We start from the raw sequence: 144,179 nt of genomic DNA on the forward strand, positions 1-144,179 counted from the left end.
AGACAAATTTCCACACGTGGACAATAAATGAAACTAACTAACTAACTAACTAACTTGATTAAAAGTACAAAGGTATTGGTATCAAAATGTACTTAAAGTACCAAAAGTAGAAAGTATTCATTATGCAGAATGTCCTATATTTCTTAACTTATATGTATAAAATGTATACACATTTTGAAAAAATGTACAGTATATGGTATATATGAGTGAAGTGGTTAATGTATGTTTTGCTAAAATAATCCTAATCTATAAAGTAACTAGTTAAACTAAAGTTTTCAAATAATTGTAGTAAGGAGCCAGGAATATTATATTTAAATATTTTCCTCTGAGACATAGTGGAGTAGAAGTGAAAGTACTGAAAAATAGAAATACTCTAGTAAAGTTAAAAGAAAAAGAAAAGAAAGAAAATAAAGAAAAAATAAAACTCAAAATTTCAAAAGTACAGTGTTTAAGTAAATGTACTTAAGTAAATGTTCCTCTCTGGAACGGCAGTAGTGTGACCTCTACATGCACTCTCTAAGGAAAATGTTTTCATTAGCCAATCGCCACGCTTCATTTAACACAAACATTACGCGCACAATGGAGCTGAGCCGGTTCAGTTTGAGCACAAATATTTAACTTAATTTATGCAATTATAGTACGCCAACGTTTTCACTTTGTAGAGCAGGATACTAGATTGTTAAAATTTTGCCTCATCACGTGTGACTGATGCTGAAAAACATCAGTCACAGCAACCTTTTATATGATGTGACTCTGTAGGAGGAGAGCCAACAGGGTGTGTGCGTGCGTGCGTGCGTGCGTGCGTGCGTGCGTGCGTGCATGCGTGCGTGCGAAGAGAGGAGGGGTTGGGCTTTATCTTGCAAACTTCTGGACCAAAAGAAGTATAGCGTACCTTCACTATTACTGTATTACTATTACGTTTTAAACTTGTTTTGATAATAACTACATTTAACTTTACACAGGTCACGTGAAGCCTGAGCAGGTCACCTGGAGCCGTGCCGTTCCCGCCTTGATGTCGAGATCCACATGATCCCACTTTTTATTTCTTTATGTCTTTATCCCATTCTGACCTGAGATCAGATTCTATAAAATGTCTTCTGCATCCTGACAGTTTTCTGAAAAAGCTATGTTTCTATGTCAGTCGTTCTTCGATTTTTCAAAAATAGCAGATCTACAAGCTTGTGGCGCGCTACGAGCTTGTAGATCTGCTATTTTTCAATAGCTAAAGCATAGCATAATGCTAACACCACAAGGGGTTCCCGCCCAACATGGGTTATTATGAGAGGGGGGGCGTGGTTAGGTCTGTATGTTTAGTTGTCTGTCCAGGGCTAATGTTTGTCGTCGACCATCTGGTGCTTTATCTCACTATAACCGCTGGGTCGGTTTGCGTCGTATTCATCGCGCACGCTGCCATTATGTCAGTATACTTTATGGCCCTATTTACTCCAGTGCCTTCCTTACCCCTTATCCCTAAACTTCTTTGCCTTCGAAAATCATTCTTGAGTAGTTCAAATATACCCAATCTATACAAGCTCACAACGTGTTGATGTATAGATTGGCTATAGTTACAATACAATTTTAAAATGATGTTCTTCAAAACAGTAAAAGAAAAGGCAAAGCCGTTTTAGGGATAAGGGGTAAGGCACTGGCGAAAACAGGTCCCTTTAGCGTAGCGTCGCCTAACCCCACACTATAGTATAGTTTCACAGACTTTATTTATAGAGCAACCCCCAAAAAGTGTTAGTTTCATCATACGCGTCATCATCGTACTGCACTTATAGTAACCACAAATGCAACTTCGCAGAATTGGGAATTTTGCGAAAAGAAAGAAAGAAAGAAAGAAAGAAACAAACAAACAAACAAACAAACAAACAAACAAACAAACAAACAAACAAACAAACAAAGAACATAGGGACGGGAGAAAAAGACAGAACTTACGATGTCGTCCATGCCGTCTTTAGCCGCCGTGGCGGTCAGCACCATCACCAGAGGAACGACGGTGGTGAACCAGGACAGGGAGGAGATCCAAGGGATCACCTGCATGGACACAACCATTTAGCAGACGCTCTTAATCCAGAGCGACTTACATTAAGCAAGAACAAAAAGGCATGGGAATACATCACATATAAAAGCATTTATCATGAAACATGAGTAAGCTAAGAACGTATAACAGTGGAATATCTATATAATGAAACTATACATATATACTATACTATGCTATACATATGTACTATGACGTGCTTATATGACTACATACAATGCAATTCTAGTGCTGTCTACATAACATGCTATAAGTCTGTATCAAATGCTATATCTAAGTCTACAGAAATGCTATCTAAGGGGGTTAGGGTAAGTGCTATGGGCCATGATGGAGTCTGAAAAGGTGGGTTTTCACAACACGCAGGTCTGCATCGACATCACACTGACTGCACACAGCACGCACGTCTGTATATTATATTTGCCCGCGGAGCCCCATCTGAAAATGCTTTGTGCCATGCAGGGACCAGTGGTTAAGAAATAGCAGATCTCTCAGCATGCCACGAATAGCTTGTATATCTGCTATATTCTTTTAACGCTAAAATAAAAAAAATGAATAATGGGTTTAAGCCCTAGTTAGTATATGCTTTGCTGTGCATTGAATAGCACAGATCTACAAGCTCACAGTGCGTCAGCGTCACGATGTGCAGAGCTGCGAGCTTGTAGATCTGCTATTTATTAACACAAATCGTCTCTTCTGGGCGTGCCTGCACTGCCTGGCACAAGACATTTTCAGATGGGGGTCCGCGGCCAAACACATAATTATCAATATGGTGGTCCTTGACATGATGAAGTATTGAGAACCACTGATTTTGGCTTAACCATCTCATCAAAAATGTTTTCATCAGAATTTTTTATTTAGTTGGAAGCATGAATTAGCCAACTTCCTGGACGCCATCGCACTTACTTAATCTGAACACATTTTATTTCACTGAGCTATATCCTGTTTGTTGGCTCACTCTAATACAAGCCTTCACTAGCAAGTGCATTTACTCGAGTACAATTTTAGCATTACTTAATTTGAGTATTCACATTTCTTGATACTGAACTACTTATTTGAAAGTAATTCTTCTGACAAAGTACTTCTTCTTCTGACAAAAACAACAGTAATATATCAGCTGCACTATACTTCTTTCTGTTGTCATATAGTTCAGTAAACTGAAGCCATGAGGGTTAAATGGCACTATACTCATTTATAGGAAAATGACAGTTCACACTGGCATTATGGCAGAGCGTGCGTATATGTGCACATGCACGTATTGTTCAGATGGCATATGTGTGTGTGTGTGTGTGTGTGTGTGTGTGTGTGTGCATGCGTGCGTGCATAGGTGTGTGGCTGTGTGCGACGGTCTGTGCCTCCTCCCCTGTAGCACCAGCAGGACCAGGAAGTAGACACACACACACACACACACACACACACCTCCTCACCTGTAGCACCAGCAGGACCAGGAAGTAGACACACACACGCATGCACGCACACACACACACACACACACACACACACACACACACACACACACACACACACACACACACACACACACACACACACACACACACACACACACACACACACACACACACACACACACACACACACACACACACACACACACACACACACACACACACACACACACACACCTCCTCACCTGTAGCACCAGCAGGACCAGGAAGTAGGCGTTAGCGATCCTCTGGAACTGTTCGAAGAGGTTGAGCGGCAGGAAGGAGAGGGCATTGTACTTAGACGTCTTGATGGCATTGGTCTGGTGGAGGGAGGGAGGGAGGGAGGGAGGGAGGGAGGGAGGGATGGAGGGAGGGAGGGAGGGAGGGAGGGAGGTAGAGAGGGATGGAGGGAGGGAGGGAGGGAGGGAGAGAGGGATGGATGGATGGAGGGAGGGAGGGAGGGAGGGATGGATGGAGGGATGGAGGGAGGGATGGATGGAGGGAGGGAGGGAGGGAGGGAGGGAGGGAGGGAGGGAGGGAGGGAGGGAGGGAGGGAGGGAGGGAGGGAGGGAGGGAGGGAGGGAGGGAGGGAGGGAGGGAGAGATGGAGGGAGGGAGGGAGGGGTTAATTGTTAATAATAAAGGGGTCAATAATGTCAATTTTGTGACAACATTTAACAACCATCATCACTAAATAAAAAAACATGTTTCTAAAACAAGACATGATTCCAACGCTGTGGTAGTGCGGTATGGTTTTGGAGTAGGCTGGAAGATGGACCAATACAGGTCTGTAACTCTTGAGCGTGTGAAAATGGCCCGAGATGGACCCTTATGAATCAATTGTGTACCATTTGTGGCACCATAACGCTGACCTCACACTATTGGGACATCGAAATAACGGGATGTATTTCATTTTGTGTGTGCGTGTGTGCGTGCGTGTGTGTGATTACAGTGAGACTGTGGCCAACTGGCCACACCACGCAGACCCACCACAGTGAAGCTTAAAATGATTCGATTTAATTAGTAACTAAAGCAGAGTGGAGACGTTATGATAATACATTATGCCGTGTCGCATTTTTTCTGCACAACTGTCATGTCCTCCCTCCACCCGACTGACACACATGTTTTGTCTCATATATACTGTAATCTCTGGCGTCGACTGCTATACGAAATAATTCATAATTCATAGTCCTGTAGTAAGCCAATACGTGTTCTAAATGTGGCCCGGGCAGGGTCCATTAGTGAGCATAATACATGGCCGTGATATTATCCGGTCAGCAGTTGTCCAGTCATCACAAGGTGACCCTGACCTCAGACCTGCTGCTGCTGTTCCATGCGGTGAACCCAGAAATGGCGCTAGAACAAGAACCTGCCACGGCACCACTTCCCCAAACGTTTCCTCTAGAACAGGGGTCTTCAACAGGGTGTCCGGGACCCCCCCCCCCCCCAGGGGGTCCTCAGGGTTACTACGGCGGGGTCTTCGTGATAGGATACTTTTTTATATATAGTATATTAACTAACCACTTGAACCCGCTTGAATCCCTATTCTGGGGAGAACTTTAGCCAACAATAGTAGATCTACAAGCTTGTAAAACATCAAACCAAGTACAGAGTGAAAGGTTAGTGAGTATTGAAATCTAAGAAAAAGGTTAATCTGCAGCAAAATGTTATACGTGTGTCCCTGCTTCATCTCTCTCTCAGCTAAGGAGTCCTTATTGGTCTCGTAAAACATTGAAGACCCCTGCTCTAGAAGAAAACATATTTAATTATTAATCAATCAATCATCAAGCTACACAATTCCTTTAAGTTTAAGGAATTGTGTCGCTTAAGATGATTGTTAATATGAACCGTAGTAGTGTTTTGTTTCATTAGCGCAAGCGTGACAAAATAGGCTACAGCTTGTTGTCGTTTTTACGCTGCTGCTGCTGCTGTTTACAAATGTAATGCTTTGTTTGTGTTGTTCTAGTTGGACCATGCTTAGGATAGCAATATAACAAGAATATTAATTTAGCTTTAGTGTTTCCGTATTATGCTATTTTCTTAGTTATTTCTATAGTTCTATAGTATATTGGGTTGCAGGGGCTTCTATAGTTCTGCTCTATGGGAAGCATTTGTTGCTCTTATCAAGAGGCTGACAGCTCTATAGCCACAGTGAAACTCCCTGCAAAATGTCCTAAAAGTCTTCTGGACGCACTGCACACGGTATGTAAACACACTGGCGTGTTGTTTACATATACCGTATGTACAAGGGTGTTTGGTATGGCTGTCCACTTTAGGACAGCCATAAAAAGTGAGCCAAGTTGTACGAGACAACAAACGCATGAAGGAAAACTCTGGATTAATACCAGAAAACATTAATTGTTGTGCAGTGGGTATGCGTGCTTAATCATTTTTGTTTAATCATTTAAACTGGTCCGAAATCATTGCAACAAGAGAGCATAGCAGAATGGCCCAAATTCATTCACATTTCATTTCGGCCATATTCGAATAGTTGAATTTTCTCGACGACCAGGCAGGCCATTACAGTAGATTTGCTAAATAAAATGACAAATATCACCCCAAAAATATATTTGTCCTACAGTAGTTATCACGCAACCTTAGTCACAGGGCTTTTGGGGTGAAATCATCAGGAGTTCTCTAGAACATGTGTGTACAGTACACCCACACGTAAAGGTTTATTTCTTCATCTGCAGCTGCTTTCTTCTTCTTTCTATCTGTGACAATGGACAATAGAGACCACTGCTAAGGAGAATTCCCATTTTCAGCAGTACACTGCTCCCCTGCTATTGGCTGAGAGCCAGTCTACTGATAATGACCACACACACACACACACACACACGCACACGCACACGCACACGCACACGCACACGCACACGCACACGCACACGCACACGCACACGCACACGCACACGCACACACACACACACACACACACACACACACACACACACACACACACCATCATAAATATATACACATGTATGTCTGTACTGTCTGAAACGCACGTACGCATACACGCACACACACACACACAGACACAGACACAGACACAGACACAGACACACACACACACACACACACACACACACACACACACGTTACTTACAGCGTACTTGAAAGAGAGGTTGTATTCCCTATCGTTGGCACGGAGTTTCCTCTCCAGCTCTGAAGGACAGACAGATCAAGGTTTATTTATAAGCAGAATAAAAAAACATCTCACAGTGACAAGAAGAACACAGCCTTAAAAAGAAAAGGCAAACTGAAATACAAATTGTAACACAATTAAATTGTTAATAATATTAATGGGACAATATTAATCGTCATTTGTAACCGTGACAGCCTCAAACACCGACTTTCATAGTCTCTCCCTGTGCATCCATGTCACTAAAAGGCAGCAAAGGATTGTGCTTTGAACGTATACCTCTCTCTTTCCTCCTGGTACAGTCCATGCCAAAGAAGGTCATCTTATCTTCCTCTCTGCTTCTTCGTCTGTCTCTATCTGTCTATCATCCCCCCCTGTGAACAGAGAGACACACACATGTTAACTGTTAAGACACTTCTTCGTCTGTCTGTCTCGATCTGTCTATCATCCCCCCCTGTGAACAGAGAGACACACACATGTTAATTGTTAAGACACTTCTTCGTCTGTCTGTCTCGATCTGTCTATCATCCCCCCCTGTGAACAGAGAGACACACACATGTTAACTCTCGATCTGTCTATCATCCCCCCCTGTGAACAGAGAGACACACACATGTTAACTCTCGATCTGTCTATCATCCCCCCCTGTGAACAGAGAGACACACACATGTTAATTGTTAAGACACTTCTTCGTCTGTCTGTCTCGATCTGTCTATCATAACCCCCTGTGAACAGAGAGACACACACATGTTAACTCTCGATCTGTCTATCAAACCCCCCTGTGGACAGAGAGACACTTTTTACTGTCTCAGTGTATTTTGCGTGTCTTAAGTACCAGGTCTTATTACCTAACTTGAGTAAACTAAAGACCTGGAGGCGTGATCGATGCCATTTGTCTATTCTGAGTGTCCAAAGAACATTGATCACGCCTCCAGGTCTTTAGTTTACTCAAGTTAGGTAATAAGACCTGGTACTTAAGACACGCAAAATACAGCATATCTGTCTATCATAACCCCCTGTGAACAGAGAGACACACACATGTTAACTCTCTATCTGTCTATCAAACCCCCCTGTGAACAGAGAGACACACATGTTAACCCATTTAGGCCTGACCTCGAAATAATAAAAAAAATCTTCTAAATCCTCCAGTTTTCTGAAATAAACATTTTCACGATTTTTCAAAAATAGCAGACCTACAAGCTCGTAGCGCGCACTTTTTACAACTTAAGTTCACTCGGTACGTTGTGCCAGCGGTGCCAAGAGACGAAACATGAAAACAATAACAATTACATGGAAGTACGTGGGAAACACACACACACACACACACACACACACACACACACACACACACACACACACACACACACACACACACACATGCACGTGCACACACACATTAATAAACATTCCTCAAACTAAAATCTGTCAACGCAAACGTTGGCTCTTTGAAGTATTTAACCGGAGTCCTCAGGGGCGTCTATAGTATAGGTCTCCTCCTGTTTCCCCTAGTCTATACACACCAAATCACTGTGCTGAAAACAGTTAGAGTTACCAACACCCCACATGACAACCAGGGCAGTGCCACGCTATGTATTAAACTGCGATTATACCATTTTCCATCAGTCGCCCTATGAGGTAAGCACTCGTTCCCTCTTAAAACCGAAGGCCGATACATGTACGCTCCGACGTCGTAAAACAAACTGCCGTGTTGGACAGTCGGGGAGTCGAGCACAACTGCAGGGGATGCAGGATTTCTGAGAAAAAAGAAAAAGGTTGTGAGACCAGACCACCTCTCAGACGTTCTGAATGACGTCAATTTGTAGCTATATCACCTCCCGAGAACTCTGTAAGGAGCATGTGGTGTGCTTTATAGGAGATATCAGCTTTTTCTCAGCCAGTTACTTTTTTCCATGACTTTCAGAGGGCTGTATTTTGCGTGTCTTAAGTACTAGGTCTTATTCCCTAACTTGAGTAAACTAAAGACCTGGAGGCGTGATCAATGCTCTTTGGCCACTCAGAATAGCCAAATGGCATTGATCACGCCTCCAGGTCTTAAGTTACGTAATAAGACCTGGTACTTAAGACACGCAAAATACAGCCCTCAGTGTCTTTACTTAAGACAGTAGGATGAAGGCTTTGAGGCTTTGTCCACAGAAAGCTTTTTTCTTTTCTTTTTTTCTGCCATGCATCTCTGTGGTAAAGATGTCTACCCTAGATTGGCTGTTTTATTTTTTTAATTAGGGCTTCAAACACTAGCGTCCCTTTTTGGGGGCGAACATTCAGCCAAAGCCAGAGTTTGTAAATCGGTTATTTTGGGGGGAAATACATATTGTGTGCTGGGTAAAAACAAGAGGTGGCCAATTACAGTAGCCTACATACTGTAATACCCCTGAGTGGCCCCGGTCAACGAACTACATAAGGTTTAAGTGGTTAAGTCTTTGCATGACCCAAGTTATCGTCACTGTCGGACAGAAACCTCTTATCTCCAACTTCTTGTGTTTTTTGAGGAGTGCTAGCCCTTTCCGACGTCCGACGCATGGCGTCATCTGGCAGCCAAGTCTATGGACTGTTAATATCTGTCTGCCAGTTCCCGCTTGGTGTTGTGTGGGAGTTCAGACTGGTCCAGACCGTACTGAGTAACTGCTAGCCTGCATACGAGGTTTTCACCCGAAAGACGATGTATTTGACGTCGGGCGGAAACCTCCTTTTTTCCAAAAGCGTTACCTTTCAGGAAATCAATCAATTAGTCACAAACTCTTGTAAATACATTTCATTGATTCAATATTTATAAAGAATTATAAAATCTGAATTAATTCATGGAAAAAACAACAGCAACAACAACATAAAAACTATGAAATACCCTATATTTATTATACGTTTTCTGCCCGGGACAGTGATGATTGGCAGTACCTTTGTTTCAGTTCAACTCACGGCGCTTGCATGGGGTTTGCATCAGCCCTTATATTGGGCCTCCAAAATGTCTTTCCCACACAGAGAAAAGTGTGAGTCAGTGGGGAGACACCCTTCCTTCTCCCCCCGCGGCTGGATGACTATAGCGTCCAGCCACCCAGTTACCCGTTAACCCGGTCGATGCCAAATTCTTTACACACACTCCCTGGATGCAAACGATGAACCTCTGCCCCAAATCTTCCAGAACGGCCTGTTATAGCGCCACCAGGCGACTTTTGAAAAACGACTTTTGAAAAACGTGTGACTTTTGAAAAACCGACTTTTGAAAAACGTTTTTTTATATATTACTCCTCCAGATTCTGTCCAAACATCCCGCAAATCGTTACACACCATCTCTATAGTCATGTGTTCAAGACAGATCTGTCAGATATTTCATATTCCATCCTAATTGGCTTTCAATTGGCTTTCAAAGTTTGCCTCAAATCATGAACGCAGGGTGCAAATACGTGAAATCTTTCACAGACTTTCCTACTAGGCTGAGGAATATATCCCACCCTTTTCACATTGGCCTGTCATAGCGCCACCAACAGGTGGATTTTTGCAAAACACATTTTTAGAAAGAAATGCCTCAAATCATCCAAGGCGTAAGAAGAAATGGCACCCTTTTCACATTTGCCTATTATAGCAATTTACAATTTACAATTTAGGCATTTAGCAGAGCGACTTACATTAAGCAAGAACAAAAAGCATGGGAATACATCACAAAAAAGCATTCATCATAAAAACTAAACATGCGTAAGCTAAGAAAGTAACAGTGGAATATCTATATTATGAGACTATACATATAAACTATATATACTACTATGCTATACATATGTACTATGGCGTGCTATGACTATATACAATGCAATTATAGTGCTGTCTACATAATGATATAAGTCTGTATCAGATGCTATCTAAGTCTACAGAAATGCTATCTAAGGGGGTAGGGTAAGTGCTATGGGCCATGATGGAGTCTGAAAAGGTGGGTTTTCAGACTACGGCGGAAGATTGGGAGTGATGCTGCAGTTCTGACTGCAATGGGAAGTGCATTCCACAGTTTTGGAGCCAGAAGGGAGAAGAGTTTGGGACGTGTGGAGCGTTGTCCCGGCGTTTTTAGTGAGGGTACTTCCAGCTTCCCTGCGTTGGCTGATCTGAGTGCGCGGGAGGGTTTGTAGGGTTCAATCATACTTGCAAGATATGGGGGAGCCATACCTTTGGTTGCCTTGAATGCCAGCATCAGAGTTTTGTATTCTGTGCGGGCAGCGACCGGGAGCCAGTGGAGGGAGCGGAGCAGGGGGGAGACATGTGAGAATTTTGGCTGGTTGAAGACCAAGCGAGCTGCGGCATTTTGGATCAGCTGGAGAGGCTTAAGTGCACATGCTGGTAGGCCAGTAAGGAGGGAGTTACAATAGTCGAGTTTTGACAAGACTGTTGTCTGGTTTAGGAGCTGGGCTGATTCCTGGGTGAGGAATGGTCTAATTCGTCGTATGTTATAGATTGTGAACCTACAGGATCGAGTGACAGCTGTGATGTGAGCTTTGAACGAGAGCTGACTGTCCAGGACAACACCGAGGTTCCTGGCTGTTGGGACAGACGTTACCAGGGCGTTGTCTACGGAGATAGTTAGCTCCCGCATAGGGCAGGACTTAGCTGGGAAGAGGAGAAGCTCAGTCTTGTCTGGGTTCAGCTTGAGGTGATTGGAGGACATCCACTGTGAGATGTCAGCCAGGCATGCAGTGATGTGCTCTTCCACCTGAGTGGCAGAGGGGGGGAAGGATAGAAACAGTTGTGTGTCATCGGCGTAGCAGTGATAGGATATATTGTGAGCAGAGATGATAGTGCCAAGGGATTTAGTGTACAGTGAGAAAAGGAGAGGACCAAGTACAGATCCCTGTGGGACCCCAGTTTGGAGGGTTCGGGGGGATGATAACAGACCTTTCCAGGAAACATGGTAGGTCCGGTCGGTGAGGTAGGAGGAGAACCACTTTAGTGCCGTTCCACCGATGCCTAGATCCGCTAGGGTGTCTAGGAGCAGCTGGTGGTTCACTGTGTCAAATAGTGCCACCAGGAGGCCACAACCTGACCTGCCCTGGTGGAGACCTGTGCCCCAAGGGGCACTTTACCTAGTTGTCAATGGGAATTTAATGTTTATTTAATATGAAGTTTGTGGACGGTAACTAAAAGCTTGATGTAGTAGGGTCTAGCGCGCATCAAAACTGTGTTTTGCAGAACTTGTGTTGGCGCTGTAACATACTAGCCTGCATAGGACCTCAGATGATTCCAGACTCCTCAATGTTTGGAGAAACACTGTCAACTTCCAAATAAGGGACAAAGCAGCCGTGCAAATCGGTCTCATCGTTCAGCACCGTGGTGGTAACCGTTTGTGTTTGCTGTGTGACGTCAGACCAGGGCTCTGCTCAGACTATAAGACAACTGCACGGCCAACAGCTCTTCTCTGTGGTCGTCTTCAGCCCGAGTGTGAACCCTAGAAGAAATAAATATGAGGACCCGGATCAGCTGCTTCATGGGCCTGGCCTCTTTCATTCTATTGATGATAGTGACAGTGTGGTACTTTAATGGCGATGGTTGTCCCGTGCATGGAGCTGCCGGACACCCCCCCAACGTGTCCATGTATGGAGCCGCCGGACACACCCCCAACGTGTCAGCCCCAATGAGCCCCAATGTGCCACCATCAGCGGGACGATCGTACTACGTGGAGTATCCCCATGAATACCACTTTGTCGTGGACGAGGCCGACCAATGTCAACAGCGGGAGCCTTTCGTGGTGCTGATCGTCCCGGCGCATCCCCGCGAGAGGGCCAACCGGGACACCATCCGCCGGATGTGGGGAGGCGACACCCAAAGTCCAGTGCTGGGCCAGCGGGTGAGCCTGTTCTTCTTGCTGGGGCTGCCGACGGGAGAGGACGCGGAACGCGTCCAACGGGACGTGCTGGAGGAGAGCGGAGCCCACCGGGACCTGCTGCAGGCCGACTTCCTGGACACTTACAACAACCTGACCATTAAGACCATGGTCATGATGGAGTGGCTGGAATCTCGCTGCCCCTCCGCCTCGTACGCCATGAAGATCGACACTGACATGTTCCTCAACGTGCACAACCTGGTGGACATGCTGCTGGACGCTCCTCGCGACGGCTACATGACTGGAGACGTGGTGCAACGGGGTGGAGTTATCAGAGACAAAGATTCAAAATGGTTCCTGCCTTGTGATGCTTTCCTTGACTCGCATTACCCACCATATGCACGAGGAGGGGGCTACGTTTTCTCCTCAGACCTACCTCGAATGTTCCTGGAAGCCTCCAGGCACGTTGATGCCGTTTATCTGGAGGATGTGTATCTGGGGCTGTTAATGAAACACCTGGGAATTCCACTCACTCCACTCCCATTCCCTACGAGACATCTATACTATGAAGGTTGTAAGCATTGTGCGAGTTCCGTACAATTTCCGACTTGCAACGTTTAAAGAAGTGGACAAGTCCACTAGGGTAGATACCCTCACAAAAACATGCCGTAATCCTGGTCTCTAAAACGACCTCCCCCTGGCCAGCCGGGGCGCCTGATGGAGGGGAAAGGAACTGGTCGGAATAACGTGTCCCTTCCACGCGCTACGTCCGGCCGGGGAAATTCCCCTCTGTCAGGTGAAAAGAAGCAGCTTGGACTCCTCATGCATAGAAGGAGGCATGAGGTCAGTCCGCTGCCCCCCCAGGTTGGCAGAGGAGGTGTAGCGCCCAGGATTACATTAGATAATTGGCACTGGGTGAAAATAAATCTGGGTTACAAAATCGTGGGATAAAAATGTAAGTAAAAAAACAAAAGAATAAAAAAAGAAGTGGACAAGTCCACACCCAGCTGCGCCCAGCTGCGCCCGATTGCCATTTCCACGGCAACGGAATATATACGTGGCATGCGCTATAAACACCAACTCTCCCACATAACATGGGCGCCCGAGAACTTGTTCTTTTGCAACAACAAAAAGAGAATTGCCTCCTGTGCAGAGCCTAAATTAGGTTCTTAGAACCTTACCTAGAAGCAAATAAAATCCAGAACCTGTGAGATACGTTGTTTATTCACGTAATTCCCCCTTTTCTTTTCTTTTTTTTTGCGCCCCTAAAAAAACCCTAAGCTTCTTAATTATTCGATTCATGGACAAAGTCGTGTTAGAATGATTTCTAAGGAAGTAATAATTAGTTGCAGCAAAATACATCTCTCACGTGAAACCTGGTATATTCTTCGTCGTACGACGTGGTGTTGCATGCTGAAAATAGCAGATTTACAAGCTCACAACGCGTCGTGTCCACCACACGTTGTGAGCTTGTAGATCAGCACATGGAAATATGCAGAGACGTTTAAGAACTTTCACCTTCACAATAAAAGCACATCAGCTTTCACATGTTCATTCCATATAAAGAAAAGACAGGAGGAAAGTGGGCAAGGATTATGAATTCGGTGGCATTTCACATTGCAAAAGGGTGCAGGAAGAGTGGGCACGTGGGCACCTCAGTGTTATTATCCTTATTGGCCATTAGGTTGTACATGCCCATGCAGAAGGTAAGGGGTGTGTCTCATTTCTGTTTCATATACAGTAGCCAAATGATAATAAACGATATGGAAAAATGCACTATAGGTTAATTCATTATAATAATTCACTATAGAATGTGTGTGAGTGAGAAATATAACATGTTATGTGCTTAATTTAAGGCATTTATGCTTCAGCCAAGAAAACCTTTGCTAGCCTTGGTGATAAGGTAATGTATTAATGCGGCGCTATACAAAAAAAAGTTGGTGCTACCTAATTTGTGGTGGCGCTATCAACTGAAAAGGTAGGTGGCACCAGTGCTACCTGTGAAAAAGTTAGTCTGGAGCCCTGCATGGGTCCTATAAAGGCCATGTCCCTCCCTGGCCCCCATGTCTGTCTCTGTCCCTCCCTGGCCCCCATGTCTGTCTCTGTCCCTCCCTGGCCCCCATGTCTGTCTCTGTCCCTCCCTGGCCCCCCATGTCTGTCTCTGTCCCTCCCTGGCCCCCCATGTCTGTCTCTGTCCCTCCCTGGCCCCCCATGTCTGTCTCTGTCCCTCCCTGGCCCCCATGTCTGTCTCTGTCCCTCCCTGGCCCCCATGTCTGTCTCTGTCCCTCCCTGGCCCCCATGTCTGTCTCTGTCCCTCCCTGGCCCCCCATGTCTGTCTCTGTCCCTCCCTGGCCCCCATGTCTGTCTCTGTCCCTCCCTGGCCCCCCATGTCTGTCTCTGTCACACTCTGGGCTCACCTACGCAGTCCGTCTTTAAGGTTTTAAAAGGGCTGGCACCTCCTGCACTGAGTCAGTTCACCCTTCATAGGGCAGAGTATAGTGGCAGAGCATCAAGGGTAAAGCAGAGGTGGCTGTGTTGTGCTGCAACACAGAACAGAAGTAGGACGATTTGTGCAAACTTCTCCCATTAGAGCCTCCCATTGCTGGAATAGTCTTCCTACTGAAATAAGAGAGAGCACCAATTATATAAGGGTCATCGGGGTTTCGGGTCTCGCGAACATCATACCCCTCACTCGGGTGACCCAGCCGGGGTGATCAAGTCCCGACTTATGTCCAAGTAGCTACCCTCGATCAGACCCACTAGGGAAAGACAGGGCCACACAATCCGTTGGAACTTGGAACCACTCCGGAACTGGGAGGCACAATTCTGGCATGTGGAGGGACTATAGGCAATGTGGGTTGACTCCAGTCCGGGCACCTCCTACGTCTCACCAGGAGTACCACCAGGACCTGTGCGTTGCACCAGAGTCCCAGCACCAGACACTTCATTCAGGAGTGGTGGATTCTCGAGCCGCAATGGTTCCGCAGGCTCCACCCGGGCAACGGTGGTACTGACAGGCTCCGCTTGTGGCTCGAATGGCCCTCCCAAAGGCCTCAACGAAGGTTTTGGGCTTCCTCCTCGCGGAGGATGCAGGCTGGGGCGCCAACCCCACACTGCTCCCGGGGGGCATTCCGTCTACATTCTGGCTGTCACCCGTTTCTCCGGTGGTCACCAGACTATACCTATAGTCTATTCCTATGAGTCACTATAGACTAGTATGTTAATACAATATAAGTCATACAATTGGGGTGGTTGAATTTTGTCTCCCTGCTCTTCTATTCTTCTTCTACACGATTCGTTTAGAATAGATTGTGTCAAAGAAGGTTAATGTCTCACCTAGACAGTAGACACGGGATCTGGCACGAATGTTGACCCGGTCAAGATTCAATGTATCCCCCTCTGAGCAAGCAGGCAGGCTCTATTAGCTCAATGGTAAACCATTTCAGCACTGAAACCGCAGGAAAGCGGGTTCAAATCCCGAATAGAAGATCAAAGTTACATAGTGCAGCTTTAACCCATTCTGACCTGAGATCAGATTCTAAAAATGTCCTCTACATCCTGACAGTTTTCTGAAAAAGCTATGTTTCTATGTCAGTCGTTCTTCGATAAAAATAAAAAATAGCAGACCTACAAGCTCGTAGCGCGCCACCGAGTGGCGCGCTACGAGCTTGTAGGTCTGCTATTTTTTAATAGCTAAAGCATAACATAATGCCAACACCCAAGGGTTAAGATGGCTTCATGCCATTGCCAGGCTGAGCCCTGCCCTGGAACACAGAGACTTGGTTTCCCGTCTATATAATGAGGTGATAATGGATCCAGATTCCAGACAGACTTAAGACAGAATAATGGTCTGGCTGGCTCCACTGTACAAATCCATGCAGAGTGTTCATCTAACCGGCTTTCGATCTGGCATATGTTTTTGGGGGGCATTTTAGGTGAACATTCACAATGTGTCACGATGCAGAGCTGCATTGTTGAATGGTGTCATTTACAGTCATTGTATAGAAACTATCACTTTATGGAGACATTGAATAATAATATACGACATTTGTACCACGATAACCCTTTTACGCTGAAGCTGACCAGACAGGGAGAGTAATTTGTTTTAGATAATAATAAGTCATTGTGTACACAAAAAGAAAAAAAATCATCAATGTCAATGTATCCATTTACAACTCCGAGAGGCTTTTACGGGTCCATTAGGTATTTGTGTGTGTGTGCGTGTGCGTGTGTGTGTGTGCGTGTGCGTCGGAGGGGCCATCTGCTCCTGTTTAAGATCTCTAAACAGGAAACAGTGGTCTGAGGGGGAGGCGCCCCCTCCCTGCCATGACATCACTACACTGCTGCAGTTATAAATAGCATCCATCCACATGTGCCTTCAATGACTTTAACACACAAGCACACTGCTGAGGCACCAGAGGGATCATGGATGGTGACTTTGGTTTGGCTGACAATAAGCTGTCTTGGCACTACAAATTGTATTCAGCGAGAACCTATCCTGGTGGACTGTGGTTTGCAAAAATCCCAAGTTCCTTGATTGTAGCAACACGAAAAAATTCGGCCCCGGTCATTTTCACGTGAATTTGGCCCAGACCGGCCCACCACAACCAGCGTGCAGTTAGCAGAAACTCTACCGCTCGCTCCGTCGAGGCACACACAAACAAACAAGCCCTAATTAATACCACCACTTTTACAGAACAACATAAATGATACAAACCAACAGAAAACTACACAACCCTTTGTAGAGGGTTTATTTGTCACTCACTGATACAGGTACAGTGAAATTATCATGATGGCACTGGCAGAATGGCAGCACGCCCGGACCTTTCCTGGTGGCCTGCCTGCCTGTCCTGCCTGCCTACGGTCGCGGCCCACCGGGAATATGCCTGGTACGACCTGTGGCCAGGCAGGCCTGCCATTACACAAGTAGACTAGTAGAGTACAGTTTACGTTCTGTCTGGTACATTCAGAGTAGAGTAGAGTACAGTAGAGTACAGTTTACGTTCTGTCTGGTATCTATTCTCTGCCTGATGAACCCAGGCAAACAGTGCGGCCTACTGTATGCGAGCAGCACAGGCCCAGCCCCACCGAGCGGACAAACCGGTCTTATTTTCCACCCCAGACCCTGGGGTACAGTAAGTAATGCAACCACACACCCCTAAGCAGCCCTTTTCAAATGTCAACGCATGGAACGTTCTCTTACGCAAAGTCTCAAACCTTACATATTTATTTGACCGGCAGGGGTCCCTCAGGGGTCCACGTATATTTGGTCCCCTCCTTTTCCCCCTCCAGTCTACTCACAAGCTCAATGAATGTGACATATTGCGACGCGCTGCAAGCTACAGTGTATAGATCGATCATTTTCGCAGAATGTTTATGACATGCGAAGACATGCGAATCCCTTGACTACTTCAAAACCGCTCTAAAAAGGGCACCTACGGACGGCTGCAATTCGAAAATGGCCCCCGTAAAATCTGAATCCCCCCACCACCCCCCCTTTTCCCCCTCACTGTATATGTTTCTTTTCCCTTTTTACCTCCTTTATGATGAAATCCTGTTCTGTTCTTTGACTATATAGAAGTGTCTATTGTCTCTAAATGTTTTGATGAATTGAACATCGTGGACCCTCTTGTAAACAAGTGTAATGCTTAATTGGGTCGTCCACTCACTCACAGTTAACAGTCTTTGTATTGAGTTTGTGCTTGAAATGTACTGTAATTCTGCAAACTGTTAATAAATATTTCAATCAAAAAACACACCCAGAATAGACATGAATGCTAGGGTTCATGTGGTTAATGTGTGCCACATTCTTCCTGTTGATGATAAAATGTCAAAGGTTGTGACTTATGGCAGTTTGATTTCAAGATCTAAAGTGAAGGCATTTTCTTTCTTTTTTTTAATCACAATCCAACCAAAGCAGCAGTAAAGCCTCATTCATGTACCTCATTACTAAAACAGCTCTCAACAAACAACCCTCAAAGTCACTCATTGAGCACATGGTCATGAACCAATCCACGCCGATTCTGCGAATGTATTTAGAGTTACATCACGGCAAGCTAACACGCAAACCTCCACCAAAGTGTCATTTTGGTAGGAATGATACGATGAAATGATATAGGCCTACCAGTTGCACCAGTTGATTGATACCCTAGTCACAATCATTATAACCACATTAACCATGCACTACAGTATGTTATACTTTGGCTATTATATTCAAAAATAGCAGATATACAAGCACATAGCAGTGTACTACTCTGTGCTGCGCTATCAGCCTTATTTTTTCTTTCTTTTTTATCATGAAAATGTGTGCAAATCATTGAATATACATACTTAAATCAAAGTTTTGCTGGGTCCCTGGCACAAATTGTTTTCCAGTCCGTGCAGGCGCGCAGTCAAATACATATAGCTTGACATGGAAAAGCATAAATACAACATCCAAAGCCAATGCTGGACACAAGTAAAGGAATTCAACATCATCTCAGCAAACAATGCCTGAGCAGACGACAGTGCCTCTCTCTCTCTCTCTCTCTCTCTCTCTCTCTCACAGTCACCTGTTGTGTGAGTTTAGCCACAGAGGTCATGAGGTGGTATGGACGAGGCTCAGTCAGTCTCTGGTTTCTACTGAGCACACAGTGGTCCATTATGAAAACCCACCACTTGTTTTCAACTCAAAGAAAGAGCCTTCTCCTTAGAGCACAGGTGAACGTGTGTGTGCGCGTGCGCGTGCGAGTGTGCGTGTGTGCGTGTGTGTGTGTGTGTGCGCGCGTGCGTGTGTGTGTGTGTGTGCATGTGTGCGTGCGTGAGAGAGAGAGAACTACAGAGAGTGAAAAAGAGAGAGTTTATTTGCCAGCCAGTGGATAGGGTGCTGGTCTTTAAAGGCTGCAAACACAGATGTCTTTGTATGTGTGTCCACTACACACACACACACACACACACACACACACACACGACCGCTCGCTCCCCGAGTAGAGCGACGATGGCCGCCAGCTCCTGAGACTACACGCCGCCCCTATAACCCATGAGTCCAGTGTTGATTTACATCATTTCGTCAACTAAAACTATGACGGAATATGTTCGTCGACTACCTTTTTTTTTTTCACTGACGAAAACGAAATGTAACCAAATGTGTACACTCTCTGAGTTAAATTAACGCTGAGGATCCACCCTCCTAGACTGGTTGGTATGTATCTGTCAACAGGTACTTGTCTTATCAAACTACCAGCTATAATTAGCCCCAAGTTTAGTTAAAAACAAATTTGCTGGAGGGGATGAGGGTCCACGCCTCTGCTTTTGATATCTCCCCTCTGGACCTGGTCATTCATTTGTTTAACCCATTTAGACCTGAGGACGATTCTATACAAATGCCTGCTAAATCCTGACAGTTTTGTAAAAAACCTATGTTTCTATATATGTCAGTGGTTCTCAAACTATTTCATGTCAAGGACTCCAGAATTATCTGTATCTGGCCACCGATCCCCATCTGAAAATATGTTGTTCCAGGGATCCCCACCCCAAAAGCAAATATTTGAGTTAAACCGTGAAATAATATATATATTAAAAGATTTAGACCACATTTTCACGATTTTTCAAAAATAGCAGATCTACAAGCTCGTAGCGCGGCACCGCGTGCCACGCTACGAGCTTGTAGATCTGCTATTTTTCAATGGCTAAAGTATAACAATTCTTAACACACCAAAAGGGGTTCCCGCTCAAAATGTAATCCCTGCTTCTGGTCAGACGGAATGAAATGCATGCATTCTCTTTTGGGACATGTAGACTGTTTAATGTTTGACATTTATATTTGATAATGAATTTGCCTAAATATTTATGTTAACAAAACTACTTTTGTGGCAAAAAAAACCCATTGAAGACCACTAACTTAAGAGTCAGAACCTCCTCAGCATCTGTGAAAGTTTGTGTTGAGCCAAAACGTTGATTTTAGGTCAACCTCAAGTAAGATAATGAGTCAAACTTCCACCAAACAGTGACCTAAATGTCACCTACCCACTAAATGTTCAACATGAAAGCTGAACGCCCAGATCCCAGTCATTGCTTGTATAGTTCTGGGAACGTGGCCAATGGTTGGCGGTTTGCGCTGGACCTGTGTGCATGGTCGCATCTCTTCGTGAAGCCTTTGCTTGCTGCATAACCACATCCTGAATCAGTGAAACGCTGGTTAACGCGTCAACTGTGTGCATGTCAATCAGTTGTCTACAGAATAAGTGTTTCATAGCTCTGTTCCCATAGTAATTCATTCATAGTTGTTTTTACAGTTTTTACAGTAACAGGGCCATTCCCACCAGGTCTCTATCAGGAGATATAACTGCAATAGTGCAACAGAAATTGGAACTGCAACACTATAAGGGCCGGTTCATACTTCTATTTTACCACTGTTTCGGCGCTGTAGTGCCGAAATGATTTCGGCTCGTCAGAGATTTTCAGTAGCACCGAAGAGCCGAGTTTAGGCCTTTGACCTTTGTTGTATTGTATAGCACGTTTAGCTGCATTTAGTTTAGGCCTTTGACCTTTGTTGTATTGTACAGCACGTTGAGCTGCATTTAGTTTAGGCCTTTGACCTTTGTTGTATTGTACAGCACGTTGAGCTGCATTTAGTTTAGGCCTTTGACCTTTGTTGTATTGTACAGCACGTTGAGCTGCATTTAGTTTAGGCCTTTGACCTTTGTTGTATTGTACAGCACGTTGAGCTGCATTTAGTTTAGGCCTTTGACCTTTGTTGTATTGTACAGCACGTTGAGCTGCATTTAGTTTAGGCCTTTGACCTTTGTTGTATTGTACAGCACGTTGAGCTGCATTTAGTTTAGGCCTTTGACCTTTGTTGTATTGTACAGCACGTTGAGCTGCATTTAGTTTAGGCCTTTGACCTTTGTTGTATTGTACAGCACGTTGAGCTGCATTTAGTTTAGGCCTTTGACCTTTGTTGTATTGTACAGCACGTTGAGCTGCATTTAGTTTAGGCCTTTGACCTTTGTTGTATTGTACAGCACGTTGAGCTGCATTTAGTTTAGGCCTTTGACCTTTGTTGTATTGTACAGCACGTTGAGCTGCATTTAGGCCTTTGACCTTTGTTGTATTGTACAGCACGTTGAGCTGCATTTAGGCCTTTGACCTTTGTTGTATTGTACAGCACGTTGAGCTGCATTTAGGCCTTTGACCTTTGTTGTATTGTACAGCACGTTGAGCTGCATTTAGGCCTTTGACCTTTGTTGTATTGTACAGCACGTTGAGCTGCATTTCCATGTGTGAAAAGTGCTACTATATAAATGTAGCTCTTTATGATCATTATCAAATGTATTGTGCTCTCATTAAAGAGCTGGATAGAACCACCTGTTACTGAACATTCTATAGAAACCATTACTATCAGAAAACTTCCCAATAAATATCACTTCGAGTTTGAGCACCTTAAAAAACTAACAGCAAAACTGCTAAGACTAAATATATTGACAATTTCGTCAACAATAGACTAAAGAGACTATAGACTAAAATGTTAGGGAGGGACTAGTGGAGAAGAGATGCAGTAGAACTAAAAGACACGTCGTTTTATGTTTGGTTGCGCTCAGGTGTTGCACTCTGAAAATAGCAAATCTTTAAAGCTCACAACACTGAAGTAAAACTGAAGTTGTATCCAAAGGACTGTGACTAAAACTAAATCAAAGTATGCTGTCAAAACCACCAGTGCATGGCATGACATTCCCTGCTGGGACATGGCACCTCTCAGGCTTCACTAATGTATATATTCCCACTTTCATTAGTCAGGAATGTTGACCACTTAAGCCCTTCTGACCTGAGATCAGATTCTAAAAATGTCTTCTACGTCCTGACAGTTTTCTGAAAAAGCCATGTTTCTATGTCAGTCGTTCTTCGATTTTTCAAAAATAGCAGACCTACAAGTTCATAGCGCGCCACTCGGTGGCGCGCTATGAACTTGTAGATCTGCTATTTTTCAATAGCTAAAGCATTACATAATGCTAACACCAGAAGGGGTTCCCGCCCAAAATGGGTTAAGCCCTATAGCGTCGAAGTCCCGCCCCCTTTCATGACGACGCCAGGCCCAGGAAATGAATCTCAATGCATTTTTCCCATAGACATTTCAAAACATATTTATTTAAAGACCTTTTAAGCGTCGTACGAAGCCAACTCTTGTCGTGACAAATCATGACAACACACACAAAATTTTGGACCAAACAAATAATTACAAAGAAGAAAAACAACAACAAAAAGTGTTGTAACCTGCCGTTATTTTTTTTGATTGGCCCGAGAAAATTGTGTTTGTTGTCATGATTTGTCACGACAAGAGTTGGGTTTGTCCACGGCGTAAACGTCTTTAAATAAATACTTTCTGAAAAGTCTATGAGGAAAATGAACGGGGATTTCTTTTCCAGGTCTCTCGAGGGGGCGGGACTGCGACGCTCTATACAACACTTTGTCATTATGATACGACAAACGGCGGACATAGCCGATCTACAAGAGCAGAGAGCTAAACGCGCTTTGCGGAATCTGCTCCTTTTTTTGCTATTCTTGAAAGCTTTCAAGTGACATTTCAACATCCTGCCGTTGTGTGGAGACATAGACACGCCTCTGAATCTGATGCGTATTTACTAGAATGTAGAGATTAGTATTGCAAAACAATCTAATCACGTGGATCTCTGACTTAAACCCATTCTGGGGGCGGGAACCCCTTTTGGTGTTTTAAATTTAAAATCGATTGAAAATAGCAGATCTACAAGCTCATAGCACGGCGCTACGAGCTTGTAGAACTGCTATTTATTTATTTTAATCGTTAAAATGTGGCGCAAATCTTTGAATATATTATTTCACAGTGGACGTCAGTCATATACTGTATATATACTGCAACACGGTTTCCTAAACACCGGGTCGGGACCCATACTGTGGGTCGCGGACTGATCTGAATGGGTCACAAGAGAATAGCCCTTTATTATTTTATTTCCTACATTTTGTTTTTAATTATTCCCTTTATTAATTATACCCTTTATTTTATTGTTTTCTACATTTCGTTTTCAATTATTATTATTTACAAAAAAGAAAAGAAAATCTACATTTTTTCGCAAGAAACGCTTTTTTCCAAAGAATTAAATTAAAAATAATCCCCAAATCCATTAATTAGAGGGGGGAGCTACATTTAAGAAGTAGTGAAAATAGCAGATCTACAAGCTCACAACACGTGAGTCATGGGAGCTAAAAGGTTTGGGACACACTGACGCACACTGTGTGTGATGAGATGTGTTTACCTCTTAAAGCATACCTTTTTGTATTACATAGTACGTTACTACGTATATAGAAAGCATTTATTTATCATCATATCCAAAATATTATAGACAAATCGGTCTCCAACACCACACTCTGTTTAGAAATAGATTTCCTATCTACTACGTTACGAATAAAATAAACAATTCCTGTTTCATGAAATGATAGAGGAAATAAGAATGTGGAACAGATTCATCTCAGCATTATTTTGCCATATAGGAGTTAACCCAATGAGGGAATGGATAACGATGACTCTTGAGATCAAAAAGAGGTCAGCAAACTTACTGTATTTAACTTATTTTATTATTTTATTATTGACGCGCACGTGTTTGCCTACACACCTGCCCTTTAACCTTTTTTTTGTAGGTGTGCAAACCTTTTTCATGAAACTGTTTGAGATCGTCTATTTTCACCAAACACTTGCCTATTTTTGCTGAATGTTCGCCTAACGTGGCATGCCCACAAATGAGGTTCAGTAGGTGTGGTTGAGACCCACGCAGACAGCACTGGATCACTCATTAACTTCAACAGTAGCTTCCTGAGAAGTCTCTGAGTAAATGAGTACATTCTAATGTGTCAACTTGTGGTCACAACAGAGAAGTCACTGCAAGGAATCGGTCCCATTTCCTTTTAATATGACAGCATAGCATCTTTTTAACAGTTTCCGTGCTTTGAATGGATTACTCCAGGTTAATGTCGCTGCCATATCGGAGATACGCGACTTTTGTTTTATGTGTTTAATCCGCCGCAATGTAATAATTAAAAAGAAAATCCGTCTTCGCCGCAGAGAAAGAGTGTAGATGCATCTGTTTTAATGAGGAAACGGAAATCGTCACATGCTGTGGGCTGCTAGGGCTTCTGGGAAATTGAGGCCAATGTAAACGAATGGGGTTCAACGCCTCATGGAGGAGGGTCCTGTGCTGCGTCTTCCGGGTGTACCAAGATGGCGGGTGGTCCAGCCGTTCATAACAAACGGGGGTAGCTTTTTTCGCTCGATTTTCGCGGATTAAAAGCCCAAATAATTCAGCGTATGCTCTAAAGGTAATACAACAATCTCGGCAGTGAAGGGGGGTTGATTAAAAGTCTGATAAATCGTTTTCCGCAGTCAAACTGTTAACCACTGAAACCAGCTCAAACCCACAATTCAATATTTTGTTTTCAAGAGTGTTGCTGTGCACAAAAACGTCAGTAGCATCACTACACAACCCCCCTACCAATTCAATTTCTCCCCCTCTATTTCCCAAGAGCATTAGTCGTATATGTAACGCCAGCTCCGTTATTGCAAAGCCCCCTCAGGTACATATTTAAACTATTTTCAGCAATGGTATAATATAAATATAATATAAAATTTAAAAAAAGTAAAAAAAAGGTTTTCTAAATCATGACAATTTTCTGAAAGATTTTATGCACATTTTAACGATTTTTCAAAAATATCAGACCTACAAGTTCATAGCGCTATGAGCTTGCAGATCTGCTATTTTTCAATAGCTAAATTATAACATAATGTATGTAACCACCAAGAGGGGTTCCCGCTCAAAATGGGTTAACAGGGTACCTGGGTACCCCAGGGGCTCTATACTTGCTCCCATTTTCCCTCTACATCAAATCTCTTCACCGTAAATAGCTGATATACAAGATCACAAGTTCACAACACGCTGCGTTGTGAGTGAGCCGTTGTGAGCTTGTAGATCTGATATGTTCGCCTAATCTTTACGGACATTGGGGTTCATGGGGTCAAGAACGCGAATACAGTCAATTGCATTCTGGGCTCACATTTTGAGTCCACTGAACTCAAACTATATCCATGAGTAAATGTGGGGTTTGAAGCTATTTTTAACTCAAACATAAAGTAGTTAACACGCGTTTTACACTAAAGCTGATCTCCAAGCCCACCAATGCATTGCCACGTGACATGTTCTGGGCACTATAGTGGTCAGGAGGTGCACGCACATCTAAAGCGTTATTCATAGTCTGATCTATCGGTGGTGAGGTGACCACCGGAGCTGTAATAACATGGAGTGGTGGTCACCTCACCACCAAAAATCCAGACTATGAAATAGGCCTTAAGAAAATTCAGCGGGTGCTCGAACAAAAGAGATAAACTGGAGAGAAGAAAGTGTGCAGTCTTCCTCCTTCTCATTAGTCTATACAGTATGTAGTAGTGTTGTTTTCGTCGACTAAAACTAAGACGAAGAATGTTCGTCGACTACCTATTTTTACTGACAAAAACAAATGGAAACTAAATGAAAACTAAGCTATGATGACTAAAACTAAGACTAAATATACTGACAATTTCGTCGACAAATAAAAACTAGACTAAAATGTTAGGAAGGGACTAGTGGACAAGAGATCCACTATAAGTCATTTTACACTTGGTTGCATACTGAAAATAGCCGATCTACAAGCTCACAACACGTCGCGCTGCGACGCGTTGTGAGCTTGTAGATCGGCTATTTTCAGCAAGTATAAAATCTGCCATTACGATGGCATCAATGTCCGCCAAAACACATTTTAGTCGACTAAATCACCTGTAGATTTAGTCGACTAAAATTGCATGACATTTAGTCGACTAAAACTAGACTAACACTAAAACATTCCAGGTGACTAAAATGTAACTAAAACTAAGTGAAAACTATTCAAGAGACTATGACTAAAACTAAAATAGAAATTTGCTGCCAAAAACAACACTAGTATGTACTGAGGTTATACTGTAAGGTTAACCATGCGTGAGAATTAGGTAAAACAAATCTATTTACTTTTTACAGGAAGTTCTTGCAACATCCCTATACTTCCTGCCAATAGAGCTGGTGGTTTTAGAGGCGACATCTCCCTGCATGTTTTCTCCATGTGTGGCGCATTCACTATACCAGTGGTTCCCAAAGTGGGGTCCTTGAGAGACTTCCAGGGGGTCCACAGATAAATGATATATTAGGAACCAAATCGACCCTTATGGGTCTGTAACTCTGAGAGTGTACAAATGCAACCAACAAGAGTTAAATTAACTTTGATTTTACAATATAAAATGGGGGTCCCAGAGATATAAATGCCATTAAATGGAGGGTCCGTAGCCTAATTCAGGTCAATGTGGGGGTCCTTGACATGAAAAGAGTTTTGGAACGACTGCACGTATACAGCAGGACACCGTGGACGGCAGCACAGAGGGTGATGCAAGGTCACACTCACAGCAAGACACAGCAGGTGACCCTATAGACTGTACACCCTAACCCAGGGACACAGCAGGTGACCCTATAGACTGTACACCCTAACCCAGGGACACAGCAGGTGACCCTATAGACTGTACACCCTAACCCAGGGACACAGCAGGTGACCCTTAGACTGTACACCCTAACCCAGGGACACAGCAGGTGACCCTTAGACTGTACACCCTAACCCAGGGACACAGCAGGTGACCCTATAGACTGTACACCCTAACCCAGGGACACAGCAGGTGACCCTATAGACTGTACACCCTAACCCAGGGACACAGCAGGTGACCCTATAGACTGTACACCCTAACCCAGGGACACAGCAGGTGACCCTTAGACTGTACACCCTAACCCAGGGACACAGCAGGTGACCCTATAGACTGTACACCCTAACCCAGGGACACAGCAGGTGACCCTTAGACTGTACACCCTAACCCAGGGACACAGCAGGTGACCCTTAGACTGTACACCCTAACCCAGGGACACAGCAGGTGACCCTATAGACTGTACACCCTAACCCAGGGACACAGCAGGTGACCCTTAGACTGTACACCCTAACCCAGGGACACAGCAGGTGACCCTTAGACTGTACACCCTAACCCAGGGACACAGCAGGTGACCCTTAGACTGTACACCCTAACCCAGGGACACAGCAGGTGACCCTATAGACTGTACACCCTAACCCAGGGACACAGCAGGTGACCCTCTAGACTGTACAGGGACACAGCAGTTGACCCTTTAGACTGTATACAGACAACACAACGGCAGCACTTCTTTTATATCTGAGCGCACCAAAAGAACCCAGAACAATCGGCCCCGCTGAATTATTCACGTGACCTCTGCAGCTATGAAGACAGAACGAGTGGTCGGGTCCTCTCATCTTACCGGATAAAACACCCTGACATTTCGATTCAGCATCCCCCCCCCCACCACCACCACCCTCCCGGGCTCATACAACAGAGGTGGCACATACAGTATACGGTATCAATATCAATATCCATGGAGGACCCACCCCGCTGCAACCAATGAGTCTGCAATGCTGTTACACGTTGACTCACGTTGAACTCAAAGGGGAACCGAAGATTTTGCACCCATCACAGAGCTCAGATTCTAAAAATGTCTTCTACATCCTGACAGTTTTCTGAAAAAGCTATGTTTCTGTGTCAGTGGTTCTTCGATTTTTCAAAAATAGCAGACCTACAAGCTCGTAGCGTGCCACTCGGTGGCGCGCTATGAGCTTGTAGATCTGCTATTTTTCAATAGCTAAAGCATATATCATAATGCTAACACCAGAAGGGGTTTCCGCCCAAAAATGGGTTAAAGGTCTCAATAATAGCATGCTAAATGAATAGCGTAGTGTCAGTAATGGTATATTGACTCCTTAACCGATGAGACTCAATTCGTGGGGATTGTGGAAAGCATTTGTGTAATGCATTATAAACACATTTATTGCATTATGGCATGCTTCGTAACGTTGTTATGAATTATTATAATTATACGCAATAAAATGGTCCATCCGTTCATTCATACATCGGGAGGTGAAGCGTTAGCAAGCATAACAACAATGTATTTCAAGGGTGCCTGGATGAAACAATTATTTACAGGAGTGACCTGAGAGAAATAAATCAGACCCGTCTGAACCGAGTGGTGCTGTACTGTACTGTACTGTACTGTACTGTACTGTACTGTACTGTACTGTACTGTACTGTACTGTACTGTACTGTACTGTACTGTACTGTACTGTACTGTACTGTACTGTACAAGCCCTCCTCCCTGGCCTCTGTGTGTGTGTGTGTGTGTGTGTGTGTGTGTGTGTGTGTGTGTGTGTGTGTGTGTGTGTGTGCGCGCGCGTGCGTGCGTGCGTGCGTGTGTGTGAGTGTGTTTTTGTGTGCGTGCGTGACTTAATGGCTGCTAAAAAATCAGCTTCTCATCATACACCTGTGCACAATGTGAACCTGTTGGTATACCCTAAACAGACAGACATACGTACAGGGACACACACTGCTGTGCATTGGAGTGGCTGCACCACTCAAAAACAGTTTGAGTCTTTGAGAACCACTGATTTAGAGGCTACTACCACTCTATCGGTGCATACTGATAGCTGTCATCGCAAACCTTACCATCATAAACACCTTATACTTTGTTGTACAAAGGCGTTTTCAAAATTGTGAAAATAGCAGATCTACAAGCTCATAACGCATCACAATCGTCCCTTTCACACCGGGGTTGAACTAGTTCCGTTTTTTTAAGTGTTGCAACCACTTCCTTAAGTGACTATGAGTGTGGGTGGGTGTGTGGGTGCGTGCGTCTGAGCACGGAAACAGCGTGGTTGTTTTTCACCACCTGTGCGCAAACCTAACACACACACAAACACACACACATATATAACTGTATATATGGTGATTTCGGGTGTGCCAGTACAGTTTGGAACTGGAACCAACAACCAGACGCTGGTTCCGTGAAAGAATGTAGCATGATGCACGGAACCAGTTCTAGAACCAAAGTTACTTTGGTGGGAAAGAGCAGAGGCCAATGTGGAGCGTTGAGTTTGTAAATGAAAAAATGGTGCATTTATATAGCGCCTTAATCCAAGGCGCTTTACATAGATTGTGCATTACATTCACCCATTCACACACACATTCATACACCGATTGTGGCGGAAGCCATGCAAGGTACCAACCAGCACATCAGGAGCAAATTGGGGTTCAGTGTCTTGCCCAAGGACACTTCGACATGTAGACAGGAGGACGCGGGATTCGAACCGCCAAACCATGGATCATTGGACGACCTGCTCTACCTCTTGAGCCACAGTCGCCAAGTTTGTACACTGGCTATTTTCACAATTTGTGAACAATTTGGAAAAAGGTGAATTGAACCAAGAAACACTGAAGGAGAATTTTACTCTCATGAAGCCTAAGCATAATGGTGAATGGTTTACACACTTTACAAATAAATCTGGTTTGTTTAACAGAAGGACAAACTCTGTGTGCTTGCATGCCGCATGCTTGCACAACAACCCATTGAGATTTTAGTAAATATCTCACTTAAACTTAATCCATTTTGGGGGGGAACCCCTTTTGGTGTTAGCACTATGTCAGGCTTTAGTTATTGAAAAATAAAACAAGCTCATAGAGCTACGAGCTCGTAGGTCTGCTATTTTTGAAAAATCGAAGAACGACTGACATAGAAACATAGCTTTTTCAGACATTTATAGAATCTGATCTCAGGTCAGAATGGACTAAAATGTTGGCAACAAAACTAAAGTATAGGCTTAAACTAGATAAAGTGCCAATCGGCACAGGTCTCCACCAGGATTCTTCCTCAGCCTAGTGGGAATATGCGTGCACAGTTTCATCGCAATCGGACGCTGTGTTGAGGAGTTGTGGCCATTTGCTACTCCTGAAAACTGTAGGAGCCAATCGTGGCCAATCAGGATGGAATATGAGAAATCAAACAAACCTGTCTTGATCACATGACTATGGAGATTATGTGTACCGATTTGCGTGAAATTTGGATAAAATCTGAAGGAGTAATAATAGAAAATGTGTTTTACATATGTCGGCCTCCTGGTGGCGCTATAAAGAGCAGATGTGAAAAATTCCAGGCAAAGGTTTTTCCTTGGCCTCTAGGGAGTTGGCATACAAAGTTATCCACAGATCCGTGCAGTCAGATGTAAAAACACTTTTGGCCAGTTATAGCGCCACCTTGAGGCTGAGTTGAAATTGTTCATGTGGCATTTCTTCCTCGGCCTAGTGGGAATGTGGGTGCACAATTTCACGGAAATCACGCGATGTGTTCATGATTTGCAGCATTTTGTTTGAAACTGAGCACTCCTGTGAATTTTGGAAGCCAATCTTAACCAATCAGGATGGAGTCTGAGAAATCTGAAAGACCGGTTTGGTTGAATGGCTCTAGAGAGACTGTGTACCAATTTGCGTGATGTTTGGACACAATCTGTAGGTGTACTGTGCAAAAACTTGTTTTGCACAAAGCGGCCTCCTGGTGGCGCTATAACAGGCCGTTCTGGAAAGTTTGGGGCAGAGGTTCGTGGTTGGCATCCAGGGAGTGTGTGTGCAAAATTTGGCATCGACCGGGTTAACGGTGGCCGAGATTAGCTGCTCACGGACGGACGGACGGACGGACACACGGACGGACGGAGTGCAAAACATACTCTCCCCCATGCCTTCGGCTGGTGGAGACAATAAAGTCTCAATTTGCCAGCAGCAGCTGCAGTAGTCACTTATCTCCAGCTCAAAACACCAAGAGTACAAGTAAAGCCCTCTCTCCTCAGTTGATTGGTTGGTACAGTGGTTCTCAAAGTGGGGTCCGGGGACCGCCAGGGGTCCTTGAGGGAGTTCCAGGGGGTCGTCAGATAAATGATAATTTAGGAACCAAATGGACCCTCATGGGTCTGTAACTCAGAGAGTGTACAAATGGAGCGAAATTGGCCCTTATATGGGACTGACTGTAACTCTGAGAGTGTACTGTACAAATGGAACCAACCAACACTCTGAGTTAAATTAACATTGATTTTTAATATACAATAATAAATTGGGGTCTCAGAGATAGAAATGCCATTAAATGGGGGTCCGTACGTTACGTAGCTTAAGCATATCAAACTGGGGGTCCTTGAAATTAAAATGGTTGAGAATCACTGCATAGGCGGTCCAATACGGGCTCTGATCCATAGCTCTAATACCGTTGCATTAGAGCTATGGACCAGAGGGGTGCTCCTTCCTTGGAGTTGACATGAAAAAGTGTGAGAACCATGCAGTGGCAAATTAATTAGTAACGGCAAAATAGTTGCGCACCGGAGTATAGCTTGCCAAAATATCAGACCTACAAGCTCACAACGCGTCGCAGCGGGACGCGTTGTGAGCTTGTAGTTCTGATAATTCCGGCGCGCGACGCGACCATAAATCTAAATCACCCATCAGAGGAGGAGAGAGACGCTACACGCACACTGACTTTCTTTCACTCTCACTCTCCCGCTCTCTCTCTCTAACAACAGTTATCTTCACTCTCTCTCTATCAATCTCCTCCTTCCCGCTCCTGCTTCTTCCTAGTCTAAACCGTCTCCTGCTCCTCCTTTCCCCCCGGGCTCTCCTCCTCCGCAATGGGACTGAATTCTTATAGTTTCAGACACTGACTTCACTACTAGTGTGGCAATCAGTCAGTGGTTCTTCTTACCTGTTGGTGGCTTTGAGTGCGTCTACTCTGTATGGAAGAAATGTCCAGAATATAATGTTGCAGTTCAGTTGCACACAGCGTTGAGCTACTAGCGGTCTGCCTGGCTGGAAGTATCTGAAAACAAGAAGAACTGAACGGTTTGGTTTCCCTATAGTGGACTCCTTCCTTCAACGTCCTCCTCTAGAACTGAATAGTGAATTATGTACATCCTCCCTCCTCTCTCCTACTCCTCCCCTCATTGACGCACGCTCGCCCGCGCAGGCACACACACACACACACACGCACACACACACGTTCCCTTTCCTTCTCTCGCTGCTCTCAGTCAGTCTCGGCTCCTCCCCTAGGATGTCTCGTACGCTGGACTTCCCCTAGTCAACTCTAGTACTGTACTCTACAAACACAACACACACACACACGACCACGCCACCTCTTTTGTTTCTGTTGCAATCCGTGACTTTTTATGTCCAAAGTTACCGGTGGTAACCAAGAGGATTCGAACCGGGATAATTTCGAACCCAGTTCCCCAGCGCGAGAGTCCATATTCTTTCCGCTCTCTTGCTGCCAAATCTCAAAGTTGTAATTTCCTGAACATGTCCGAAGAAAGGAAACGTTTTTTGTCCTCTTCTCTTTATTTTTTGGTCGCATGCACGCACACACACACACGGTCGCACTCCATAAGTAACTGCAGGCCTGGCTACTATTATAACAGCACATTTGGGGACATTAATATCGGTTGATAGCCATCAATGTGGTCAGCTGTTTGTAGAATGTATTAATTATTATTAACTGTTATTATTGTTGTTAAACTTATTACCAGTAAGACGCCCTGAGGTCGCGTGCACGCTGGCGCTTTAGCATGGGGGGGGGGGGGGGGGGGGTCAGTTCAACATATGGAATGTCAGCACAGGTCAGCTCCATGTCCTGGTCGCTGGGGGGGGGGGGGGGGGGGCAGCAAGACCCCTGAGCTGGGTAGCATGTGTACTGTAGCAGTGATTGGACACAATGGACAGGGAGAGGGAATAACACAGTTTTGTTATTGTCTCCACCAGGCCGAAGGCATGGGGGGAGAGTATGTTTTGCACTCCGTCCGTCCGTCCGTGTGTGTGTCCGTGAGCAGCTAATCTCCGGCACCGTTAACCCGGTCGATGCCAAATTTTGCACACACACTCCCTGGATGCCAACGATGAACCTCTGCCCCAAAATTTCCAGAACGGCCTGTTATAGCGCCACCAGGAGGCCGCTTTGTGCAAAACAAGTTTTTGCACAGTACACCTACAGATTTTGTCCAAACATCGCGCAAATTGGTACACAGTCTCTCTAGTTCACATCTGGCTTTTAGAGCGCCACCAGGAGGCCGACTTTTGTAAAACACATTTTTGGATATCACTCCTCCGGATTTTGTCCAAAAATCCCGCAAATCGTTACACATTATCTCCATAGTCATGTGCTCAAGACGGATGTGTCTGATATTTCATATTCCATCCTAATTGGCTAACATTGGCTTTCAAATTTTGCAGGATTGGCCTGTTTTGAACAAAAAGCCTCAAATCATGAACGCAGCGTGCAATTTGACGTGAAATCTTTCACGCACTTTCCTACTAGGCTGAGGAATATAGCCCACCCATTTCACATTGGCCTGTTATAGCGCCACCAACAGGTGGATTGTGCATGCGTGCGATCAACACGGATCTGCACCATTTCCCATATTCCATCCTGATTGGCAAAGATTGGAACAAACAAACAAAAAACATGTTTATATTACTCCTAAACATTCCTATCCTCCTGGTGGAGACCTGTGCCCAGAAGGGCACTTTTTCTAGTTATTTTTTGTGGCCGTCGGGATCGGGAGTCGAACCCGCGACACACTGACAGACTTATGGACTACCGGCCAAGGTGCCTGGACCGCTGAGCCACTGCCCAGGCCTGTTATTCTTTTTAATGTATCATTTAATGAAGTGGTTTTCCGAGAGTTCCATGGGAAAGCACATAGGGCGAGAATGTGCTGAACTGTGTTGTGTTATAATTGTGTAAAGCCATGCGTTAAGGGGTAGCTGGGGCACTCCCCTCCCTCTTTCCATCCTTGAATCGATTGAGTTGGCCGGTTAATGCACTGCGATAAGTAGTGTGCATTAAAAGTGTGTTTCCGAAGAAACTAAGCCAATTAAGCCATCATAATAACTTATTTCCCAGATCAAATTACAGTTGTTTCACCCCGATGCCTCTGGAGGGTGTCTGTGTCTTGTCTGTTATCTCCAAGTCTTGTCAGTTGTCTGTCAGTTGTAGTACTGTACTGTATAGTACTTAGCTGCTGCCACAGACAGGTCTACCTGTACTGTATGTGAAGTCAGGAGTACTTAATGGGTGGTATATAAGCCCCCCCACCCCCCTAATCAATACACAGGCATCTACAAGAACAGCGAACTAGACTCCTGCAGAGCCAGGACCTAAAAATCAATCTAGAGCTGCAGGAAGCATGCAACTACAGTAGACGGTTGCCTCTAGGGTGCCCACCTGCAAGGGGAGTGTTATTGATTGATTCAGACTTTACAGGGGCCAGTTTAGAATTGCAGCCGTCCGTAGGTGCCCTTTGAGAGCGGTTTTGAAGGATTCAAGGGATTTGCATGTCTTAATGACTGTTGGTAGGGCGTTCCACATTTTAGCTAAATTAATTTAGTCCCTTTGTTAGTGCCGAATCTGGGTTGCACATGGTTTGTTGAGCTCCCTCTGGTGGGTGTGGACTTCATTGACATTATACAGGTACATGGGTATCTTGGTAGTGTATCGATTCTTGTGGACAAAGCCCATTGCAAGATTCTGTACTCTGTCGCCAACCCGAAGCCATTCCAGCCTGTCAAACTGGGCAGGGGTGAGTTCGGGGAGTGAGGCCCAGTAGAAGCCTGACCAGTTTGTTTTGGGAAGTCTGGAGCCTTGTTTTAAGGGCCTTTGAGGTGCTGTGGTACCAAGAGGTGCATGCATAGTCAAAGAAACCTTGTACGAGGGCTCCTGTTAGGGTCTTCAATTAAGGTGTTTTTGTCAACCAGTGAGGAGATCCTGTATAGGAATTGCTGAAAATGAGCACTTGCTCAGCTACTACCCTGGGTAAATAAAGGGGGGAAGAAATGTGTTGTGTGGACAAAGCTCGCTACCGTAGTAAATTAAACAGCATCGGAATTTACTATTGTCCGTACATTATTAAGGACTGGACAGCCGTTTTGTTCCAAGATATTTACTGCTATCTGATCGATACGTTGTCTCGTAAGAGCCATGATTGTCTACAGCTATGATCTATTAAACTTATACTCATTTGAATGAATTCGATACAGGTCAAGTGGGCACCTTGACAACTGGGCACCTCGATGTAATTGAGGTGCCCAGTAATTGTTGTAATTGATGTAATTGTTTATTTTGTCCAAAATGCTATAGGAGAGGAATGGTCTTAAGAAATGTAAAGTATACATGATGTGAACATGCACGATACATCATTATCAGACTTAATTGTATCCTTCAACTTATTGTTTATGCCCCAAAATGACTGGATGTACAGGTTTTGTAGCAATTGTAGAAATAAAAAAAACGTCTTTTACTGAAGACCATTTTTATATTCTGGTAAGTTTAATTGATCATATCTTGCAATAGTGTGCCTCTGTCAGGTGATTACACACTGTCTGCATAATGTGTTGTAAGTAATCTTAAGTACAAGTTAAGTACATGTTTTGTAATGTTAAGTAAGTATGACAGGCAAACATCAGACACCATGGAAATAAAAATTCAATAAGCAGATTGACATTACAGTAAATAAAGTAGTTAGCAAATTAAAACTTACAATGCCTTCTCCAATGGTGCCGGCATTTTAACTACAGAAAAGAAAGAGCCATTGTTTCTGTAGGGTGCAAACACATTTTACACATCACGTTAAATGACATCATGATCAAAAGGTCTACGAGTATGAGTTTCATGAAAAAATATAAGGGTGAGACATGTGTGAGCTTAAAGTATCTGTCTACTGTATGTAAATGAAGATGATAATTTATTAGCTTCAATAAAACTCCTGAAATTAAATCAAATATTTGGATCTGGTCTTACAGTGGCTTACACCATTCAGACATATATGAATCAATAATTTACATCTAGTCTTACAGTGTCATAATAAGAATCCATGCAAAATCTATCATTTTGCCCTGTCCAAATGAAAACCCTGTCGAAAAGAATCAAATAAAGACTAGAAAAAGTGCCCTTCTGGACATTGCAGCTTGCCTTCATCTGGTGGTTGGATAAAAGGGCAACAAAAGTAAATCAGGATGGAGTCTGAGAAATCTGAAAGAAAGGTTTCGTTGAATGGCTCTAGAGAGACTGTGTACCAATTTGCGTGATGTTTGGACAAAATCTGTAGGTGTACTGTGCAAAAACTTGTTTTGCACAAAGCTGCCTCCTGGTGGCGCTATAACAGGCCGTTCTGGAAAGTTTGGTTCATCGAGGTTCATCGTTGGCATCCAGGGAGTGTGTGTGCAAAATTTGGCATCGACCGGGTTAACGGTGGCCGAGATTAGCTGCTCACGGACACACGGACGGACGGACACACGGACGGACGGACGGAGTGCAAAACATACTCTCCCCCCATGCCTTCGGCTGGTGGAGACAACAAAGTAAGTGACAGAGTGTAAAAAGTGAATTAGGCCTAGTAGTAATAGGATTCAAATAGGATATAGGATACAGGAGAGGTTGTTTGGAATCAGACTGAAGCTCTTCCCTGCGATGGTACAGTCAGACCACAAGAGGGCAGTGTTGTCATTTTAAACCGTGTTTTGAACCAACTTAATTTGTTTCGTATTTTGTCTCTGTCACTGTCATACACATTCAACACTGAATTGAACAAAAATGAATGAACATTTTTTGCGCATAAATGAGCATATATACACTTCATGTATGTTTAGTATTATTAATCTGAATCCGCAAAGTAACTCAAGCCTGTCAAATAATTGTATTGGAGTAAAAAGTACAATATTTGCGTTAGCCCCATGGCCTACCTCAGTCCCTAGTCTATGGGCTCAATGGCAGGGTATGGCACGTCAAAAAAACACTTTCACCTAGAAACTCCATTCACACTTATTATAATTCAGCTTACTGTGGTCAGTGTGGTGACATGCTGGAACTTTTTACTTTGAAATGTTTTGTAGTTTCTGAGTTATTTAACTTAAACGCATTCTCAATGGCAATAGCACAAACTTTGGCATGCTACTAGTCCTACATACTTACACCTAGAAATCCCATTCAAACCTATTTAGGTTCATCCCTCCAATCTAACATGTTTCGAGTTTCAACCTATACCGGTTTTCATCAGGGCTAACAAGACGCAAAACAACAAACTCATTATACAAGTCTGGACCCAGGTCAGGTGGGACCAGTCTGGACCCAGGTCAGGTGGGACCAGTCTGGCAATTAACTACTTAACTACTACTACTTACAATAAACAAATCATGTGTACAGCTCTTAATACATGGCTATTACACAAGAACACTCAAACAATCATCAAATACAAAAAGGAACACATGACACATCATATGACTAACATACTTAAAGCTACAAGTACATTGAATACACCATAAATGTAAGGTATAAATATAATGCAATATAACCAACCATTATATAACATATAGCAGAGGACAAAGGCAATAGTAGCCTAGTAATAAAGGCTAGTACAGTATAGAGCCTAAAATAAACTATAAAAAATACACATGGAGTCCGCTATGTCCTCATTCAGGCCAGGTGGGGTAATTGGTCTCTAACATTAAACCTATAGCTACATGTTTAAGTATTCATTTCATATTTACATGTCGATTTCAGCTCTGACACTGATTTCAGACATGCTCTAGTATGTGAAGAGTCTGGCTGTGCTATTAACTCATTTTGGATTTAAAAAATAAAAAATAAATTCTCCTCTGGTGAAAAGCTGGAGTTTGCGCGATGGCAGGCTCTCAGTCAAATCTGGTCACTCTTGTTTGTAACTTTGTACACTTTATCAGTAAATAAGAACTTGTTATGAATGTATCATTAAATAAGAACTTGTTATTAATGATTCACTCGGTTAAACTCAGGAGCTCTCTGTCAGAGAGAAAAGGTTTCAAAGCATGCAACCCGTCATTGTGATCAATATTTGTGTACAAAGACTTCACATCCATATAGTAAAGAGAAACTGTGATTGACAATTACCAAGGCTAGACATTTTGTTCAACACATCGGTTGTGTCTTCAATAAATGATGGAAGCTTCTTAACAAAAGCTCAACTTTTATATTGATTTAATCAGACATAGCACTTCCTACAGTATACAAACCCATCTCTCACAGCTCTGATCCCCAACACAGAAGAGGTGACATTGACACACAGCTGCAGAACTGACACAATGATCAACACCGCAGTCACACCTTGTGCCAGCACCTGGTGACAAGAACAATCACATTTTAACCCAATTTCTACAAAATGCCTTCTAAATCATTAGTTCCCAAAGTTTTTCGTACCGAGGAAGACCCCCAAAATGTATTTGACCCGCCCGCCCTTGTGTGCCAGGGCAGCCCCACCCATCCTCAGAAGAGAAGATTTTGACCCAAGTTTTTTGAAAAACATATGATCTTACACATACACACACACACACACACACACACACACACACACACACACACACACCCACCCCACTATCGTGGTTTTAATGGGTTTACTCAGGTTTATGTGAACACCCCGGACACTTTTTATGCCAGAACAGAACATAGCGTTCTGATCAAAGCCACAGATAGCGCTGTAGATTCAGAGTAAATAAAGAAGATTGTCGGCCCGTAAAACAGGAAGTGAAAAATGGGAGTCTGGGAGACATTGGGCACTGATGGGGCGATTGTTTATATAGAACTCTGGACTAGACCGCGAAGGAGGCCCGCCGTCTCAGGCGAACCTGAGCCATGTGAGACACCGATCGATCTATAGCGATGCCGTGTCGAACGTTGCGAAGATCGCTTAGGGCTGTTCGAGTTGCGACCCAATAGGTAGAGAATTGTAAATAATGTTCTGGCGAGAGCGTCTTCCCCATAACCCCGCCCTACTAGCTAGTAGCCGACGCTGTAAAACAAGCGCTGGCTACTACTAGTTCTTGAAAATAGCCGATTATACTAACTCACAACTAAACGCGTCTAATTGCGGTGGATCAATTATTTTATTAAAAGATCAATTATTGTTCCATTTCTTTCATACTTTTTTGCACCCCTAGTTCAACACTTACAATAACAGCTTCTTTGGCCTTCCTGCAGTCCCTCATGCAGTCCGTCATGTAGCAGTCGTACTTGTGTGCCGCGGAGGTGTCGTCACCGACATTGCAGAGTGACCACAGGCTGTATGTATCTGCAGCCGGGAAGTAAATGACGTGGAACATAATGGCTTCAATGGCGGCAGCAACACCGGCTAGGTTCACCAACACGTTGACAAACATCTAAAGATGAAGAGTTGACAGATTAAATGTACATTATAGTAAAAATGTTTTATTTATCCCACACCCAGATACAATTATCCAATCCTGGACACTACAGTCTCTCTGCCAACCTGTGGAGAGCAACGGACTGACCTCATGCTTCCTTCAATGCATGAGGAGTCCAAGCTGTTTCTTTTCACCTGACAGGGGGGAGTTTCCCCGGATGGACATTAGCACGTGGAAGGAACACGTTATTCCAAACAGTTCCTTTCCCCTCCACCAGAGCTCTGAGGTCTGCGGACCAGTCACTGCTGACCGTGCCAACCACCCGAACCCTCAGAACAAGAGGCGACCGTGCTTTTGCAGTGGCAGCCCCTGAGCTTTGGAACAGAGCTGCTCAAACAATTAACATTTTCAAATCCCTTCTTAAAACGCACCTTTTTTCCTTGGCTTTTAATGTGAACTGATTTAAACCTTTTTAGGCACTCCTGTACAGTATTAGCCATGTCCCACGTTGATTCCATATGCTATGTTTCTATGCTTGATGTATTCTGCTTTGATTTTCTTTTTGTCTTTTTGTTGTGAAGCACTTTGGTCAACTTCGGTTGTGTTATAATGTGCTATATAAATAAAGGTTGATTTGATTTGATTTGATCAGTTAATCTTGGTCTTTAAACTGATTACTGCGTGTTTTTGTGAGGGTACCTATACCCTAGGCCCGGGGACACATGGAGGACATGCAAACTCCACACAGAAAGGACCTATTGCCAACCCCACCTATAGGGTATGGCGCTGATGACGCAGAGGAGAGAACAATCAGATCCGAAGATCGGATGTCTGATCAGCACAACGGACAGCAACAGAAATGTGGAGTAATGAGCCATAGAAGATCCTAATTATAACAGTAGTCTATGCATGCGCAAGCACGTTCGTGCGGGAGTAACCAAGGCGTTGCATAGCAACCGGCTCAGGGCAAACTATTTAATTGTGTTTTTTAGCGGTGCCGTTTCAGATCCATATAAAGCGATATAAAACGTCAAACGTCAAACGCAGATGGCTATTAAAAAATATATATATAGGTTTTCAGCAGACAATGTGTTAATGCATATATAATGTACTTTTCTTCTTCTACCCAGGATTTGAACCTGGTGTCCTGTGCAAGTGCTGACATTTTACCATTGAGCCAATAGAGCCTGCCTGCTTGCTCAGGGGATAAATTGAATCTTGACATTACTTACTTACTTTTACGTTCTTTTATGACAAAGTACAATTTATGAATGGAGGATTTTGTATATGCCCAATATATCTGGAAACGATTACCTTTTGTAATCTTTGATTTAAAAAACAAAAAAATTAATATATATATATATTCGTTTTTTAGAGACAGAAATATGAATAAATAAATAGCTGGTCTGCTTACCACGCAAGGACTGGGGAACTTCTTGGTCAAAATGCACACGATGCCAATGCCAATAAACTAGAGAATAAGAAACAGAAATGGAACAAAGAATTGTGTTGTGTATGGTATGTTTTTGTCTCTCATCTTATGCCATAAATGAAATATGAGATTCCTTACCACCCCACCAAGGACATAGGGATAGAAAAGGTCCAGCTCCGTAGCGTAGTGCAATTCAATCACACTGCTACTGGCGAGGACGGCCCCGAGGCCAATGTTAAGACACCCAGCCATAACCTGCAGGGCCTGTGTGTGTGGAGAGGAACAGTTACTGGGTTTTAGTGATTGTAGTCAGTGATTCATTAAGAATATGTATAGAGCTTTAACTCATGGATTAAAGCTAGATAAACTGAACACATTTGTTAGGCCTAATCTGTCACTTTTGAAACGGCGTGAGAGGTGGAGCCCACCACACTACAATAGCCATGTTTCATAAACAATTAGCACAATATGTAGAATTATGTTTTCGTAGAAATTTCAGGTTTGATTGATTGATTGAAATATTTATTAACAGTTTGCAGAATTACAGTACATTTCAAGCACAAACTCAATACAAAGACTGTAAACTGTGAGTGGACGACCCAATTAAGCATTACACTTGTTTACAACAGGGTCCACCATGTTCAATTCATCAAAACATTTAGAGACGTACAAATAGACACTTCTATATAGACAAAGAACAGAACAGGAATTCATCATAAAGGAGGGAAAAAGGGAAAAGAAACATATACAGTGAGGGGAAAAGGGGGGAGGGGGTTGGTGGGGATTCAGATTTTACAGGGGCCAGTTTTGAATTGCAGCCGTCCGTAGGTGCCCTTTGAGAGAGGTTTTGAAGGAGTCTAGGGATTCACATGTTTCACCTTTGCTTTTATGAAATATCCGTGATCGTTAGGCTTCTCTGTAAGATTGCGCATGCATTCTTTTGCTAATTTGGCCACTTCCAATACTCTGAACAGTGAACAGGCCATCTACAAACTTGGAGATAGCCTATTTTCAGTGCATGACATGCTACCATAGAAGACATGCTACCATAGAAGACATGCTACCATAGAAGACATGCCCAACTTTCTATAGAACCCCAAGGAATTAAATCAGTCGTGGTGATTGAATTAAATCAGTCGTGGTGATTGTCCAACCTTTTGTTTTGACAAACAAACTTAAAACACTTAAATGTAAAGCCCTGCATTATACTTGTTTGCACGACACTGGCACGAGAGACGAGACCAAGTATAATTCACCCTACTTGTATTGAGTTGTACTAGAAATGTACTGCAATACTGTTAATAAATACAATCAATCACTTAAACTGTGCAGTTGCAGTGCAGCTTCACAACTTACTTACTCACCCCCAGCACTGACTGAGAAGTAACCGCGTCGAGCGACCTCAGGTTGGCGGTGATGGTGACCGTCGTCACCCCCTCACCCTTGGTCACGGACATAGACATCCTGATCAAAAATGAAATAATGTAAACTGAAAAAATGAAAAAGGTTTACAGAAAAATCAAGTAAACTCATGGTCAAATAATGACCAAATAAAAGGAATATACATACATAAGTGTAAAGATAGCATCCACATGATATTTAGATCATCTCTGTCGGGTGGAACCCTCATTATGTCCAAAACTGTTAACTTTCATTCCAAATTCAGAAATAGCAAAGGTAGAAAACCTACAACACGCTCAAAATGTGGCACTTCGCGGCACACTTTAGAGGTTGCGGATCTGCTACTTTTGATGCTTTTGTTTGCATTACAGTATTGTAATGTGATCAAGTAGGGCATTCATTTAGTTACAAGTTACAATATGGAGATAATACACTATGCGCTACAGCAACGATACGATAAGCATGCTGTACACACACGGCAGAGATTAAAGACAGTAGCAGCAGGTAGTGCTCTTAACCCATTTTGGCCTGACGTCAATATTAAAAAAAAAATGTTTCTATATCAGTGGTTCCTAATATTTCATGTCGAGGTCTCCAAAAATTATCTGTAATTGTCCGCCGACCCCCATCGGAAAATATGTTGTTCCAGGGACCCCCCCCCCCCCCCCCCGTTAAAAACGGAAACTCTGAAAGAATATATATATATTCAAAGATTTGAGGCACATTTTCACGATTTTTCAAAAATAGCAGACCTACGAGCTTGTAGATCTGCTATTTTTCAATAGCTAAAGTATAACATAATGCTTAAAACACCAAAAGGGGTTCCCGCCCAAAATGGGCGGGATAGGCCAGTTGAATGACATAATATAAAATACAATAATGGTAAAATCTTTTAATTAACTCAATGCGAAAATAAGCTGTTTTTGAATATTTTAGTACCACCTTCTGAGCACTGCACAAATTAGGTTCCGAGAACGTTATGTTGAAAGAGTCGTAGCAGCGTATGGAAACTATAGTCCAGAACCTGTGGAATATGTCCCGTGGTACTGTACGTACTAGTTCCTGTTGAGTTGATAGCACCACTCAAATAACAGCTTTTGACCAAAGAGACATGTTATGGCTGCCTATTATTGCTTCACTGACTGTATTATTAATAAACTAGTTTCAATGCCTCAAATTACCTCAGATACACCCTCTGGATTGACGAGAACAATCCTCATTCCTATTTTGAGCAAATTTTAAAAACATGTTTTTTCCAAACTTTCAACAATAGTTGCTATAGCACATCTACAAGCCACTGTACAGTATGACAAAAAAACAGTTTGACCGTGCACTTCATGCCATAATTTAAAACAAAAAAAGTGCGACTCATTCTATTGTCCAATACAGTGGTTCTCAAAGTGGGGTCCAGGGACTGTTGCGGTTCCTTCAGGGTTTTCCGAATGGTCCCTTTACATAACCGAGTGTACAAATGGACCCAAACAAACCTGTATGGGTCTAATAAAAGCAGACATACAGAACATAATAGACATAATAATAGCCCCTTACCTGTTCCCAGCTAGGAACACTAAAGATCCACCCGTCAATGTTTGTCGTACAGTTTATGAGGGCTTGTTGCTGCTAGCACCTCCTGTCCACTGTTGGGCAAGGCACTCAGGAAGAGTAATAAAGTTACTAGTCAATTATTAATCCTTTAACACATTCACACATCTAAATCCTTCTAAAAACTGTAAAACGTATACATGCTATAACAGCAGTAACCCATGCATAATTGCAGAGAGAACGATCAAAAATGTACTTTATAAACAAGTTTACTTTCAATCGATACACATGCAAAGTAATGGGCGTATATATGTTTTTTTTAAAGTAAATATTTATTGAATTTTACAGTCAAATATTGGGCTTATAATTGCGAATAACATTTTGCATCCATTGGCGATGTGCTGATATACTAGAGAAGACGGCGGGTTTGTCTGGGTCACAACGCCGGTTGCCAAACGAGAACAAGCCAAACAGGAAGTAGACGCCATTCTTCTGACAAAACAATGGGGCTCCAAGATCCCCCTGTAAAAAACAAACAAAAAAACCCTGTTAAACCAGTGGTTTTCAACCCTTTTCATGTCAAAGTCCATTATGTATTGGGCATTTGAGCCACGGACCACCATTTTGATGAGATTTAGCCTCCTTAGACCAAAGAGGTATTATTTATATTATATAAAATATTTTGTCGTCGTTGGATACGATTTTGCCCACAATTCCATGCTGTATTGATGTGGTACCCAATTGTGTGGAATGCGTTAAAATGAAAACACCTCTGGACATTTTAACGAGGACATGGCCCTCTCGCACATTGTCTTTCTAATGCAGAGAGGACATGGCCCTCTCGCACATTGTCTTTCTAATGCGCAGAGGACATGGCCCTCTCGCACATTGTCTTTCTAACGCGCATAGGACATTGCCCTCTCGCACATTGTCTTTCTAATGCAGAGAGGACATGGCCCTCTCGCACACTGTCTTTCTAATGCAGAGGGGACATGGCCCTCTCGCACATTGTCTTTCTAATGCAGAGGGGACATGGCCCTCTCGCACATTGTCTTTCTAATGCGCAGAGGACATGGCCCTCTCGCACATTGTCTTTCTAATGCAGAGGGGACATGGCCCTCTCGCACATTGTCTTTCTAATGCAGAGGGGACATGTCCCTCTCGCACATTGTCTTTCTAATGCAGAGGGGACATGGCCCTCTCGCACATTGTCTTTCTAATGCAGAGTCGGACATGGCCCTCTCGCACATTGTCTTTCTAATGCGCAGAGGACATGGCCCTCTCGCACATTGTCTTTCTAATGCGCAGAGGACATGGCCCTCTCGCACATTGTCTTTCTAATGCAGAGTCGGACATGGCCCTCTCGCACATTGTCTTTCTAATGCGCAGAGGACATGGCCCTCTCACACATTGTCTTTCTAATGCGCAGAGGACATGGCCCTCTCACACATTGTCTTTCTAATGCGCAGAGGACATGGGCCTCTCGCACATTGTCTTTCTAATGCAGAGTCGGACATGGCCCTCTCGCGCATTGTCTTTCTAATGCAGAGGACATGGCCCTCTCGCACATTGTCTTTCTAATGCGCAGAGGACATGGCCCTCTCGCACATTATCTTTCTAATGCGCAGAGGACATAGCCCTCTCGCACGTTGTCTTTCTAATGCAGAGTCGGACATGGCCCTCTCGCACATTAGAAAAAAAACAATAAATCACATTTTCAGTGGTTTGTGGAAAATAAAAAAATCACACCCGTGTGAACTGAGTGGTGCAACTCCCCTCCCCCCCCTCCATTCCTCTCTCTCTCTCATTAGCAGGCTACAGTGCAGCACTAATACTATCTCTCTCTCTCTCCGTTTCTGGCAAACAGTGTCCCAACTGGTACTAATAGTCATATACTGGTGCTCATGGCCACATATAGGTACATAGACAGACACGGACATTGCTGTTCCTTGGAGTGGTTGCACCACTCAAAAACCAAAGGCCAACCCAAGTACATCGCTAAGAAAATAATCAATAGTTATACAGCCGTACAAACGCGACTTTAACACATACCATACAGGAAGCCGAGCCAGCTGAGTTTGTACACAGGTCAGTGTCCTTGAGGCGGTCGAAGCGGTCCCCTGCCCAACTCATCCGGCAGGATGCCTGGTCCACTAGACTCAGCTTAGCCTGGTGCAGAATGTCAGCGTTCAAACTAACCTCTAGGGGGCGACAACACCACAGGAATTAGCAGCAGGAGTCAGTGGTCCAACAAGCAGTGTTGTTTTTGATTGATTTTAGAATTGAATTTAGTTATAGACTCTTGAATAGTTTTCAGGGGGGGGGGGGGGGGGGGGGTTTGTCACATTTTAGTCACCTGGAATGTTTTAGTGTTAGTCTAGTTTTAGTCGACTAAATATCACAAGATGTCTGATAACATGAATATCAAACATCTAAACAGCTGTCTGAGGTGTGTAACGGCCCTGCCCCCTCTGCCTCTGCTCAGTAGGCTATCTGGCAGCCTGGGTGATTAGGGCAGAGTGGAGCAGGCCGTTGTGTACACCTGAGTGGGGTGTGGTCTGGGAGAGTATATAAGGGCCTCTCCTTCCATGCTCTCAAGCCAGCTCTCTTACCTTCCTTTCAAGCAGTTGCACACCTTTTACAACACTCGCACACAGCACACTCCATACACTGCATACATGACTGATTACTGACATTGTCACATCTCATACCAGTTTATTTGATGATTGCTTAACTTATTTTAATTTAGAATAATAAATATATAATATAAAAGGTTTGCCTTGTGTGTGGACTCCCTTTTTGTCATGTATTGCCCTAGAGTGCATGACAGGTGTGCACAAAACCTAGAGTAGATGACCAAATGACCCCAGAAATGTTTTAAAGTGAAAAATACCCCCTCATATTAACGGCATTTCCAAGATCAAGACAAGGACATTCAGGACTGTGGCCAACAGCGTCCTGCGGAACTATATTTAAAAGCTGAATCCCGTTGACAGTGTTTATACAGTAGCATATCAGTTGTTCTCAACCTTTTCAGGCCGTCACACCCCAAAATAATCACATGTAAACTGTGGACCCCGCCCCACCTGACGAGTACTTAGAATGCAGGAGTAAATAATTGTAGAATAAAGCAGATCTACAAGCTCACAGAGCCTCGCTTCCTTAAATGTACTGTCATCTGCCCACAGGTTGAGAACCAGATACCTTTATCCCGTGGGGGAAAATCAGTCAGAATGTAGTATACAGTAAGTATACAGTAACAAAAAGAAAAAAGGTACTGTAGTAAACAGTAGAAGCAAGGCAAAAGGAAAGACAAGATGCATCAAGGAACAATAATAATAATAACTAGAAAAGTCGCAATTTTTGAAAAATTGCAAAGTGTGTTGCCCTTTACTTTGCACTAATAATAATAATAATAATACAGAGCATTGAGAGCAAACAAGGGTAAACAAATAAGGTGTCTATATACAGTCAATCAGTGCGTCATAATGTGTATCACTGTGAAAAACAGTGCAAAGCCAAAGCCAAACAAGTCCAATGGTCAGTGCAAGAAAGCGTGAGACGTGAAAAAAACAACAACTGCAGAACCACAGTTTGTATCTTATTACCTGCCGCGGTGCTTTTCCCCCAGCCCGTCGTGACACAAGACCAGCTGTTGTCCAGCTGCGTCACGGCGTCAGGCATGCAGACTGGGAAAATGGCTGCAACACCTTGTAGGGACAGTAGTACGAGACAAAAGATGTTAAAACTAAGTAAAAGTATTTAGGGCGACCGTTGAGCCGATTCTACTCTATGGCTCCGAGACATGGACACCGGTTTAATGGCACGCTTACACCCGCCTTCTAATGAGAGCGCAAAATCTGTCTTGGAAGAGCCACCCATCGACTAATCTAATATACGGCAACCTTCCCCGTGTGTCTTCACTAGTCCGATCCAGAAGAACATAGTTTGCCGGCCACTGCTACAGAGCTGACAATGAGGTTATATCTTCCCTTCTTCTCTGGAGTCCTGCCTCAAAGCAGACCAGAGGTAGAAAACTGTCGTTCCCTGATCTCATTGAGGGACACATGCATCAGTAAGCAGGAGCTGGGGATGGCAATGAAGGACCGGAAAGTCTGGCGTAATACTGTGAAATCCATGATGACGAGACAAAAGGATGACATGACCGCTACTACAGCAGTGCTTATCAAAGTGCTGTGCCGTGTGGGTACAATGGCTTTGTGTAGGAAGGAAGTGTGTTTGATGAATCCAATATTAAAAACATCACACCCGTGTGAAGTGAGGGGCGCTAATATATAAAGGTCTAACTCATGTTGAGTGATGTAATGGTGATGTAAAACAAACATTAAGTGCCATTAACAATAAAGAGGCAATATGACATAATGAGGGACAATATGAACTAAAAACAAACATTAAACCATAGGAGGGGCTAGCGCCCCCTCTAAAATGACCCTGAACATGTTTGAAAGAGAAATATCCCTTTAAATTAGCACTGAGGACTTAAAGTGTAGATTGAGGTCGCCGAGATAAAAAGGAAAATCTGGTATAAATTTGGTAAAAAGTATTTTATTGGCCTAAAATATTGTCTATATACAGTACATACATTCATGAATCCACTTATAGTGGGTTTATGTGACCATACCATTAACATCCTATATAAGGCAAAAATGTCAAAAAAAGAATCATTATGCTTTAAGTAGCATGTGACGTGTCAAACTAGGGGGTTTTCATGATTCGGAATACATTCCAAGCATCAGTTTTGCACAAAAAACGGGCTAAAAGCGGCCATAGCCGTAATCACAAAAATGTTATGAGGTCAGCACATTTTGGGCAAGTGGTCATGGCCGTTTTTAGCCCAAGGTGAAGTAATAATGAAAAACCTACTAATTCTGGCAGAACTACTGAGGCGGAGGAGGGAGAGTCCACCTTCCTCGAACACCTCCTCCACCATCACACTCTGGAAGGCCGGGTACTCGTACAGGTCATGGACGCCCAGAACCACCACGGTACATCCGGTCCTGGAGGAATAGAGCCCAAATAGACACGCATTAGAACCACCACGGTACATCCGGTCCTGGAGGAATAGAGCCCAAATAGACACGCATTAGAACCACCACGGTACATCCGGTCCTGGAGGAATAGAGCCCAAATAGACACGCATTAGCCCACGGCCGCGCAGACCCCCATTTTAAAACATTATGCCAGGGACCTCCATTAGAGATGGTTTCTATGGAACCAGTTTCATTTCAAGCCTGATTCATTGCCCTTCTGCCTGTTGCCACTTCGTTTGCTCCCACCACCAACACCAGTAAGGCCTATTCATACTCCAGTTTTAGGTGATAAAGTGACCACCGAAACGGTGCATGGTTAGTAAAAACAGAGACGGAAAATGTTTTTCAGACCAAGAGCCAATATCTGATTTGTGAAAATCAGGGGGTGAGCCAAGCATAGACGGGCCACCTGGTGGAACCACGGTCTATGGCAGGGGTTTTCAACTGATTATGAACCAGGGACCGCCACCCTGACTGATAATCAACCTGGGGACCACCACCCTGACTGAGAATCAACCTGGGGACCACCACCCTGACTGATAATCAACCTGGGGACCACCACCCTGACTGAGAATCAACCTGGGGACCACCACCCTGACTGATAATCAACCTGGGGACCACCACCCTGACTGAGAATCAACCTGGGGACCACCACCCTGACTGAGAATCAACCTGGGGACCACCACCCTGACTGAGAATCAACCTGGGGACCACCGTTGTGTTTGGAGGTGGGAAAACTAAACTTCCATATTAAAATCATGTTGCTATTGTAACTTACTCTATGTATGAGCGAGCAGACACATGCAATTAATTATGGGCACATTTCCTTATAATGGTGACTCAACCAGGTAATCCGGTAACTGACAACATCGACATGTCACCACGTCATTTACTGCATTGTTTCTCAACTTGTGGTCAATACAATAAATTAAAATACAAATCTTCACTTTCCTTGTTTCCTACATTACCAAATGCATGGTCAGGGACCACATGCAATACCTTCATGGACCACCTGTTGAAAACCCATGGTCTATGGGTTTAAGTTGTGAAGATATTGTTGAAATGGTGTGCCCGTCACCTGATGTAGCAATGGCTGGATGCCAGCACCCAGTCTTTGTGGACCAGAGTGCCGCTGCAGTCGTTGACGCCGTCCTCGGTCGTCTGCAGGCTGACCTGCCAGGGCCAGGAGCTTTTGCACGCCGCGGTCACGCCACCCAGCTGCACCGTCACCTGGCCATCCTCCTGGGACCACAGGGTCAGTTGAGCCAGGCAGGGCTGCACGGGACAGCCAAGGGACCTCTGCACCTTGCCACATGTCGCTGCAGCGGGTACAAAGATTCAAATCAATGCAAGATGACATATACATACCATACATACATACATACTTTTATTTCTTATGGTAAAACCTTCATACCTTCAGAGTCAAGCACAGCATCGGAAGCATCTGAAAACATGTGCGCGCACACACACACCCCACACACACACACACAATTGACAGAAAATACAACATCAGCTGACACAAATAGCCATCAGTTGCTTAGATTAACAGTTTTCAAATTACAGTTAACTTATGCAGTTTCTTTATTTTCTGAGTGGTGCTAGCCAGTCCTATAGACAGCAATGTGCATCCATCCATATCTCTGTCCCTGTGTCCGTCTGTGTGTGTGTCCCTCGAGTATTTGAAAATAACAGATCTACAAGCTCACAATACCCCCCCCCCCCCCCCCCTCCAAAATCACGTAGGGGAGCGGCCCAGCTTGAGAACCACTGTCCTTACCGACCAACTTCTCATTGATCCAATGCACGTGGTCCTGTATTTTGGTGTAGACCCCTGGTCTCTTCGGCCGGCCACAACCCACCCCCCAGCTGACCAGCCCACCCAGCTGCCACTGTGACCCCGTGAAGCAGACCAGAGGACCACCAGAATCCCCCTGAAGAGCAGAAAGATGGGTAGTTATTATAGGAATGATACAAGAACGCTCGCCTCCAAATCTGGCGAGTTACTATAGGTAACCAAACCAAATGGGCCTTTAATTGGATCTTTAACTCTTGAGAGAGTAAAAAAGTGAAACCAAATGGACCCGTAGGGGTCCATTTGGTTTCATTTTACACTCTCAAGAGTTCAATTATCTCTGCATTACTTAATTTTCATTTACAAGAAGTCTACACAATTAGAGAATGTAGAAGAATTCGTATTTTGATCGTTTGCCCGTTATGTCTCCTAATTGTACCAATACGGCATGTAATTGTCCAACGACAACAAAATATTCTACGTTTTGGGTCCGAGAGGCTAAATCTCATCAAATAGTGGTCCGTGGCTCAAATGTCGAATAAATAATGGGCCTTGATATGAAAAGGGTTGAAAACAACTGCCTTAACCCAACCTTATTCCAAACCGTAACCTCAGTAAAACCTTGCCCAACGCCATTCTAAATGTGTTAGAGCAGTGGTTTTCAACCAGTTGTCCGGGAGTCGGGGACCACCAGTGGTCCTTGAGGTGCTTCCAGGTGGTCCCCAGCTAAATGGTGCAGTTGCTTAACCAAATGGACCCTTAAAGATCATGAACTCTTAAGTGTAAAATCAAATATTTCATTGTACGCTCTCAAGAGTTAAATTGTTAAACATCTGCATTACTTAATCTCTAAGATGTCACTCTACACAATTAGAGAATGTAGAAAAAGGTTATTCTGATCAACGTTTGCCTGTTATCTCTCCTATGGTACCACATCAAATACAGCATGGAATTGTGGACAATGTATTATCTGACAATAACAAAATATTTAGTTTTTGTGGTCTGAGAGGCTAAATCTCATCAAATGGTGATCAGTGCGTGGCTCCAATGCAGAATAAATAATGAACCTCGATATGAAAAACCGTTGAAAACCGCTGGGTTAGGAGTACAGTCAGGCCTGTATCATCTCTTACCTGGCAGGCGTCCACACCTCCCTTGGCGTTTCCAGCACAGACCATGGTGTGTCTGATTCTCCCGCGGTAGAATTTGTTACAGACGCGATTGGAAATACAGGTCACGTTCACTTCTTGGAGCCTGTGAACGCGTGGGGCGTCTGAGAAGAGGTGGGTTTTGAATGAGCTTTTATTTCTTTGGAATTCCTATACTTTTAATCCACTTTAAAACACTGCGTGGACTAAAGCCACACACCAAACCATAGATTAAACACGTGACACGTGGTCATATAATTCAATCATCGCTTGTTAATTTAATAGCGGTTGAATAATTGATAAGAAAAATGGCCGGTCATGCACATGAGCCTGTGGCTCATCAGCTACTGGCACAAAGAGATGTGGAAAAGAGGCAGCCAAGTACAGACCCCTGGAGCACCCCAGTACAGACCCCTGGAGCACCCCAGTACAGACCCCTGGAGCACCCCAGTACAGACCCCTGGAGCACCCCAGTAGACCCCTGGAGCACCCCAGTACAGACCCCTGGAGCACCCCAGTCCACGTACTACATACTGTAGGGTTTTGATTGATTTTCTTCTTTTGATTGGTTTTATTTAGCACAGTATAATACAATAAAACATTATAGAAAGGGAAAGTGCCCAGGGGGCTTATACGAGGCCTCTACCCATTATAAGACGCAATAAAGACATTTAGAACAAGATATAAAGAATTTCCAAAAGACATGATTGCAGTACAAAACAAATCTGCAACATGATTCAAAATACTTGGTAATCTAAGACATGATTAGAGAAGGGAAGAGAATACAAACATTAATAAGTTTAAGGTTTAAGCAAGAATGTGTTGCCAATCAACTTACTGATTGATGTCATTAAGAATTAAAAGCAAACTAAACAGTAGTTGATTAACTCCAAATTATAACTAAATCAGACCCGTCTGAAGTGAGTGGTACTGTACTGTACTGTACTGTACTGTACTGTACTGTACTGTACTGTACTGTACTGTACTGTACTGTACTGTACTGTACTGTACTGTACTGTACTGTAGCCCTCCTCCCTGGCCTGTGTGTGTCTGTGTGTTAGGCTGTGCTCTTATCATCGTCATAACGTAAAATAGACAGACTATTTGCTCAGACACTATGACGTAAAATTCTCCATTCATCGTCAATGGGAATTGAATGTTTGTGTAGGACGAAAATTCACACTAATAGCTGAATATAGGAGGGGCTAGCGCCGCTCAAAAATCAGTTTAGCCCATTTAGCCTGAGGCCCGATTTTAAAAACACCGTACAATGTCCTAACCTCACCCCTAAGAGGGGGGGTTACATCCCGGGGTGAAAAGTATACAGTTTATGTATATGGGTTTCCCGGTCTAAATGGGTTAAAATAAATCTATTTCAGTGAAGGGTGGCCAAGTGAAAAATAAAATGCCAGTGAAAGTGACATATATCCCTTACTCTCTCTGGTGGAACCCCAGCCAGTGATGGTGCACTGCAAGGGGGGCTCAAGGGGCTTCATCCAGATGTCTATTGGTCTGACGTGCTGGTTGAAGGTCAGCTTCTTCCGGAGTCTCAGAATGGCCAAGTCATTCTTCTTCGTCTTGGTGTTGTAGAGCTCGTGGCTATTGATCTTGGCCACACGGACCCGCTTGAACACAATGCATTTTGGTTGAATAATAACACGCACACACGCGCACACACACGCACGCACACGCCGCCCCATTCCGTTTTTTCCACCTTTACAGGTTTCTCGCTTTTATTTCTTTCTGTAGATTTAGAACTTGCGGTGACAAGGTGCCGGGCGTCAGTCTGTGCTGTAGATCTGCATGTGGCTGGCTTCCACTAAAAATGGCTTGTTGGCCTGTAGTTTGTGAACTAGGGATGTCCCGATCACGTTATTTTGCACCCGATCCGATCATTTGATTTTGAGTATGATGATGCAGATTTTTCCCGATCCGATATTATAAATATAGGATAGGTTTATGCCATATCACAATATCCAAAATCACAGACAATCTCCACTAATATCACAATGGATATAATATTGATACAAGGATGTACCGATCACGTTCTTTTTTTTTTGTGCTCCCGATCCGATTCCGATCATTTGAAAATGACGTGATCGGCCCCCGATTTACGATCACATGATCGGATCGGGACAACCCGAGCGTGAACGCAGCAGCACGACATCCTGTCACTTTGTGGCTGCTATATATACAGTAGTGTGAACGCAGCATGACATGGACAGTTCATTTACCTGTTCACTGACTTCACGGAGACCCAGGTGGTGTTATTTACCTGTTCACTGGCTTCACAGAGACCCAGGTGGTGTTATTTACCTGTTCACTGGCTTCACAGAGACCCAGGTGGTGTTATTTACCTGTTCACTGGCTTCACAGAGACCCAGGTGGTGTCATTTACCTGTTCACTGGCTTCACAGAGACCCAGGTGGTGTTATTTACCTGTTCACTGGCTTCACAGAAACCCAGGTGGTGTTATTTACCTGTTCACTGGCTTCACAGAGACCCAGGTGGTGTTATTTACCTGTTCACTGGCTTCACAGAGACCCAGGTGGTGTTATTTACCTGTTCACTGGCTTCACAGAGACCCAGGTGGTGTTATTTACCTGTTCACTGGCTTCACGGGCACCCAGGTCGTGTTTCCCCGCCAGCACTTTCCAGAACTTGGCTTTGTTATACCTATGGGAAATGACACATCCATCATTGCAACAAGCCAACAGCACGCACACCAAGACCCGCCCCCGCTCGATCATGATTGGCGGAAGGACCCTCTCTATCCTGAACTGGGGACAGGGAGGAACTCCTTATATGGTCAGCACACTATAGTAGGGAGGATTATCACAACAAAACAAAAAAATAAGTGATATTTGAATTAAGTGAAATCGCTGAATATACCTTTAAAACATAAATCAACGTTACATTTCTGTTTGGTTTTCCAACATTTTCAATGTATGTATGTTTTTGGTAATGCTTATTTTGTCATACTACAGTGTCACACAAAAGGAGCAAAAATAGGTGTTGCAATGAGCTATTTTGTAAAGAATTTTAACTTGACATCTTGAGAGGCCATTTTTACTCCACTACCAATATTAGAAAATGTTACTAGTTACTTGGTAGTTTGGGATTATTATTATTACAAAACATATTAGCAACTTCAGCCCCAGTTAAACTTTGGCTATTTCACTTGCAACAAAGTATTTCTTACATTGCATTATTGCTGCTTTTATTAAAGTGAAAAACTGACCGTTTGAAACAGTGTGCGGCGGTGATAATGTGGCGATCGTTGATAATAGCCCCTCCGCAAGCTGGCATCTTGGCAAAGGTCAGGACCACCTGCCATGGCCAGGAGTGAGCCCAGGCCTCCTGGCCACCGATGATCCTGGTATCCATGGTCTCCTCCTTCATGAAGCAACGCTGCCCTAATATATCTACACACACACACATATATACCCCATGGGCACATTTGAGCCGACAGAAGAAGCTGTGTTTTATGTTATTTCCGAGTTTTTAAGACAGCTGGTGGATGGAAAAGAAGCTCCACCCCCGCGGCTGACTGCCGCGACGGACAGATTCCCGGAAACGCTCTCCTCCGCGGCAGTCATGGCGCGGGGGTGGAGCTTCTTTTCCATCCACCAGCTGTCTAAAAAGCCAGAAAGACGTTGGGCGTGTTTTAAACACGCTTCTTGATTTATCGAAAAAGTAATCTGTAGAATAATAGCCAAGAAAACAATCGATAGCTGCAGCCCTACAATGACATTAATGCACCCAACCAGAAAACTGAAGCAGAGTAAAACACAATGCCGTATGAGCTATGAGGAAGACGGTCTTGCCAGGGCTGTCAGTTACAAAATATGATTTAAAATGTACAAATAATTGCGATTAACGATTTAATTGTTTGACATTGAAGATTGGAACGTATGAATAAAACAATTTCCGTTTGGCCTTTCAGGCTTTGTAATCAAAAATGTACAGGGCAGATATGACAAATAACTTAAATATACAAAGACATTACTAACATACTAGGCAATTTCATACTTCTACAAACAAAAATGGTGGAAATAGAAGATCTACAAGCGTTGTGAGCTTGTAGATCTGCCATTTCCACTATTTTTTTTTTTAATTGCATTTTTGAAAATGTATGAATATCTTTCAATAAACAAATATTACGATTATGCAAAAATAATTGCGATTATCTCGAATAATTGTGATTAGACAATTATGTGATAATTATGATAGTGCTGTCACAATTAACATAATTGTCTTGCATACCATTATATTGAGAGGAGCCATGGATCGTTACATTTTCATGGTCTGTATTGTTGCCACCATCTGATGTATTGTTGCCACCATCTGATGAAATATCAAAAGGGAACATGTTTCATTGTGTTAGATACAATTATATTAAATAGGTTGTGGGCATGCATGTTCTCTACACATTCTTTATACTGAAACACTTTTATCCGACGATTGTGTAATCTTTTCATCTGGTGCCAATTGACCTATAGCTAAGACCCTTCCCAAACTGCTATGGTCCAATCACAGCTAAGCATAACATGGGTTAGACAAACTTCTCCACCAATGGTTTTCCTATATGATAAAACATTGTTTTTTTTAAGTTTTTTTCCAGTGCATATGGCAGGCCTTGTTGACGGATTTGGAAGAGATTTTGAAGGTCTGGTTCCAAAAATGAGCCAGTATTTAATGTGTAAAATCCATGATATTTACATTGGAATGAATGAGCCCGGCTGGAAAGTGTCTGAGTGGGAGAGGGAGAGGCTTAGCTAAAGGTGAATTGTCTGTTAATGTTTATAACTCCGGTCTAAATGGATTAATTTCCTTAAAAATATAAAAATAAAAATATTATTATTATTAATTTATTTTTGCGGACTCAAATCTTTGCTTCTGTTTGGTGGAGGGGAAAGGAACTGGTTGGAAAAATGCATTCCATCCACGTGCTACGTCCAACCGGGGAAACTCCCCTATCAGGTGAAAAGAACTCCTCCTGCATAGGAGGAGGCAGCAGAGGGAGTGTAGTGCCCAGGATTAGATAATCCTGGGCACTTAGATAATTGACAAAATTGTGGGATTTTATATTTATGTTTTTGCTTCTGGGTGGGTCCCTGGAACAAAAAATCTCTTATTTCCTTCCGGTGAAAATAATCCCTTTCTGCATGGCCAAAAAGTACAAAGAGTGTGTGTGTGTGTGTGTGTGTGTGTGTGTGTGTGTGTGTGTGTGTGTGTGTGTGTGGTGGGGGGCTCAGAGTGCGTCCACTAAGGAAAGTAGGCTTTCTAATAACACAAGCCACCTTTAACGTGGCTGGTCTGCGTTTCATGCGAGCCAGGCAGAGAAGAGTAGCAGAGCTCTAATGAAGGCATTAGAGCTATGGATCAGAGATATAATAGGGAAATACATGTTCAGGTGGGTTCACCAATTCTAGACAATTAGGAGAGAGTAGAGACGATACCATTTTATCAGCTTAAAATGTAGTGTTCCAGTTCCAATGGTGTCTGCACTCGTCTCTGTTCAGTGGCGTGCACAGATACACTAGGGGGCCCCCTGCCCTTTTCCCTCTGGACAAATGTGCCATAAAAAAAACCTCCAAAAATAGTAATAATATTTTTTCTTGTGTGCAGTGTACACTGTACAGTATGTGGACCATGGTGACATTGATCAATTCTTGATAAAAAAGCTTTTAATATATTATTTAGGCCCCAAAATCGATGAATCTCACATGATTAAAGCAACCCGCCGGTTCCACGCGTTGCACAAGGTGCCCTTTTTTCACTTGAGCACCTGCCCCTCTAAATGTCTGTGCACTCCACTGTCTCTGTTCATGGCTTTGTCACTTCCAATTTGACTTGTTTATCCTGTTCTGTACGAATCCCCTCTCCTGATTTGATATAATTGGTATCCTAATCTGATTTTGTTTACTATTAAGAGCTGGACAGATAGGGAGGGAGACCCAAAGCAATGAGTTCAGCTTCACTTATATTTTAAAATAGCCAAAAAAAAAAAAAAAAGACAATCTACAAGGTAGGTCACAACTTGAGAGCTTGTAGGTCTGCTGTTTTCAGCACAGGAGACCATCACAATCAAACACACCCATGAATTCACTCAGCAAAGTCAGCATGCTTAATCTTATGAGGGGGTTTTTCCCCCTTTCTTTCCACCTTGCATTATAGCTCTTATCAATAATATAAACATAACATAGGCTATTCAGTGAATAATAATTCCTACCATAAGCAGTAGTTGAAGAATTGATCCCAACAGTTGTGTTTGTTGATGGAGGTTCAAGTGTGGCTGTTTGGTTGGTAGACTCAACTGTAACAAAACAAAACAATAAACATTGTTTTCATATGACTCTCCTCTCAATTCACGTTAATTCCCAACAATACCAAACCTTGCATGTTGTTTCTTACCCCACCAAACACCATGCAACACCATCAATGTGTGCAAGACAACACACGCCAAAGTCAACATGGCTAGAGTTGTGGTTTGGGCAGGGCTCCTCCAAAGCACTCACGCTGCAGCTCCAGCTGCACGGAAACTGGTGACCTGTAGAATTCTGTGACTCCAGACAGATCGCCACCAATTTACCAATACAGACTCAGAGCAGTGGTGGAAAAAGTACCATTAAAAAGTAGCTAAGTAGGCTATACATTTTTACTGGAGTATGATGAAATGAAAACGGTGGACCCTCTTGTAAACAAGTGTAATGCTTTATGGTGTCGTCCACTCACAGTTAACAGTTTTTGTATTGTTGTGCTTGAAATGTAGGTTAGCCTACTGTAATTCTGCAGACTGTTAATAAATACTTCAATCAATCAATCAATCAATCATAAGCCTGCAAAGTCTGCAAACGTATGCCTACTGACTAGTGCGCCGCATGTGAAACTATATCGTGCTGTATTTTTATTTCCATTTCATGGTCATGGTCATGTGAGGAGAGAGAGAGAGAGAGAGAGAGAGAGAGAGGGTGCAGAGAGAGAGAGAGAGAGAGACTAGAGAGAGAGAGAGAGGTGTGAATGGAATCATCGTGCGTGCATATATATACAGTATGGCACATCTCTCTCATGTTTAGGTAATTGTCACCGTTGTCAGCCGTGGATATACATGCACGGCTTGGGATATCCGTGGATATACACGGCTAAAACTATGAAACATTTAAAAGATTCCTTTTCAGGCAAACATGTCCACCATAAGATGGATGGGGTTTCTATATAGGTGTAAGTATGTAGGACTAGTAGCTAATTAAAGTACTAATAGCTTTTGGACGGACACACAAGAAGCAGTGGTAGAATACTCACATTATTTTATTTACATTTTTATTTTACATTGATTGATTGATTGAAGTATTTATTAACAGATTGGAGAATTACAGTACATTTCAAGCACAACTCAATATAAAACTGTTAACTGTGGATGACACCATAATTGCATTACACTTGTTTACAATAGGGTCCACCATGTTCAATTCATCATAACACTTAGAGACGTATAGGCTATTGTACAAATATACACTTCTATATATAGCCAAAAAACAGGAAAAATCATCATAGGTAAAAGGGGTTAAAAAAAACATACAGTGAGGGGAAAAAGGGGTGGGTGGGGGGGATTCAGATTTTACGGGGGCCAGTTTTGAATTGCAGACGTCCATAGGTGCCCTTTGAGAGCGGTTTTGAAGGAGTCAAGGGACATTACACAATTTACTTGTGTTAACCCATTTTGGGCGGGAACCCCTTTTGGTGTTAGCATTATCTTATGCTTTAGCTATTGAAAAATAGCAGATCTACAAGCTCAGAGCTTGTAGGTCTGCTATTTTTGAAAAATCGAAGAACGACTGACATAGAAACATAGCTTTTTCAGAAAACTGTCAGGATGTAGAAGATATTTTTAGAATCTGATCTCATGTCAGGGTTAAAGTATTTTCCCCGTCAGTTGAAAGGAAAATCTTCCAGAAAAAGTGTGCTTCTAAATACTAACTATAAGGTTAAGAACTTTTTGTTCTCCCCAACATCTTGCATGTCTCTGTAGCCTAGATAATATATGACCAATATGGTATTATCTAAACCCAAGGTTACTGGTCCAAGACCAGTAAAGAACAGATAATATGACCAGTATGGTATTATCTAAACCCAAGGTCACAGGTCCAAGACCAGTAAAGAACAGATAATATGACCAATATGGTATTATCTAAATCCAAGGTCACAGGTCCAAGACCAGTAAAGAACTTTTTCTGTCAACTGTCTTTCTACCTACAGTATGTAGCCTCGGAGACCACGGGCGTTTTGTTTTCAAAGGAGAAAAAGAAACACGTCGCGTTGCGAGCTTGTCAATCAGCTATTTTCTGTGAAAGCTTTCCCCACAGAAACAGAAAATATACTAGTAGCCTATAGAGCCCTGAGGTATGACTAATATCTAATAGTTAATATCCACCCAACACTGTCTACTCTAAAAAGTGCCATCCTAATGGATCCCTGCCTGGCCTGCCATGCAGGGACCTAGGGCCTCCAGATCCCTAAGTCCGCCCCTGGTCCCTGGTGCTTGTAGCGCTGCTTGTTCAGGTGCGTTTGCTTCCATCTCTGTCTGGTCCAGCGGCCGTGGTTGTGGGCCACCTCATGCAGGAGGTCGTTGTCCACAACAAACTCCGGGTGACGACAAGAGACCGTTAAGCTGAAACTCCCCTGGTCAGTCTGCCTGCTGCTGCCCAGTCTCATCTGCACCTGCTCCTGTTCATAGGAGACATTATAGGACTGTCATGTCAACATGGTTGATATTAATAAAAGGACTCAGTAGAATCGTATAGGGTGAAGGTTCAAGGTTCTTTATTATTTGTCTCCCGAGGAAGAAATGTAAGCGTAGCCCTTATGCCCATGTCGCATAAGGTATAGTATTTACAGAGAAAGGAGGGGTGGCAGGCAGAGCATGCTACAAGGTATGTTTTGTTGACGATTCATTCCGATTAGTGATTTATTGAGTGAATTGTTTGGGTACTGAACATTGGAACATAAATAGGCCTACTGTATGATTACATTTATTTTTAGGCTTTATGAACTAAAATACACAAGGCAGATACATGACAAATAAATAGTCTACATGTTAGTAGTACATAATGTACTATGGCCAAAATAGACCATATTTCATAATGTCATCATACATTAAAAATGTAAAACAATAAATAAATAATGGAAATAACCGATCCAGGCATTGTGAGGTTGTAGATTGGTTATTTTTCTACTAACAGTTTTCAAAAGATGAATTCATACAGATTAATGTAAACAATAGCCATATGCATAAATAATTGCAACTCATAATTGTGATCAAGCGATTATGTAATCACATTGTGACAGGCTTACCTGTTCATTCACCAAAACTCCTCGGTCAGACTCACACGTTTCATGGTTTGCAAACCCTTCAGTGATTTCAGCGGCTCCTTCTTCCAGCGTGACCTCAGCAGCACCACCGTCATGTTCCTCGTCTTCATTCAAGCTGGTCTGACTCTTGTCCTGGCCTTCATCACTCTGCACCCCCCCGGGTAAGAACCGAGGTGGACTTAGGTCAGGTGACCCAGGAGGGTTTAGGTCCTTGTCACCTAGTTTAGAACGAACATCTTCTACTGCTGCCATTTCCTGGGGACCCTCTGTGTCCGTGCGTGGCTGAGACGTTCTCCGTTCTCTGGGAAGTTCATTCGTCTCTGGTGGAGCCATGCTTTGGTCTGGAGCTGCAGATGCTACGTCTGATACGCACGTGTCCTCGACCACATCTGTGCTGTCTGTCTCTGGTATAATCTCACTTGAGCATGATGAATCCAGAGCGCAGACTCCACTGACTCCGCTGCTCTGCGAAGATGTGTCGCCGGGAATCGCATCTCTCGTACACACGACCTGCTCCATGTCACCTTCGAGCTCCACGTTGTTCAGATGCTCGGCTTGGCCCCTGAGCTCTGCTTGTAGTGGAAGATCAGGCGGGTGAATGGTGGCGGTGATACGAAGCCCTTCCTGCTGCTCCGCAGTGCTGCATCTTGCTTGCCATTGAGCTGAGGTGGGTGGCCAGGTGGAGACCCTCAACATGACCTTACCCATCTGACACTGAAGACCCGCTGCAGGGTCGTGCTGACCTTTGACGGGGTCGATGTTCGGTTTGGAGGGGTCAGTGCCGATGCTGAAGTACGGTACTGCGTCTGACACACAGGGAATGGCTTTGTCAACATCTTCCCATCTGACCACGCCAGTGTCATCTTTGTTCGTGAATTCGGCATTTTCTTCCTGCCCTATTCCAACCTCTTCGGCCTCCCTTCCCAGCTCTGCATTCCCTTCAGCTGTGGTCTCTGTGCTTTCCAAGGGTCCCTCTGTTTTAGCCCCTGCGGCGAGGTGGTCTTTAACTGCGGTACGAGTAGAGGACGTAAGGAGGACGGCGCTGGCTGACTTTGCTCTGACTCCAGTAATGGGAGTCCTCCAAGCTCTCTCCGAGTTCCACCACGTGGGGCCATAGGGGTCCGTTCTCTCTGGGTCTGCTGGAGTTTCCGGATTCTTGGCTGAGGCTCCGTCGTCTTGGTCGACATTCTCTTTGTCTTCCTCACTCAAAGATCCAGGCTTCACGCGTTTCCTCTTGCGCTTCCTCCTGTACAGCACTCCCAGAAAACATGTCACGCACAGCAGCACACACAGGGCCACTGCAAAGGAGAAAACAGAGTTAATAATGAACTGCACAGCAGCACACACAGGGCCACTGCAAAGGAGAGAAACATGTCACGCACAGCAGCACACACAGGGCCACTGCAAAGGAGAAAACAGAGTTAATAATGAACTGCACAGCAGCATGCACAAGGCCACTGAAAAGGAGAAAACAGAGTTAATAATGAACTGCACAGCAGCACACACAGGGCCACTGCAAAGGAGAGAAACACGTCACACACAGCAGCACACACAGGGCCACTGCAAAGGAGAGAAACACGTCACACACAGCAGCACACACAGGGCCACTGCAAAGGAGAGAAACACGTCACACACAGCAGCACACACAGGGCCACTGCAAAGGAGAGAAACACGTCACACACAGCAGCACACACAGGGCCACTGCAAAGGAGAGAAACACGTCACACACAGCAGCACACACAGGGCCACTGCAAAGGAGAGAATATTAAACAGTTAATAATAGGTCAGTTAATAATAAACTGACCTGATGTACAATACACTGATTATGGTTTCCATCTCAGCTACTGAGCATTTTAAGTCAGCAGTTCCCAAACAATGAGTTGGACCCATAATATGTGTGGTGCGTGCGTGCGTGCGTGCGTGCGAGTTTGGGTCCCATGCAGGAAGACTATATGGGTCTGGATCTGAGAACGTTTTGGGAACGGCTGTCTTATAAGTAACATCAGATTGAGTATGAAGCTGGTATGAAAAATAAAAACTAAATACCAATGACTCCAATGAGTGTTGGCACTGTGATGGACTTTCCTGTGGGCTTAAGTTGAAGGGTGAACATTTCTGTAGGCGTGGGTTGCAGGGTGGTCTCTGGTGGTGTTGTGGAGGTACCATTAGGCAGGGTGGTCTCTGGCGGTGAAGGTGGTATTGTGGAGCCCCCACATGCTGCTGTGTTCCACACAGGCTGACCCAGCAGGGAGGAAGGACTCCCGCAGGTGACTTCCATCGCCCTCTCCAGCAGAGATCTGCTCTGAAGATCTGATGGAAGGAGATATACATGTTTCCAGAGGCCCTCCCCCAAACAGCAGTGGTGGATAACAGTGGTTCCAAAAGAGGGGTCCGGGGACCCCCAGGGGTCCTTGAGGGAGTTCCAGGGGTCCCCAGCTAAATGATAGTTTGGAACTAAATGGACCCTTACAGGTGTGTAACTGAGTGTACATATGGAACAAAATGGACGCTCCATCTGGTTCCATTTGTATTGTATAGTTATGGCCTGGGGGTCCTTGAAATTAAACCCCTGGTATTGTATAGCTAGACATGCAGTCCACATACCAGCTCTGACGGTGTGACATGCAGTCCACATACCAGCTCTGACGGTGTGACATGCAGTCCACATACCAGCTCTGACGGTGTGACATGCAGTCCACATACCAGCTCTGACGGTGAGACATGCAGTCCACATACCAGCTCTGACGGTGAGACATGCAGTCCACATACCAGCTCTGACGGTGTGGTAACTCCATTCCGGAAAACGGAACTAGTGTATGTCATTGTCTCCCATGAACCGCAGCGTCCCTACAGAGGGTATGCGTGTGACATCATCGTCATACACGGAAGTTATGCGGGAATGCCTACTGAGTGTCAAAAAACGACTTTCTGGCCTTGACAGCCCATACATCCACACAGAAAAAGTCTTATCTGATTGCATTATTAAACGACGTTAAGCGACTTTGGCACTCACTCCATGCATGGCATACCCTCTATTCTGGGGTGACTTGCAAGTATAATAGTGTTTAATTGGTTTAACCACATGAACGTAACAACAACAGATCTATAGCCGTCACTAGGTCAATTTTTGCAGAATGTTTTCCTACTTTTGCTTTTGACTGTTTGTTTATTATGACATACACAGAATATAGGGATGCTAGGGTGCATGTTTAGGACACAGACCTTTGAGGAAGTCAACAAAGCCCTCCACGCCACAGGAGCAGTTCCATGGGTTTCCGTCCAGCCTTATGCTGGCCGAGCCGAGAGGCCTGAACACCTCTGGGTCGACCCGCGTCAGTCTGTTTCCAGACAGGTCCAGATGAGCCAGGCCGCTCTGCAGGACGAAACTACCGGCGTGGACAGCTCTGATCCGGTTCTTGGCCAGGTTCAGAAGAGTAAGCCCAGTGAGCCCGCCGAACGTGGACCCGTCCAGAACCTCGATGCGGTTCTCCGCCAGGCTCAGTGCCTTAAGGGCGGCCGGTCGGTCGAGCCAGGCCGGGTCGACCCGGGCGAGGCCGTTCTGATCCAGGGTGAGGTTCTGGAGCTGCCGAAAGGAGCCCAGCGCCCCCGCAGCGATGGCGGTGACGTTGGCGCCGTTGATGGTGAGCCTGGTGACGGAGGCCAGGTTGTCGCTGCGGAATGCGGTGGAGTTGATCTCGCCGACGTCCTTCAGAATCATCACCAAGGACAAATAACCTGCGCTGAAAGCTGAGGGCAGAGATACAGAAGCAGTGTATTGATTTGTGAAATAAAATTAAATACGTTTTGCTTTGTACCAATATAAGTCATATGAAGCAAAAGGTATTGTGTGTGTTTTTATCAACTTTAACGTTTAACTACAAAAACAATTATTTTGGAAATAGACGATCAAGCTCACGTGAGCTTGTAGAGCTGCTTCATTTAATTAAAAATTGGGTGGGACCTCAGGGTTAAAGAGGTTAATCAAAGAAAGATAGAAAGAAGATTTTAACAAAAAACTAAGGTTTTACTTGATGGAACTTCCTGGCAGATCATTGTGATGCCATCTAATGTACAAGCACGGCCCAGGTCCCAAACTACACATACCAGCAGCAACGCAAGGCCAGGGACACAAACTGTAGATACAAGAGGATTAACATGACATTTATCAATATTATTATTACTTTTTGGCTTAATATTTCATAATTTAGTTGAGAAAATGTAAAAAAAAAACTTACATTTCATGATAGACGGTGCGCGCGCTCTGGGCGAGGATCTAATGAGTCAGATAAAAAAAATGAAATAAAGAATCTGGACTGGGCTAACACGTCTAGAGAGACATGCTGTCGATGGTGGTGTGGTGAACCTGCAAGTTGACTATAAATGGCATACATGTCGTTGCCATGACATGTCTTCAGTTTACCATGGTTATGACCACAGGCCACCGCTTCTCAACATGGGGTCTGGGGACCGACCACGGACCACCCCCAGTGGTCCCACCGCTTCTCAACATGGGGTCTGGGGACCGACCACCACCAGTGGTCCAAATGGACAAACTGTGACGTATTTACAAATGAACCAAATGGATGCAGACTGGTCCATTTGGTTCCATATGTACACTCTTTAGAGTTAAATTAACACTGAGGATTTTATAGTTTACTTTAGATTGTGGACTGTGTGAGAGAGAGGGAGAGAGAGAGAGACAAATGGGGTTCTGTGGTCTAATAATGCTGGTTACCACAGTGGGGGTCCTTGAAATTAAAAAGGTTGAGAATCACTGAGGTAAACTTATAACTATACTGGAACCCGACTGAGGATTTTTTACAGAGTAGATTGTACTCTGTAAAATCCTCAGTGTTGATTTAAATCCATGTCCCTTTAGCACACTGTTCAGTTAGACCTTGAAGGGTCCCGGGGACCACATGTTGAGCACCAGTGCGTTAAGGCGTGACCCCCTGCTGTTACAGTTGGTTTGAGTGGAAGGCAGTTATAGCTCTGAGGGAGGCCTGAAGTCACCCAATGGAAACGAAGGCATTTTCTATCAGTCCTTAACCCATTCTGACCTTAGATCAGATTCTAAAAATGTCTTCTATGTCAGTCGCTCTTAGATTTTTCAAAAATAGCAGATCTACAAGCTCGTAGCGCGCCACTCGGTGGCGCGCTATGAGCTTGTAGATCTGCTATTTTTCAATAGCTAAAGCATAACATAGTGCTAACACCAAAATGGGCTCCCTCCCAGAATGGGTTAAGAGGTGTGAGCAAGTCTGTGAGACATTCGTTTTAGTCACTTAAACCCTATATAAACTAGAAAGGTTTATAATGGTTTATGAAATGTTTATAATAGTTTTAATTTTTCTTAAAACAAAGAAAAGATTTTCACCTCAAAAGGTGGTGACTGTGACAGGTCGTGCTAATGTTCAAAAGGGGATCCTTTGTTAATATAATCAAAGGGCCCCACACTGTCATTAGACTGTCTGTCCTGATTTAAAAAAAGATAAAATTTGAACATTTCCCCAAAATAGCAACACTAGGCTTGTGGTTAAACACTAAATTATTAAAAAGAAATAAGAGTTAATGGATGCACTACTGTAGGTTCTTGTGAAAAGTGAATATGCCACTCATGTGATGGTGGTGAGCTGTTATTGTTTAGGTGGTGTTTGGTGCCCAAAATCCATAACAGAAACAATGGTGAGTCACACAAAATAATGGACAAATTAAATCATGACAAAATAATTAAAAAAAAAGAAAAATGTTTTCTCGTTTATTTTATTTAATGGAAAATGTATAGTGTTTCAGTGCTTCCTGTTCTTAAAATAAATAGGTGGTATTTATGGGAATCAAAGATAAAAATAAAATCAACATGATGAAGAGTACACTAGTGTAACAAAAACGGTGACCAATGCCAAATACAATCGTTTAGTAAACATAAAATGAACACACCTGCGTACAATAGAAAGATGTATCAAAAAAATTATAATAAAAATCTAAATGCAGCAACAAAATGATGATAAATCAAGTATTCAACGTAGTTTTTTTTGGAGACAGCAGTAGTATCAATGGATGCCCTTCAGGTTTACTGGTCAGGATTATTCAATCTTTAGTGTTTGGTTTAGTTCCACGACAGGTTCCTGCACAACAGCAGTTTTCTTTAAAGACAATACCATGGTCATTAGTTCACACACAGTTTTTTGTATGCCCGTAAAAATAATAATAAAGTAATGCTTAATTATTCTCCGTGGTACGGCGGAGTCGCGTGCCGAAAATATCGGATCTACAAGTTCACAAGCTTGCAGTGGCCGCTATTTTCGCCGTGCAACAGCGCGGTACAACAGAGTACAACATCGGGCTTAATTAAAGTGCACGTGCAACACTTGGTGGTTGTTCTGCAGGCCAACAAAGGTTCCTAAAAAGCACTTGGATGTGAAAGAACATACAGAGAAGACAGACAGACAGACAATGTGGCAGTGTTTGTTGACACATTGGAGGAATGTTCTTTAATGTCGGTAAATAATTGAACCACAGCCCCCCCCCCCCCCCCCCCCCACCCACCCCCGACCGAACGAACCCCCTCCTCCCAACACACAGTAACCCATTATGAATATATCAAATACTGTCATTCAAACGGCGGGTTACAAGGGGACAAAATGCACAACAAGAGTATGCAGCTCTCTGATGGGGGGAACGGGGTAAAAGGAAGCTGTTGGAGGTGGAGGGGCGGATGGGAGTACATTGCGTGGTAGAAGCCTTCGACACGTGTTCATGAGTGCACCTTTAATACAGCACAGTTCAAGAGTGTGTCCACTGGAGGGAGACAGAGAGATCCAGCGTGTGAGAGAGAGAGAGAGAGACAGAGACAGACAGAGAGACAGATAGAGACAGAGAGAGAGACAGACAGAGAGACAGATAGAGACAGAGAGAGAGACAGACAGAGAGACAGAGATAGAGAGACAGAGAGAGAGACAAAAACCACGACTAAACTCTAAACGTCAGAGAATTCCCGTTATGATGAAAGCACATAACATCGGCTTAAACACGAAACCACGTTGCTTTAAAAAAGAAAAAAAAAAGGAAAAAAATAACAGACAATGTTGTACCAAAGCCTATCATTCGCCCCCTTTCGTCACCTTCACTAAAAGGATGGTTTGAAACTAATAAAAGCAGAAGTACTGTATATATAAAATGGATCACCTCATTAGGTGTTTTTCTTAGCTGTACCCATTATTCAGTCTTAGCTATACCTATTACCCAGTACCCATTACCCAGTCTTAGCTATACCCATTACCCAGTGCTACACAGACCAGCGTCTAGTTGATTTTTTGATTTGTTTTTAAAGCGGCTGAATAAATAGACGAGTACCATGATGCATGAAAGGCCAACAGACGTCAGGGGGAGCTGGGCGTCCCCCCATGGAAGGGACAGTTCAGGGGGAGCTGGGCGTCCCCCCATGGAGGGGACAGTTCAGGGGGAGCTGGGCGTCCCCCCATGGAGGGGACAGTTCAGGGGGAGCTGGGCGTCCCCCCATGGAGGGGACAGTTCAGGGGGAGCTGGGCGTCCCCCCATGGAGGGGACAGTTCAGGGGGAGCTGGGCTTCCCCCCATGGAGGGGACAGTTCAGGGGGAGCTGGGCGTCCCCCCATGGAGGGGACAGTTCAGGGGGAGCTGGGCTTCCCCCCATGGAGGGGACAGTTCAGGGGGAGCTGGGCGTCCCCCCATGGAGGGGACAGTTCAGGGGGAGCTGGGCGTCCCCCCATGGAGGGGACAGTTCAGGGGGAGCTGGGCGTCCCCCCATGGAGGGGACAGTTCAGGGGGAGCTGGGCGTCCCCCCATGGAGGGGACAGTTCAGGGGGAGCTGGGCGTCTGGGCGTCCCCCCATGGAGGGGACAGTTCAGGGGGAGCTGGGCGTCCCCCCATGGAGGGGACAGTTCAGGGGGAGCTGGGCGTCTGGGCGTCCCCCCATGGAGGGGACAGTTCAGGGGGAGCTGGGCGTCTGGGCGTCCCCCCCATGGAAGGGACTGTTCAGAGCAGCAGGTTCGCAGACTCGTGGTGAGGCAAGAATGGCGATGCCGGTCTGATTTAACCGTCACTATTAGTCCAGACTCCAGTGGAGCTGAGCTCTCGGCCGCGACAGTGCCAAACCAATAAATACTCAAGTAAATAAAAAGAAGATCCACCACATGAGAGACAGAAGAGGAAGGAAACGCCACATGCTCGAGTCGCGGTCATCGTAGAAACATGGGAGCGGGATCGTCAGCACCTGAACAGAAGGCATTGAGGTCACATGATGGAAGCGGGTTTTACGCCATACCGTTTTAAACCTCTAGATGGCGTTTTCCCTTTGCTTGGACGAGTCTCACAGAACACCCGGTGACGCGGTAGGATTTCCCATGTGCCCCGTCGGTCCTGCCTACAGGCGACCATGTGTCCGTAAGCGTGGCGTCCGGCAACAAGCGGTAAGCTAGGCTAGGCAGGGGGCGGGGCGGTGTGGGGGACGTCAATGCGGTCTATCCAGGAGGTTAAAACGAGCACGATGATCGGGGGTCCTAATGATTTTGGAGCGGTGGAGACGATTGTTTAGTTGCTTTTATTTCTCTTCGTTTTAAGATCCTTCTGAGGCCGTTACTTGGCGCTCTTCTTTGGCACGGTGGCCCTCTTGGCCTGCCACAGGTGGTTGTGGATGGTCAGGGCGTCCACGCTGACCGACACCGTCTTGGCGGGGATGACGGTGAACTGCTTGCGGTCGGAGCTGTACTTGTACAGCTTGTCGATCATCTTGCGGCTGATGCTCTTGGGCCCGGTGCCGGTCAGCTTGGCGATCTCCTCCGTGTCGGGGAAGAAGGAGTAGAGCGCGCGGAACTGGCAGCCGCCGTCGCGGAACAGGATCATCAGGTGGTTGGACTCGCACTTCTCCAACTCCTGGTGGTGGAGCGGAGCAGTTTGTTTAAAAGTAAATTTACGCTTCGAGAAACAAGTGTCTACACACACACACACACACACACACACAGTCACACACACACAGTCACACACACACACACACACACACACACACACACACAGTCACACACAGTCACACACAGTCACACACACAAACACAAACACAAAGGCTGTCCCCGAACATTCAGGGTTCGAATGTTCGTTCGTTAGGGTTGGCACTCGAATCTTAATTTATGGCCTTGAACCATTCGTTTTTTTAATTTTTATTATTATAATTTATTATTATTATAATATTTATTTATTTTACTCTGAAATATTTCTCGGCGAGAATGCGATATGCATAATAAGAGTACTATGTTCATGTTGTGTTTACAATCATTTGAAAGTCCTGCATGAGACTAACGCAGTGACACTAACAGTGACACACAGTCACACACACTATGCCCACTTCACTTCAATGCGCTTCTGAGAGTACACAGGTGAAACAAATTAATGAACGAGTGACAACTAACGAGCAAGCTACACTGCAGCTGTACAGTTGTACAGGTAGGCTACTCATAATTAGCATTTTTTGGGGGCTGCTTGAAAAGTCATGGCTCATTTTGAAACCTGGTGCAGATCATTTTCGCGGAGCACAGCAGCTACTTGACGCTCTGTGTGTGTGTGTGTGTGTGTGTGTGTGTGCACGCGCACACGTGTGTGTGTGTTGGGAGAGAGAGAGAGGGGGAGACGTGCTGCGCTCTGATCATGTTCAAGACGGGTATCTCGTGTTGTCATTATAGTGTAAAGTAAAGACGGTTGTATCCGATTCCACACTCAAAATGCACACCTTCCCGGTCGGCCAACCCGGTAGCAGCCCTCACCAACCCCAGATGAACTTAAACATTATTTCACTGATAGTCTATGCAACGTCGCCCCGTAGGATCTATTTATGAATTGCAGCCTGGTTAAAAGCACTCTGAGAAACTAATTCATTAGAACCAATTAACCAAATGGTTCGGACGTTCGCTCGAAAATTCCTGCCAAAGTTTGAGTCCTAAAAACAGGGCTAGGGTACAGCCTTAACACACACACACACACAGTCACAGTCACACACACACACACACACAGTCACACGTTGGCTATTCAAAAATAGTAGATCTGCGTGCGAGCTTATCCATGTGCTATGAAAACATTTGAAAGATAACATCATTACATAAATCTTGTCATCTGGGGGTCCCTGGCACTAAACATTTTTAGATGGAGGTCCCTGGCACTAAACATTTGTAGATGGGGGTCTGGGTCCAAAATACATATTGATAAGGGCCCGGGGGTCCTTGACATCAAAAGTCTGAAGACTGGTCTCTTCAGACTCCGTCTTAGCCCGTACCCCTGTAGCACTTGCCCTAGCCTTGACGACCTTGCAAAGGCAAAGGCCACGCAAAGGCTAACGATTTAATTTAGATGGCATGTTATGTAGACAGATGACCTGGCATCCTATAGTATTTATAGTTTCAATGTACGGATATTCTACCGTTAGACTGATGATAGGTTTTGGTTTACTTATGATCCTAGAGGACTATTTTATATGCATTTGATGTATTACCGTGTGTTGTTCTTGGTTACTGTAAATTGCTCTGGATTGAGAGCGCCTGCTAAATTCATGAATTGTAAATGGTTTGAGAACCACTGATCTGGGATATTTATATAGATTATATATTGAATGTGAGTGAGAAATGTTCAGTCCTAGTGTGGGCTCTGACCTCTAGGATCTGGTTCTTCTGCGGCTCGTTGACCTTTCCCGCCAGGCAGCAGTGTGCGATGGCGTTGTGGATGATTGGCTTGTTGGACTTGGCGCTTGGTTCCTTGAACAGCTTGGGACCTAAATAAAATCAGTTCAGACACGGTGTAAACCTCTTGAACAGCTTGGACGCTAAAGAAAATCAGTTCAGACACAGTGTAAACCTCTTGAACAGCTTGGAACCTAAAGAAAATCAGTTCAGACACAGTGTAAACCTCTTGAACAGCTTGGACGCTAAAGAAAATCAGTTCAGACACAGTGTAAACCTCTTGAACAGCTTGGGACCAAATAAAATCAGTTCAGACCCAAACAGTAGGTCGGGATTTGTGGGATGCAGACACATTGTTTATCGTTATGGGTCCCCTTATTTTTTGTTTGCTACATTTGCTTTTTAATTATTGTTAAAAAACATTTTCAGAAAACATTCACCCAAAAAAAAGTAAATTTGTTATTTATTAAAGTTATTTCACATAAAAAATAAAGATTGTCTACTCAGGCTTGTGTGAACACCTTGGACAGTTTTTAAGTTGCTCGATTCAGTATTTAGCACAAAAAAAAGAGTGGTGTATTTAAACTTTTGCCAATGCATTAGCCACTTTATTGTGTCTTTTTACTGTCCTATACAAGAGTCGTGCCTTCGTCTCGTCTTTTTTTTGTGCATCAATTCTGTCACCCTAGTGGGTGACAGAATTGATGAGAGAGGCACATCAATTCATGTTTTCTTTCATTTACCGTTTTCATTCACTTTTAATAATTATTTTAGATTTTTCCGTCTTCCTCCTAGGAGGTTCTTTTCCAAAACAATTACCGTAATTTCCGGACTATAAAATGTATTAAAAATAAATGAAAAAAATTATTAAAAAAAACACGGCTCCCTCTCACTTATATTAGAAGGACAATATCAGTCACCAAAAAAAAAGGATGGGTATTTTCAATGAATCCATCATGGTTAAAATGGAGTTTGTATAGAAAGGGGGGAGGGGCAGCTAACATGAATATCAAATATCTAAATACTGAATCTAACAACTTAAAAACTGAGGTGTTCACATAAGCCTGGGTAGACGATGAAATGACCCAAAAAATTTGCAACCTTGCGGTTACCATCCGGCCACTCTACCCCTGAGCCACGGCCGCCCAGATAACCATTTTAAAACCCATTTTGGGCGGGAACCCCTTTTGGTGTTTTAAACATTATGTTATAAATTTAGCTATTGAAAAATAGCAGATCGCTACGAGCTTGTAGGTCTGCTATTTTTGAAAAATTGTGAAAATATTTATTTCAGAAAACTGGAGGATTTAGAAGAAACTTTTTTAAATTTCGAGGTCAGGCCTAAATGGGTTAGGAAGGGTTTCCTTGGTGCACTGACCGCCCAGAGAACTATTTTAGGAAGGGTTTCCTTGGTGCACTGACCGCCCAGAGAACTATTTTAGGAAGGGTTTCCTTGGTGCACTGACCGCCCAGAGAACTATTTTAGGAAGGGTTTCCTTGGTGCACTGACCGCCCAGAGAACTATTTTAGGAAGGGTTTCCTTGGTGCACTGACCGCCCAGAGAACTATTTTAGGAAGGGTTTCCTTGGTGCACTGACCGCCCAGAGAACTATTTTAGGAAGGGTTTCCTTGGTGCACTGACCGCCCAGAGAACTATTTTGGGAAGGGTTTCCTTGGTGCACTGACCGCCCAGAGAACTATTTTGGGAAGGGTTTCCTTGGTGCACTGACCGGTGTATTCCGCCATGGAGGTGATGGAAGACGCCGTGGAGCCGTTGTCCCAGTCTCTCTCCACCGTGCGGCTGGTGTTACGGCTGCCGGGGAAGGACTCTACCGAGTCACAGCTGCAACACAGATTATAGAAATATAAACATTACAATACATATGAAAACATAACTAGGAAGGACTCTACCGAGTCACAGCTGCAACACACATGATTATAGAAATATAAACATTACAATACATATGAAAACATAACTAGAACAATAATTCATAATAATGGGTGGAATTTAACCCACCAGGAAAACATCATTTATTTGTGCAAAGAGAACATTTTTAACTAAAAAGATCTTTGCTTATGGAACAAAATATTTTGAGATGATAATCTTGGGGGTCCTTCAGTGTGATTGTGGATGTCCCTAAATAAATAATTAAAAAATATATATATTTGGGGTCCTTAAAATGAAAATGTTTGGGTTAAAAGCAGGTTTGTAGCAGAAGGAGCCAGCTTACCGCTGGGAGCCGGTCCCTCCCGAGTTGACGCTGTCAGCTTCGTTGGTGGTAGCGGAGGCCAGGGACAGACTGGAGCCTGACTGGGCCGTGCTCAGGCTGTCCGCTATATGGGAGCAGGAGGACACTTCATTATTACAACTAGTCCTTACACGTTCTGAATATATGAATAACGTGGGTATTGCAATGTAATAGATCACACGCGTTGACCTTCTGTCGACTGACGCAAGAGTAGCTAGTAGTATCAGGGTCCGAGTTGTTTTCCCCGTGTGGGTCTGTTACGCGGAAAAGTGTTATTCGGAAAAGTGTGTCCCAGTATTAATCTGTGTCCGTCCCAACATGCATTTCACTGGTGACCCGGACGTGGACAGACAGACAGCGATCGGTGAATTTAGTAATGATGATGATGGCAAAAAAATGGAAGCTGCAAACATGCAGTTTTTGACCACTAGAGGGCAGCAAGTACTAAGTTGAATGGTAAATGCACCAGGACAAATTGCACATGTGTGCATAACCCACAGAAGTGAGTCAGTTTGCTGAAGTAGTCCATTATATAGAACTTGGTTTCAGAAAAATAGCCTGTTTGGAATCAAAAGGCTGAGAAAATACCTATTTTTATAGTGTTTTTCAATCAGAATTCTCGCTCAAGCCTTTTATTTTAGATTTCAGTGATATCAGACATATAAACAGTACTTCTTCTCAAACAAATGACAAAAAAATTATAAATAAATGTATTCTAATATAAGTAGTAATTGAATAGGCTCCTGTTTTAGGACAGATGAGGGATCCATCGTGTTTGTGAGTGTGTTCGAGTGCGAGTGTGTGTGTGTCTGTGTGTATGTGTGTGAGTTAGCTAGTGTGTAACTTCCTCCTTGCGTTCAGGATGCGATCAATGGTAGTGCCAAAATCACGTCACATGGGATGGGGCGTGTGTGTGTGTGTACACACTACACACACGCTCTATCCGTGTGCGTGTCCTGACCCAGCGTTTGGGGCGAAACACTGGTCTATTCGCTCTAAAAGCTACCGGGAGGGAGCGCGACTTACGCGTGGAAGAAGGGCACTTGGAGAAACTGTCGCTGGACGACTCCTCTCTGTTGAAGACGGCCTTGGGCCTGTGTTTCTGCCTGGGCTTGGGGGTCTTGGGCATGGGAGCCTTGGGGGTCTTGGGCTTGGCCAACAGGAGGCCCTGCTCCTCCAGGATCTCCTGCTGCTTCCGTCGCAGGTACTCCTGCTTGATGAGCTCCCTCCTCGTCTTCTCCTCCTCCTTGCGCAGGCGGTCCTCCTCTGCCTTGCGTCTGGCCAACCAAAGGGGCAAAAGAAATAACACGCGTGTTGAGCTTGATCATCTGCAACTTTAGCTATTTCTGAATTCGAATCGAGAAAAGTAAAAATGTTGGACATTATGGGCTGTATTTTGCGTGTCTTAAGTACCAGGTCTTATTACTTAACTTAAGACCTGGAGGCATGATCAATGTCATTTGGCTATTCTGAGTGGCCAAAGAGCATTGACCACGCCTCCAGGTCTTAAGTTAAGTTAAGTAATAAGACCTGATACTTAAGACACGCAAAATACAGCCCAAGGTCTCCACCCGACATAAGAGACAAAATGTTTGCCTCCATTCAGCACCTGAGCAATGACCGAAGGGACACACACACACACACACACACACACACACACACACACACACACACACACACACACACACAAACACCAAATCTCAGCCTCGGAAACCTGGAATGGGAATGCGTGTGAGGTCACATGAGGTATAAACGGTCACCTGGCTTCGTCGCGTTTGAGCTCCGACTCCACCTCCAGCTGCTGTTTGCGCAGCCGAGCCTCCTCGGCCTTCTTCTGCTGCTTCAGCAGGAAGGCTGCTCTCTTCTTCGCCAGCTCGTCCTCCGCCTTCTGCTCATCCTGCAGTCAGAGAGGAGAGGAGAGGAGAGGAGAGGAGAGGAGAGGAGAGGAGAGGAGAGGAGAGGAGAGGAGAGGAGAGGAGAGGAGAGGAGAGGAGAGGAGAGGAGAGGAGAGGAGAGGAGAGGAGAGGAGAGTTGGACATTAGGAGTCAATTAACCCATTTTTACCTGAGATCAGATTCTAAAAATGTCTTCTTCATCCATGTCAGTGGTTCTTAGATTTTTCAAAAATAGCAGACCTACGAGCTTGTAGATCTGCTATTTTTCAATAGCTAAAGCACAACATAATGCTAACACCAAAAGGGGTTCCCGCCCCAAAATGGGTTAAGGGAATGACTGAACAGAACAGGAAAAGGCTGTAATTAATTAATGTAATGTAATTAACTATATGAAACATCTACCATAATCAATGTTGCCTAAAGTCGTTGGAAAGGAGCGTTCAAACTTTTAGATTTTTGGATTGTAAAAATCACATTACAAAAATAATAATTGTTGTTAGAACGTTAATTCTAACAACGATTACTTTTTGGGGTCGCGAGACATCATGGCCACGGGGGTCCCCAGCCAAAAACGTTGAGAACTCTGTGCTAGAGAGGAGAGGTTCAAAGAGTATTGGGCCGTTTCTCAGAATGAACCACAACTGCTTTAGTGCTTTCTCTGAACACCCTGGACATTCTATCCAACAGTACCGCCACTTTCAGAGACCGTACCTTGAAGAAAAAGCCAATGCCAGACTTCTCCTCTCCCTCCCCTCCCTCGGTGCCGCCACCGCCATCATCCAACTCCTCGTCGGCCCTCAGCTCGGAGAGATCCACTTCGATCAGCGGGGCTTTGCTGCGCTGCAGCTCCTCCGAGGGCGCGTTCTCCTTCCCCGAGCCGTCCGAGGAGTTGAGCTCCGTCTCCCTCACGGTACTGGACAGGCACTCGTCAAAGGACACTTCTCCAGCGGCCACGGTCGACGGGTCCACTCTGGTCGGCAGGCGCAGGTTGGCTTCGTCCTGAAGCCGGAATGTGGCGCTCCGGAGGTGGCCGGAGCCGGGCGGCTGCACGCCGATTGTCTCTGCTGCGGTGGGGGTCCTGGGGCTGGGGGCGTCGGGCTGCTCGGCCCTGGGGGACCGGCCCCCATGGAAGTGCCTCGGCTGAGGCAAGGTGTCCCCGCTCTGCGTGGGGGTGCCGCCCCTGGAGCCCTGCCGACTCTGCTCCTTGGCTATCTTCAGCTCGGAGGGTTTGGATCTGGAGCCTCGGGTCGAGGAGAGCTTCGGGGGCTTCCTGGCTGGAACGGAGCCGGCGGTGGAGATGGACTCCATGAACTGGACCGGCGCGCGCACTTTAGCGTCACCGACGGCCTTGTCGGTGGCGGAGGGAGGTGGCGGGCCGGCGGCACCACCAGGGGGCGACTGTACATTCTGCTTCATCAGCATCTCCTGCTGGAACGACAGCTGCATCATCTGCTGCTGGATGCTGCCGATGGCCTCGTTCAGCAGCTCGATGGAGCGGTTGCACTCGTTCAGGTCCAGCTCTTCCTCCAGATAGAAGCTTCCTCCGCCGCCCTTCTTTTCCGTGTCCAAGCCGCCGCCGGGCAGCGTGGCGGCCACCTCTGCCTCTCTGCCGCCCCGCAGGGCGTCGACGCACACATCGTCCTTGGAGGCGGTACCTTTCTCGCCGCTGAGCTGGTCTTTTGAAAAGTCTGACTTGAGGGCGTTGGGCAGCGTGTCGCTTTTTAGGGGGCTGGGCTGCGTGTCGCTTTTGAGGGGTTTAGGCAGCGTGTCGCCCTTGAGGGCGTTGGGCAGCGTGTCGGTCTTGCCGCAGCCCTTCTTGACGATGTGCAGGAAGGCGGCCTTCCCCAGCTTCTGCCTCTGTCTGGCCGACAGCGCCTCCATCTTCTTCTTCTGGTGCTCGATGGCCCGCCGCTTCTCCTCCAGCTGCATGTGGAGCTGGACGAGCTCCGAGGCCAGCACGTTGTTGGACCCGCCGGCGGCGAGCGGCGAGGACGGGCTCTGGTCCCGCCTCAGCCTCCAGGAGGAGGCGGCCAGCGGCACGCCGCACTCCGACCCGTCCGGAGTGGTCCTCTGGGAGCTGGAGGCGCTGGAGCGCAGGTCGTGGTTGCTGCCGAATCGCTGCTGGTGCGCCTTGCGCTCGGCGAAGGAGGTCATGCGCACGCTGCCGCTGGCCTGGGAGTGCGTGCTGAGGCACGGGCTGGAGCGCCCGCTGCCCCCGTTCAGGTCCTTGTCCTTGTCCACGTGCTCCTTGACGTTCATGTCCTCCTGGAGCTTGGCCGATTCCTCCTCTTCCGCGTCAAACGTTTTCCTGATCCAGTTGGGGTCCTTGGTGGTCAGCGCCTCGTCCAGATCGTCCTCCTCCTCGTCCTCCTCGTCCACCTCCTCCAGCTCCGGCTCCGGGACCTGCCCAGGCCTCTGCTCCTCAGAGTCAGAGTGCAGGTAGAAGCCCCCGGCCGGCTCCCTGGAGGAGGGGTCCACGCTGCAGGCCGCCTGGTCGTGGGGAGGGTCGGTCGGCGGGTCCGGCTCCTCGCCGGAGGAGGGACTGAAGGTCCTGTTGAGGCCGGCGGGCAGGGCTTTCCTCCGGACGGCTGCGGCGGGACCGTCTCCTCGGCGTAGGGAGCCTCTCCCCGCAGAGTGGGGGACCTCGCCGCTCTCCTCCTCCTTGTTCAGACATACAGACTTCTCTTTGGCCGGCTTCAGCACGGCAGGCATCAGTGGTTCTAGGTAAAAGCCGTCCGTGGCGGGCTCAGCCTCGGCGGTGGGTTCGGGCGTGGCTGCTGCTTGTACACCGCCGCCCCCCCGCTCGGGAAAGGCTGGAGCGTCGGTTCTCATAACAGCCGCCAGGGTCTCGTCCTCCTCGGCCTCGGCGCCGACGGCCAGCAGGCCGTGGCCGTTGATTCTCCGTGCCTGCGGAGGCAGGTGGCCGGGGGGAGGGGCCTGGTGCTTGGGGGTGACGTTGACCACGTTGGAGGCCAGGCTGTCTTTGCTGATGGAGCGGGCCAGGCTGATGCTGTCGGCATCGCTGTCCGTGGCCGAGGGGAACATGTAGGGGTTCAGTGTAGACATCGGTCTGGAGGGAGGAAGCATGGAAAACACAACATACATTAACTCAGAATATAGTAGAGCTTTCACAAGAACACCAGTGTTGGACTTAAACTCATGACGACAACTAGGGGCTGTTCACTTGAGCCCTACATACTTTGTCGCATGACGAATATAGCAAAAGGGAGGTTGCAGACCTGCTCATTTCGTGCCCAAATAGGGACGCCAGGTTGAACGTGGTTAAACACATAATTATACCCCATCTTAAATAGAATGTAATAGATCAAGGTTACCTCTGCCTCTTCTCCGGCCAGGCAACGACAGAGCCTCTGGTCTGTCCTTCCATCTGAGTCAAGGAGTTGGAGCGGTTTCTCAGGCCTAGCACACAAAACACATCTGAGTCAAGGAGTTGGAGCGGTTTCTCAGGCCTAGCACACAAAACACATCAGCTACTAAGCAGACGGCTCAAATACAGAAAATCTTTTAATATTAACATTTGAATAAAACTTTGATTTAGACTGAATCCTTATTTTAGCAAACGTGTTAAGATTATCTAAAGAATAGGCTCAAATGAACACTATCTCAATGGTGCATTTACAGTTTATAGCGTCTTTATCCAAAGCTCTTTACATTTCATTCACACAGAGGAAACCATACAAAGCACCAGCTTTGTTCATTCATTGGGAGCAGTCAGAGGTTCAGTGCCTTGCTCAGATCCACACTAACCCAGGAAAAGCCAGGGATAGAACCGGGAACCTTGAAATTCCAAAGCGACCATGCTACCATGCTTTGAATTTTGAATTAAAAAAAAAAAACGTTTTAATATTTACCTGTGATGACATTGAATGTTGTTATTATTGTTCAAGTCATGTATATGAATTGATTGCATAGGGCCTAAATGGAAACAAGACTGCAAGGACTCTTTTTTTGGTGCTATCCCTTTTGGACTGAGGGTTTGACTGTACTCTGTTGCAGTTTATACATTCTGTCTAATAAACTATTCTTATTCAATCAATAAATCAAAACTCCTGGGAAAAATATAATAATGATCTCTGTGTGAATTCAAAGCTGCATGAAGCGAGTCATTTTGTGGTGTAAGCATCGCATTAAGAGAACATTAGAAATACAACAACTAATACAGCGGTAATGTTTAAGAGAACATTAGATATACAACTAATACAGCTGTAATGTTTAATATCTTTACCAGCCCCGGCGTCTTCCCCTTGCTGCTTCTGTTGCCTCTGTCTCAAAGGTAGGAGAGGATGGGACGGGCTGAAGGTCGGACCCCCTTTACTGAAAATCACAAAAGATCACATTTAATATCTCACACCGTATGTACATTCAACCGGATTGAGAATGGAATGAGCAGCGATGAGGTACGCATGAAAGAATTGGCGACACAAACAGCACAGTCAATAATGTAGACCGGACCTGGCCTAATAGATTAAAATTGCATAAGCTTGATCAAAATGGAAAATGGTGCCTTTATATAGCGCCTTAATCCAAGGCGCTTTACATACATTCACCCATTCATACACCGATGGCGGCAGAAACCATGCAAGGCACCAAGTAACCTGCACATCGGGAGCAATTAGGGGTTCAGAGTCTTGCTCAAGGACACTTCGACACTGACTCTGGGGGAGCCCGGGTTTGAACTGGCAACCTTTGCGGTTAACATCCAGCCACTCTACCCCTGAGCCACCGCCGCAAAATTGAAGACAAAAGTGTGTAAACACAAAGATTTATCTTCTTCCTGTTCCTTTTCTTTTATGGAATATGTACAAGGTCAAATTAATATAAATCATGTAAAACCATAACTGAAATGAAATAAATAAATATGAAATGAAACGTTGAAGACAAAAGCGAGGACGCAAATTGTAATTGGCCGGGGTGACTGGGTGGGAGATTGCCATTGGTTGAGAATGAGATGATGCATGATGATAAGAGCGCCCCTCACTTCACACGGTTGTGATTTTTTTATATTACACACACAGGTGTGTGTGTGTGTCTGTGTGAGTGTGTGAGTGAGTGAGTGAGTGAGTGAGTGAGTGTCAACGAATCAACATGTTTTTTAATCACCAAGTCTGATTAACAACGTAAACCTGTGTTAAGACGTGTACAATTTCTTTGAGCTTATATATCTGCTATTTGATCCCCTCCAAGTCCATTAATCATAATCGAGGCTAAAGTTTAAAATAATCTTTATATTGATTATAACTTAAGTCATAATATCACCCAGCCCTGCTCAAGGCAAGTGAAAGATCCATTCCTGGTAGCTTGTGCACGGGGGGCGGAGCAGCAAACAGGTAAAACCACACCGTGTGAAGTAAGTGGTGCAACTCCGTGTCAGCAACCATGCTGTTTTCGTGCTCACACATACCCAGCCAGCCAGTTACCCACACACATAGTCACTTAAGGAAGTGATTTGCACCATTTAAAAACAGAGAACGGGAGAGCATGATGCGACTGAATGAGAAGCAGAATGAGACTTACAGAGGGTCAGCAGAGTCTTCAGGGTGCAGGAAATACCTGTTGCAGACTTCTGGGCTGGCCTGCGCCTCGGTGGAGCCGGGGCTGGCCAGGAAACTGCGCTTGGTGGCGTTGGAGATGGGCACCGATGGACGGCCACTCTTGCACTGTGCCATAGCTCGGGCTGGGAGGATGGAAGCAGTGTCGTCGGTCAAGAGGGGGAAAAACTGTGTGTGTGTGTGTGTGTGTGTGGGGGGGGGGGGGGTGACTTTGAATAGCACTGAGCAGCATTTTGTGTTTTCCGTGAGGACTGCGGATGAAAATTAGCAACTGTGCTATATCCGGTGTATTTACGTCCATGTGACGTCCATTAATATGCATTGTCCTGTCCAAATAAACAAATTAAATTTGAAATTAAAAAGCATCATTAGAGGATGAAATACCCGTTTCGGTCAAAACGCCACATTTTATAACAAATACAAAGGAAGAGTTCATGTTCATGCTTCAATTTATACAACATATAAAAACAATGTATTCGTCTGGTACATAGCTCATGTGGAAACATCACAATGTTCATGTTCATGCACCAATTTATACAACATATAAAAACAATGTATTCGTCTGGTACATAGCTCATGTGGAAACATCACAATTTCTTGTTTTGTCCTTTTTTACTTTTGCTTATTTGAAAGGTAAGGCAACCACTATTGGATGTTCAAAAATATGTCCTTCAGTGATTATGAGCACAGCAAAGCTCTCTGGCGTACGTACATCTGTGATATGAGCACAGCAAAGCTCTCTGGCGTACGTACATCTGTGATATGAGCACAGCAAAGCTCTCTGGCGTACGTACATCTGTGATATGAGCACAGCAAAGCTCTCTGGCGTATGTACATCTGTGATATGAGCACAGCAAAGCTCTCTGGCGTACGTACATCTGTGATATGAGCACAGCAAAGCTCTCTGGCGTACGTACATCTGTGATATGAGCACAGCAAAGCTCTCTGGCGTACGTACATCTGTGATATGAGCACAGCAAAGCTCTCTGGCGTACGTACATCTGTGATATGAGCACAGCAAAGCTCTCTGGCGTACGTACATCTGTGATATGAGCACAGCAAAGCTCTCTGGCGTACGTACATCTGTGATATGAGCACAGCAAAGCTCTCTGGCGTACGTACATCTGTGATATGAGCACAGCAAAGCTCTCTGGCGTACGTACATCTGTGATATGAGCACAGCAAAGCTCTCTGGCGTACGTACATCTGTGATATGAGCACAGCAAAGCTCTCTGGCGTACGACCGTACGTACCATCTTTGAACTCCTGGGGGTCTCTGGGCTGGACGAACTCTGGCTTGACGATCTCAAACCACCAGAAGAGCTCCGCGATGAACACCATCACATTGTGCTGCGAGAAGAAGAGAGCACAGGCAACAGTGTAGAGCGTTTAAGGTGTCCGCCATAATACACTGTGAAGTCCTCAAGTGTTCAAAGCTGCATTCCAGAGCTCATTTGAATGAAGAAAACATTATTTTTAACCAAAATATGGTACGGCATGTTGATAGCATAACTAGCACATCTGCAGTGGTTTGATTGAGATTTTTAGATTTAGACTGTGGTGTTGGTTAGGGCATTAAGCAACTAGTCGAATAGTTTACTAGTCGACTAGTAAATCCACTAGTCGACCTTGTTGGTACTACTGACTAGTTGATAATAAGAAAAAAAAAGTTTATATTTTTTAATTTTTCCCGATTTTCTACAAGATCAGGTAGATTATAGTTATAGTCACCAATGTGTACACATTTTTTTTCTTTTACATAATAGGTAGTTAAACAACTACGGTAGTCGACTAGTAAACTAGTAAAAATGACTAGAAGTGAATGCCCTAGTGTTGGTAGTAGGACACCGATTGGCTGGTAAATTAAAGCAGTATACGTATGTTTGGTCTCCTCAACGTGGCAGACTCAGGTTCCAATCCCAGGTAGGACATGACATTTACAGATCACAGCTGTGGTTTACCTCAGAGATTGTGCAAATAGAGAACCAAATTTGAACCATTTGTGCACCTGTAGAAAGCATGATATAAAAGGGTTCTCCAACTATAAACTTTCACGACAGCAGACAGCAACAAATATAATTTATGAAAAGCTACTACAGTGAAGTCAGTTCACAGAAGTTGGGGATTATCTGTGGGAAAATCCTTACATATACTAAATTATACTAAATTGTTTATAGGGTCAATATAAGTAAAATAATATAGCCTTTCCATAGGAGTATCTTTTTATATTTTTCCAAAAATAATACAAACAGCCAAACACCAGGGGTGAGTTGTCCAGTATTCATATAAAAGAGTCTACCTTGAGCACCAGGGGCGAATAGAGCACGTCTTCTGTCCGCAGGTAGAAGCTCTTGTTCAGATACTCGCTGGCAAACTCCTTGAGCAGTTGGATGTTGTACAGGCTGTCGGCGATGGAGGGCACCTCCTTCAGGCAGATATCTGAGCAGACAAGCACAAATATATACTGTATCTCTGACTGAAAAGCTTTGTTAGGCCAACTCTTAATCTGCAATGTACAAATTATGATTCTTTTAGAATTATGCCAGTTATAACCAGTTGAATTCACAGATTGAGGCTTTAGTATTTGCTTTTATGAAATATCCATTACGGCTTAAGGACGATGCTTCCGAGCATGAATTCCACTTTGCATACCCTTTGATGTTGAAATAAAATGTATATTAAAAAACAAATGGCGACTGAGAAAGTTGTTGTACTGAGCTCAGCTCAGTACAACAATGACCTCATGGCTACAAATGTCACAGATCTGAACGTACTGTAGGAGCTGTGTAGCCAGCAGCAGCTGACCAGAATAGGATCGCACTCGGGTATCAAATTCAACACAACAGGGAAGAGGCTTGATGAGGACACAATCTCATGATTAGATGAGGACATCATCTCTGAATGTGACTGGTAACTGACCCCGGAAACCCATAACTCAACCCCTCGTGAAATTGAGACAAAATGTGTTGAATTTGAGCAGAATCGAATTTAGCGACGCATCATTTAGCTATTCGGAAGAATGTGATAGGCTTATGATATGAACACTAATGTTTTTTACAGCAATTTCAGTGTTTGGGTTCAGATGAGAATCTATCAACATTTTGGATTTTTATTCTTTTTTCCAAATAGGTCTACATCTATTCTAAGATAGGATCTTCAATAATAGTTGCGAAAATGTGTTGTGAATTTGATTGAAAAGTTATAATACAAATACGGTAGTTCCAATGGCATCTACATTTAAGGTTGTAATTAAACTACAGTATATGCTTATGGGTGTCGCAAGGACACATTTTACTTGGAAAAGATTGTACCCCCAAAAGGAGTACCTGGGCCAAAAAAGTTTGGGAACCTCTGTACTACAGTACAGGTGTGTGTGTGTGTGTGTGTGTGTGTGTGTGTGTGTGTGTGTGTGTGTGTGTGTGTGTGTGTGTGTGTGTGTGTGTGTGTGTGTGTGTGCGCGTGCGTGTGTGTGGTGTTCTCTGTAGTACCTTCCAGCTTCATGAGATCAGGACAGTAGTAGTGGACCACGGCCAGCAGGGCGGCGCCATCACACACGTCCCTCATCAGCTCCTCCAGCAGAGGGAAGAAAGGCAGCTGGCGGCCGGACGCGTGTTCCCTGCGATAACGCACCTGACCACCGGGGGGGAGAGGGGGAGGCTTAATTAAGCATTAAAGCCAGGACAAAAACAAACACCACCAACAGCGGCAAAACAAGTGCGTTACGTTTCCACCAAGAGTGCAACATACCAATGGCGCTTTTTCAACTGCATGGTACTGGCTCTATTTTTGTATGACCTCCGTCGAGGTTCCAAGCGAGCCGAGGCGATGCCAACAGCGACGTGAAAACACTGCAGACTACTGGTTAGTCAGAGACTAACTACTGGTTAGTCAGAGACTAACTACTGGTTAGTCAAGTGGTCGCTAAGTGTCACTGCATCACGACAGACTGCATGGAAGCTCCCGATTACTGTGCACATTTCTAACTAGAAATGAATCGATATTGAGCAACTGCGCATGGCCTATTTCTCCCCTAATTATTAGCAGAAACGTTTTGCTAGACTATAGGAAATAAGTTTGTTTTCAGACACTATTGCTCTTTTAACACGTCTCTGCTATAGAGCACCGAAGTCTGACATCAATATTGCTAGGGTTCGTGTAATTTAAGAACAGTGTTTGTAAAAAAAATAAACAAATCATCCCGGCGGCTTCAATCAACTGACTGCGAGAAAACACTAATACGTTACGTTACTGCTGCCGAATTAGTTAAATTTTCGCTAGAAACAGACAATCAAATAGGAGCGACTATCGTAAACGATACAGAGACAGCTCCCCGACACTATCGCAGAGACAGTTTGTTTATTTTTGGATCACAATGCTTATGTGAGACGATTTTAGGATGAGCAAAATTTTATTCTCCATAGAAAAACTTCTGCGAACCCCTTGGAACCAGGGGATGAGCGAGTGGCGTCAGGACTTTGGCGCTCTATACGGAGGGTGGACGGGAGAGCATTTATATTGAGGAGTTACTTTCCGCAGTGGAAAACAAAGTATAGGTGGTACCAAGAGAGAGAATAGTGGAGTGGAGCTGGTACCATGCAGTGGTAAAGTGTAGAAGTAATGACTAATGCCACGTGAACAACACACAGAAACAGGTGAAGCTAGTCGGGGCATGTCTGCTATCGATCTGTTTCCATTCTCCTCATTTTAAGTAGGGATGCTCCGATCAGGTTTTTTGGGGCTATCACAGATAGTTTCTCTCATGATGGGACGATAGCGATGTTGCTGTGTGGGGAGGGCAGAGTGTTTAGGCCTGTTGCTGTGTGGGGAGGGCAGAGTGTTTAGGCCTGTTCCTGTGTGGGGAGGGCAGAGTGTTTAGGCCTGTTGCTGTGTGGGGAGGGCAGAGTGTTTAGGCCTGTTGCTGTGTGGGGAGGGCAGAGTGTTTAGGCCTGTTCCTGTGTGGGGAGGGCAGAGTGTTTAGTCCTGTTCCTGTGTGGGGAGGGCAGAGTGTTTAGGCCTGTTCCTGTGTGGGGAGGGCAGAGTGTTTAGGCCTGTTCCTGTGTGGGGAGGGCAGAGTGTTTAGGCCTGTTCCTGTGTGGGGAGGGCAGAGTGTTTAGGCCTGTTCCTGTGTGGGGAGGGCAGAGTGTTTAGGCCTGTCACAAAGATTTCTCCAGATAGGGTCAATTTGCCGAACACCCATCGGAGTGAATATTTGGCCGATACGGCCGATCACCAATCGGTGGCCGATTATCGGAGCATCTCTAATTTTAAGTCCAGGGTTCTCCCCCTGGTCTCTGTGACTGATTCATTGTGGAATGGATGACTGATAAGGGAATTTCTTTACGTGAGACGTATATAACTGACAAGGCGTCAGAGCGTCACCATTATATTAGTCAGACCGTTGGGGAAAACCCTGGAGCCTAATTTGACTGGGTGGAGATGGGAGCGCCGGGTGGTCTCAGTCATATCAGAGCAGTGACATGGACAACATAAAGTAGAGAATGGTTTATCGAGCCTCAGTGTGAACGCGTTGCTGTGTCACTGGCCCGTGGAGCGGGCCCAGTCAAACCAGGCCATCAGGACAACTGGGAGGGACACCAGGGAATCACTGGCCCACTTATGGATATTGCACGTGGGGTGGATGAGTGCACGCACGTGGGGTGGATGAGTGCACACACACACACACACACACACACACACACACACACACACACACACTTTAATATTGTATATTTATAAATAATTATAGAATATAAATGGGGCTCTGATCAGGCTGAAACTTTGGGAGTCCACATCAGAGGCGAATTACATCACAGGCTCTCCACATGAAGTCCAAGATCCACATTGGTCCCAAGGTGTTCCCGCGTGGATCCTCATGATCCCCCCCCCCCCCCCCCCTCCTTTACTGGTGTTAAAGCTTGCCCTCATTTGTCCCAACACTGCAGTTAAAGGAAAGGAAAGGCTGAACAGTCCTTTTATGTGGAGCAGCCTTCATTTACAGTGAAAGGAAGGACAAACTAGCCCTCACCAGCGTCTTTTAGCAACAGGTAAACTAATGGGCTATAGTTAGCGCTAAGTTTTTTTTAATTTGTATTATAATTCCCATAAGGGGATCACGCCATCTGCTGGGCCATTTGTGCCATATATCTATGATTTGTGCATGTACAACTTCCTGGTCTCAATTGTGTATGTTTCTTTCCTTCCAGGGAGCAACATGGAGTCCACCGTACGGTCTTCGTTTCCTAACCTGATTTAATAAACCTCGCTTCCCTACTTCCTTCACAGGTGTTACCAATTACTAATTAAGGCTCTGTTCCATTTAGTGTGCAGTGGTTCTCAAACCTTTACATTTCAAGGACCTCCATAACTTACGGGGCCATTTGGAACGCACTCAAGGACACGTTGAGACCCACTGGTGTAGCAGAGTGGTTCCAGTGAGCAGCACCCGGACTCTGTTTGACCAGAATGGAACAGAGCCTTCATTAGTATCATTAACACTGACTCTGTTTGACCAGAATGGAACAGAGCCTTCATTAGTATCATTAACACTGACTCTGTTTGACCAGAATGGAACAGAGCCTTCATTAGTATCATTAACACTGACTCTGTTTGACCAGAATGGAACAGAGCCTTCATTAGTATCATTAACACTGACTCTGTTTGACCAGAATGGAACAGAGCCTTCATTAGTATCAGCGGGTAACACCTGAAGGAAGTAGGGAAGGGGTCCCAAGTTCTTTCCAAAATGGTGTGTGTGTGCATAGAGCCCATTAGTCATTGTGTGATAACCTGGAGAAAAGCCTCTAAGCAGGCGTACTTTGCTCCACCAATGCTATAGCTGCTTCAGCGCCAAGAAAGACACTTATTACAGTTTGGAAATGAGACCCTTGGGGGCTTTGTGAGAAAAATAAACCCACGTTTCTCTAGACGGGAGCATTTATTATCTAGCTGCTACTGTAAACACAGATTCAGAGATACACAGACGTGGGTTTAGCCTTCTTCGGCCACTTTGTTTTCAGTGTTTTCAGTGAGGTGAGGAAGAGGTCCAATTGAAGACTCAGTGGGTCCCTTAAAGGAGAATTCCATGCTAGAAGGCTTTCTTACCTTTCTTTGTAGTTGTTACGTCCCCACCAAAAAGGTCCAGGTGTTTTTTTTTGTGCAAAAGCTCCTTATTGGCTATTTCCCCAATCATAAGCGCTCAATGAATTGCATTGAATGGAATGGGAATTGAATGGGGCTATGGGGTGTTGTGCTAATTCGCTTATTTCCATCAAAATAAGAAGTAAACTGTGCCGCTTGGGATATTATTTACATTATGAAGAGAGGATATATACAAAATATATATAATTTTGAGCGATGGAAATAAGAAAATTAGCACAACACCCCATAGCCCCATTCAATTCCCATTCAATTCAATGCAATTCATTTAGGGCTTGTGGTAAGGGAAATAGCCAATAAGGAGCTTTTGCACAAAATAACACCTGGACCTCTTTGGTGGGGACGTAACAACTTCAACTAAAGGTAAGAAAGCCTTCTAGCATGGAATTCCCCTTTAAATTAACAATATTAACAAAAACAGAACGGCCGCAAACGAACCTAAGCGCACTGACTTGGAAATCATACTATCCCAATATGAAGGACTGATAAAAGATTTTATATCGGTTCTGTAATGATTTCTTTTTTTCAAGCTCTCTAAATGTTTGTGAGTCTAATCTAGGCATAATTGGTGACAACTGTGGTGCCCGATCAAATTCTGCTCCTATATACATACATATATATATATATATCAGTGGCAAACCCTACAACCCTATAATAAGCTACAATGCTTCAATCGCCTATATTTGCTATTCATCATCAAACAACAAAGTATATATCGAAACCTCCCATCTCCATATTTTAACGTTTAGTATGTTGTGACTTCATATCTGCTACGGTAATCCTACAGCATCAAAAGTAGCCGGTCCACAAGCTCGAAAACACAGCGCGATAATACGACGTAGATCTTCTACTTTCGCGGCTTTAAAATGAACAGTTTAACCGATTAAACTGGTTATTGCAGCAGCAATTACGTATTTGTGCATTCACAGTTGCCATTAAATAAAAACCCAATCACAACACACACCTAAGACATTATGACTTAAGAGCGTCAAACTAGTCTAGATCTAGAGGGTATCGCAAGTCTACAGCAGGGTAAAGGCCTATTCATAGTCTGGATTCTCGGTGGTGAGTAAAAACAGAGAGAAGGGTTGGGGCGGTGGTTTGCTATTCACCGCGGCTCGTGACGTCATGTTGTAGTTCGGTGGTCACCTAACCACCGAAAATCCAGACTATGTATGAGCCTTAATGGGTCTAAGTACAGGTGAGGCCTACAGCAGGCTATGGTCTACAGAGGCCTGGCTTTGGAGAAAGAGACCGCACCGCGTACCACGTCCGAGAGCTCCCCTGGCGCCAGCATGCAGTGGGTCAGCGTGTGCACGTCAGGCTGACATTCATACTGACACACACACACACACACACACACACACACACACACACACACACACACACACAAAGCAGAGATATACAGATGCTGTCAGACACAAAACTTTGTGGACACAAAGGAAGGGAGTGATGCTTCATTTATAACCCCTTGTAAGGCGGTGCCAAGCGCCACAAATAGCCGATTCACAAGCGTTGGGCGCGCGGCTGCTTCCGGACCGGCTATTTCCGGCATGCGACAGCGTTGTACAACAAAGTATAAATCAGACTTGAGAGAGACGGAGGAGGGAGGAAAAAAGAGAGGAGGGGCGGTGGGGGAGATCAGTGAGGTGGGACTGTGCCAAGGATGGGATTGCAAAGGCGTGTGAAAGAAGCATGGATTTCCCCTAAGTCTTACTGAGACACACACACCTGCGTGAGGGACAGAATGTAAAGAACACAAAGGGGAACATCTTTCAGTCCGTCAACACACAACAACCTGGAGGTGCATTGTGAGACGAATCCGCCGACACCCCACCCCCCAAGCAGCACAGAATGACGCCTGGTTTATACTGGATGTCATGACCCGTAGCATCAAAAACAGCAGATCTACAAGCCCAGAAGCTTGTTAAATCAGCCACTTCCGGTGCGACACACACACACACACACACACACACACACACACACACGCCACACGCAACTTAAGTATAACTCAGGCTTGAGCATTGGATGAGTGTGCGCACATCGACACAGAACCAAGCGTGCGAGAGGGCGTGGGGGGTGGCTATAGCATCCAACTTACAGGTACTAGCTTCCAATACCATTTGGAGGGAGACTTTCCAGATAGCAGGGATAAAAGAGGGGAGGGGGGGGGCGAGGGGAAGGGTGGGTGGTCAGATAAAAGGAAAAAAGGAGCAGGTCAATAGAGGCTACAGACAAGAGGAATGGGTCTGCTTCCAGGTTAAGGAAAAAGTGATAGAGAGAGAGAGAGAAGAGGTCATAACACAATTGGTGAGGAACATTCGTTATAAAAGTGTGACCCAACTGTTGTCTTGCAGCCAGATGTTCCTTCTGAAAGAATGAAGTGGTGACACACTATCCGGGATGAATACAATATATATCTTCTTATTTTTGTACCCATTTTGGGCGGGAACCCCTTTTGGTGTTTTAAACATTATGTTATAATTTAGCCATTGAAAAATAGCAGATCTACAAGCTCATAGCGCCACCGAGTGGCGTGCTACGAGCTTGTAGATCTGCTATTTTTGAAAAATGTAGAGATAAAGATTTAAATTTTGAGGTCAGGCCTAAATGGGTTAATTTGTCCTGAAGCAGCAATAAGGAACTATACTGGCTGAATGTGGGTTCACATTTTGGGCTCCTCTGGCACCAAATGGTGCCACAGCGGAGAGGCGGCGAGCGGCGAGCGTTTACCTTCTGGTGGCCAGGGGACTCCAGAGGATGCTGCTTGACCTTGTGCTCCCGCTCTGTGATGTCACGCATCTTCATGTTCACCTGTGGAAACACGGAGGAGGAGAAAGAAAAATTGAAGACTTATTTGTTTTTCCTGGCACAAATGGGGGAGATAAAAACAACAATGTCCGAATCTGTGATTTGTAGAACAGCATGAACGTTTCCTAAACAAATGAATGAATATGTAGGACTGTGATGTGTAGATGCTATCATTACATTTTTCTAGATTGAGCCTTGTTTCCCCATGTCTGGTTTGACTACTTAAAACAACGAATAACTGCAAATAGCTGATCTACAAGCTCATGATGACACGTGCTGTGAGCTTGTGGATCGGCCATATTCAGTATAAGAGATTCTTCCATAGAAGACATACAGGCTGCTGTGGAAAGGAATCCCAGTGACTTTACAACTTCAATCCATGAATGCTTTAACAATGTTGTGAGTCACATGACCTGGGTCCGTCAGCGTGATCTAGTAATGAGAGTGACAACGCTAGCGGTGACTCCCATTGTAACAATGGAATGCGGAAGTGCCCATTCTATCTCAATGGGATAGTTCCAATGTTTGGAACTATAGCCCGCCATAGCACCCCGCTTTGCGGCGAGCTCAAAGTGTGTCGCCAGTCTCTTACTAGATTACTCTGGGGGACAGTGTACAAGAAGAGAGAGACTCACACACATAAGAACTGCCAATACGTGAGACATCTCAGTGAAGGATTATAGCTGCTGTAGCAGTTAGCCTGCAGTCCACTGATGGGCAAATGCAATATGAGAGTGTTACTGACCTGTGTGTGTGTGTGTGTGTGTGTGTGTGTGTGTGTGTTCAAATTGGCCCATGCCCAAGCAGGGAACACAAGTGGGCCACATCGATGTGCATGACATTATTCACGTGGCACGGTGCTGAGTGAGTACAAACAGCAGCAGCTAAATCCCGAGCTATGCTTGGTTGCTCACGGGTGTCGCACAGCGGAAATAGTCGACATACAAGCTCATGAGGTGTCGCACTGCGACGCGTTGGGATCATCCACTTTTTCCGGGAGTATGAATAAGGCCTCATGTCGGAAAGGCCACGCGGGTCACATGACATGCTTCTTTCATTGGTGTAAAGTAGCTAAGTGCATTTACTTAAGTATTGTACTTAAGTACAATTTTGAGGTATTTGTACTTCACTTGAGTAATTCCAATATTGTACTTTTACGCCACTACATTTATTTGAAGAATTTAGTTACTAGTTACTTCGTAGTTTGGGATTATTATTACAAAACATACATGAACCACTTCAGCCCTGTATACTGTATACATTTTGGCCATTTTTTTTATAGTTTTTATCCCACGGTTTTGTAACCCATTTTTCACCCCTGTGTCAATTATCTAATGTGATCCTAGGCTCTACACACCCTCCGCCAACCTGGGGAGAGCAACGGACTTGAACTTCATGCCCGAGTGTCCAAGTTGCTCCTTTACACCTGACAGGGGGGAGTTTCCCTGGTTGGACGTAGCGCGTGGAAGGAACACGTTATTCCAACCAGTTCCTTTCCCCTCCATCAGGCACCCCGGCTGGCCAGGGGGAGGCAGTATAGAGACCAGGATTACTGAATGTGTTTTTATAAGGGTATCTACCCTAGGGGACACAGGGAGAACATGAAAACTCCACACAGAGAGGCCCTTTCGCCAACCCTGCCTCGGGTATGGGCACTGATGACATGGAGGAGAGAACACGCCCCCACAGCGCCTACAGCGCCGTCCCCAGTGGGAATCGAACCCAGGACCTTCTAGCTGTGAGGCGACAGCACTACCGACACAATTAAGTACTTTATTTTCTTCTACTATTCGCTATTCGGACCTTGTTGATCCAGAAGACCATGGCGTCCTCCAGGTCAAAGGGCAGCTCCTTGGAGGCGCTGAAGGTGGAGAAGCGCTTGACGCACGCCACCACCTTCTCTATGCTGATCATCTCCACGGTGTAGGCCATCATCAGGGCATCGATCATGGGCATGTGAGCGCTCTGCGTGGGGTGGAGGAGAGGAGAGGAACCACACAGACAGACATGGAGAGAGAGATGGAGAGCACAGTTCAGTTAAATACGATCATGGGCATGTGAGCGCTCTGCGTGGGGCGGAGGAGAGGAAGGGAGTGACACAGACACATTTGTAACAAATCCCAGTAGGTTTATATTTTGTACATTGTGTATTTTGCCCTGCTACTAAAAGATTAGGACTTTGGTGATTTGTTGTATTTATTTCATAGGAACTTTGAGGTGTATTATGGATGTTGTATTTGCTGGTCAAAATGTGACATCTTGGCCAGTTCTCACTTGTAAAAGAGATGTCTCAATGTTTTTTTACTGGTTAAATAAAGGTTAAATAAAAAGGTATGTACACCATGGTAGGCCCATGGTCTTTATGTGTGGGCCATAGCTTCATCCGTGTGTTGATGACAGATACAGCATTCAACCCCTTTACTCGTCTCAAAACACACACACATTGAAGTGAATCACTCGCCTGAGTTATCAAATGATTAGTGTCACTAATTGTTTACTAAATTCTACCCAAATTGCCCCCCTAGCAGATAAGACTGGAGATTGACATTGTTTATAACCAGAGTTTACGGTTCCGTTTGAATCATTAACCGAAATACTTCCAGACTACAGAGCAGTGAGAGCACTGCTCCATTCAATGCTTTACTGAACCCTGCTAGAGCACAGTAATCCAATCGGTGACTAGGGGGGAACAGACAGAACTAACAAAGCTAATTAGAGCTATTCAGAGCTCACAGCAGCACTGTCCCATACGGCCCCAGGACAACGAGACGCCCACAAACACTACAAGTGGAAAAAGGGATAACAACGGTAGACAACATGCATTACAAAGTCCTATGAATATAGAACAAGCAGCAAGCGTAAGAGTAAAGTGTGCGTGGTTGCTAAGCTGGTGGCTATGAAAATTGTACACAAAGGTCTGTACCGGTGGGCTGGCATGTTTAGCATAAGACTCATGGTGTACTCGTCATAACATCGTTTCACATGCCCGGCTTGGCCCGGGGTCACATGCTGAGTCGACATGCCAAACCTGCCAAAACACAGTGTTAAGGTTTCGCTCCCATGAATCTGTAGCGTACTGTACATGCAGACTCACTAAACTGTAGTTTAGTCAAGCGAATCGATCCTGCGCAGCCAGAACTCACCCAACGCCTGCTCTCTATGCTAGGGGGTGGGATGGCTCAGGCTAGAGGACAAGAGTAAAGCAACTTGCAATGCTTGGTTGGGCCTGGCCTTCAAAGATACGCAAGGAAACAGGGATACCCGTGTACCTGTCAGACACTACTCCAATTAGCATAAGAGAAACACACACGCACGACACCAGAAGAAGGAGCCCCAGTGATCTCACCGAACCCAGTTTCGGCAACAAAATGGGGTCAAATTTGTTCTACTGCTATGCCGCCGAAATGTAGAATCAATGGCTGCCCTACACCAGATGTTCCCAAACTCTGTAGGATCAATGGCCTACACCAGGGGTTCCCAAACTGTGTAGGATCAATGCCCTACACCAGGGGTTCCCAAACTGTGTAGGATCAATGCCCTACACCAGGGGTTCCCAAACTGTGTAGGATCAATGCCCTACACCAGGGGTTCCCAAACTGTGTAGGCTCAATGCCCTACACCAGGGGTTCCCAAACTGTGTAGAATCAATGCCCTACACCAGGGGTTCCCAAACTGTGTAGGATCAATGCCCTACACCAGGGGTTCCCAAACTGTGTAGGATCAATGCCCTACACCAGGGGTTCCCAAACTGTGGTGCGTGCGCCCTGCACCCCTTGTGCTGCCCAAACGCTCTCTAGGGGGTGCGTGACATGAAAAGGGTAATGGATTTTTTAAGGCCAAAATCCAGTAACCACTGTTGTAAGGAGATGTATGGAGCAGCTGCATGTATGACATTCTTTGATTATTTGCCATAATCATATAAAATAATGTATAATTGCTGGCCAAATACAACGAGACCAAGCGTTGGGGGGGGTGCGTCATCTAAGTCAGGAGGTAACAGGGGGTGCACGGCCAAAACAGTTTGGGGACCGCTGCCCTACACCAACAACAGCGTGACCTTTAGCCTCCTCCAAAACCGCTCTGAAAGAGCGCTGGCTGCAAATTAACTTTTTACTGTACATATCTTTCTTTCTTATTACCACTCGTATTATATATGATGTTTTTTGCATAGTATTGTACTTGTATATAATTGGTTGTCCGTCTATGACTCGATTAATTGAACACACAGGAACCTGTTTATTCAGCTCATCTGGGTTATGCTGATGAATGAACCGTATTTGCCAATTAGCACTTATCCCATTCTGACCTGAGATCAGATTCAAAAAATGTCTTCTACATCCTGACAGTTTGTCTTCTACATCCTGACTATGTCAGTCAGTCGATTTTTCAAGCTAGTGAGCTTGTAGATCTGCTATTTTTCAATAGCTAAAGCATAACATAATGCTAACACCAAAAGGGGTTCCCGCCCAAAATGGGTTAAGTCAGGTACGTCTAGTGCATAATATGGATACACAGTATCCACATTTGTGCTGATGTGTCTAGAACAAAATAAAATATGGCTGTGAACCGACAACGAAATGGACTGATGCTGGTTAAGGGACTTCCATTGATTGGTTCAGCCACACAGTAGCAATCATGTCTTCGGGGTCCATGAGCAGCAGCAGTAGTGATTGATTAGACAAACAATAGAAAACAAACAATGGGGTTTGTGTGCTGTTCGATCCTGAACTGGCCTTCATCAGGCCAGCACAGAACTCCACAGGGAGTTCTATTGCCCCGAGTCTGTGGCAACACTGGGGTTTTAACAAGCCCCAGATGCTACTCAGGCCTGGTTTTCCTGTTAAGGGAAACAGGAGTCAGGTCAGAACAGGTAGGGGATCTCTCACCGTGACATGGGAATAGGAACAACAATAGGTAGTTGCCATGGAGACGCCTTGAAGAGTCAGAAAGCCGGTGTTGGGGGGGATTTCTTATACTTCCACCAGCAGTCTGACAGATAAGACTGTTTTTTTTCAGCCCCTCTTGGGTGCTTTGTGTCTGGCTATATGCTTACACAGGGGCCCATGCTGGGATTATTCACCAGGGCCCTGTCAGGAACCACACACACACACACACACACAGAGCCGCACACACACACACACACACACACACACACACACGTGCGAGCGCACAGCTGCGCACACACACACACCGCACACACACACACCCCTGCTGCCGCCGCCGTCACACCGTTGTTTGTTTCCATGGTAACAGCAGAGGGGAAGAGACAGTCGAGAGAGAGGAAGTGGAGCTGGTGTTTCTATCTGTTCTGTGTCCAAGACTAAATTGTGAGCGGCTGGATCTCTGCACTTTAAATCACCCGGCCTACTTTGCTCGATGGCTGTGACAGGAGGTTCTGTGGAGCCGGGCGGAGGGGAGGGCCTCCTGGCTGTGACAGGAGGTTCTGTGGAGCCGGGCGGAGGGCCTCCTGGCTGTGACAGAAGGTTCTGTGGAGCCGGGCGGAGGGCCTCCTGGCTGTGACAGGAGGTTCTGTGGAGCCGGGCGGAGGGGAGGGCCTCCTGGCTGTGACAGGAGGTTCTGTGGAGCCGGGCGGAGAGGAGGGCCTCCTGGCTGTGACAGGAGGTTCTGTGGAGCCGGGCGGAGGGGAGGGCCTCCTGGCTGTGACAGGAGGTTCTGTGGAGCCGGGCGGAGAGGAGGGCCTCCTGGCTGTGACAGGAGGTTCTGTGGAGCCGGGCGGAGGGCCTCCTGGCTGTGACAGAAGGTTCTGTGGAGCCGGGCGGAGGGGAGGGCCTCCTGGCTGTGACAGGAGGTTCTGTGGAGCCGGGCGGAGAGGAGGGCCTCCTGGCTGTGACAGGAGGTTCTGTGGAGCCGGGCGGAGGGGAGGGCCTCCTGGCTGTGACAGGAGGTTCTGTGGAGCCGGGCGGAGAGGAGGGCCTCCTGGCTGTGACAGGAGGTTCTGTGGAGCCGGGCGGAGGGCCTCCTGGCTGTGACAGGAGGTTCTGTGGAGCCGGGCGGAGAGGAGGGCCTCCTGGCTGTGACAGGAGGTTCTGTGGAGCCGGGCGGAGGGCCTCCTGGCTGTGACAGGAGGTTCTGTGGAGCCGGGCGGAGAGGAGGGCCTCCTGGCTGTGACAGGAGGTTCTGTGGAGCCGGGCGGAGGGGATGGCCTCCTGGCTGTGACAGGAGGTTCTGTGGAGCCGGGCGGAGGGGAGGGCCTCCTGGCTGTGACAGGAGGTTCTGTGGAGCCGGGCGGAGGGGAGGGTCTCCTGGCTGTGACAGGAGGTTCTGTGGAGCCGGGCGGAGGGCCTCCTGGCTGTGACAGGAGGTTCTGTGGAGCCGGGCGGAGGGCCTCCTGGCTGTGACAGGAGGTTCTGTGGAGCCGGGCGGAGGGGAGGGTCTCCTGGCTGTGACAGGAGGTTCTGTGGAGCCGGGCGGAGGGGAGGGCCTCCTGGCTGTGACAGGAGGTTCTGTGGAGCCGGGCGGAGGGGATGGCCTCCTGGCTGTGACAGGAGGTTCTGTGGAGCCGGGCGGAGGGGAGGGCCTCCTGGCTGTGACAGGAGGTTCTGTGGAGCCGGGCGGAGGGGAGGGTCTCCTGGCTGTGACAGGAGGTTCTGTGGAGCCGGGCGGAGGGGAGGGCCTCCTGGCTGTGACAGGAGGTTCTGTGGAGCCGGGCGGAGGGGATGGCCTCCTGGCTGTGACAGGAGGTTCTGTGGAGCCGGGCGGAGGGGAGGGCCTCCTGGCTGTGACAGGAGGTTCTGTGGAGCCGGGCGGGGGCCCTTCATAGAATTACTATCTATCCATCTGTAAACGGGCCACGTCTCTGTGTGTACGTCTGTAGTCCACATAACTCCAGAACCGGTTCGCCCAAACCGACTTCAAACTTTGACACACACGTTCCAAACCGCCACAGGGAGCGTCCGTCGGACCGCCGGTTGACCAGAACCAGCACCAAAGCCTCTGCCCGTGCTCTCCGGACAAGGCCTATAAAATCCAGATCACCCCTACATCTATATCATACATGGAGCTGGCCTGTTCCGATGTCACAAAGAACTCAATAATAATATGGGCATAAAAGGGACACCGATGTAATAACTGGGCGGGGCATGCATTTCCAACTTAAAATTGGTCTTAGTAGGCCAGTGCCCGACAGGCACCGCTCTAGTTATAATGACTAGCCCTTACCCGTTGTGAGATATCCCCCCACAAATTAACATTTGTTAAATTGAAAAAAGGGCTTCGTTAAGACCTCCATATTATTATGGTCAATGCCTGTGAAAAGTGGGAGTGATTGGTGCAGGCAGTGAGGATATACGGCGGTGTTTCTGACACACATTCAGACATTGACTGAATTATAGTATGATGATGATGATGATGATGATGATGATGATATGATGATGATTACAGGAAGGGTTGCTGGTGCCAAAGCCTCAACTTCCCTGCCACAGTAGGACAGATGCTATGATGACCGGTGTTTGGGCCCAGGCATGACGTTCCAACATTGGTCCCCTAAATTAAAATAGACTATTAGAGCGTCATCGTCTACCGATTCCACGTTCACGTCATGTCTAAGAACGGGAAGCAGATGCTAAACCTCGGGGAGCATGCGTGTGTTTATAGAACTAATACTGTAACTAATGACAACCATGTTTATGAATAGTTTTCTCCGCTTGGCTGCTAGTGACAGTATGTGGTACTATAATAACTATATATGCCAGTCGTTCCCAAACTTTTTAGCCCCGTGACCCAAAATAGAAATGATACATTCCCCCGAGAGCCGACTTCGTGAAAATAGCAGATCTACAAGCTCACAACGCGTCGCTTTGCGCCACGTTGTGAGCTTGTGAGCTCTATTTTTTTACTACTTCTTAAACATTTGTTTTTTAATTTATGGAATTTCTTAAGATTTTTATTTATTCAAGAAACTACTTTAGAAAAATCCTTGAATTTGGTATTTCATTCATGAAAACTTTAGCTTTTTGGGAATGTAAAAAAAGAAATAAACCCCCCCCCAAAAAATAAGGGACCCATAAAAATGGGTCCCAAGCCACTGTTTGGGAAACGGTGTACTATACAATATGAACAGATGGGTCTCTTTGATTGTCATTTGTTAGTTGATTACTTACTACCCCCCCCCCCGCATAATCAAGCAATGGACTCCATAGAAAAGGACTAATGGGTCCACTGGACCCCCTCCAAGACAACCCTAAACACCCCTGTGTCTGTCAAAGCATGATTCACAGTTCTCATGCCATCAGAGACAGAGCTGTCAAAGCATGATCCACAGTTATCAGTTATCATGCCATCAGAGACAGAGCTAGACGGATAAGAGGAAGAGCTGAGGTCGCTGGGCAGGATGAGAGAAGGTAGCTGGATGGAGCAAATTAAAGCCATCAAATGCGGTTACGGGGGACAATGTTCCGGATGACAAACAAAATTAAACCAAGACACAACAGCCATTGTGAGCAAAGAAATCGCGTCTGGGAAAGATCGGCGTCCCCATTTTGGGCATGTCAATGTGAATAAAATAAGCTAAACAATAGAATAAAACGTTTTCAAAGCCAACTAGGGCACGGGATCTACAAGATCAGAACAATCATGAGTCAATCATGAGTCCCGCGTCAAGGTTGTTTTCTGGCTCACAACACAATTTTTTACCATGAAGCTTAAAATAGGTCTTAAGTGTTTAAGTGACACCACAACCCTCTTCGCATACAACCATCCACAGCGCAAGCATTGAATGCAGAGTGACAGACCTATAAGACCTACACTTCACAGAGATCTTTTTTTTTACTGGCTCGACGTACCTACTGTACACAGCGGAGCATAACTCCAGTGGAAAAATCAATTGTTGGCATTTGTGTGAATAAAACACTGACGCACGGCTGATGGAATGTGCCTGGAGTTCAACGGTTGCCATGGCACTTGTTTTAGTGAATCACTGGCTTTGCCAACTGAAAAACTGCCAGTTCTTAATTTGGACAGTTTTTTGTATTACACCGTTAAAAATCTATAGTGTTACCGTTAGCTTAACTCGGCGGCGGTGGCTCAGGGGTAGAGTGCCTGGATGGGAATCGTTTGAACCCGGGCTCCCCCAGAGTTACTGTGGAAGTGTCCTTGAGCAAGACTCTGAACCCATAATTGCTCCCGATGTGCTGGTTGGTACCTTGCATGGTTTCCGCTGCCATCGGTGTGTGAATGTAATGCACAATCTATGTAAAGCGCCTTGGATAAAGGCGCCATATAAATGCACCATTTACCATTTACATTAACTTTACTGTGTAGGTTGTATTGCCTACACTCTTCCAGTGTAGACTTTTGGTTTAACAGAAATAGGCCATTTCTGTCTACATCAAATGCTTTGTGTATAGACAGACAGACAATGGAGCTAGACACCTGGAACAACATTAAAAGGTGTTCTTGTTGACTGAAAATGAGCCTGGCCAAGAGGTTCTGTGAATAACAACGGTGCCGTTGCCATTGTAGCAAAACAACAAAGACACGACCCGGAACAAGGAAAGCCACCCATAAGCTTCTCTGGCATGGCAACGCCCTCACTAGCACGAGTAGCAGTCAAATTATCACACCTGATTTGAATAAAATAGCGTTGTACAGGCAGTGTGCACAGGCAGTGTGCACAACCAAAACCTCTTTGCCTAAATCAGGCTGCAAACGCAGAAACCAAAACTAGGGCTGTACACAATAATTATATTTTTGTTGATGATAAATTGTCATTTCATTGTTGTTTTGGCATTGGAACAAATAAATAAATACATTTCTGTTTGCCTTTTAGTCTTTAACTCATAGATCTACAAGCTCATAGATCGATGACACGTTATCCTGTGAAACAGCAAAGTAAGCAACCTGGGACTTAAAGGTTATATTTGACAGGTCCATTATGTGATTAGCGTTGCAATGTTTCAAAGTGCTGCGGCCAAGATGCTAGATAAATGGGAACAATATCCAATAAGATAAGGCATGGGGAGAAGGACGAGATATGGAATGTGCAAAGCTGTGAGCCATGTTGTTAAAGTTTAGGCCCTGCTTTTCTTTATAACATTAAGGGTGTATAACAGTCAATCTGGATCTATCGAATCAACGGGTAACAAATCAATTTTACAGTAATTGATGAAAAAAAGCTAAAATGGCGATTCAGATCGCAACGTTATTGCAAAGCATACTTTCATCCTGCAAAAGGAAATAATGCTACAGCCGTCATGGCTTTCTGACTTTCCCTGGTTGGACGTAGCGCGTCCCCCGGCCACTGGCCAGGGGGAGGCAGTTTAGAGACCAGGATTACTGCACGGGGAGAACATGTGAGGGTACCTACCCTAGGGGACACGGGGAGAACATGTGAGGGTACCTACCCTAGGGGACACGGGGAGAACATGCGAGGGTACCTACCCTATAGGGGACACGGGGAGAACATGTGAGGGTACCTACCCTAGGGGACACGGGGAGAACATGTGAGGGTACCTACCCTAGGGGACACGGGGAGAACATGTGAGGGTACCTACCCTAGGGGACACGGGGAGAACATGTGAGGGTACCTACCCTAGGGGACACAGGGAGAACATGCGAGGGTACCTACCCTAGGGGACACGGGGAGAACATGTGAGGGTACCTACCCTAGGGGACACAGGGAGAACATGCGAGGGTACCTACCCTAGGGGACACGGGGAGAACATGTGAGGGTACCTACCCTAGGGGACACAGGGAAAACATGCGAGGGTACCTACCCTAGGGGACACGGGGAGAACATGTGAGGGTACCTACCCTAGGGGACACGGGGAGAACATGTGAGGGTACCTACCCTAGGGGACACGGGGAGAACATGTTAGGGTACTACCTACCCTAGGGGACACGGGGAGAACATGTGAGGGTACCTACCCTAGGGGACACGGGGAGAACATAGGGGACACGGGGAGAACATGTGAGGGTACCCCCCCCCCCCCCCCCCCCCGCCGGTCACTCACCATCTTGATGGGCACGGAGGCCAGGTCTCCCTCGGTGACGGGCGCGTCGTCACTCTCCACCACGTAGATGCCCTTCCTGGACAGGGCCTGGATGACGGACAGGTGTGCCTGCAACGCTGCCGCCTGCTCAGTGTCCAGGATGAGGGCACAGACGCGGCAGTAGAGCTCACAGGACAGCAGCAGGTGGAGCACGGGCGGCTTGATGTGCTCCTGCTCATACTGGTCCGTGTAGAAGGGGTCGCGCAGATCCTCAGGGATGTGGTCTATAGGACGGACGGGAGTGGAGGGGAGGGGGGCACAAGGGGAGAGTTAGGGCAGATTCACACACACACACCGAGTCTGTTTGATTCACACTGTTCCCCGGCGAATACGATTGCCCGGATCCCCCACTGGGCGCTGGCCATGATTCACATTGGCCTCGATTCCACCACACCCGAGTACACGTAACACTCCATTCAACTGTATTCAATGCCGTCACATTGCAGCGATGGGTATCCGAGGTAAGTAGCCTTGCCGAGCCATGAGGCCCATAGGGGCAGGAGCCCATCTCCTGTTTCTGTAGTGTGAGGCAGCTTGATGTACAAGTACAGCCCCTGGACATGACGCTAGTATGTCGCAGGGACTTACCCCAATCCAACCCTTGATGCTGAATGCCAAGCAGGGAGGCACTGGGTCCCATTCTTGGGAGTCTTTGGTGTGACCCGGTCGGGGATTGAACCCCGACCTCCCAGTCTCAGGGCGGACAGTGGACACTCTAACCACAAGGCCACTGATTAAATCGGAAAAAAAAGATTGCGATCTAGATTCAGACACCTATGCAATCTCATTTTGTGAAGAATCGTGCAGCACTACTATAGTTGATTGTGCAATTCTACTCTTATGTTTTTGATACAAGAGAGACTTTGAGAGGTTTAACCCATTTGAGACCCGAGAACAGATTCTACAAAATGTCTTCTGAATCATGACAGCTTTCTATGATTCTATATCAGAGGTTCTCAAAGGGACCCCAACAATGATATGTAATTGGCCACTCTGCTCAGTGGCAAGCACCTATTATGAGCTGAATAAGAGCACATATTCAGATTTCAGAATGAGCACATATTCTGAATATGAGCACAAATTCAGTGTCAATTGTCTGGTCACGTATCGCCACGCCAACGTCAACATACAACAACTAGAAAAAGTGCCCTTCCGGGCACAGGTCTCCACCAGGTTATCCACAGATCCGTGCAGTTAGAGGTAAAAACACTTTTCGGCCAGTTATAGCGCCACCTTGAGGCTGAGTTGAAATTGTTCATGTGGCATTTCGTCCTCGGCCTAGTGGGAATGTGGGTGCACAATTTCACGGAAATCACGCGATGTGTTCATGATTTGCAGCATTTTGTTTGAAACTGAGCACTCCTGTGAACTTTGGAAGCCAATCTTAACCAATCAGGATGGTGTCTGATAAATCTGAAAGACCCGTTTCGTTGAATGGCTCTAGAGAGACTGTGTACCAATTTGCGTGATGTTTGGACAAAATCTGTAGGTGTACTGTGCAAAAACTTGTTTTGCACAAAGCGGCCTCCTGGTGGCGCTATAACAGGCCGTTCTGGAAAGTTTGGGGCAGAGGTTCATGGTTGGCATCCAGGGAGTGTGTGTGCAAAATATGGCATTGAAAAACTTGTTTTGCACAAAGCGGCCTCCTGGTGGCGCTATAACAGGCCGTTCTGGAAAGTTTGGGGCAGAGGTTCATGGTTGGCATCCAGGGAGTGTGTGTGCAAAATATGGCATCGACCGGGTTAACGGTGGCCGAGATTAGCTGTTCACGGACACACACACGGACACACGGACGGACGGAGTGCAAAACATACTCTCCCCACATGCCTTCGGCCTGGTGGAGACAACAAATACACGTTCTTTCATCCTGTCATGCAACGCCTCCTGAAAAGAGGGCTATCACGATACAGAAACCCGCCTAAGCCCTCGGCATTATGACGTCTCGTGTGTCAACGGTGTCAAAAGCAAGGCAGCCGGCTTTCTAATTCTAAAATATTTGTTCTGCGCGGGTTTCGGTTTACTTTGAGTAAATATGGCCATACATGGTTTAAACTATGTCTTGGTTGTGCGAGCCTGTAGATAGAAACAGCTACAGCTAGACTGAGTGAGCACAGCCTTCTCAGGTGACAAGGGTAGGGTCTGCCAGTGTGAAGCTAATTTAACAATACTGCAGGCCAGGCACCATGGAAAAACAAAACAATGACCTATATTTATTTAAAAAGGGATTCTGTTGCTCTGCGTACAAAGTCACATGCAGAACAAGAGAATACCACCATAAAGAAAGTCCTTGGGGGGGGAAAAAGAAGATAAATCAATGTCAACCTAGAAAATGTGTTAATGAATGCAAAAACCCAAGAAGGTGAGATGAAACTGAAAGCAAAAATACCATTTATATCTGCCTTCTGGTTTTGAACAGAGTGTGCAGTGCTGCTGTCACACAACTGAAGCTGTGTGCGGCTGCGCGTGTGTGCTCTCCGATAGGATAAGTGGAACCACTCGTCAGCACTCTCCCTTCCGCACAAACAGGAAGACAAGCAAGCAAGCAGGCATGGCCAAATAACCCTCTACAGCCACAAGGTAACACAATAAGCTGTGAAAACTACCTGGGATTACATGTGGCACCTCATGATGACAATTTCACATGTTGTATGTTTGTGTTCTTGTTTACTGTAAATCGCTCTGGATCAAGCGTCTACTAAATGCCTAAATTGTAAATTGTAAAGCACTCTAAATAAATATACGCATGCCTTGACCACTGGTACGTCACCCTCCGAGCTGACGTGGTCTGTACGGTGGTCTGTACGGTCAAAATATGAGCGTAAATTGCTTCCCGATGTGACCAGTCTGGCTTAGAAGACCCAGGCAAATGTAAACACACAGACGCTCTTCGAGACAGCTCGCCCGCCCCCGGACAAAACCACGTCTTAACTAAAAAGGTTTTTACGGCGTGTAAAATGGTAAATACTAGCCAAAGCGCTCTACAACATGCATTACATTGACACACCAGTGGCGGAGGCAACCATGCAAGGCTGCAGGCACTCTGCTCATCAGGGAGGCGGTGGCTCAGGGGTAGAGTGGCCAGTTCGAACCCGGGCTCCCCCAGAGTTGGTGTCGAAGTGTCCTTGAGCAAGACACTCCTGATGTGCTGGCTAGTGCCTTGCATGGTTTCTGCCGCCATCGGTGTATGTATGAATGTGTGTGTGAATGGGTGAATTGATGCACAATCTATGTAAAGCGCCTTGGATAAAGGCACTATATAAATGCACCATTTACCATTTATCGGGAGCAGTTAGGGGTGCAGTGTCTTAGCCCGACGGGGCCAGACTCATAGCGTGGATTCACGGACGCTTCCTCATATGCAGGTGAGGAACTTTAACACCAAGCCAGGCATCGAAGATGGAACCTTCCGATTCTACTCCTGAGCTACTGTCACACTAGCCTGGGCACCATTTCATTTCGGTATATGATCCGGTCAGGATCGGATGATATCGTTACGTCATGTTGTAGTCGACAGGCAGGAACAACAGGCGTCAACTTTATTGAGGGAAAAGGGAAGGTTACAAACTGAAAAATCGGTTTGAGGGAAAAGGAAGTTGCCGGCTTGCCACCCCGTTGGTCCTGCCTGTCGACTACTGTACAAAACAATACTACAACATGACGTAACGATATCATACGCTCCCGAGAGGATCATATACAGACTTTTGAAACAGAGACCAGGCTTTCCTCCGAGGTGGTGGAAAGCCTGGTGAGGCGAGGTTACTGTCACACTGTGTGTGTAGTATGGTCAACTGAGCTACTGTCACACCGTGTGTGCATATGGTCAACTGGCAGCCAGCCATACATACACATAAACAACAAACCCAGTTGTTGTGGAACAGCGTAGCTACAGCAGCAGTGTGGGGTCAATGTGGAGAGCTGTGTCGAGTAGAGTAGATCAACTCCAGGCCCGTCACAACAACAGAGGGCCTGATTGTGCATGAAAACAAAAGCCGTCTAGCCCGGCTGGGTCTTCACGTTTGACTTGCCTCCACACAGAGACACTGATGTCATGTGGCAGCTGCCCCGCCTCCCTCCTGCCACCACCACCAGCCAGGCTGAAATATTTACTAACTGTAATGGAAAAGGGGTGGGGCGAGGGGGGGAGGGCTTTAGCATAGTGTAACGGTAACACTGCATACTGTATATTCATTCTATTGTGGGAAATGATGACAGTCTCCATCCAGCCATCCAAACGTCAGGCTGGAGAGCATGTACAGGACATGACCAGGCAGCAATACAGTATGCCCACTCCTCCAAACTGTGTCTGTCTGTCCGTCCGTCCGTCTGGCACACAGCTTGGTAACAGCTGTGCCCTGTCCACTTGGCATGAAGACCGGAGTGTGCGTGCATGCGTGCGTGCGCACTCACACACACACACACACACACACACACACACACACACAAACATTGGACTACTCGACTCGACTGAACCTGCCGCCCCGATATGATGTGGAGGCTGTATGAATGTAAACGTGGTGCATGTCGTAGCGTTGCATTTCATGGACCTTTCCTTTCATGAAGCTTAATATATTCACCTCCCATGGGATGGGGAGAATAATTGCAGCTGCACCCAAGAACAGTGCCCCCCCCCCCCACACACACACACACACACACACTCTCACACACACACACACACAAAGCTCTACTGTAAACCCTCAGCATCCCCACCCGGTCGCTTCATCTGAATTGCATCATTTTAGTCCAGCAATATTGCATCTTTGGTTTGCCTTCAATGCCGGGGTTTCTTTTATGACGAACGAGTCATTTAGAGACTCCTCAGTCAGATGAAAACAAGCATCCTTCATAGTCAGCCATCGGCCCAAAATGCCAATTAAGACAGCAGCATTGCTATGAACATCGGGTCTGTGTATTGTAGGTCTCAGTGCTTCTCAGCACCGAATGAAAAAAAAAATGAATGAAAAAAAAGGGATCCCTGGCCCATCCCATCCCTGGCCCATCCCATCCCTGGCCTCAATAGTATAGAACCCATCGACATTTTGGCTCATTTACTAAATCTGCCTAATGAGTTACGACTGAGTCACGGCATTCATCACAGGTTAGCCGAGTTGAGCCTCTGAGCCTGAGGTAAATGATAGGTGACATGTAGAGACTTCTACACGCCATGCAAGGAACGTGCAAAGCAGTGCAACATGAAAGTGTGCCGAGTCCGCTAAGTTAGACCAACACTGACTGAATCTCTCTGAATGCTTAAGTTCTTATAAAAAGCCGCCCTGGAGCGAGTCAACCCCCCCCCCCCCCCCCCCCCCCCCCCCCCAGAGATCATGTGTACCAATTTGTGGGATTTTTACATAAAATCTGAAGGAGTAATATCAAAGAATCTCTAGAGAGTGTGCATACAAAGTTTGACACAGATCGGTGCCGTTACAGGTAAAAACACGATTGGGCCAGTTATAGCGTCACCATGGTGGCATTTCTTCCTCAGCCTAGTAGGAATGTGCATGAAAAATTTACCTCAAATTGCACGCTGCGTTCATGATTTGAGGCATTTTGTTCAAAACGAACCAATCTCGCAAATTCACTCACTCATTAAATCATTCACTTAAGCTTGCTATGACTTAAAAGTGTCATTACAGGTCTAGACAAGATAAGACATGCAAGTCTAGCCTATGGCACCAGATACTAACACTGATGCCATTGTGATAGGAGGTGTGAATGAATAGCTCTACAGCTTTGACTTTTTTTTTTTTACAGCCAGAGGACATTCAAATAAATAACCTAATCCTCAACCAGGCATCAGCTTGGTATGGGGACTCCTGTCCTACCTAGTCGCAATTTGCTATACTAGAGTCTTTATAATGGGATGAATCTAGAGTTCTTTCTTGTGACCAGCGCGCTCTGACTTACGGTACGTTACCAGCTTAAATCAACCTAGTAAAATAGGTCGAGGGGTCGCACACACCAAGAATCACATTTCAACAGGTTTATTTCTCTACTACATCCGGACAACGTTTCGGCTAACAGCCTTGACACTGACGAAGGCTGTTAGCCGAAACGTACAAATAAAATCATTCATGGCACGGAACTTCTCTGCAGAAAGTAGCTCATAACATACGGTGCATTTTTATGAAACAAACGCTCTGCAGATTGAAAGAGGATAATTCAAGCTTTCCCTACAGCTGCAGTATTCGTGAGTTTAACTTAATTGATTTGGATCAATGGGCTATCAATGGAGGGTATTGCAACTTTAGATTCATTCCATTATTTAAAAAAAAGAAAATGTAGTGTTGCAAATTGTGGCTACTGTCCCACCATGCTGGACTGCCCAAGGCCACAGCACAGTGATCCGTACGGGAGATATCCAGTGAGTCAGTGGGGAAGAATTCAGTTGCCAAGTGTCATGGGGGGAAATTAGAATTGGCACAAGTGCACACAGACACATATTTCTTTCTGTTGGGCCCTTGCTGTCAATGCCCCCCCCCCCCCCCCCCCTTAAAGAAAGCTCAGCGCATTCTGCTGACCATCAGTATGCTGAGCCTGAGACTGAGACGATGAGAAAGCGTGGCATGCTGTCCAAGAGAGCATGTGAACATGTAGACTGCTGTGTAACTTCACCCAAAACACAACAGGTTCAGTTAAAATGCTGGCAGCTACAAGTACCAAAACACACACCGGTTCAGAAAAACTCTGGCAGCTACAGTACCAAAACATAGGCCTTACCCCCACCTCTTTAAAGATGTGTCTACTGCGCATGATTGATTGGTTGAAAATTGTATTGTCCGTTTGTGGAATGGGTACGTTTCAACGAAAGTACAGGTCAATAACAATATCTGCCACGAGGATAAAACCAGAAAAAGCAGTACACTAATTAAGACTTGTTTACATCAGTGTACTGTACTCCATTGAAAGATCGAGTGCTGTGATCCCCGCCCCCCCCCCCCCCCCCCCAAAACATGATCATCAGGTACTGTGATTATACTAGTTAGATTATTTTCAAAAAAGTGTACAGAAAGTGTTACAATTATGTTTTTATTTGGCCACACCCACCAGTTAATTAAGTATACCTGGTTTTCACCTTAGCAACACCCACCTGAACTTAAGGCTCGCCCACAGCTGTTGTATGAAAATGTGGGAGGGGTTAGGGTTATGATGTCACTAAAATGCTGTTATTTCTATTGGTCCTTAGGCTTTCAGCTTTCAGGAGGAAACGAAAAATAGACAGGGAAGAAATATTTGAATATTATAACCACACCTATTAGATAATAGGGGTCTATTGGAGTAATGTTATCTCCATTGACAGCTGCAAAAAGTACTAAAATCACAGCACTCCATCTTTAAAGACACCAGGGAAAACATCTTCTACAGTATGGAAAAATAGGTATGTGTGTGTGTGTGTGTGTGTGAGAGTGAGTGAGTGAGTGAGTGAGTGAGTGAGTGAGTGAGTGAGTGAGTGAGTGAGTGAGTGAGTGAGTGAGTGAGTGAGTGTGTGTGTGTGTGTGTGTGTGTGTGTGTGTGTGCATATGAGACAACTTACCAATGCCGTAGGCTTTGGCAAACAGCCACCGTAGGTTGGCATCAATTTTTGCTCTGGCAGAATCGTACATGTCCAAAGGTACAACTTCCATCGTTCCTTCTGCGACACCCGCCAAATCCATTTTCCTTTTGGTGCCATCTCCACCAGCACACAGACCCACATCCATGCTGGATTCAGAACACACAACGCCCACAGTGTTACATAAAATAATACACCAATTAATACTTCCGACAGGTGGTTGTTATAAAAAAAATACAAAAGTGCTTCAAGCTTAGCAGCCTCCAGTGCTCCACATGTTAGTTAACAAGCAAGTGTAGCTTTCTAATCTAAGGGATGGCACCATTAGCTTGGGACAGTAACACACACACACACACACACACACACACACACACACACACACACACACACACAGCTTTATAATATCATTCAAAAACATGCATATCAAGTTGCAGGTGTTTATCTTGCTCTGTTGGTTGTTACTACAACAACATGTCCCCACTCATCACATGAACACATCACCTTAGTCATAGTTCAGCAGGAGACTCATACAATAATTGAGACAGACAAACAGACAGACATACTCCCTCCATCCATGGCCTGCTCTGCTGGAGCATATTACATGTACTATTATTTGAGGCACCTGCTGACACATACATAACGAATGCTTTTGCATATTATTTCCTTCGTTCAAGTTTAAACGTGGCTGCACATAGCTCATCGTAAACAGCACCATATCTTGGCTGTCATAACATAAGCAGGTGTTTGCTTGCCATTACGTTAACTTAATTGGCTCAAACAGTGCGATAATAAGGTTATGTGATTTGGGGGCTAAAAGGGCTAGCGTTAGCTATAATGTTGGTGTGTGTATAGCCTCTTTATAGCCTGGGTTTCGCTTTGCCAGAACGAACAGATCTACGAGCTAGACACCGGCGTTGCTTCGCGTTATAGCTTGTAGATCTGTTATTATTTATTTGTTTTGCGAACGACTCTTAACGTTACCTTGAGAGGTGTGGCGTTGTCTCCAAATCCACCCTTCAGCTCCGTCGCAGTGTACAAATAAAAATCACCCAAGGGCTTGCCTTGCTGTACGGTGGCCTGCTGGATGCATCCTATCGCCAGCTAACCGCTAGCAGGGGCGGGCGGGCTGGCCGGTGGACAGGCGGGCCAGCAGGGCGGTGGATGTGAGCTGTCTCCTCCCTGCAACAAGCCCCCAATCTGCGGCCTGTGATGTGACCAATGGCTCCACGGTACTGGTAGAGAGTGTTCCCCGAGTCCGACCCGTCCTATGGACCCGTCCGTCCTCCCGCCCCCCCAGCCAATTCCAAACAATACAACACAACACAAAGAAACGCAGCGTCCAGGAGTAGACCCGACACGTATTCGTTTAAAATCCAAGGAGCCTCCTTTGATGCCTCATGTTAGGTCACACATTATTATTACTGGTCTGGAGGCTTAATGCAGCGACAGACAGTCCCTCGGTTACTCCTTCTGTTCTCTGCCCACAGTCAACTGAGTCAAGTCAACTCAGAGATCTAATGATCGAATCCCGTCGTAAAGGTAAAAGCACTGCGCCTGCGTTAGTTACTCCCAGAGCCATGTATCTAAGAGGCTCTGGTTACTCCCATGTTAAATCAAATCTGTGATCGATTAGCTTTGCCAGCATGCCTATCCGGTCTTGAGCGGATACGGAAAAACAGAACGTTTGTGTTTGGTGGATCCTCTGTTCATCATTTAACCCCCGTTTGCTGTCAGCTCTGATATGACTGTCACCCTGAGTTGTGTGTATGTATGGACTGGGGAATACCCCCCCCCCCCCCCCCCCACTTCATCTTTGAGTGAGTTACCGTTGCATTTGGGTTTAGTTAATTAGTTTCCCTAACAGGAAACCATACTAGCAATAGCCAAGTGGCAAATATGCCTGCAGTTCTCTGTGAACTCCACTAGGTGGCACTGCCACTCTTTAAGAGTTCCATTTCTGTGGGGCCAAGTTGGAAAGCCTGGTGAGACCAGGTTAGGGGCCAAGGGTTTAACAGTAGATTCTGGGAACATCTATCTCCAAGCAACCTGTTGTATTGTGGATTCTGAGATGATCTTAGTAAAATAGCTATACTTGTATGGTGTCCTGTGCCCAGGGCCAAATTAGCCATTGGGCTGGTGGGGCCGGGGCCCTTGGTTGGTTCTCAGTGACCTTTCGGGGGAAACTGGGCCACACGGCACTGGGTTTGAGGCCCTGACAGGAAGAGGTATGCAAGCTATTGGTTTCTTGTATAGGGGTGCAAGATTATGAAATTATGACCGATATCCAGGTCTCCGATTATTTGCAGGGTCATATGTGCCGATATCCGATTCTGACCGATTTCGATATTATACAGAGGAAACAATCCTAGTAGGGGCTTGGCCCAAAGCCCGTTAATAAAGTATTCAATCAATCAATAGAGGGTATGCGCGTGACATCATCATCAAACCAGTAAGTTATGCGGGAACGCCTACTGAGTGGCAAAAAACTACTTTCTGGCCTTGACAGTCCAACCAATACATCCAAACAGAAAAGTCAAATATGATTGCATTAAACGACTCACTTTGCCACTTGATTTTCCATTCACTTTATGCATGCACATACCCTCTATAAATAGCCTATACTCTTTTCCAAGTGTCTGTTTTCACAACTGAATGAGATGAGTACACAAATTAAATGTAGAAAAATGTAAAGTTTATTTTTACTTAAGATTTTACATCATATTTGATTTGGCTTTTGTTCTAAATGGTAAATAAATGGTGCATTTATATAGCGCCTTTATCCAAGGTGCTTTACATTTACATTCACACACACATTCATACACCGATTGTGGCAGAGGCCATGCAAGGTACCAACCAACCAGCACATTGGGAGCAATTTGGGGTTCAGTGTCTTGCCCAATACAAGGACACTTTGACATGTAGACAGGAGGAGCCGGGATTCGAACCACCGACCCATGGATCATTGGACGACCTGCTCTACCTCCTGAGCCACGTCTCGTTCTAGACTAGAGGTACTAGACACTTTGGATTTATATTGAACTCATTGATGATTTTTTTTTTACATTTAAAAAACAATTTGCAGGTGAAAACCGATTAAATAATTTTATATTTATTTTATAATTTTTTATAATTAATATTTTGAGACCGATCTGATACCGATATGGCATTTTTGTGGCCGATCTGGCCCGATTGCAATTATGCTGCCGATGAATCATGCATCCCTAGTTTCTTTTGTAGGTTTCTCGTTGGGTATAGCCTACTAGCCTCGGAGACCGCATGCAGCATTTTGGGTTCTCCATCCACCATCTGTTTAAAAACCAGGAAGCAGGGATGTGCACACATAGACATCAAAGGGGGCTTCAGCCCCTGCCATTTTACTCGTCTGTACAACAACTGCCTTCTCCAGACCACAAATGCAGCATTTGCTATGGTGAAAGAAACAGGAAGAGACGCCTGGTCTAGGCGCTTTCTTTGCGCTCCTGTCTGGATGTACACATAGGCAAGCACACTCGCAATTCCCCAGGATTGCATCTACCTAGTTCCTTGATAATTATTGGCAATGATGGAAAAGAAGGGAATTTGGTGGATAAGTCGTCTTACCTGAAGTTATTTTTACTGTTTTCAAAAATAAATAATACATAATACATTTAACAATAAAGCATCAAATGTGACAAAAAAAACAGCATACTTCAATGAGGTGCCCTAAATAACTGTGCTTGTCCCTCAGCTTTGTGCATGTACCTACAGTATATATATTCTGGCCATCACAGTGGTGATGGCCAGGCTGTGCTGTCACAGGCTCCTGCTTGTGCTATGCTGTATTCTGTTTTATGCCTATCGCTCCTTTTCCTCTATAAATAAAACCGACTTCCGAGAACATCATCTCTCTGCCTGAGTTTCTTGGCCTATCTGCTGCTTCAGAACTTCCCTGTGTTTTTTTCAAGTCTTTATGTGGTGGAGAGAATACACTCTCCAGGTTTAAAGTAAAATATACCTCAGCATCCCTCCCATCTCAGTTGTTGTGGCACAAAGAAGACTCTGTTTTGCTGGACAGTGGACACTGCCACAGAGCAAAAGACCAGGTCATTTCCAGATGTTCTGTGGAGACTGCCCATCAACAGGAACAAGACCACTCACATTTCCAGATGTTCTGAGTAGGGACACAGGACTTAGCCTGGTTAATAAACCAGACCGAATCAGCCGTAGGCAAAAAAAATTGCCTACCGGCGGATTTCGGTCTGGAGAGGCTCAATTTTACGCCCATTTCCTACACACGAGAATGTGTGCGCCCAATAGGGACACGGTATACAATATGGGCGGGCTTTGGTACAGTGACGTTCAATGCTTGAGACCTTTGACTGACAGTAGCTCTGACCAATTGCGTCAAAGAGAAAATGTTTCCCTGGAAATGAAATCCAAGCTGAGCCTCCCCAGACTAATATCCCGCGGATCCGTGCGATATTAGTCTGGTTTATTAACCAGGCTACACAGGACTGACTGTGAATGAACTTGGAGTGGAAGCAGCTTGCGTCGCAGATCTCGAGGGCACTCGAATGATGATCTGTCCTTTTGTCCGTCTGTTGTTCACGTATCTTGAGACCCATCTGACCGATTGATCTTGAGCTTGACGCGCGGGTCGCTCCAAGCTCACAAAGTTTTGTATAGATGCAATCAAACAAGCTAATGTACAGTATAGTATAGGCCCATCGTCTTCATGAAGAAGGTAGTGCACGCACACCCCATGGTGCCAAGACAAACAGGAATATCAAAAAAGAAGGATAGAGTCTGCAGTGGTGATGCTGAAAAGCTCCCCTGAAGTTGTATTGCTCGTCAATGTTTTGATCTTATTCGATCTTAATGGGCATACATGTATATATGTTTAACCCATTTAGACCTGACATTGATATTAAAGAAAGTCTTCTGAAAGAATATATATTCAAAGATTTGTGCTGCATTTTCACGATTTAAAAGAAATAGCAGACCTACAAGCTCGTAGCGCGCCACTCGGTGGCACGCTACTATGAGCTTGTAGAACTGCTATTTTTCAATAGCTAAAGTATAACATAATGCTTAGTTAAAACACCAAAAGGGGTTCCCGCCCAGAATGGGTTTAAATAGTTCACCATCTACACACTGATAGGAAAAGGTAGTCAACTCAACTCAACTCATCAATTGGCTGGCATTGCACAAAATAAATATAAAAAAATCCATAAATAAATAAATTCTGGGATGGGTACAACACTGCTTATATAAACGTGTGTATGCCCATTCCCATGTACAGTATAATATGTCCTGATGAAGATCGAAGAAGATCGAACACATCCTGGTTATCCCTTGGTCCTCAGCATCCCTATTCCCCGCAGGGCCTCGTCCACTCTGGGGACCAGCTGCTGGTGGAAGTCCCACAGCCGGGTGTCAACGTGTAGCTGCTCCGTGGTCAGGCCGTCCCGTAGAGCGACCCGGACATGAATGATCCTGCACACCTCTGGAGGGACCTTGAATGTATCCCCGAAGGTCTTGAGCACTTGGTGTACCGAGGTCTGCTCCACCATCCTGTGTTTAATATGCACGCACACAAAATAAATTATTAGACCATTATTAGGCCAAAGCTGAAACTGCTCATGTTGTTTTCATATCCGATAGTGGGTTATCTATTATGCAGATTGAATACATTTTGCTTTTCTGCCTGTATTTTGGCCGTAATGTACAGTCAAATCCAATTTGAAATATTCTCATTAATCACAACACCAGACCTTTTTGTAGAGTTTAATGGCATATAGGTGTTGTGTTTCCCTACCACATTTTATTGACTCGAGTCTTAACTTTAGAGTTGACTACATCTATCTCAAAGAAGATGAAGATGAGGCTCACAGATTTAGTAATTTGCCGCCTACTGTACCTTGGCTGAACTATCATCTTGTGTGGGTGGTATACTGTTCGGTCTGGCTCTTCTCTATAGATGTGCTCCAGAATATTTATTCCTGGCACCCCTTCCCACTGGGGCAGTTGGAACTTTGCACTGGGCTCAAAGTGGTGCCATGGAAAGACGTGATTCTCAATGAGGAACACCCCAGCCTATATAGGATGGAAGAATAGGGCATTTGAGATGAGTGGAAGAGCGAATAGAAGTAGACATTATACCATTTCCATCTCTGTCCGGTTTATAAAACCGCGAGTCCGTGACTGCCACTCCCATGCATATACTGTAGGGCCGTGGTTCTCAACCTTTTCAGGCCGTGACTCCCCCAAAATAATAATATTGAACTGGGGACCCCCCTCATTTTGTTCCGGTTCCACAGATAACAGTTTGTGAACATAGCAGATCTACAAGCTTCCACAAGGTGTTGTGAGCTTGTAGATCAGCTATTTTCAAAATGTTTGCCTCTTTCTTATATTACCGTATGTGACAATTTGGCCAATGTTTTATAGAAAATTGTTTGTTGAAGTAATCTTGTTTTCTTAATTTTGTTTGGTATTAAAAAGGTCTTAGAAGTCCTTACATTTTCACTTCGCGGTCATCTAGGGACCCCCCAAAATCATGTGGGGACCCGCCTGGTTGGATCTTCCGACTCACAGGTTGAGAAGCATTGCGATAGGGCTTAGCAGTGGTCGCCATTTTGTAGTGCAACAGATAGAAAACCCATTCATTTTTCCAATAGATTTCCGAAATAATTTATATAAATTATTTTAAGTCTGGGACCAAGCTATCCAGACAGTGAATCATGACCATAAAACATTTAATTCTGTGTCAAAACAATTGAAAACCGCAGAAATAGCAGTTTTTTGCTGTTTTGTTGGTTGGCAGGACAACAAGAGCCCAGGTGGAGACAAAAGGAGGTATTTTCAAACCTCCATCCACGTACCATGGGACACACTTTCTATTCAGTCTTTAAAACTTTAGACTGAAATTGAAAGTGTGAAACACTGTATTTTAACATTCAGACGTGTTTTCCTCAGTTGTGTCTTCAAAATTATGGTTTTTAAGGTTTAGTTCCGAAAACGATTGAGTCAATGTAAATAAGCTCATGTTGTAGGTAAGAAAAGATGAAGGAGAAAAAAAGGGAGCACAGTGTTGGTCGTGTCTGGTGTGGTCACAACTGGTCAGTCCACGGAGGAGACATGGATGAGGACGGACTGACTGACAGAGTTAATTTGATAGTAGCATCACATGCACGGTCACACATCCATAGTGAGGCCCCTACCGTCGGTTGCTGCTGTTGGAGCTGGTCCATCAGAGACACAAGGCTGTTCTGACCATATGGTACTATTATCTCATCGATGTCATTCAACAAGACATAGCGAGAGCGGCCTATGTATCTGTATACGCACTCGTTGAGCGTGGTCATCTGGCCGAAATAATGCAGGTCGCCTCCGTCCTGTGAGTGTTTCCATCCCCGGGACGGTCGGAGGTGCTTGTCTATAGGCCAGGGAACCACCTCTACCAAACCCTCCTGGCTGTAACTGTGCAGCAAGCGGTCCAGATCTGGACCACAGCTGGTGTTGTAGACCACCACTCGGTCCACGCCCAGCAGTCTGCTGTGGTAAGGCCAGTTGCGAGCGTCATCCAGGTGAGGAGGGTCGTCAGGTCGTCAGGTGAGGAGGGTCGTCAGGTGAGGAGCCCAACAAACAAACACAAAGAAACTCTGTCAGCATTCAGTGTGATTATTTATAGGGATGTGCTGATGAGACATTCATTCTGTATTGAAAAATTATAATAACAAATGTAACAAATGTACATTTAACAGGGTATCTGCACTGCAGGCTTAGGCAAGTCAGATTGAACGTAAATACCATTATATTTAATATTGTGAGCTTGTAGATCTGTCACTTTGGGCTTGTTTATCTGTAAAGACAGACCGATTAATCGAACCGATTAATTAATCGGTCTGATTGATTAATGCAGATTAATCTAAAAACAACTAAAATCGGCCGAAGTAGTGGTTAAGGACACCCTTGGTCCCCTAGGGACCCCGATGTCCAATTTCGGCATTCTCAGGACACTCCCTAGGGACGAGGGGGCGGGGCCTAACCCTTTTTTTTCCGATGACGTCATTATATTGATTTTGCTATTGGCACTTTGCCAGTTTGGCAGTTAGTGTCATCATGATTGTAGTTCTGCTTTTGTGTGAGGATCTCATTAGATTGGATGAGGATGGCAGTTTCATCTGTGCCAGTTTGGGTCAGCATATTGATCCTGATAATGGCATTTTCATCTTTGGCAGTTGGGGGACCAATATGATTCTAGTTCTGCTTTTGTGTGAGGCAGTTAATGCCCATCTGTTCAAACTGAACTGTGCATGCACTGATTTGTGTAGGCGAACTATTCTATTGATTCTATCTGTGTGTGTGTGTGTGGGTCTGTGTGTGATCATTCAACTTTCTCCATCTATGCGACTTCCTCAAAATCGACAGACTGTGGCCGGCCGGTTTGGATGCAAGACAAGCAGTTTCTAGCCTGTGTGGGCATATTGTACTCCTCCATCTGTCGATCCTGTCATGGCTCTAGACAGTGCTGATGTCCGAGGTCGACGGCACTTGTTATTTTCATCTAGTATTTTAATTCACCATTTTGTTATTTTACTGACTTCTTCATTTTGTCATTTAGCCAAGCTGATGATGGCTGAGTAGCAATGTTAAAAATTATGTTCAACCCTGACTGTGTGACAGTCTGTGATATAACAGGCACCTATGGGGTGTTTAAGGTAAAGCGTTTAGGCAAAATACAGGAGGGTTATAGATGATGCATGCTTAAAAAAGTATAATTGATATGATATTGGGTTTTTATTTTAAACCAATGGATTTAGTTAAGTAGAGTTCAATACACATCTTTGGACGTGACTAGGTTCTTTATCAGTATTATATAATATTACATTTTATTTAGAGTATAAGGCTAGTCATTAGCCAATGGTATCAATTTTGGTTTCTAAACTTTGAAAGTGTGACGAGGTGTTAAGGCATAATGTTGCAAAAGTAGCAAATCTTGTACGTGTGTGTGCGTGCCTGCGATATTGATTATGTTTGCAAACGACCCCGTCTCATCCACCCTGCACCGACTTCCAGCTACTCCCCTCTGGTAGACGGTACAAACTAGGCATGCCACGGTATGAGATTTTACAGTACGGTACGATGCCGATATTGATAATCTATACCTCGGTATTCCAAGGTATTTATATTTATAAAAATAAAATAAAAAGATTGCCCCGCTGACCTATGTCTAGTGACTACCTCCACATCCTTATAAGCCCTTCTTTGTTCCCCAGCATGCAGGCCTACACATATATATATATATATATATATATATATATATATATATATATCATAATATATGCCATGATTATGAACTGATTACCCTGGACCGAATGGAAACAAGACAGCAAGGACTTTTATCAGTGATCCTTATCTTTATGACTCAGTCGGCATGGTGATATTGATTCTATGGGTGTGTGGGACCACGCATACCATGTGTGGGCATATTGCACCCCCCTTCTTCTGAGCAGGCTATGGGATAGCGGTATTGATTCTATCTGGGGTGTGTGGTCCTGGGATCAATAGTTCGTATGGACCCTGTCAGGGACATGCTTTTGCTGGGGGCTGTGTGAGTGTGGGTGTGTGTGCGTGTGCGTGTGTGTGCGTGCTGGTGTGTATGGTGAATTTTGCATGGTCCAGGGTGTCTTAATGTCTTGTTTAATGTATGACTTGTATTATTTTGGTACGTGGTGCTGTATTTTGTGACATTTGCACGGGTCAGGGTGTCTTAATGTTTTGTTTTAATGTATGACTTGGGTTATTTTTGGTATGTGGTGTGGTGTTTTGTGACATTTGCATGTTTCAGGGTGTCTTAATGTTTTATTTTAATGTATGACTTGGGTTATTTTTTGGTATGTGATGTGGTGTTTTGTGAGTTATGCATGGTTCATGGTGTCTTAAGGTTTTGTTTAATGTATGACTGGGGTTATTTTGGTATGTGATGTGGTGTTTTGTGAGTTATGCATGGTTCAGGGTGTCTTAAGGTTTTGTTTTAATGTATGACTTGGGTTATTTTTTGGTATGTGATGTGGTGTTTTGTGAGTTATGCACGGGTCAGGGTGTCTTAATGTTTTGTTTTAATGTATGACTTGGGTTATTTTTGGTATGTGGTGTGGTGTTTTGTGACATTTCCATGTTTCAGGTTGTCTTAATGTTTTATTTTAATGTATGACTTGGGTTATTTTTTGGTATGTGATGTGGTGTTTTGTGAGTTATGCATGGTTCATGGTGTCTTAAGGTTTTGTTTTAATGTATGACTTGGGTTATTTTTTTTTGGTATGTGATGTGGTGTTTTGTGAGTTATGCATGGTTCATGGTGTCTTAAGGTTTTGTTTAATGTATGACTGGGGTTATTTTGGTATGTGATGTGGTGTTTTGTGAGTTATGCATGGTTCATGGTGTCTTAAGGTTTTGTTTTAATGTATGACTTGGGCTATTTTTGGTATGTGGTGTGGTGTTTTGTGACATTTGCATGTTTCAGGTTGTCTTAATGTTTTATTTTAATGTATGACTTGGGTTATTTTTGGTATGTGATGTGGTGTTTTGTGAGTTATGCATGGTTCATGGTGTCTTAAGGTTTTGTTTTAATGTATGACTTGGGTTATTTTTGGTATGTGGTGTGCTGTTTTGTGACATTTGCACGGTTCAGTTTGTTTTAATGTTTTATTTTAATGTATGACTTGGGTTATTTTTTGGTATGTGATGTGGTGTTTTGTGAGTTATGCATGGTTCATGGTGTCTTAAGGTTTTGTTTTAATGTATGACTTGGGTTATTTTTGGTATGTGGTGTGGTGTTTTGTGACATTTGCATGTTTCAGGTTGTCTTAATGTTTTATTTTAATGTATGACTTGGGTTATTTTTTTGGTATGTGGTGTGATGTTTTGTGACATTTGCACGGTTCATGATGTCTTAATGATTTATTTTATTGTATGACATGGGTTATTTTTGGTATGTGGTGTGGTGTTTTGTGACATTTGCATGGTTCAGGTTGTCTTAAGGTTTTGTTTAATGTATGACTGGGGTTATTTTGGTATGTGGTGTGATGTATTTTTGGTATGTGGGTATGTGGTTGGGGAATTTTTACATGGCTCATGATGTCTTAATGATTTGTTTAAGGTATGAGTTGTATTATTTTGGTAAGTGATTGTATGTTTTGTGGCATTTGCATGGTTCATGATGTCTTAATGTTTTGGTTTAATGTATGACTTGGGTTATTTTTGGTAGGTGGTGGTGTATTTTGTGACATTTGCATGGGTCAGGGTGTCTTAAGGTTTTGTTTTAATGTATGACATGGGTTATTTTTGGTATGTGGTGTGGTGTTTTGTGACATTTGCACGGTTCATGATGTCTTAATGTTTTGGTTTAATGTATGACTTGGGTTATTTTTTTTTGGTAGATGGTGGTGTATTTTGTGACATTTGCATGGTTCAGGTTGGCTTAATGGTTTATTTTAATGTATGACTTGGATTATTTTTGGTACGTGGGGGTGTATTTTGTGGCGTTTGCATGGTGCATGGTTCAGGCATGCCCCGGGCATGTCTGTGGCCGTTTGAGCTGTGAGGTTGGGGGTAATACTGAGTAATGTACGGTTAGTTCATGCTAGTAGGGTACATGTTTAAAGTAATCATGTATATCATATTGGCGTAACTAAATTTGAAATGAGTTGAGTGGACTATGTATTTTTAGATGAACACACTATGTTGTTCACCTACAATTATACGGATCGATGACTAGAGTAGATTGACGGCATTTTACAATAGCTACTATTAGGTATTATTGACATTTAAAGTTAGATAGACTATAGTCTATATTACATGGTGGTATAGGCATCCATGGATTTCCAGGGAATTCAACCCGAATCTGTAGACGGGGTCTGTACACAAAACACAATGTTTTGTGTTGACAATAACTACGAGGCAATAACAGCCATCATACTAGTAAATATTATGTATACTAGTTAAATTATCTAAACTCTGTGATTTGGCATAGACATTTTTCACGACACATAGGAAGAGTCTAAACTACATGCATAATAATAAAATATGGTTGAATGTTTCAAATACTGGATAGTTAGAATGGGTCATGCATGTTTTTAATACAAGCACCTTAACATCACCATGTCTGATGGTGCAGTGTGTAAATGTAACAGGTTATCTACATTGTGTATACTAAAGCATGTAATACTGATGTACCGATGTTTTTCCAAGAGTTCAGATCGTATAGTTTAGAAAATTGTGTAAGTCTATACTATACGAGGTCTTTAGATCATGGTCAGCACCAAATAGCATACCAAAAGTCTGTATCTTATGTTTATCAGGTTTTATTTTGATCAGAAAATAGACAATTATCCAGATGATCATACACTGTAGCACAACATGGAGCAAAATGTACAAGACAATGAATTCACCAGGACATCAAATATACTCAGTCATCAACTATTTCTAATGTATATATATATATATATATATATAGATATATATACAATGATGCAATCAGGTCAATCATAGTGGCAATAGTTATGTCCCTGATTATTATTTTTTGGATCATATCAGGGTAAATCCTTCCAGTAATGCAAATAAGATGTACATAGCCTATGGATTCTTGACATTGGCAGTGGTCCTACCTCAATACCACTAGTTCTCAATACCTTAATAACCCCCGGTATAAAATCATCAGTCCACAACTTGTTCATTAAATCTTTAAAATGATTGTAGAAGTAATATCGGGGCGTAATATTCAAACATCTGTGCTCGGTTTGACTAGAATGGTCTATGCGGCAGCCGTTGCAATCATCCTTCATCTGTTCGGTTATAGCGTTTGCGAGTAGTTGACCAACATGTATTTTCAGAATATCTGTAAGATTTGTGGGGTTTGTCCCAGCAAACTCATCCAAAGTCAGTGGCCAATTCAGGGGGTATGGCGGCGAAAGCAATGGTGTGTCGGAGGCTGGAGGGTCATGGGGAGCAGTTGAATTTGGGGGTGATAGGTCTACCCTCTCAAAATACTCTGTGTCCCCCGCACCATAGCCCCAAAATGCCCTCTCAAAATGTTCATCGTTCTCCGGATCATAGTCGCAAAATGCCCGGGCATCATCATATTCATCGCTGTCCGTATCTGCAGTACTGATGTTATGCCACCACGGGGGGTGTATACATGGTCCATTGCGGGTCCATCCACCATGAGAGGTCCCTTCATTCGAGTTTGATTCTCCCAATGAAGAAGTAGAATCCTCCATGGTGCGTGAATGGCGCAATATACCGGCAATAAGGATATTATCTACATCTATGCATCTACTCTATATAGCCTATGCCGTGGACTCTCCAAGCTTAAATTATAAAGTATATTGATCAATATTGTCCAAAATCGTATGGCTAATAATTAACAAAAAAAAAAATTGATACATGTACATGTAGAAACATGCATTATTTTTTAGATACTGGTTTGAAACTGCTGACAACAACATAAGTTGAAATGTATCAGTGTAAATGTATTGTAGACACTACCATGAATAATCACTGAGAGGGGTGGGGTGTATAGCTAAGGAACAAACTAATTAAAAGGGAGGGCTCAGATCTAGATGTATGTATAGAGCAAAGAGAGTTAGGCTTATTCACACCAGAGGATAAGGCTTATTCACACCAGAGGATAAGGCTATAGGAGATAATTTCTCAGGAAACATCATTTGTCATCAACTATGTCCTCTCAGTATTAGTCATGGAGGCTATGGGTAAACCACGTAACCCAGTTGAACCTGTGGAGCACCAGTCATATAGCCCGTATATTACCCCTCTCAGCCTAGAGGAATATAATTCAACATGGGGTAGATTTGTCTATACCCGTGATTTTGAATTATACAAAGAGAGGGCAGAGGACGAGATCATGGCCGCGGAGCTGCTAAGTAACCATATGTCGAGAATTGATGAGCAGGACTTCGAGTCGGACGGGTTAATAATCGATACGGATGAGGAATATTTTGCTACCATCGAACCATTGGACATGACTACGAGCAAGAAAACTCCTGGACTGTCCGAAAATGCGGAATTTGTACACATCTCCCTTACAACCCCGTCCTCCCGAGCACCGGACTCCGAACCAGAGAACTACTCCAATCCATCACCATCCCCTGCAGACTCTGGTGATGAGGACGTACCCTCCCCTCTGTCTGCACCCAAGGCATGTCGACGATCTCAGCGTCTGCTTCACCTAAAAACTAGATGGTTGAAACCCAACTCTACCTGGTTGAAACCCCAAAGCGAATGGGAATGAACTGAACATGTCTATTAAATGTAATGTGTAACATACTTGTGTAAATACGTGCTATGTTTCTCAGTAATAAAAACAAAAAAAAAATCAACATATCTTCATTGTTGTTTTTATTTCATATATATATATATATATATATATATATATTTACACTATTACCGGTGTTAGATTCTAGTTAGGTTCTTACGGTGGTAGTATACTAAACTTTGCGACTATTGTAACTAATTAGGATTATGCATTGGTGATGATCCTGCCTTTCTTTTGTTGGGGAGGGTGTAACGTATCCGGTACTGTATAAAAAACCCTGTTTGACCTCAAAGGTCGGCCATGATTAGTATGGCAGTTATTCTTTAGGCTCCACCTCTCCGGGGATGTTCTTAAATACGGAGAATAACCCTGCATAACTGAGTAATCCTACAATAGAGACACTAGCTGCCCGTGAAGAAAGAAAGACAACATGTACACTACCTGATACCATGATGAGAATAGGAAAGTTTGGACCTTATCTGACGGCCGGAAAATTCGTCTGTCGTTTTTTCCCTTCAAGAATCAGCGATTTATTGAACTCTATACATTGGAAACAGGCGACAGTATCTTTGAAGACCGGTTGCCTTACATACGCATCTATGCATCTGAATTTGAGCGATTGGTCCCTCCTATTCTTGAGTTCTGTAAGTACCTCCAATTGGATACAAAGATAAACCCTGGCTATATCAAGCCATGTCGATTTGTACGGGCGAGCTCTGAAATACCCTCACGTGGTGACACTGAGGCCTTCATCGTTGACTGTTCTAGGTCAAACTTATGGTTGCTACTAAGATACAAATCTCAATGCGGTACCCCAGTTGAAAGACCTAAGAGTATCATGGAGAAAGAGAAATGCTTTCCAATCCAACTAGCCGTTGGTGTGGATGATTTAGGGATTCTAAAGCATGTGATGTGTGAAGCCTTGGATTTCTTCACAACTATAGAGAATCAATCTTTGGACCTACTGGAAGGCTACCTTAGAGGCGCCAAACGTGTGGATTCACGATCATTGGACTACTTCAATGAAAAGAAACTGAGGCTTGTGGATTACCAGACAAGCCATTCCAGACCTACGGGGTTCTCGTTCGGTAATCCCAGACATAGTAGCTTCTCGCTCGGTGATCCCCCAAAGCCAGCTGGCGCTACATTATTCTCAATGGATAACCGTCCTGTAAATCATGATTCGTACAGCGCCCTAGAAAACGATGCACCCACGCCCCACTCTGATCTAGAAACCGATGGACCAACAATTGCAGCTACCAGCCCACCCCCTCCTACATTATAGGTAAAATGCTAACTCATTATTGCCGGTATATTGCGCCATTCACGCACCATGGAGGATTCTACTTCTTCATTGGGAGAATCAAACTCGAATGAAGGGACCTCTCATGGTGGATGGACCCGCAATGGACCATGTATACACCCCCCGTGGTGGCATAACATCAGTACTGCAGATACGGACAGCGATGAATATGATGATGCCCGGGCATTTTGCGACTATGATCCGGAGAACGATGAACATTTTGAGAGGGCATTTTGGGGCTATGGTGCGGGGGACACAGAGTATTTTGAGAGGGTAGACCTATCACCCCCAAATTCAACTGCTCCCCATGACCCTCCAGCCTCCGACACACCATTGCTTTCGCCGCCATACCCCCTGAATTGGCCACTGACTTTGGATGAGTTTGCTGGGACAAACCCCACAAATCTTACAGATATTCTGAAAATACATGTTGGTCAACTACTCGCAAACGCTATAACCGAACAGATGAAGGATGATTGCAACGGCTGCCGCATAGACCATTCTAGTCAAACCGAGCACAGATGTTTGAATATTACGCCCCGATATTACTTCTACAATCATTTTAAAGATTTAATGAACAAGTTGTGGGCTGATGATTTTATACCGGGGGTTATTAAGGTATTGAGAACTAGTGGTATTGAGGTAGGACCACTGCCAATGTCAAGAATCCATAGGCTATGTACATCTTATTTGCATTACTGGAAGGATTTACCCTGATATGATCCAAAAAATAATAATCAGGGACATAACTATTGCCACTATGATTGACCTGATTGCATCATTGTATATATATCTATATATATATATATATATATATATACATTAGAAATAGTTGATGACTGAGTATATTTGATGTCCTGGTGAATTCATTGTCTTGTACATTTTGCTCCATGTTGTGCTACAGTGTATGATCATCTGGATAATTGTCTATTTTCTGATCAAAATAAAACCTGATAAACATAAGATACAGACTTTTGGTATGCTATTTGGTGCTGACCATGATCTAAAGACCTCGTATAGTATAGACTTACACAATTTTCTAAACTATACGATCTGAACTCTTGGAAAAACATCGGTACATCAGTATTACATGCTTTAGTATACACAATGTAGATAACCTGTTACATTTACACACTGCACCATCAGACATGGTGATGTTAAGGTGCTTGTATTAAAAACATGCATGACCCATTCTAACTATCCAGTATTTGAAACATTCAACCATATTTTATTATTATGCATGTAGTTTAGACTCTTCCTATGTGTCGTGAAAAATGTCTATGCCAAATCACAGAGTTTAGATAATTTAACTAGTATACATAATATTTACTAGTATGATGGCTGTTATTGCCTCGTAGTTATTGTCAACACAAAACATTGTGTTTTGTGTACAGACCCCGTCTACAGATTCGGGTTGAATTCCCTGGAAATCCATGGATGCCTATACCACCATGTAATATAGACTATAGTCTATCTAACTTTAAATGTCAATAATACCTAATAGTAGCTATTGTAAAATGCCGTCAATCTACTCTAGTCATCGATCCGTATAATTGTAGGTGAACAACATAGTGTGTTCATCTAAAAATACATAGTCCACTCAACTCATTTCAAATTTAGTTACGCCAATATGATATACATGATTACTTTAAACATGTACCCTACTAGCATGAACTAACCGTACATTACTCAGTATTACCCCCAACCTCACAGCTCAAACGGCCACAGACATGCCCGGGGCATGCCTGAACCATGCACCATGCAAACGCCACAAAATACACCCCCACGTACCAAAAATAATCCAAGTCATACATTAAAATAAACCATTAAGCCAACCTGAACCATGCAAATGTCACAAAATACACCACCATCTACCAAAAAAAAATAACCCAAGTCATACATTAAACCAAAACATTAAGACATCATGAACCGTGCAAATGTCACAAAACACCACACCACATACCAAAAATAACCCATGTCATACATTAAAACAAAACCTTAAGACACCCTGACCCATGCAAATGTCACAAAATACACCACCACCTACCAAAAATAACCCAAGTCATACATTAAACCAAAACATTAAGACATCATGAACCATGCAAATGCCACAAAACATACAATCACTTACCAAAAGAATACAACTCATACCTTAAACAAATCATTAAGACATCATGAGCCATGTAAAAATTCCCCAACCACATACCCACATACCAAAAATACATCACACCACATACCAAAATAACCCCAGTCATACATTAAACAAAACCTTAAGACAACCTGAACCATGCAAATGTCACAAAACACCACACCACATACCAAAAATAACCCATGTCATACAATAAAATAAATCATTAAGACATCATGAACCGTGCAAATGTCACAAAACATCACACCACATACCAAAAAAATAACCCAAGTCATACATTAAAATAAAACATTAAGACAACCTGAAACATGCAAATGTCACAAAACACCACACCACATACCAAAAATAACCCAAGTCATACATTAAAACAAAACCTTAAGACACCATGAACCATGCATAACTCACAAAACACCACATCACATACCAAAAAATAACCCAAGTCATACATTAAAATAAAACATTAAAACAAACTGAACCGTGCAAATGTCACAAAACAGCACACCACATACCAAAAATAACCCAAGTCATACATTAAAACAAAACCTTAAGACACCATGAACCATGCATAACTCACAAAACACCACATCACATACCAAAAAATAACCCAAGTCATACATTAAAATAAAACATTAAGACAACCTGAAACATGCAAATGTCACAAAACACCACACCACATACCAAAAATAGCCCAAGTCATACATTAAAACAAAACCTTAAGACACCATGAACCATGCATAACTCACAAAACACCACATCACATACCAAAATAACCCCAGTCATACATTAAACAAAACCTTAAGACACCATGAACCATGCATAACTCACAAAACACCACATCACATACCAAAAAAAAATAACCCAAGTCATACATTAAAACAAAACCTTAAGACACCATGAACCATGCATAACTCACAAAACACCACATCACATACCAAAAAATAACCCAAGTCATACATTAAAATAAAACATTAAGACAACCTGAAACATGGAAATGTCACAAAACACCACACCACATACCAAAAATAACCCAAGTCATACATTAAAACAAAACATTAAGACACCCTGACCCGTGCATAACTCACAAAACACCACATCACATACCAAAAAATAACCCAAGTCATACATTAAAACAAAACCTTAAGACACCCTGAACCATGCATAACTCACAAAACACCACATCACATACCAAAATAACCCCAGTCATACATTAAACAAAACCTTAAGACACCATGAACCATGCATAACTCACAAAACACCACATCACATACCAAAAAATAACCCAAGTCATACATTAAAATAAAACATTAAGACACCCTGAAACATGCAAATGTCACAAAACACCACACCACATACCAAAAATAACCCAAGTCATACATTAAAACAAAACATTAAGACACCCTGACCCGTGCAAATGTCACAAAATACAGCACCACGTACCAAAATAATACAAGTCATACATTAAACAAGACATTAAGACACCCTGGACCATGCAAAATTCACCATACACACCAGCACGCACACACACGCACACGCACACACACCCACACTCACACAGCCCCCAGCAAAAGCATGTCCCTGACAGGGTCCATACGAACTATTGATCCCAGGACCACACACCCCAGATAGAATCAATACCGCTATCCCATAGCCTGCTCAGAAGAAGGGGGGTGCAATATGCCCACACATGGTATGCGTGGTCCCACACACCCATAGAATCAATATCACCATGCCGACTGAGTCATAAAGATAAGGATCACTGATAAAAGTCCTTGCTGTCTTGTTTCCATTCGGTCCAGGGTAATCAGTTCATAATCATGGCATATATTATGATATATATATATATATATATATATATATATATATATATGTGTAGGCCTGCATGCTGGGGAACAAAGAAGGGCTTATAAGGATGTGGAGGTAGTCACTAGACATAGGTCAGCGGGGCAATCTTTTTATTTTATTTTTATAAATATAAATACCTTGGAATACCGAGGTATAGATTATCAATATCGGCATCGTACCGTACTGTAAAATCTCATACCGTGGCATGCCTAGTTTGTACCGTCTACCAGAGGGGAGTAGCTGGAAGTCGGTGCAGGGTGGATGAGACGGGTCGTTTGCAAACATAATCAATATCGCAGGCACGCACACACACGTACAAGATTTGCTACTTTTGCAACATTATGCCTTAACACCTCGTCACACTTTCAAAGTTTAGAAACCAAAATTGATACCATTGGCTAATGACTAGCCTTATACTCTAAATAAAATGTAATATTATATAATACTGATAAAGAACCTAGTCACGTCCAAAGATGTGTATTGAACTCTACTTAACTAAATCCATTGGTTTAAAATAAAAACCCAATATCATATCAATTATACTTTTTTAAGCATGCATCATCTATAACCCTCCTGTATTTTGCCTAAACGCTTTACCTTAAACACCCCATAGGTGCCTGTTATATCACAGACTGTCACACAGTCAGGGTTGAACATAATTTTTAACATTGCTACTCAGCCATCATCAGCTTGGCTAAATGACAAAATGAAGAAGTCAGTAAAATAACAAAATGGTGAATTAAAATACTAGATGAAAATAACAAGTGCCGTCGACCTCGGACATCAGCACTGTCTAGAGCCATGACAGGATCGACAGATGGAGGAGTACAATATGCCCACACAGGCTAGAAACTGCTTGTCTTGCATCCAAACCGGCCGGCCACAGTCTGTCGATTTTGAGGAAGTCGCATAGATGGAGAAAGTTGAATGATCACACACAGACCCACACACACACACACAGATAGAATCAATAGAATAGTTCGCCTACACAAATCAGTGCATGCACAGTTCAGTTTGAACAGATGGGCATTAACTGCCTCACACAAAAGCAGAACTAGAATCATATTGGTCCCCCAACTGCCAAAGATGAAAATGCCATTATCAGGATCAATATGCTGACCCAAACTGGCACAGATGAAACTGCCATCCTCATCCAATCTAATGAGATCCTCACACAAAAGCAGAACTACAATCATGATGACACTAACTGCCAAACTGGCAAAGTGCCAATAGCAAAATCAATATAATGACGCCATCGGAAAAAAAAAGGGTTAGGCCCCGCCCCCTCGTCCCTAGGGAGTGTCCTGAGAATGCCGAAATTGGACATCGGGGTCCCTAGGGGACCAAGGGTGTCCTTAACCACTACTGGCCGATACTGATGTGTTTATTATTTATCAATGAATGGACAATGTTGAGTGTTTGTGTAAACACAAACATTGCGTAACACAAACATTGAAGACGAAGGTGAGGGCGCAAATTCTGATTGGCCGGAATGAGATGATGTATGATGATCACATGGACTCACTGGCGCCTCACAACGCCTCAGGATCCCCCAGGAGGAAGTTACTAATGTTTCTCTGGAAAGGGATGTGTGGAGTTCTCTGGTGGAGCCGTTAATTGCCCCTGCGACCCGACTACGGATAAGCAGTTGAAGATGGATGGATGTATCTATGTGGAGTTAACATTACTCTAAGAGACCCCCAGGTGTGGTTAGAATATTCAAATATGTCTTCCCTGTGTATTTTTGGTTTCTGAAAGCCAAGTCAAAAGGCCCAATCTAAATACACCAATTTAAATACACCCTCCCCTAACCCCTCCTCCATTATCATACAGCTGTGGGCGAGGCTTAAGTTCAGGTGGGCAATGCTAAAATGAAAACCAGGTATGCTTACTTAATGAACTGGTGGGTGTGGCCAGTCTGGCCATATAAAAATATAATTTTAACACTTTACATATGTGAAAATCTTCCTCCTAGTAGAATCATAGTACTTGATGATCATGTTTTTGGTGGGGGAAAAAATCACGGCACTCGAACTTTAACACACCCACTGCTTTGAAAAACAATCCTGAATTTCTGATACCATCCCAATACGAACGATGGACCTAAAAGATTTCATTGTTTCGGCAGGGATCAGGATCTTATTGTTTATGTTGTCGAATTGTTTCCAGACAGTTCTATAGTCCAGTCATTGACTTTAGATGTCATGTATCAGGTAGGTGGAGATCTCTGTTCAAAACCTTTAATCATTTTTTGGTTTTTTTTGTGGCTTTCGCCTTTATTTTATTAATTTTTTTATGGAGGGATAGACAGTAGACTGACCCCGAACCCGCGGCACACTGCCAGACTGGATTACCAGCCAAGGTGCCTGGACCGCTGAGCCACGGCCCAGGCCACTTTAATCGGTTTCTGATCGGATAAGGATCCCAGGGTTGTGTGTCCCAGGTGTGAGTGTGTGTGTGTGTGTGTGTGTGTGTGTGTGTGTGTGTGTGTGTGTGTGTGTGTGTGTGTGTGTGTGTGTGTGTGTGTGTGTGTGCGTGCGTGCGTGCGTGCCATGGAGGGCTGACCTGTACATCTCCAGTGTCTGTGTGAACTGAAGCACATTGTTGTAGTTTCCGAACAGGGTGGAGATACAGACCGTGAAGTTAAACCGGGGCCTTCTCTCCTCTGTCCCGTTGCTCTCCAGGTTACGTATGGGGAGGAGGGTGTGCCGGTGCGCCTCTACGCTGCATCGGCGAATCGACAGCGTAACGTGGGTCGCATCGCAGCCCGCGGGGATCCAACACATCACGTCCGTAGTCACGAAGCGTTTTATAGTACCATATCATTCCAGTTGAAGAAATGGAGAAAACGGCAAGGCAGAACCACCGACGTTTTTGGTTATTCATCATCCAGCCGTAAACAGCAGCTCCTCCACAATCATTCAGCCATAGACAGGAGGACTGATGGTACCTGATGATACAAAAAAGTATGTCACTGCAAAATTTACATTATGTTTTTTATTATTTCTGTTCATTGAATAGCACCTAATGACATTCAACAGTATAGTCAACATAGTCAACATTTTCTTCTTCTTTTTACATTTCTGTGGCTTTTCTTTTCTTTTCTTAAAATTTACATTTCAACCAAGCAACCAATATTCAGAATGCTTAACTCCTCCATTCCCATGTTCAAATGAATCCAGTTACTCTGTGTGTAGTCCAGGGCTAATCATGTGTGAACTTTTAGCTTCTATAAACAGCTTATTTAATGTGTGTATTTGTTTATTTTACAGATAGTTGTATACTAAATATTAAAACATTATTGTGGATTTAATGTTTTAATTGATGGCCTTCCTGTCCTGGCATTTGACTTTTGTGCCCTCAAAATTTGACAAATTTATAGGGCACGGTGGCACAATTGGTAGTGCTGTCGCCTCACAGCTAGAAGGTCCTGGGTTCGATTCCCGCTCGGGGTGCTGTGGGTGCTGGCGGCGTGTTTCCTCCTCCACGTCATCAGTGCCCATACCCGAGGCGGTGTTGGCGAAAGGGCCTTTCTGTGTGGAGTTTGCATGTTCTCCCCGTGTCCCCTAGGGTAGGTACCCTCACAAAAACATGCAGTAATCCTGGTCTCTAAACTGCCTCCCCCCTGGAAGTGTTCCTTCCACGCGCTACGTCCAACCAGGGAAACTCCCCCCTGTCAGGTGTAAAGGAGCAACTTGGACACTCAGGCATGAAGGAAGCATGATTTCAAGTCTGTTGCTCTCCCCAGGTTGGTGGAGGGTGTGTAGAGCCCAGGATCACATTAGATGATTGACACAGGGGTGAAAAATGGGTTACAAAATCGTGGGATAAAAATTATGAAAAAAAAAAGAATTTGACAAATTTGACTAAGCGCACCTGCCTCTAAAATGATGGAATTCCAGGCCTGATCTGTACTGTATTACTACAGCTATCATCTGTTTATGTACACATGATGTGCAGTGAGTAGACCTGATGTGTACTGTAGTTAATACAAATGTAACAATGCAATAACTTGTGAGCAGAATGTCTTGGCTCTGTGTAAAATAGAGCAATAAATAATGTGTTGTTCAGTGTAATTAATGCACCAACGTCACCAACACAAATGCCTTGTACAGTATTAGGAATGAAACAGATTCCAAATGGGGAGACGTGCCAGGTATGTTGCAAACATACCTGACAACGTCTCCCCATTTGGGATTAAAATTAATTCATGGATTCAGAGTTGTTTTAACGCAGAATCTATGTGGAAGGTGCATAGAAAGTCCATGATTAATGGCCCTTTCACACATCACTATTGCTCTACTGTAATAAAATATAGCAGACTGTACAATTTTAAGTGCTAGAGCCCAGAGCGTTTCATGATAAACCAATCAAAGTTGACTGTCCTTTGGACAAAAGCAGTGTCAGATAACAGAGCAAAAGGGGAATTAAGGAAATAGGTCAGTCCTTTTCAAGCCAATTTCGAGATGGTTGTCGGAGGGGAGGCACAGACGCCACTGGATGGCGTTGAAAACATATCAGAGTGAATCATCACAGCATGATCCAAGGAAACCCTGTACTCACAGTCATCGTAGCATACTTCCGTCATTGTAGCATACTTTGGTCAGTTTCAAAACTGACCAAACTGACACCAGGGTTCACTTCTCGCAGACAGACACTACTCATTTCCTCTGTCTCTGTCGATGATGGTGACAAAGCACAGTTCTACGACCAGCTCAGGCAGACATGCTGAAACTGTCCAGTCACATTATTGGCCATCCTGGGCGACTGTCCTGCCCAGAATGCAACGCTTCCCTTTCAAAGAACGAACAGCGAGGCATACAGGTCTGGCCCTTTCAGTGCACCATCCAGCCTAATCTAATCAATGGTGGTATTAAGGTGGATTAAAGGAATAGTTCACCCCAAAAATCTATCAATTGCACACCCCATGAAGCATTGAATTCATAGATATATTTTTTTGAGTGGTGCAACCACTCCTACGTATAGACAGCTATGTGTGCGTGTTCCTGGGTCCCTGTGTACGGTACGGTACAGCACCACTCACTTCAGATGGGTATGCTTTTTTTTTTTTGTCACATTCCTAAGCCAATAATTTCATGATCAGCATTTAAGTCTTCTTCTACCAGAGACTCTAGCGGTTAGCCTCGGGAGTCGGTACCGTCGGTACCCATGCTTTCATTTTCGTTGGCATTCGGCTCAAAAAGAAAAGTCTGGGGAAACCCATTGGAAGACTTGGCGTAGGAACAGATGCCCACTTCCTGCTACTGTAACTGGTGCGTCACTCCAAATTGATTGATTGATTGATTGATTTAAGTATTTATTGACAGTTTGCAGAATTACAGTAAATGTCAAATACAACTCAATACAAAAACTGTTAACTGTGAGAGGACGACACCATAAAGCATTATGTATTTTTACAATAGGACCCACCATTTTCAATTCATCAAAACATTTAGAGACGTACGAATATACACCAAAAACGGGAAAATCATCATAGTAGGTGGAAAGGGAAAAAGAATATATATATATACAGTGAGGGGGAAAAGGGGTGGGGTGGGGGATTCAGATTTTACGGGGGCCAGTTTCGAATTGCAGCCGTCTGTAAGTGCCCTTTGAGAGCATGTGATACAGTAGGTTGTTGTTGTGGGGAGGATCCATCGACCGGCCCTCTAAGACCAGAAATCACAGAGGCTGGACCAGGCTATCTCCCGGTCAACAAATGATTGGCTTAGGAATGTGACAAAATCTCAAGGCTTCATGCAGTGTGCAAATTGATTGAAAATAAGTTATTTTTGGGGTGAATATACTCCTTTAGGGAGAGACCGCTACTTATCAGGGCCACTTCCTGCTCACTATCGCCTTACCATCACCTGCCTTCATCAAATCAAACTTTATTTGTATAGCCCATTTCCAACCCAACGCCCAAGGTCGAACCAAAGTGCTTATCAGCCAGCGAATCCCTGTCACAATCACCACATAGCATAATACTCAAGCGAACTGTCACTTACTTCTTATTACATACGTGGTCTTGAACAGTCCAACTCTACCACTTCCTTCTCCTCAATTCTCGCTCTTCCTACTCTTTTCCCGCTCTCTTCCAGGAACCCGGGTGGCCGTATTAGAGCAGAGACCAACACTCCCCAAGCGAGCATGTCCGGCTGTCCGGCTGTCCGGTGCCCCACCCTGAATCTCGCCCTACCTGGGTTCAAGGGTTGAAGCAGAAGGTTTTGGTCTCTTACTAGTGAAAAAGATACGGATAAATGTGATTTTGAGACAGAAGACAAACAGTGCTATTCTTTGGTCAAACACTGAAAGTTCTTTATACTATACCTACTCTATCTACCTACTGTATCTATAGTGTACCTAACTATATTATCTAAAATATAGCAAAAAATGTCATCAGGAATTTACAGCAGTAACAAACCTGAGGTAAAAATCACACTTGTGTTGAGTGACCTTGGGGGGGCGCACAAAGTCCATAGACTTGGCTGTCACATGACGTCACAGGGCTTTGTGTGTGCTAGCGCCCCCCAAAAGTCCATACACCCTGTGGCATCACAAGGGGACAGGTGGTAATAAACAGGTACTATATTCCCATACACAAAATGGCTACCGGAACAACAACTAGGCCTACAACTCCCAGGGTGCCTCAGCTCACACACAGGTGTAGGTGTGTGAGGCACCTAATTGAGGCAGAGCTGAGAGACTAGATGAGAGAACAAACAAACAAAGGGCTGGACGGAGCTGGACCCAAGGATGGAAAAGGACTGTTAAGTAACAGTGTGGACATTCTTTAAGAACATTTCAGTTTGGACAACATTATTCTCCCTCCGGGATGTTTTTTGTTGCCTTTGCAAATTGCCTCATGTTTGTTGGCCTATCTGAGTTATGAGCCTGTGGGAAAATAAACCTAATTTCATTGTATACTGGATTGTCCTAACTTTTATTCCGCACAATATCCCACTTTTTGTTACCGACTAGTGAATCGGTCAGTCGACCGAACACACTTCTAAAAGGCTAAAAGGCGATTGTCAAAATGTAATTAATTTAATTAATTATAATCATCAGTAAATAGCATCGAGACAACTCACCAAAACCTGTATGAAGTGAAGACGTGCAGCTGTTACGATGCTATCATCAATGCAATGCAATCAGCCCTTCTTCTAGCCCTCCAAGCAGAACCCAATGGTACTGAAGTTTCTGACATTTTGTTCGACCCAGTCCATGGGGTCCTGTTGCACTACTACCATGCCACCTGGTACACAGCCATTCTTAAACATAAACAACATGTTTAGCTCCTGGCCGCGCTCTGTGACGACGTTTTTCCTTGTGAGGCTTTCTGAATATGTTTAGTATAAGTACCCATACATGCCGCTGCGAATATCTCCTGTGGCGCGGAAGCCGTTAAGTATTTTTAATCTATGTTTGCCCGATTTGGAAGCTTGGATTAATCTCTTCCTTCCTTGTTTATTGACACCTCATTGTACCGCCTATCTGGCTAGCTAGTGGCGCTATAGCTATGACAGAGCAGATCAGAGGCAGGGACGTAGCCGCACAAGCCAACCGCACACCGGGAGGCGGTACAATAAACGGTAAACAAACAAGAAGAAATAAAGCGACCAAATCGGTCAAACAAAGATTAAAAATACTTAACGGCTTCCGCGCCACAGGAGATATTCGCAGCGGGATGTATAGCTACTTAAAGTTACCGAATTCAGAATAACTCAAGGAAAATAATGCCGTCACTTGGCGCAGATCCTATTTTAGAGAGAATTTCTACATCCGCGTACTGGAATTCCCATACGAAAATATAGTTCTGAACAGGGACCCAACATAAAACTCATCAAAATTTCAGAAAAGCTTTATGTAGGGTCCCGAAAGGGGCTACCCTTCTTCCAGACTACTATTTATGGCAGGAGCTTTTGAAAAGTGTCCTTCATGACTTCCTGTTTCTAAAACACCAAACTGACACCAGGGTTCTCTCACAAACATTTCTCATGTCCCCTCAGAAAAGAAGCCTGCACCAGCATGCTCTTTCAAATCCCTTGATCTAAAAGTGCCGCGCCACGCCTGGTATTCAACTACCAGCCAACATAATTCATTATTATCATCTCTTTTGCATAGGGCGGCACTCGGTGTCGTACGTGCTATGAGCTTGTAGAGCTGCTATTTTTCAATAGCTAAAGTAGAACATAATGCTTGCAACATCAAAAGGGGTTCCCGTCCAGAATGGGTTAAAACCGGTGGACAATAACCTTGGTATCAAATTATTAGACAGTCATTTTAAGTTTGACAAACCGACTACCTCTGTTGTTAAATCAAGCTTTTATCAGATGAGGCTTTTAACCAAAGTCAAGTTTGCTGAAACCTTTTCTGACTTTGAACGTCTTATCTATGCTTTTATCTCAACCCGAATCGACTACTGCGATGCACTTTATGTTGGCGTTAACCTACCCCTTTACTTTAGTAGGAGTCGGACTATAGTAAATAAAAAAAATAAAAATGTTTAGCCCCATGCTCGAATGCCCTGTCAAAAACAGCTAAAATCCCTGAAACGAAAGAAAGCAAATGGGAAAAAAATTACACTCACTTTTTACTTTCTCTAATAACAAAAATAAATAAAAGCAAATGAAAAAAAATTAACACTCATCTTTTACTTTCTCTCATAACAACCTAAAACATGAACCTTGGTTGAAAAAAACGAAAGTTGTCCTTTAACCTTCATTAAGGCTAAAGCCTGAAGGGCAAATATCAAAATGTATTCAAATATATCAAATATATAAGATTATAATAGTATATATCATTTTAATTAAAATTACTGTTAGTAAATATTATCCACACAACTCACCCAAGCCTGTAACCTATAAAGTGAAGAACATAGTGGGCTATACCAGCCTGAAGTTTCATTTCACTTCATTATTCAAGAACATATTTGTTTATTAATGGGTGTGGCTAGTGATTCAGAGGTTGGAGCCAGGCTAGAGCTATAGAAACTTTTCCCTCTCAATTCCAAAATATACACTTGCCTCCCTGGGACTACCAGTAGCCTACCTAGGCCAACGCCTAATCTAATGAATGCACTGACCCGCTTGTAGAAACACTAGATAAGATAAGAGCTGAATTGAGCTTGCGGAGAAAAAAAATCAGCTGCCAAAAGGCGACACACAAAGCCTATTCATGTCCGTGGAAAAGGTTTTCTTCAGAATATCTGACACTGGTTTACTGAGACACTATACTATGGCACATTAGAAGTCCACTCACACAGTGGTTCACTTCTCTCAAACATTGTATTTCCAATGACCCCGGGCCATAACTGAGGAGTGTTCCATTTGTAGAACCTCAGAATTGGACCACCTTCAAGGAACCCCAAAGGTCCCTCTCGACCCGCTTTGGGGCCCGGCTACATTTGGGGCTGGGTCTTTGTGTGTTTCTGGTAACAGTGTTATGCACTCTTTTGCATGTCCATGATGGCAAAACTATCATTTTGACAAAAATGTCCCCCGCAAAACAGTGTGACGATGACCCCTGCCCATTTCGGGGCGGGAACCCTTTTAGTGTAAGCATTATGTTATGCTTTAGCTATTGAAAAATAGCAGATCTACAAGCTCATAGCGCGCCACGCGCTACAAGCTTGTAGGTCTGCTATTTTTTTTTTATCGAAGAACGACTGACATAGAAACATAGCTTTTTCAGAAAACTGTCAGGATGTAGAAGACATTTTTTTAATCTGATCTCAGGTCAGAATGGGTTAAGACTGAATGCAGATAGCTACTGCTATGCTACATGGCCAGCATGATACGACTCACAAAGCGCAAAGATACATGTCACAAAGCGCATGCATTTCATCTCGTAAAAAAAACTGTTTTTTTTCTCTCTTCTTTTTGAGGGGCACTAGCCCATCCAACATCTGGCTTTTGGAATTGTCATGTGGCAGCCACGTCCATTGGACTTTAAAATTTTTGTTTAGAACATATTGTTGTGTACGTACAGGTCATGACTCGTTTATTTATTTTGTTGCTCATATTTACTTGCGCAAGTAAATATGAGCAACAAAATAACTAAACGAGTCATGTTTACTTCAAACGGTACATTAGTACATCTCACTAATCACTAATGATTAGTGAGTAAGGTTCCATTTATCCCCTTGAACAAATGAGTCGGCCATGCCAGCATGCAGGCTTCAAAGGAAGATTCACTACCAAAACCTGCATTTGTGAGCGAAATGGATCCACAGATGAGCTGTGCTTAAGTGTATAAATTGCGTTTTGTCGGCTTTCCTGACCTGGAAAGTGCAATCTAATGTAATTATGAAGTTGAACCAGTGAAGCTTTCAAGAGTACCTATACATTAGGATGGTACGCAATATTGTATGCAGTCAATAGGGAAAACGCTGATGTTATTCAAGTTGTGAACGTATTCTTTTGTAAATGTATTTATATACACACTTTACGAATTAGGGAAGAAGCTAGTCAGTGTTGGCTGTGATATGCCAGCAACTTATGTATGAGCAGACTGAACCCTTAAAGACCTTGTCTGAGTTGAGCGTGCCTTTTCCCCTGAAGTGAGCGATATGGGGAGAAATTGACATTGATTGTAGGAACCATTAGAAGAGAGGCATTATTTAGATTATTTCCAGTATTATTTTTGACCACTTGGTGGCGGGCTTGAGAAGCATTTATAAAGTGACACATTCCTACCAGCAGCACAGCAACACTCAACAACCACAACAAACAGACAGAAAGGAAATATGATTGGGAGGCAGATGAAATAAAGTTCGGAGAAAGTTTAAGGTTTAACCATTATTTTAGTAGATATAAAGTCAATTTACATAGAGAATGTGCTACAGTACATGGTTCAGAATATTATAGTATACAGGGAGACAGTGGATGTCCAAGGTAAAAAAAAAGGAGTCAACAAGATATTAAATGGGACAGATGAAAACATATTTTGGCCATAAACCTGAATGACATGACATTTATGATGATAAGGAGAACAATGCTGTGTAAAATGATGATCTGAAGCATAACACTTAACACTTAACACAACGAAGGACACAGATAGAAGGTGAAAGATGAGAACACCACACGTCACCCCATTGCATGTGACAGAGGTTGTGAACAACACAGTTTTCAATTGTACCACCAGATGGCTTTCCAGGACTCCACATGGTGTAGTTCCCCATGTAGGAGCCATCAGACCACATCCATTTGCCCTCACTGTGAATGTCACTCAGCCCCATATCCAGGTCCAGTCCCTCAGTGCGTCGTGGTGCTGGATCAGGGTTCGGACAAAGTTGTCTTCCTCGTCACTGTGGATGGACACCAAGTTGGCACCTTGGCCCCGGCAGGACAACTCTGCGTCGGACCAGTTGAAACGTGAAGCCACGTACTTGTAGCAGCGACCTTTGAAGCAGTGCCAGAACATGGGACAGGATCCGCGCTCTAGTTTCACCCCTGCCTCCTCCTCCTCGGTGCCTGGTGAAAGTGGTTAATTCTTCAGAGTGATGCCATAGAAGAAAACAACTGTTTTTTGTTCCAGAAAGAACCATTTTATAAATGGTTCTATGAAGAACACTTTAATTGACCACTTAAAAACCCCTCATCGGCCTCACGCCAGGCCCAGGAAATAACTCCCAATGCATTTTCCCCATAGACATTTCAAAACATATTTATTTAAAGACCTTATAAGAAGAAAAAAACATTCTAACAACAAAACTCTTGCATGGGGGTGACCCATGAGCCCGGTGTTCCTGGCACAAAATATTTTCAGGCAGGGTCAACTTACAATTATACATTTTAATGTAGGGGATCTTCTAATAATAATAATAATAATAAAACATTTCTCTGTAACGATGACTTTACCTGGAATAAACAGGGTGAAGAGAAGAGCTGCCGACACAATGAAACGCATCTTGTAGATGTAGAATATAGATCACAAAACCTGTCGAAAATATTAAAAAAAGAAAGAAAGGGAAAGAAGAAATGGGGAAAAAGAAAAGAAAAAGGGTATTATAATACTGACTGTTGCCACAAGTTGCACTTAATGAAACAAATTTTAATGTTCAAGTTACGTTTACGCACAAATAACCACTTTTTATACTTTGAAATGCATAATGTCATTAGTAAGTCTGCTGCCTCTCTGCTTACCTTAGATTTAGAACCTCCGATTTAAGAATCCACTTGTGTGAGTGAAATGTATTAGATTAAGTGATGAACACATGCAGTATAGGACTGCCCCTCAGTGACCAATCCAGGGGCGTTATCTTCTTATAACGTCAGTGAGTGCTCCCCCCCCCCAGCCAGGCTTTTCTGTGGCTATCAAGAAGGGGGGGGGGACTTGTTTTTGACTCGGCCATGCGTGCGTGCAGACACACTGTTTACAATATTGCATTCACAGAAAACCACCCAATGATAGAACCGCAGAATTTTCGATTCATTATTAACTGTTAAGTTTAATTAATTAACAGCCATTAATAATAGATTAACGATTAACATCCCTATAGTCTTTATGCGTTTAGCTGTATGTACTGTCTTCATGATGTGTTTCTGTGTTGGAAACAAATCACCCTCTGATACAAAGTAGTCCTCTAATCTTATTGTCAAGGCCACATACCTGATTGTTGTTGCACCGTGAACTGTATACATTTGGCTCAGTAAGGAGACATTTTAGTTCAGGAAAAGAGACAGACAGCCATACTCCTCATGCTTCAAAGACAGATAAACATTGTTCATTGTTCCAACTCTCACACACTTTGAGCCAATGAAGGAATGTGTACAGATCATGACTAATTTATTTATGCATTATATTTATTTATTTTGTTTCTCACATTTGAACACTCAGATCCCTTTGGTGATTTCACAAAGTGAAAGTGGTAAGTCCATTTCTGCATTGTCAAGTCTAAATGTTGTTTAATTTTGTTATAATAATAAGAAAATCACACCCGTGTGAAGTGAGGGGCGCTAAAATATTAAAGTCTAACTCATGTTGATTAGGACGGTGATGTAATGGTGATGTAAAACAAACGGTGCCAACACAAACATATAAACGCCATTAACAATAAAGAGACAATGTAAATGACACATGTAAATGTATTCCACTGTTTGACTGTCTGTTTTTCCGTTTTGTGTTTCCTGTGAGGACTGCGGATGAAAATTTGCAACTGTGCTATATCCGGTGTATTTACGTCCATGTGACGTCCATTAATATGCATTGTCCTGTACAAATAAACAAATAAAGTAAAAGTAACATTATGACGTAACTTCCCCCTTCATTGTCAATGCATTTACAAAACAAACATTGAACTAAAGACAAACATTAAACCTGTTTACACCAGTAAGTGAGGGGCGCTCTTATCATCATACATCATCTCATTCCGGCCAATCACAATTTGTGTCCTCACCTTCGTCTTCAATGTTTGTGTTACGCAATGTTTGTGTTTACACAAACACTCCAAATTGTCCATTCATTGTCAACGGTAATTTTATGTTTGTGTGTGCGACGTGCAAGTAGGCACTCGACAGAGTGCAGTTCTAGTTGAACTGAATCTTATGACATTTAGTCGACTAAAACTAGACTAACACACAGTCCAGGTGACTAAAACAAATGTGACAACACTGGCACACGTGTGCTGGCCTAGTGGTGGACAGCATCAGAGTCTCAGAACATTTCTCCTTCCAACCTGGTACCGTATGTCAGTGTGGAAAAACAACTCTCACAGAGAGATACATTGTTGCTAAAGATTACAAAATAAATACAAATAGACTCACCAAGAACTGTTTTATAGCCTACATATGCCTCTTGACAGAGTCTGTGGTGTTTTATAAATATCTATGGTCTCTGCCACTCTCAGTATCCTCTGGCAAGCCATTCTTAGCCATTAGCCATATAGACATATTGGGCTGTATTTTGCGTGTCTTAAGTACCAGGTCTTATTCCCTAGCCATTTGGCTATTCTGAGTGGCCAAAGAGCATTGATCACGCCTCCAGGTCTTTAGTTTACTCAAGTTAGGGAATAAGACCTGGTACTTAAGACACTGGTACTTAGCCCATAGTGGCTAATTAAAAGCTGCTTTGTTGAGCATCTTTGGCACAGGAGACAACTACCAGAGGACCTGATGTCAGCAGGGTGTCTCAATGACTCCATCTAGTGGCCAAAGGAAATACCGGCACAAGTTGGTGAAAGGTTGTGGGAAATGTTATGTTATAGCCTGTTGTCTTTTGATATATGAATTACACAATGCATTTAGGCCTTTAGACAAATTGGTCTATTTGGTGTTAGCCTGGCGCAGACAAATAGTGTATATAAATAATATATTTACGGATGACAGCTG

At 44.4% G+C, this 144,179-nt stretch overlaps 3 protein-coding genes across 6 annotated transcripts in view; 1 reads left to right on the forward strand and 2 right to left on the reverse strand.

The window, feature by feature from the left end:
* The window catches only part of atp8b5a (ATPase phospholipid transporting 8B5a), a 52,809-nt gene extending 45,728 nt beyond the window's left edge, over nt 1-7,081 (reverse strand). For both annotated transcript variants that reach the window (XR_014570331.1, XM_083783669.1), the window contains exons 1-5: nt 7,060-7,081; nt 6,904-6,966; nt 6,589-6,647; nt 3,690-3,803; nt 1,939-2,037 (exon numbers count right to left, since the gene is read on the reverse strand). Coding sequence is in view for 1 of the 2 variants with exons in the window: in XM_083783669.1 (XP_083639795.1) it covers nt 1,939-2,037; nt 3,690-3,803; nt 6,589-6,647; nt 6,904-6,946 (315 nt within the window). In the remaining variant the exon portion in view is untranslated. The remainder of the gene's footprint in view (nt 1-1,938; nt 2,038-3,689; nt 3,804-6,588; nt 6,648-6,903; nt 6,967-7,059) is intronic.
* A 4,992-nt stretch (nt 7,082-12,073) lies between these two features.
* Nucleotides 12,074-13,054, forward strand: LOC310871831 (beta-1,3-galactosyltransferase 2-like; the record flags this gene model as incomplete). The annotated part of the gene is made up of 1 exon (XM_083783466.1): nt 12,074-13,054. The coding sequence occupies one exon, from the start codon at nt 12,074-12,076 to the stop codon at nt 13,052-13,054; it is 981 nt and encodes a 326-aa protein (XP_083639592.1).
* A 56,193-nt stretch (nt 13,055-69,247) lies between these two features.
* camsap1b (calmodulin regulated spectrin-associated protein 1b) lies at nt 69,248-111,586 on the reverse strand. Of its 3 annotated transcripts, none has more exons than XM_083784259.1 (18): nt 111,220-111,586; nt 110,221-110,387; nt 102,651-102,913; nt 93,484-93,645; nt 91,603-91,683; nt 85,203-85,344; nt 84,014-84,153; nt 82,968-83,064; nt 81,716-81,839; nt 80,391-80,479; nt 79,480-79,564; nt 76,856-79,214; nt 76,010-76,146; nt 75,276-75,526; nt 74,232-74,334; nt 73,731-73,843; nt 71,974-72,092; nt 69,248-70,213 (listed from the first exon to the last, which is right to left on the reverse strand). In XM_083784259.1, exons 2-18 carry the CDS (start codon nt 110,384-110,386, stop codon nt 69,917-69,919), a joined length of 4,728 nt encoding a protein of 1,575 aa, XP_083640385.1. In that variant the 5' UTR covers nt 110,387; nt 111,220-111,586; the 3' UTR covers nt 69,248-69,916. The 3 variants fall into 3 exon arrangements, with proteins under 3 accessions (XP_083640385.1, XP_083640384.1, XP_083640386.1); XM_083784258.1 differs by having other exon boundaries at nt 81,680-81,839; XM_083784260.1 differs by lacking the exons at nt 91,603-91,683; nt 93,484-93,645; nt 102,651-102,913; nt 110,221-110,387; nt 111,220-111,586 and adding an exon at nt 90,971-91,000 and having other exon boundaries at nt 81,680-81,839.
* Between the last annotated feature and the right edge of the window lie 32,593 nt (nt 111,587-144,179).

The sequence above is a fragment of the Protomyctophum parallelum genome, assembly GCF_964188405.1.
Source record: "Protomyctophum parallelum genome assembly, chromosome: 15".
NCBI classification, from domain to species: Eukaryota; Metazoa; Chordata; class Actinopteri; order Myctophiformes; family Myctophidae; genus Protomyctophum; species Protomyctophum parallelum.

Coding starts and splice junctions, on each gene's coding strand:
- camsap1b (XM_083784258.1), bottom strand. CDS start 110,386: ATGGATGTGGGTCTGTGTGCTGGTGGAGATGGCACCAAAAGGAAAATG. Junction 91,684..93,483: donor TGGTCTTCTGGATCAACAAG/GTCCGAATAGCG, acceptor GTGTTTCCACAG/GTGAACATGAAGATGCGTGA. Junction 84,154..85,202: donor TGATCTCATGAAGCTGGAAG/GTACTACAGAGA, acceptor TTGTCTGCTCAG/ATATCTGCCTGAAGGAGGTG.